The sequence below is a fragment of the Engystomops pustulosus genome, chromosome 5, assembly GCF_040894005.1.
Source record: "Engystomops pustulosus chromosome 5, aEngPut4.maternal, whole genome shotgun sequence".
Taxonomy (NCBI): domain Eukaryota; kingdom Metazoa; phylum Chordata; class Amphibia; order Anura; family Leptodactylidae; genus Engystomops; species Engystomops pustulosus.
Genome location: NC_092415.1, coordinates 213,306,160 through 213,450,338, shown reverse-complemented (window position 1 = coordinate 213,450,338; position 144,179 = coordinate 213,306,160).

Below are 144,179 nucleotides of genomic sequence, written 5' to 3'. Positions count from 1 at the left end.
ATCAGCCTCACCATCCCGCTGCTTGGCCTGTTGAAAAACTCTCTGGTCAGCATGAAGTCGGAAGCTTTGCGCTCGTCACAAGAGACGGGGGAAGAAGATTCCCTTGTTGATAGCCAAAGCACCCTTAGGTCTGTTTCTCAGCGCATATCGGAGGAGGTGGAGGAGGATGAGGAGGAAGAGGAGGAGAATGTTGGCGAGACACAAGAGGGGACCATTGTTGAGTCCTTCACTGTTCAGCGTGTATGGACAGAAGAAGAGGAGTTGGAGGAGTTGGAGGAGGAGGAGATGGACAGTCAGGCCAGTGAGGGGAGTGAATTCTTGCGCGTTGGGACTCTGGCGCATATGGCAGATTTCATGCTAGGCTGCCTATCCCGTGACCCTCGCGTTCAAAGAATTTATTCCAGCACCACGGTACAAGCTAAATCTTTCCACTCTCATCCCTGGAGAGGAAAGGAGTGTGAGAATGCATGAATACCAGCAGGCCCTGGTGCACAAGCTGAAACACTATTTCCCTTCTGACAGCGCTAGCGGCAGAGTGCATAGTTCTGCGGGACAAGTAGCGAGGGAGAGTAGGCGAGCAGGCAGCTTGTCCAGCACTGGCAGGGGTACGCTTTACAAGGCCTTTGCCAGTTTTATGTCACCCCAGCAAGACACTGTCACCTGTCCCCAGTCTCGGCAGAGTAGGGCTGATCTTTACAGAAAGATGGTGAGGGAGTACGTAGCTGACCATACCATCGTCCTAAATGATCACACAGCGCCCTACAACTACTGGGTTTCAAAGCTGGACATGTGGCACGAACTGGCGCTGTACGCCTTGGAGGTTCTTGCCTGCCCTGCCGCTAGCGTGTTGTCCGAGCGGGTTTTCAGTGCAGCTGGTGGCATCATCACCGATAAGCGTACACGCCTGTCGACTGACAGCGCTGACAGGCTGACGCTTATCAAGATGAATAAAGCCTGGATTTCTCCGCATTTTCATTCTCCAACAGGTGAAAGAAGCTCAACCTGAATAATGTATGCACTCCTCCTCCTCATTGTCCTCCTTCTCTTTGTACAGTAAAGCAGAGGAAACTGGCTATTTTTTGCCAGGGCCAACTGGCTCTAGCTATAGTACTCTATGTATTTAATTTTTCTGGAGGGCCACCTACCCGGTCCTTTGTTTTAAGCAATTTTTGGGAGTGCCACATACAGGCACTCAATCTATTCCATTTTTATGGAGGGCCACCTACCTGCTCCTCTGGTTTGAAAACTTTTTTGGACTGCCACATACAGGCACTATCCAAATTAAATTGTCTCCATAGCAGCCTCCACATGTCGTCTTTTTAGCTGGCTCCACATGTTGTCTCCATTGCTAACTCCACACGTCATCGCCATAGCTGCCTCCAAAAGTCGTCCATATAGCTGCCTCCATACATGGTCCCCTTATCAAACGAGCTGTGTCAGGCAGAATTTTGGGTTGTTTTCATGGCTTCCACATCAAACTTGTTAACTTTGTCGCCACCCTGCTGTGTAATCCACAAAATATACTGGCAAACTTTTATCATTTACCAATATTATTTCAGCGCTTCTTGCGCATCTGTTTACATTCCCCTCACCCGCCATATCCTAAACTTATAAGAACGCTACTACACTTGATCTTATACAAAAGGTTCTTAGAAGTGCTGTTTGGGGAGTAGCCTAGAGACAGGGGCTTGGATTGGCGAAAGCTCGCCTGGCAGCGGAGCGCCAGCTCCATGCCAAGATCCAACTAACATAGTTTTAACTGCAGCACCTTTAATCTACTACTAGTTCACTGCCTCCATACATCGTCCCCTTATCAAACGAGCTGTGTCAGGCAGAATTTTCAGGTGTTTCACCAGATACATAGTGGAACGCGGCCCATCTGTCGCCGCCATGCTGGAGACCTGAAGTTGCAATCATAGCAGCGCAATATGGATGCCCCATACTGTCGCTCTTAATCATGGAACCATTTCCGTAAAAACAATTAAAAATAGAACCACTATGCTATTCCATTATTCCTAGGTGAAATATTCAAACGACCCGGCCTGCTTTGAAAATCATAATTTTTTCAAAGTAAACGCTTCTGGCCCCCAGGCCCATTTTGGGTGGGGAGGAGCCGAGAGACAGGGGCTTGGACAGGCGAAAGCTCACCTGGCAGTGGACCGCCAGCTCCATCCCAAGATTAGGCAGCCTCAGAGGCATCCATGCATGCTGCCCCTACTGTTTCCTGTCCATTTTGCCTCCACGATCCTCCACAGCGTCCACCAATGTCTCATTTCAACTCTCTATACCCCAGACGCTGGAGCACGAGAGGATATGCAGCACATCATCCCCTTATCAAACGAGCTGTGTCAGGCAGAATTTTCAGGTGTTTCACCAGATACATAGTGGAACTCGGCCCATCTGTCGCCGCCATGCTGGAGACCTGAAGTTGCAATCATAGCAGCGCAATATGAATGCCCCGTACTGTCGCTCTTAATCATGGAAGTCGTCTCCATGGCTGCCTCCACATGTTGTCCCCTTATCAAAAGAGCTGTGTCAGGCTCATTTTTTGGGTGTTTCACCAGATACGTTATGGAACTTGGTCACTATGTCGCCACCATGCTGTGTTATCGACTAAATATACCGTCAACCTTTTGTTCACATAGGAAATCATTTCACCTCCTTTGGTGAAACCTGAGTCCATTTAGGGTATGTCGCCATGCCACTCTCTAGCCTGCCGCTGCTGCCGCTGCCTCTGCATGCCGTCCCCTATAGTGTCAGGGTCAATTATTGCATGTTTTACATGCTATCTAGCTTCATTCTGTCACTCTGTCATGGCCATGCTGTTGCCCATAATTTTGGCATAATGGTGCGATTATGCAGCCTCAGAGGCATCCATGCATGCTGCCCCTGCTGTTTCCTGTCCATTTCCGTGGTGTTTCCATCCTTTTCTGAGGTTCCCAGGTGTTTGGCCAAGCTTCCCTGTGCAGAGCCTTGGTCCCCTTGAAAAATGCTCGAGTCTCCCATTGACTTCAATGGGGTTCGTTATTCGAGACGAGCACTCGAGCATCGGGAAAAGTTTGTCTCGAATAACAAGCACCCGAGCATTTTAGTGCTCGCTCATCTCTAATAATAATATAAAAATAAAATAATAATAATAAAATAATAAATAATAATATATTAATAATATAAATAAGAATTTTAATATAATAAATAATAATAATAATATAAATAATAATTATAATAATAATAATAATGTTCCGGAGCTGCAGGTTCTTCGCGGTTTCTCGCAGTTTCTTGGCTCTGTCCACAGTTTTGATGTCATTCTTTCTATTAAATGAACTTCCAGAGTCTTTGTTTATTTTGGACTGGTTTTCGGTCGGACGTGGCGCTCAGGGATTTCTTATTTCTCCATCACTAGGAAAAAATACATAAACAAACAAAAAACCTACAAATATTTCTGAACAATTAAGAAGAAACCGATGAAGATCCTCCTCCGCATCGCTGAGCGTCTGCCTCAGTCTTTGCCTCCGGTTTTTATACGTATTCTATTATTTTATGTTCTTATTGTTTACATTTGTTATTATTCATTTTAGATACTTATGTTATCAATATTTTATAAAATGTATGTAAATAATCTGTTGCTCACATATAAAATACACATATTATTACCATCATTTCCTTGTATTTTATCTGTTTTTATCTATTTATCTAATAGAAGAAAGGACGAGCGATAATCTACGGAACATTCCTTTCACTTCTACCATAAAGTCCTCAAGTCATTGGCATCAGCGCAGATTTATGACCCCCCCTGCACATAGTACACCCCCTGCACTATACACTAGAGACTACACATAGTACACACCCCCTGCACATAGTACACACCCCCTGCACATAGTACACCCCCTGCACTATACACTAGAGACTACACATAGTACACACCCCCTGCACATAGTACACACTGCACATAGTACACCCCCTGCACATAGTACACACCCCCTGCACAAAGTACACCCCCTGCACTATACATAGCTCCCTGCACATAGTACACACCCCCTGCACATAGTACACACTGTACATAGTACACACTGCACATAGTACGCCCTGCACATAGTACCCCCCCTGCACATAGTACACAGGACCCTGCACATAGTACACCCCCTGCACATAGCACACCCCCTGCACATAGTAGAAAGGACCCTGCACATAGTACACCCCCTGCACTATACACTGGACACTACACATAGTACACCCCCTGCACATAGTACACCCCCTGCATATAGTACACCCCCTGCACATAGTACACCCCCTGCACATAGTACACCCCCTCCACAATGTACACCCCCTGCACATAGTACACACAGCACATAGTACACACTGCAGATAGTACACACCCCCTGCACATAGTACACACCCTGCACATAGTACACCCCCTGCACATAGTACACCCCCTGCACATAGTACACACAGCACATAGTACACACTGCACATAGTACACACTGCACATAGTACACACCCTGCACATAGTACACACCCTGCACATAGTACACCCCCTGCGCATAGTACACACCCCCTGCACATAGTACACACCCCCTACACATAGTATACCCCCTGTACTATACACTGGACACTACACATAGTACACACCCTGCACATAGTACACATCCTGCACATAGTACACACACTGCACATAGTACACACCCCCTGCACATAGTACACACACTGCAATTAGTACACACACTGCACATAGTACACCCCCTGCACATAGTACACCCCCTGCACATAGTAAACACCCTGCACATAGTACACACCCTGCACATAGTACACACCCCCTGCACATAGTACACCCCCTGCACATAGTACACCCCCTGCACATAGTACACATTGCACATAGTACACCCCCTGCACATAGTACACTCCCTGCACATAGCACACACCCTGCACATAGTACACGCTGCACATAGTACACACTGCACGTAGTACACACTGCACATAGTACACCACTGCACATAGTACACACACTGCACATAGTACACCCCCTGCACATAGTACACCCCCTGCACATAGTCCACCCCATGCACATAGCACACACTGCACATAGCACAGCCCCTGCACATAGCACACCCTGCACATAGTACACCCTGCACATAGTACACCCTGCACATAGTACACCCTGCACATAGTACACCCCCTGCACATAGTACACACCCCTGCACATAGTTCACACCCCCTGCACATAGTACACACCCCCTGCACATAGTACCTACCCCCTGCACATAGTACACACCCCCTGCACATAGTACACACCCTGCACATAGTACACACCCTGCACAAAGTACACACCCCCTGCACATAGTACACACCCCCTGAACATAGTACACACCCCCTGCACATAGTACATCCCCTGCACATAGTACAAACCCCTCTGCACATTGTACACCCCCCTGAACATAGTACACACCCTGTACATAGTACACACCCCCTGCACATAGTACACCCCCTGCACATAGTACACCCCCTGCACATAGTACACACCCCCTGCACATAGTACACACCCCCTGCACATAGTACACACCCCCTGCACATAGTACACACCCTGCACATAGTACACACCCCCTGCACATAGTACACACCCTGCACATAGTACACACCCCCTGCACATAGTACACACCCTGTACATAGTACACACCCCCTGCACATAGTACACATCCTGCACATAGTACACACACTGCACATAGTACACACCCCCTGCACATAGTACACACACTGCACTTAGTACACACACTGCACATAGTACACCCCCTGCACATAGTACACCCCCTGCACATAGTAAACACCCTGCACATAGTAAACACCCTGCACATAGTACACACCCTGCACATAGTACACACCCTGCACATAGTACACACCCCCTGCACATAGTACACCCCCTGCACATAGTACACCCTCCTGCACATAGTACACCCTCCTGCACATAGTACATCCCCTGCACATAGTACACCCCCTGCATATTGTACACACTCACTGCACATAGTACACCCCCCTGCACATAGTGCACCCCCTGCACATAGTACACCCCCTGCACATAGTACACCCCCTGCACATAGTACACCCCCTGCACATAGTACACCCCCTGCACATAGTACATCCCCTGCACATAGTACACACCCTGCACATAGTACAACCCCTGCACATAGTACACCCCTGCACATAGTACACCCCCTGCACATAGTACACCCCCTGCACATAGTACACCCCCCTGCACATAGTACACCCCCTGAACATAGTACACCCCCTGCACATAGTACACCCCCCTGCACATAGTACACCCCCCTGCACATAGTACACCCCCTGCACATAGTACACCCCCTGCACATAGTACACCCCCTGCACATAGTACACCCCCCTGCACATAGTACACCCCCAATGCATATAGTACACGCCCTGCTAAGTACACACCCCCTGCACATAGTACACACCCCTTGCACATAGTACACACCCCCTGCACATAGTACACCCCCTGCACATAGTACACCCCCCTGCACATAGCACACCCCCCTGCACATAGTACACCGCCTGCACATAGTACACCCCCTGCACATAGTACACACCCCCTGCACATAGTACATTCCCTGCACATAGTACACCCTCCTGCACATAGTACACACCCACCTGCACATAGTACACCCTGCACATAGTACATCCCCTGCACATAGTACACCCCCTGCATATTGTACACACTCACTGCACATAGTACACCCCCCTGCACATAGTGCACCCCCTGCACATAGTACACCCCCTGCACATAGTACACCCCCTGCACATAGTACACCCCCTGCACATAGTACACCCCCTGCACATAGTACATCCCCTGCACATAGTACACACCCTGCACATAGTACAACCCCTGCACATAGTACACCCCTGCACATAGTACACCCCCTGCACATAGTACACCCCCTGCACATAGCACACAGGACCCTGCACATAGTACACACCCCCAGCACATAGTACACACCCCCTGCACATAGTACACAACCCCTGCACATAGTACACACCCCCTGCACATAGTACATCCCCTGCACATAGTACACATCCTGCACATAGTACACCCCCCTGCACATAGTACAGCCCCTGCACATAGCACACACCCCCTGCACATAGTACAGCCCCTGCACATAGCACACACCCCCTGCACATAGTACACACCCCCTGCACATAGTACACACCCCCTGCACATAGTACACACCCTGCACATAGTACACACCCTGCACATAGTACAAACCCCTCTGCACATAGTACACCTTCTGCACATAGTACACTCCCTGCACATAGCACACACCCTGCACATAGCACACACCCTGCACATAGCACACACCCTGCACATAGTACACACTGCACATAGTACACACCATGCACGTAGTACACACTGCACATAGTACACCCCTGCACATAGTACACACACTGCACATAGTACACCCCCTGCACATAGTCCACCCCCTGCATATAGTCCACCCCCTGCACATAGCACACACTGCACATAGCACACCCCCTGCACATAGCACCCCCTGCACATAGTACACCCTGCACATAGTACACCCGCTGCACATAGTACACCCCCTGCACATGGTACACCCAGCACATAGTACACCCCCTGCACATAGTACACCCCCCTACACATAGTACACCCCCCCTGCACATAGTACACCCCCCCTGCACATAGTACACCCCCCTGCACATAGTACACCCCCCTGCACATAGTACACCCCCTGCACATAGTACACACCCCTGCACATAGTACACACCCCCTGCACATAGTACACACCCCCTGCACATAGTACACACCCCCTGCACATAGTACACACCCCTGCACATAGTACACCCCCTGCGCATAGTACACACCCCCTGCACATAGTACACACCCCCTACACATAGTATACCCCCTGTACTATACACTGGACACTACACATAGTACACACCCTGCACATAGTACACATCCTGCACATAGTACACACACTGCACATAGTACACACCCCCTGCACATAGTACACACACTGCAATTAGTACACACACTGCACATAGTACACCCCCTGCACATAGTACACCCCCTGCACATAGTAAACACCCTGCACATAGTACACACCCTGCACATAGTACACACCCTGCACATAGTACACACCCCCTGCACATAGTACACCCCCTGCACATAGTACACCCCCTGCACATAGTACACATTGCACATAGTACACCCCCTGCACATAGTACACTCCCTGCACATAGCACACACCCTGCACATAGTACACGCTGCACATAGTACACACTGCACGTAGTACACACTGCACATAGTACACCACTGCACATAGTACACACACTGCACATAGTACACCCCCTGCACATAGTACACCCCCTGCACATAGTCCACCCCATGCACATAGCACACACTGCACATAGCACAGCCCCTGCACATAGCACACCCTGCACATAGTACACCCTGCACATAGTACACCCTGCACATAGTACACCCTGCACATAGTACACACCCCTGCACATAGTTCACACCCCCTGCACATAGTACACACCCCCTGCACAAAGTACCTACCCCCTGCACATAGTACACACCCCCTGCACATAGTACACACCCTGCACATAGTACACACCCTGCACAAAGTACACACCCCCTGCACATAGTACACACCCCCTGAACATAGTACACACCCCCTGCACATAGTACATCCCCTGCACATAGTACAAACCCCTCTGCACATTGTACACCCCCCTGAACATAGTACACACCCTGTACATAGTACACACCCCCTGCACATAGTACACCCCCTGCACATAGTACACCCCCTGCACATAGTACACACCCCCTGCACATAGTACACCCCCTGCACATAGTACACACCCTGCACATAGTACACACCCCCTGCACATAGTACACACCCTGCACATAGTACACACCCCCTGCACATAGTACACACCCTGTACATAGTACACACCCCCTGCACATAGTACACATCCTGCACATAGTACACACACTGCACATAGTACACACCCCCTGCACATAGTACACACACTGCACTTAGTACACACACTGCACATAGTACACCCCCTGCACATAGTACACCCCCTGCACATAGTAAACACCCTGCACATAGTAAACACCCTGCACATAGTACACACCCTGCACATAGTACACACCCTGCTTATAGTACACACCCCCTGCACATAGTACACCCTCCTGCACATAGTACACCCTCCTGCACATAGTACACCCTCCTGCACATAGTACATCCCCTGCACATAGTACACCCCCTGCATATTGTACACACTCACTGCACATAGTACACCCCCCTGCACATAGTGCACCCCCTGCACATAGTACACCCCCTGCACATAGTACACCCCCTGCACATAGTACACCCCCTGCACATAGTACACCCCCTGCACATAGTACATCCCCTGCACATAGTACACACCCTGCACATAGTACAACCCCTGCACAGAGTACACCCCTGCACATAGTACACCCCCTGCACATAGTACACCCCCTGCACATAGTACACCCCCCTGCACATAGTACACCCCCTGAACATAGTACACCCCCTGCACATAGTACACCCCCCTGCACATAGTACACCCCCCTGCACATAGTACACCCCCTGCACATAGTACACCCCCTGCACATAGTACACCCCCCTGCACATAGTACACCCCCAATGCATATAGTACACGCCCTGCAAAGTACACACCCCCTGCACATAGTACACACCCCTTGCACATAGTACACACCCCCTGCACATAGTACACCCCCCTGCACATAGTACACCCCCCTGCACATAGCACACCCCCCTGCACATAGTACACCGCCTGCACATAGTACACCCCCTGCACATAGTACACACCCCCTGCACATAGTACATTCCCTGCACATAGTACACCCTCCTGCACATAGTACACACCCACCTGCACATAGTACACCCTGCACATAGTACATCCCCTGCACATAGTACACCCCCTGCATATTGTACACACTCACTGCACATAGTACACCCCCCTGCACATAGTGCACCCCCTGCACATAGTACACCCCCTGCACATAGTACACCCCCTGCACATAGTACACCCCCTGCACATAGTACACCCCCTGCACATAGTACACCCCCTGCACATAGTACATCCCCTGCACATAGTACACACCCTGCACATAGTACAACCCCTGCACATAGTACACCCCTGCACATAGTACACCCCCTGCACATAGTACACCCCCTGCACATAGCACACAGGACCCTGCACATAGTACACACCCCCAGCACATAGTACACACCCCCTGCACATAGTACACAACCCCTGCACATAGTACACACCCCCTGCACATAGTACATCCCCTGCACATAGTACACATCCTGCACATAGTACACCCCCCTGCACATAGTACAGCCCCTGCACATAGCACACACCCCCTGCACATAGTACACCCCCCTGCACATAGTACAGCCCCTGCACATAGCACACACCCCCTGCACATAGTACACACCCCCTGCACATAGTACACACCCTGCACATAGTACACACCCTGCACATAGTACAAACCCCTCTGCACATAGTACACCTTCTGCACATAGTACACTCCCTGCACATAGCACACACCCTGCACATAGCACACACCCTGCACATAGCACACACCCTGCACATAGTACACACTGCACATAGTACACACCATGCACGTAGTACACACTGCACATAGTACACCCCTGCACATAGTACACACACTGCACATAGTACACCCCCTGCACATAGTCCACCCCCTGCATATAGTCCACCCCCTGCACATAGCACACACTGCACATAGCACACCCCCTGCACATAGCACCCCCTGCACATAGTACACCCTGCACATAGTACACCCCCTGCACATAGTACACCCCCTGCACATGGTACACCCAGCACATAGTACACCCCCTGCACATAGTACACCCCCCTACACATAGTACACCCCCCCTGCACATAGTACACCCCCCTGCACATAGTACACCCCCTGCACTTAGTACACACCCCTGCACATAGTACACACCCCCTGCACATAGTACACACCCCCTGCACATAGTACACACCCCCTGCACATAGTACACACCCCTGCACATAGTACACACCCCCTGCACATAGTACACCCCCTGCACATAGTACACACCCTGCACATAGTACACCCCCTGCACATAGTACACCCTGCACATAGTACACACCCCCTGCACATGGTATACACCCCACACATAGTATATGCACCCTGCACATAGTACACCCCCCTGCACATAGTACACCCCCTTCACATAGTACACCCCCTTCAAATAGTACACCCCCTTCATATAGTACAACCCCTGCACATAGTACACCCCCTGCACAAAGTACACCCCGTGCACATAGTACACTCCCTGCACATAGTACACACCCTGCACATAGTACACACCCTGCACATAGTCCACACACCCCTTGCACATAGTACACCCTTTGCACATAGTACACCCCTTGCACATAGTACACCCCTTGCACATAGTACACACCCCCTGCACATAGTACACACCCCCTGCACATAATACACCCCCTGCACATAGTACACGCACCCTGCACATAGTACACACTGCACATAGTACACCCCCTGCACATAGTACACACCCCCTGCACATAGTACACCCCCTGCACATGGTACACCCCCTGCACATAATACACCCCCTGCACATAGTACACCCCCTGCACATAGTACACGCACCCTGCACATAGTACACGCCCCTGCACATAGTACACACCCCCTGCACATAGTACACACCCCCTGCACATAGTACACACCCTGCACATAGTACACCCCCTGCACATAGTACACCCCTTGCACATAGTACACCCCCTGCACATAGTACCTACCCCCTGCACATAGTACACCCCCCTGTACATAGTACACCCCCCTGTACATAGTACACCCCCCTGCACATAGTACACCCCCCTGCACATAGTACAACCCCCTGCACATGGTACACCCCCTGCACATAGTACACTCCCCCTCCACATAGTACACCCCAAGCACATATTACCTACCCCATGCACATAGTACACCCCCTGCACATAGTACACCCCCTGCACATAGTATCTACCCCTGCACATAGTACACAGGACACTGCACATAGTACACCCCCTGCACATAGTACACACCCCCTGCACATAGTACACCCCCTGCACATAGTACACCCCCCTGCACATAGTACACCCCCTGAACATAGTACACCCCCTGCACATAGTACACCCCCCTGCACATAGTACACCCCCCTGCACATAGTACACCCCCTGCACATAGTACACCCCCCTGTACATAGTACACCCCCTGCACATAGTACACCCCCTGCACATAGTACACCCCCTGCACATAGTACACACACCCTGCACATAGTACACCCCCTGCACATAGTACACCCCCTGCACATAGTACACACCCTGCACATAGTACACCCCCTGCACATAGTACACACCCTGCACATAGTACACCCCCTGCACATAGTACACACACCCTGCACATAGTACACCCCCTGCACATAGTACACCCCCTGCACATAGTACACCCCCTGCACATAGTACACACCCTGCACATAGTACACCCCCTGCACATAGTACACCCCCTGCACATAGTACACCCCCTGCACATAGTACACACCCCTGCACATAGTACACCCCCCTGTACATAGTACACCCCCTGCACATAGTACACACCCTGCACATAGTACACCCCCTGCACATAGTACACACCCTGCACATAGTACACCCCCTGCACATAGTACACACACCCTGCACATAGTACACCCCCTGCACATAGTACACCCCCTGCACATAGTACACACCCTGCACATAGTACACACCCTGCACATAGTACACCCCCTGCACATAGTACACACCCCTGCACATAGTACACACCCCTGCACATAGTACACCCCCTGCACATAGTACACACCCTGCACATAGTACACCCCCTGCACATAGTACACCCCCTGCACATAGTACACACCCCCTGCACATAGTACACACACCCTGCACATAGTACACCACCCTGCACATAGTACAACCCCAATGCATATAGTACACGCCCCTGAGTACACAGGTAAGTGCCTACAGTGCAGGCTGCAATGTTCTTAGTAAATGAGGCCATAGAATTTAGAGAATCAGGAGCGGTATTGATGGGCGTCACCCCCGCTGCTGTCATCAGTCAGTAGAATTTTAGGCCTAAGTTCTCATAATAATTCTTTTTTGCTTTTATAAATTCTATACATTTATGTTTTTATATTACTATGAACATTATTTTATTGTAGATGTTCCTGCATTATTACTTTTATGCTTCTTAGTATGTGATATTTGTTATTATTATTCCCCAGCTCGCGCCCACATCTAGTTGTGTTACGTTCCTGACACTTTCTTCCCTGATTGCGTCATCTTCACCTCCGCACCAGGAGTTGGCAATCGCTGGCACGGAGCGAGTAGAAGTCGCGCTACTGTTTGGTGGCCTTGGCGCGGTCGGAGACGTCTTCCTGGCAGATCTCAGCATAAAGTTTGGAGATTTTTTTGTTGATTTTGAGCTTTTGACGCGAGGAGGCGTCGCTAGCGCCAATAAATCTCCGGTGCGCCCAAGCGCCCGTCATAAATACACTCACAAACACTTAAGCAATGGCTGTCCCCGAAGGATGGAGGCAACATTTCCCCTTCCATGAGTAAAGTCTGAGGGAAATGTTCCTCCACCATCTATTACCAATAGCAGCGCACGTTTCCATCGCGATGACATGGAAACCGGAGCGCGCGACGCTCTCATCTCACAGGCTGCATATAAAAAGGAGCGCTGCTCTGTATAACGCGAGCCTAATTAACGTCAACTGGGATTCCCTCTAGAAAAACAAACACTTGTAGTGTACAGTGCAACGGGCCACCGGGGAGCGACAAATGTCTGCTGCGTGAGGAATGACGGAGGCTCCCGAGCTGCTGCTGCGCGCCTCCCAGACCCTCCGCTCTCACTACTGCCGCGGGAATCCAAAGGATTTTCCGACATCTCTCTGGCACTCCATGACTTTCCTCATTAGAGGGTAGAACTGGCTCATTGTGCAACGTCTGTCCAGGAACCGGAGCGGGGAGGAGCGGGTGCGGCTCGTGTCAACCCAAATTATAGGGACATTTCCATTCAAAGAAAATAGTCATCAGTTATTTCTACATATTAATGAAATAAAAAGACGTTTCCATATGAGACGGAACATCCACCGGACAGGTTACATATACAGGTGGAACATGTGGCTCCTGGGACCAATTTGTTAGATCCTGGACCACATCCAGTAACTTTGTAGGAATTCTGAAGTGACCTGCCCAAAAATAGCCGGAGAATCTATTGACTACAACTCCAAAGATATCAAGATCCGTCCTACTTATAATCTTCAGCTTCTCCTGAAATGGGCCAAGAACACTGAGGCCAGAGCAGCTCCCCTCACTTCCCATAATGCTGAGCTCTCCTCACATGTACTAGAACAAGCAGTCCAGCCAATCAGGACACAGAATCTCAGGCTGGAGCCTCTCCCCAGTGTTACTGCAGTAGAACCAATTCAGGTTTGTCGGTTTATGATCCTCACATTGATAGTAACATGAATTATAGTCCCAGTGACCTGTATATGTAGATCATTACACCTGTGCACTATATACTACCAGGAGATGGATGGATTTTGAGGATCTCTGTCCAGTGGATTTCCTGGCAATATGACGACTTATCTGTAGAAGCAGTGGTGGTTTTAAAGGTCACATTTCATTGGCCGGATTGAAACTCGATCCCATCCAATCCAAAAGGGAATTGATGTCATCACAGTCTTTGTGTACATGACCTCCGCACCAATCACTGGCCTCAGCAGTTACATGCCTTTCACTCACAGGAGGCCCTTGAGGCCAGTAATGGTACACAATTAATGTGATGTCATCTCTAGAGTTCAGAAGCCCCGGGGAGTGTTGGAGCTGCAGTGGGTGGGTACGTTTTTTTCTCCTGGGTCTGATTTGTCCATGAAAAACCTTAAATCATGTTATATTAACACCTCGTGGAGTGTTGGTGGGTGGTTTTGTGGTGTGTTGTTGGGTGGTTTTGTGGTGAGTTCTCGGGCAACACTAAAGGTCCCTCCAGCTATAATGAAACAAGTACTGAAGAAGTGCAGACGCCTGCAGGACGGCGGTGGGCGACTCCTCCGAGCACTTGTATCGTCTTGATGTTCCTTGCATTGAGTGCTGGTTGTTTCCTAGAATCACGACACGACCCAGAGCCAAACAGCTGCCTCCAGCGCTACTAAAGGACCGGCATTCCAGCCGCCATCTGCTCCAAGGAACAATGAGACCCCAGCACTGCGTCGCCCTCATCTTCTCCACTATCATCCCCAGAGGAGAAGGTTCTTATCATTCTGTGCCCAAAATAGTTCTGCCTGAACCCAAAAACCTGGAATTAACAATTTCTAAATATTTTTAAGGCTCAAGTTGTTTTATTTTTCAAGGAAGCTTCATACTTTTGGCAATGAGGTGAAAAGAACTTATTACATTACATAACAGCTGAACATCGGAGGAGGAGGAGGAGAGCAGATGTAGATGATGGAAGTCAGTGGCTCTTCATGATGACAATTCATCAGTTGGGATTAGATTCTGAAGGATCAGAACCTGAAAATAAAAGTCAGTATAGAACAGTGATTGCGAACCTTTTAGACACCAAGTGCCCAAACTACAACCAAAACCCATGTATTTTTTGCAAAGTGCCAATGCGACAATTTAAGCAGTAACTTATTACTCCCTGCTCATTCACAGGATTAAATTGTATAGGCCCCTGAGGACACCAATACAGTAGAAATAAGGAGAAGAAATTTGAATTATCATTGTAACTTCCTTCTAGGGTCCTGGGCTGCCTGGGACTACAAGAAGCCTTGAGTCCTGTCTGGCGCACCCTGCCCTGGGGTGATGGCAAGAGTGCCCATATAGAGGCCTCCGAGAGCCACCTCTGGCACCCGTGCCATAGGTTCGCCACCACTGGTATAGAATATAGAATCAAAACTCAATGACAAGAATGTAGCGTTCTATAAGCAGAAATCCCGATGATCCGGAGATTGTCCACCTCTCCCGCTCTTTCTTCCCGGTGATCTGGGGATTGTCCACCTCTCCCGCTCGTTCTTCCCGGTGATCCGGGGATTGTCCACCTCTCCCGCTCTTTATTCCCGGTGATCCGGGGATTGTCCACCTCTCCCGCTCTTTCTTCCCAGTGATCCGGGAATTGTTCACCTCTCCTGCTCTTTCTTCCCGATAATCCTGGGATTGTCCACCCCTCCCGCTCTTTCTTCCAGATGAACCTGGGACTGTCCACCTCTCCCGCTCTTTCTTTCCGATGATCAGGGGGTTGACCACCTCTCCAGCTCTTTCTTCCCGATGGTCCTGGGATTGTCCACCTCTACCGCTCTTTCTTCCCGATGATCCGGGGACTGCCCACCTCTCTCGCTCTTTCTTCCAGATGATCCAGGGATTTCCACCTCTCCCACTCTTTCTTCCCGATGATCCAGAGATTGTCCACCTCTCCCACTCTTTCTTCCTGGTGATCTGGGGATTGTCCACCTCTCCCACTCTTTCTTCCCGATGATCCGGGGACTGCCCACCTCTCCTGCTCTTTCTTGCAGGTGATCCGGGGATTGTCCACCTCTCCCACTCTTTCTTACCGATGATCCGGAGATTGTCCGCCTCTCCCGCTCTTTCTTCCTGGTGATCCTGGGATTGTCCACTTCTCCCACTCTTTTTTCCTGGTGATCGGGGGATTGTCCACCTCTCTCGCTCTTTCTTCCCAATGATCCTGGGACTGCCCACCTCTCCCGCTCTTTCTTCCAGATGATCCAGGGATTGTCCACCTCTCCCACTCTTTCTTCCTGGTGATCCGGGGATTGTCAACCTCTCCCACTCTTTCTTCCCGATGATCCAGAGATTGTCCACCTCTCCCGCTCTTTCTTCCCAATGATCCTGGGACTGCCCACCTCTCCTGCTCTTTCTTCCCGATGATCCAGGGATTGTCCACCTCTCCCGCTCTTTCTTCCCAATGATCCTGGGACTGCCCACCTCTCCTGCTCTTTCTTCCCGATGATCCAGGGTTTGTCCACCTCTCCCGCTCTTTCTTCCTGGTGATCCAGGGATTGTCCACCTCTCCCGCTCTTTCTTCCAGATTATCCGGGGATTGTCCACCTCTCCCGCTCTTTCTTCCAGATGATCCAGGGATTGTCCACCTCTCCTGCTCTTTCTTCTAGATGATCAGGGGATTTTCACCTCTTCTGCTCTTTCTTCCCAATGATCCGGGGACTGCCCACCTCTCCTTCTGTTTCTTCCTGGTGATCTGGGGATTGTCCACCTCTCCCGCTCATTCTTCCTGATGATCAAGGGATTGTCCGCCTCTCCCACTTATTCTTCCAGATGATCTGGGGATTGTCCACTTCTCCCACTCTTTCTTCCTGGTGATCCAGGGATTGTCCACCTCTCCTGCTCTTTCTTCCCAATGATCCAAGGATTGTCCACCACTCCCGCTCTTTCTTCCTGGTGATCTGGGGATTGTCCACCTCTCCAGCTCTTTCTTCCTGGTGATCTGGGGATTGTCCACCTCTCCAGCTCTTTCTTCCTGGTGATCTGGGGATTGTCCACCTCTCCCGCTTTTTCTGTGCGATTGTAGGAGGATTATGTGGCCCTCAAAGTTCTCCTTCTGTGCTACATGGAACATGGATGATGCTTTCTAGGGATGCGCCTAAATGCTAGGCCACTTTATAAACGATACGTTCCCATGACGAAGCTGGGTGGGGAACCCCAATTGGGGTGTCGGATGGTGTGACTAGGTTAGGCAACATGGCGACTGGTGGGTATATAATTTGGTCCCATATTGTTTATTAGGTTAGCAATTTTGTGATGATGCACAGGTACAAGATTGGACTTTTGATATTAGTCATTGAGTGATTTTGATATGCGGTACCGCATCGCTTATGTGTTGTGTGGAACCTCAGTACTTTGGAAAATCTTTTTACCAGCGCCTATGATGTAATTTCTTGTTTTATGTGTTTCCTCTCCATGAATGTTCACACTGTCCGTGTTGTTTTGCTTTGTGTTTTTAGGTCCTTTTTAATGGGGTATTTTTAGTCACATAATATTTTGTGATGTAATTTATGAATAATTTGTGCAATAAAGACTCATTTTCATTCACAAATTATTTTCAGTTATGGAGATATGATAGGACTTAGTTGAGTTTTCAGTACTCTAGTCACTGACTAATCTTCTAGCGTGTGAGAGATCTCTCTGCGTATGACATTTCGATAAAGCTGTAGCTACAAGTTACACATATTTTTTGCAGAGTAAATGAATTTTGCACATCCTCACGTTGACTTTCCTGGGGATGACAGCTTATCAGGGTTAAGTAGGTTGTGCCACCAAGGACCAGAGGTCAGGGTTGATAATATGGTTGTTATCCTTAGGTTAAAAGACTGGGAAGCCATCATGATGTTGCATGGACTGCAGATGGGTAGACTCACTGCTTGCCGAAACATCAAATATGCGACTTTATGTAATTGCAGAGTTTCAAGTAAAGATTATCGTTTATTCGGTGGAGAATTCATTCATTTAATGGACTACAGTGCCCTCAGTCTCCTCGATAAGTGGTATAAAAGCGATCCATGGAGACCTCCCGCATACAAAGTCCCACTTCTCCAGCCCAGTAGATCCATGGCTTATACTGTGGTTGTTTCCTTAAGTGTTGACATCAGAAGATAGGCCACCAAGAGCTGGAGAACATAGAAGCCATGTCTCACACATAAAGTACTGCCTGGACCTGTTCTATAACATGCCGTCCCCGCTGGTGGAATCTCTCTCTGCTCACGAGACGGACTCTGTGCCAGGTCACATCCAGAGTAATGTGACCATCGCCACTCAAGTAAGAAAACTGCACAATTCCAACCGATCTAAAAAGGCTTTCTACATCTCCGACATTGATATCGTGCTCCTCGTCATCATCAGCCTTGGACTAGAAGATACAAATGGCAAGCGATTGAAAGCGTAAACCACTACGTCCATGCCAATTGTAACAGCTCATCCTTCTAAAGAAATTCCCATCACATCAGACCTACCCAAGATAAAGGTCACCGGTGCCATTTCGTGCTGAGATTGTGGCTGTTCTCATGACATTGGTGTTGACTCTTCGGAATAAAATCACCTTATGTGAATAGTTGGACAAGAGCAAAGTCACAAAGAGCACAACATCACATACAACAACAACCCAACCTCTAACGTTACAAACCTGAGCCTTGCTTTTACTCCAGATGACATATCATGTGTTACATTGACTCGAATATTTCTGTCACTTTGGTGCAGTGTGAAATGTTACAACCTGTACCCAGCTTTCTTCTCATGGAGCAAAGCACCAGATCTGGGCCAATTGTAACCCCATCCAACACCATCTGGAAGAATCTCAACCCAACACGATCTCCCTCATTATATTCTCAGAGAGAGAACCATCGGCTCAGGGTCAATTGTGTCAGGTCACCTGATCTAAAACATACTCCTACCAGCTCGAGGAACCCTGACCTAACATGATGTACAACATCATCCTCAACCACAAAGAGCTGGCTTTGAATTGGGGTCTCCAACAACAAAGATATCTGGGTCATGTACCAGTGACAAGTTTCTTGTCATGTTAGGAACAGATCTTTGTCACTCACTCATGTTGGATATATCAATACTTTAAGCTGAATTTCTGATCAACACTATTGGTGATCTCCAGGAGGATCATAAAAAATACAGGTCCAACCATATGGTCAAATATTTATAGTGAAAAGAATATACAAAGCTCCAGAGCAGTACAACTACCAAAGTATAACGTAATATGTAAAAACCTGATCCTCTGGGGTGGATAGAGGTAGCTACAGTTGAGCATGGGCGGGGTTATCTTGTGGAATATTATATTTGGCGATACTGAAACCTGACTCTCCCATTTTTGGTTGGAGTTGAGCTTTAATAAGCGACTTCTTAACACTTAATTATCCATCTAGTTTCCATCGTTATCTGAAATCTGAAACTTTATGTTACTCAGAGTGGATTTTCTCTGATTTTCTGATCAAAAGACATTGTTGACGGACTCCATATTAGTTATCGCCGACTTCTTTCACATGTGGTAACAGGTCAATAATAATTTACCGGTATAATTTTTTTTGTAACAAGACGCTATTTGTGTAGCATTTTTTTGGATCTCTTGACGAATTTATAAATATCTTTCTGCAGAGAAGATCTAGAAATTCTGTTTTATGTGAAATCCTGGAACACAACATTCTCCTGTGTGAGCCAAAGGACAAGTGCGCTGAAAATATTATGAGAAGAGAAAGTGCGGCTCAGCCCATGAGGTGAAGGGTCACATGTAGCAGCTCCTTTTTCATGGTAGGACATTAGGCTTTTCAGCACGTTGGTGTTAGGAGCCACCACATTCAGCGAAGACTGTGCACAACCTTGGAGGTCTGATATGATATAACATTGTGCACAGAGCTGTATCTATGGAGATGGACCAGGCACTTTGCAGGGCTCATATGAGGTCCACTGTTCGGTTAGGATACTTTAGAAGACCCACCCATCCACCACATGTTGTCCATATCTTCGACAATAATTGGCTTTTCACCGAGTCCACGTGTCGTGGTCATCAACAAGAATCCTCTGGTTTTAAAGGGGTTTTCCCAGGAAGACAAGTTTCTTATATATACTCCGGATAACAAAATATCACATTCTCTAATTCAGTGTTATTAACAAAAATCCAGCATCTCACAGATATAATCCCAACCTGTCTCTATCAGTCCTGCTGTCCACAATTTTGTTTGCCCCTAAACCTGACCCCGTAACTTCTGAATTTAGGGTTTGCAGATGTCATTTTCTCCTGTCTGACCCTGCACTGAGCTCCTCTCCACCTCCAGCCGCTCCCCTTGCATTGCAGGACGAGATCACACACACAGATATATATATATATATACACACACACACATATATATATATATATATATATATATATATATATATATATATATATATATATACACACACACAGATATATATATACATACACACACAGATATATATATATATACACACACACACAGATCTATATACACACAGCCACAGACTTCCTGCCGGCGGCTCGTGAGTAGAGTAAAGCAACAAGCAGACAAGATCTTTATCCAGGGGAGGGGGAGGCACAGCAGATCTGACAGTATGTGTTATAGGTTAGATATAGCAGTGCTGTATGTTATGCCTGTAATAGCAGTCATGTGTAATAGGCATCTCATGGATCTCATCATCTTAATTAAATGATCTTTATTGTGTAACATCTCGAGAAGGTTGAAATTTGAGAACTTTCTTTCATGGGAAACCCCTTTAACCTGTGTTCCTTGCAAGGTGTCGTAGATGTACTGTAACTTGGAAGGATTTCCAGATACAGTGCCCAGAATAGTCATGGATAGACCATGAGGATGAAGCTTAGGTCCATTACTAGGAAAGGAGACAGGACCAAGTCAATGGATGCTATGGTAGTACTCGCAGGAGGCGGGCAGGAGCAGTGGTTAAGGTCTGGATCAGTGGTCAAAAGCAATTACTTAAAAACACACAATAACAGAACCAGAGAGGACCTTTATTACCACATAACCGGTGGAATACTGTGGCCACCAGGAATGACCTCACGAGCCGCCGGCAGCCCGAGCCAGAGGCTTCCATGAAACGTAACTTTTAAATGACAAACCAGGAAGATTGGGGAGGAAGCAAATTCTTACCAATACTGACCTAAAGCTTGAGGGACAGGATGACTGTACCCATTACATTTAGGAAGTGAGAGGCTGCACAGGATGATCCTCTCCATCAGCTGAATCCAGTGACAGACCCCGGCAAGTAGAGGTGGAAGAGCAGAAGACGGACCCTTTGTCATCCTATATTTTACCATAAAGCATCTTCCTGTATCGTGACATGAAATTCATCATCTCAAGTATTTACATACAATGTAATAAACATTAGGACGCTGCTTGAGGAGGACACGGAGGCCTCTTGTGGAATGGATGGACTTCTTTACATATTGGTCCTGATCGGAAGTGATAACCAGAGACAATCCCTTACTGGCTGGCTACAGAGGGATACTTTAACCTTTGGTTGGAGGACATGACTTCTCTTGCTGGGGCACATTCCCCGGAGCTTTCTTCTTCTCGACATCCATAACTTTATTCGGAGTCCATATTGTTATGGAGACAATATTGGGGTATTTGTACATCATTGTAGGAAAAGTTTGGTGGACACTTAGGTAGACAATGGCTGAAGTAGAAGAGGATCCCAGTTAGCATGTACAGTGAGTTTTGGACACTTTGAATATCTGTATTTGTTCCCGGGCTGTATTTTATAAGGGGCAGTAGAGGTCACTATTGCAGGGGCATTGTAACTCAACATTTTCCATGTGGGACCATGAGGGCAGGCCATCAAAATCTTCTCTATGCCTTGACTTCTCTTGCCTTGCCTGGGGAACCCTTTGGCATTTCAGTTCTAACAGTCCCAGAATACTTTGCATTTGTAGAAATTGGGTTATTAGGGGGTCCATGGTTTTCCTCTGCGGTCACAACCTTCTCTACCAATAAGAGGACAGCAGTGTAAGAAGTCCCCAATACAGACTTTGGAATGGGGCCAAGCTCCTTCGGCTCCTTGTAAGGTCCGTGCATTGGGTGCGCAGTGCAGTGAGGAGCCGGACAATGTCCACCACATATCCCTAGGATAACAGTAATCTCCATATGACCGACATTTCAGTAGTCACAGATAGATGATCGGGAACAGATGAAATTTCATAAAACCTCAATTGCAGGAGTAAAACGTTGATCTCTCAATGACCCCAAGTTTAGGAAGATGAAAACAAGCCACGGTGCATTACACAATCTCCACATCCCGCCTACGGAGCCTCCAAACTCCCAGCGCACAATTATCAAACGCTCAAAGATCTTAAACAGCAGATTCAAAAAACATTCCAGGCCCGGGGTCCAGGCTCCCTGTTACATGCTGACAGTTATTATATGGCAAAGCGTCCCCTGACTATCAGCGAGGATCTGGACTACTTGACTGTTTCCAATAAGAAAAAAAGTCTACAAGAATAATCTCCTCGTCATGTTGATATAAAACAGCCCCGAACAAGAACCAGCGAGCGAGGAAGGATTCTGGCCCCGGAACGATCGTTTCTATTCTGTGTCCTGAGAGTAAGATGATGGGACGGTAGAGACAGATTGGTGAAGGAGGTTCATAGATACCATGAAGATTATAGCCCGATCCGGGCCCCGGGAATAAACAGACGAGGGCCCCTGTAAAAAAGCAGAAAAGTTGAGACCTTCTGACTCCATGATACTTGATGGAAAGAAGTAGTAAAAGTCAAATGAGATTCTCTAAGATATATAATAGATCCAACAAATCAAAGATACAAAGTATTCAGATCCCACTACATGTAGTAAAAACGTGATCCTCAGGGGTGAATCTAGGGACTGCAGTTATGCATGGGCGGGGTTTACACATGTGTTATGAGCAACCTTGCTGTGGCCATAGTAGCATAGAATATATAAGGCTGGGGAAAGATGTAATTCCATCATATCTGGGTCATGTGATGAACCAGAAATCTATCCAATCACTGCTCAACTTTCAAGTTTTTTGTGAATATTCGCAACATAGGGAGCAACAAATTAACATAGGATAATCCATTCAATTCTAGTAAAGACAAGGCCCAACAGAAAGTGGGAATTTCAGCTGCTTCAAAGTTGTCAAAAGACCTGAATCTTGATTGGCTGCTTTAGTGATAAAGATGCTGATAAAAAACATTCTCCTGGCAAGACTACTGACCATCTGTAAAGCACAAGGTGGCCTGGAGGAGGAGTGGGGGTTGTTATGTCAAGGTAAAGTAATTAAGACAACACTTTAGACCCAGATCAGACTTTAACCCATGAAACCATCAGTAATTATAGTATATAAGGTCCATCAAGTTCAGCCCTTAAAAATTAAACAAATGTCTTTTCCCAATAACCCATAATATTTGCTCTCCAGAAAGGCATCCAGGGTGCTCCAGAACAAGTAAATGGAGTCCTCCAGAACAACCTCCTGTAGCATGAAGCTCCACTGCTCTTACAGTAATGAATTCCTGTCTATGGTGATGGTAGAACCTCCTCTCCTCTAGGTGTAGAGGATGCCCCCTGTCTATGGTGACGGTAGAACCTCCTAGACTCTAGGTGTAGAGGATGCCCCCTGTCTATGGTGATGGTAGAACCTCCTCTCCTCTAGGTGTAGTGGATGCCCCCTGTCTATGGTGATGGTAGAACCTCCTCTCCTCTAGGTGTAGAAGATGCCCCCTGTCTATGGTGATGGGAGAACCTCCTCTCCTCTAGGTGTAGAGGATGCCCCTGTCTATGGTGATGGTAGAACCTCCTCTCCTCTAGGTGTAGAGGATGCCTCCTATCTATGGTGATGGTAGAACCTCCTCTCCTCTAGGTGTAGAGGATGCCCCTGTCTATGGTGATGGTAGAACCTCCTGTCCTCTAGGTGTAGAGGATGCCCCCTGTCTATGTTGATGGTAGAACCTCCTCTCCTCTAGGTGTAGAGGATGCCCCCTGTCTATGGTGATGGTAGAACCTCCTCTCCTCTAGGTGTAGAAGATGCCCCCTGTCTATGGTGATGGTAGAACCTCCTCTCCTCTAGGTGTAGAGCATGCCTCCTGTCTATGGTGATGGTAGAATGTCGTCTCCTCTAGGTGTAGAGGATGTCCCCTGTCTATGGTGATGGTAGAACCTCCTCTCCTCTAGGTGTAGAGGATGTCCCCTGTCTATGGTGATGGTAGAACCTCCTCTCCTCTAGGTGTAGAGGATGTCCCTTGTCTATGGTGATGGTAGAACCTCCTCTCCTCTAGGTGTAGAGGATGCCCCTTGTCTATGGTGATGGTAGAACCTCCTCTCCTCTAGGTGTAGAGGATGCCCCTTGTCAATGGTGATGGTAGAACCTCCTCTCCTCTAGGTGTAGAGGATGCCCCTTGTCAATGGTGATGGTAGAACCTCCTCTCCTCTAGGTGTAGAGTATGCCTTCTGTCTATAGTGATGGTAGAACCTCCTCTCCTCTAGGTGTAGAGGATGCCCCCTGTCTATGGTGATGGTGGAATCTCCTCTTCTCTAGGTGTAGAGGATGCGCCCTGTCTATGGTGATGGTAGAACCTCTTCTCCTCTAGGTGTAGAGGATGTCCCCTGTCTATGGTGATGGTAAAATCGCCTCTTCTCTAGGTGTAGAGGATGCCCCTGTCTATGGTGATGGTAGAACCTCCTCTCCTCTAGGCGTAGAGGATGTCCCCTGTCTATGGTGATGGTAGAACCTCCTCTCCTCTAGGTGTAGAGGATGCCCCTTGTCAATGGTGATGGTAGAACCTCCTCTCCTCTAGGTGTAGAGGATGCCCCTTGTCAATGGTGATGGTAGAACCTCCTCTCCTCTAGGTGTAGAGTATGCCTTCTGTCTATAGTGATGGTAGAACCTCCTCTCCTCTAGGTGTAGAGGATGTCCCTGTCTATGGTGATGGTAGAACCTCCTCTCCTCAAGGTGTAGAGGATGCCCCCTGTCTATGGTGATGGTAGAACCTTCTCTCCTCTAGGTGTAGAGGATGCCCCCTGTCTATGGTGATGGTGGAATCTCCTCTTCTCTAGGTGTAGAGGATGCGCCCTGTCTATGGTGATGGTAGAACCTCTTCTCCTCTAGGTGTAGAGGATGTCCCCTGTCTATGGTGATGGTAAAATCGCCTCTTCTCTAGGTGTAGAGGATGCCCCTGTCTATGGTGATGGTAGAACCTCCTCTCCTCTAGGCGTAGAGGATGTCCCCTGTCTATGGTGATGGTAGAACCTCCTCTCCTCTAGGTGTAGAGGATGCCCCTTGTCAATGGTGATGGTAGAACCTTCTCTCCTCTAGGTGTAGAGGATGCCCCCTGTCTATGGTGATGGTAGCACCTCCTCTACTCTAGGTGTAGAGGATGCACCCTGTCTATGGTGATGGTAGAACCTCCTCTCCTCTAGGTGTAGAGGATGTCCCCTGTCTATGTTGATGGTAGCACCTCCTCTCCTCTAGGTGTAGAGGATGTCCCCTGTCTATGTTGATGGTAGCACCTCCTCTCCTCTAGGTGTAGAGGATGCACCCTGTCTATGGTGATGGTAGAACCTACTCTCCTCTAGGTGTAGAGGATGCCCCCTGTCTATAATGATGGTAGAACCTCCTCTCCCCTAGGTGTAGAGGATGCCCCCTGTCTATGGTGATGGTAGAACCTTCTCTCCTCTAGGTGTAGAGGATGTCCCCTGTCTATGATGATGGTAGAACCTCCTCTCCCCTAGGTGTAGAGGATGCCCCCTGTCTATGGTGATGGTAGATCCTCCTCTCCTCTAGGTGTAGAGGATGTCCCCTGTCTATGGTGATGGTAGAACCTCCTCTCCCCTAGGTGTAGAGGATGCCCCCTGTCTATGGTGATGGTAGAACCTTCTCTCCTCTAGGTGTAGAAGATGTCCCCTGTCTATGGTGATGATAGAACCTCCTCTCCTCTAGGTGTAGAGGATGTCCCCTGTCTATGGTGATGGTAGAACCTCCTCTACTCTAGGTGCAGAGGATGCCCCTTGTCTATGGTGATGGTAGAACCTTCTCTCCTCTAGGTGTAGAGGATGTCCCCTGCCTATGGTGATGGTAGAACCTTCTCTCCTCTAGGTGTAGAGGATGCCCCCTGTCTATGGTGATGGTGGAATCTCCTCTCCTCTAGGTGTAGAGGATGCCCCCTGTCTATGGTGATGGTAGAACCTCCTCTCCTCTAGGTGTAGAGGATGTCCCTGTCTATGGTGGTGATAGAACCTCCTCTACTCTAGGTGTAGAGGATGACCCCTGTCTATGGTGATGGTAGAACCTCCTCGCCTCTAGGTGTAGAGGATGCCCCCTGTCTATGGTAATGGTAGAACCTTCTCTCCTCTAGGTGTAGAGGATGTCCCCTGTCTATGGTGATGATAGAACCTCCTCTACTCTAGGTGTAGATGATCTCCCCTGTCTATGGTGATGGTAGAACCTCCTCTGCTCTAGGTGTAGAGGATGCCCCTTGTCTATGGTGATGGTAGAACCTTCTCTCCTCTAGGTGTAGAGGATGTCCCTGTCTATGGTGATGCTAGAACCTCCTCTCCTCTAGGTGTAGAGGATGTCCCTGTCTATGGTGATGGTAGAACCTTCTCTCCTCTAGGTGTAGAGGATGCCCCCTGTCTATGGTGATGGTAGAACCTCCTCTCCTCTAGGCGCAGAGGATGCCCCCTGTCTATGGTGATGGTAGAACCTCCTCTCCTCTAGGTGTAGAGGATGTCCCTGTCTATGGTGATGGTAGAACCTCCTCTCCTCTAGGTGTAGAGGATGCTCCCTGTCTATGGTGATGGTAGAACCACCTCTCCTCTAGGTGTAGAGGATGTCCCCTGTCTATGGTGATGGTAGAACCTCCTCTCCTCTAGGTGTAGAGGATGCCTCCTATCTATGGTGATGGTAGAACCTCCTCTCCTCTAGGTGTAGAGGATGCCCCTGTCTATGGTGATGGTAGAACCTCCTGTCCTCTAGGTGTAGAGGATGCCCCCTGTCTATGTTGATGGTAGAACCTCCTCTCCTCTAGGTGTAGAGGATGCCCCCTGTCTATGGTGATGGTAGAACCTCCTCTCCTCTAGGTGTAGAAGATGCCCCCTGTCTATGGTGATGGTAGAACCTCCTCTCCTCTAGGTGTAGAGCATGCCTCCTGTCTATGGTGATGGTAGAATGTCGTCTCCTCTAGGTGTAGAGGATGTCCCCTGTCTATGGTGATGGTAGAACCTCCTCTCCTCTAGGTGTAGAGGATGTCCCCTGTCTATGGTGATGGTAGAACCTCCTCTCCTCTAGGTGTAGAGGATGTCCCTTGTCTATGGTGATGGTAGAACCTCCTCTCCTCTAGGTGTAGAGGATGCCCCTTGTCTATGGTGATGGTAGAACCTCCTCTCCTCTAGGTGTAGAGGATGCCCCTTGTCAATGGTGATGGTAGAACCTCCTCTCCTCTAGGTGTAGAGGATGCCCCTTGTCAATGGTGATGGTAGAACCTCCTCTCCTCTAGGTGTAGAGTATGCCTTCTGTCTATAGTGATGGTAGAACCTCCTCTCCTCTAGGTGTAGAGGATGCCCCCTGTCTATGGTGATGGTGGAATCTCCTCTTCTCTAGGTGTAGAGGATGCGCCCTGTCTATGGTGATGGTAGAACCTCTTCTCCTCTAGGTGTAGAGGATGTCCCCTGTCTATGGTGATGGTAGAACCTCCTCTCCTCTAGGTGTAGAGGATGCCCCCTGTCTATGGTGATGGTGGAATCTCCTCTTCTCTAGGTGTAGAGGATGCGCCCTGTCTATGGTGATGGTAGAACCTCTTCTCCTCTAGGTGTAGAGGATGTCCCCTGTCTATGGTGATGGTAAAATCGCCTCTTCTCTAGGTGTAGAGGATGCCCCTGTCTATGGTGATGGTAGAACCTCCTCTCCTCTAGGCGTAGAGGATGTCCCCTGTCTATGGTGATGGTAGAACCTCCTCTCCTCTAGGTGTAGAGGATGCCCCTTGTCAATGGTGATGGTAGAACCTCCTCTCCTCTAGGTGTAGAGGATGCCCCTTGTCAATGGTGATGGTAGAACCTCCTCTCCTCTAGGTGTAGAGTATGCCTTCTGTCTATAGTGATGGTAGAACCTCCTCTCCTCTAGGTGTAGAGGATGTCCCTGTCTATGGTGATGGTAGAACCTCCTCTCCTCAAGGTGTAGAGGATGCCCCCTGTCTATGGTGATGGTAGAACCTTCTCTCCTCTAGGTGTAGAGGATGCCCCCTGTCTATGGTGATGGTGGAATCTCCTCTTCTCTAGGTGTAGAGGATGCGCCCTGTCTATGGTGATGGTAGAACCTCTTCTCCTCTAGGTGTAGAGGATGTCCCCTGTCTATGGTGATGGTAAAATCGCCTCTTCTCTAGGTGTAGAGGATGCCCCTGTCTATGGTGATGGTAGAACCTCCTCTCCTCTAGGCGTAGAGGATGTCCCCTGTCTATGGTGATGGTAGAACCTCCTCTCCTCTAGGTGTAGAGGATGCCCCTTGTCAATGGTGATGGTAGAACCTTCTCTCCTCTAGGTGTAGAGGATGCCCCCTGTCTATGGTGATGGTAGCACCTCCTCTACTCTAGGTGTAGAGGATGCACCCTGTCTATGGTGATGGTAGAACCTCCTCTCCTCTAGGTGTAGAGGATGTCCCCTGTCTATGTTGATGGTAGCACCTCCTCTCCTCTAGGTGTAGAGGATGTCCCCTGTCTATGTTGATGGTAGCACCTCCTCTCCTCTAGGTGTAGAGGATGCACCCTGTCTATGGTGATGGTAGAACCTACTCTCCTCTAGGTGTAGAGGATGCCCCCTGTCTATAATGATGGTAGAACCTCCTCTCCCCTAGGTGTAGAGGATGCCCCCTGTCTATGGTGATGGTAGAACCTTCTCTCCTCTAGGTGTAGAGGATGTCCCCTGTCTATGGTGATGGTAGAACCTCCTCTCCCCTAGGTGTAGAGGATGCCCCCTGTCTATGGTGATGGTAGATCCTCCTCTCCTCTAGGTGTAGAGGATGTCCCCTGTCTATGGTGATGGTAGAACCTCCTCTCCCCTAGGTGTAGAGGATGCCCCCTGTCTATGGTGATGGTAGAACCTTCTCTCCTCTAGGTGTAGAGGATGTCCCCTGTCTATGGTGATGATAGAACCTCCTCTCCTCTAGGTGTAGAGGATGTCCCCTGTCTATGGTGATGGTAGAACCTCCTCTACTCTAGGTGCAGAGGATGCCCCTTGTCTATGGTGATGGTAGAACCTTCTCTCCTCTAGGTGTAGAGGATGTCCCCTGCCTATGGTGATGGTAGAACCTTCTCTCCTCTAGGTGTAGAGGATGCCCCCTGTCTATGGTGATGGTGGAATCTCCTCTCCTCTAGGTGTAGAGGATGCCCCCTGTCTATGGTGATGGTAGAACCTCCTCTCCTCTAGGTGTAGAGGATGTCCCTGTCTATGGTGGTGATAGAACCTCCTCTACTCTAGGTGTAGAGGATGACCCCTGTCTATGGTGATGGTAGAACCTCCTCGCCTCTAGGTGTAGAGGACGCCCCCTGTCTATGGTAATGGTAGAACCTTCTCTCCTCTAGGTGTAGAGGATGTCCCCTGTCTATGGTGATGATAGAACCTCCTCTACTCTAGGTGTAGATGATCTCCCCTGTCTATGGTGATGGTAGAACCTCCTCTGCTCTAGGTGTAGAGGATGCCCCTTGTCTATGGTGATGGTAGAACCTTCTCTCCTCTAGGTGTAGAGGATGTCCCTGTCTATGGTGATGCTAGAACCTCCTCTCCTCTAGGTGTAGAGGATGTCCCTGTCTATGGTGATGGTAGAACCTTCTCTCCTCTAGGTGTAGAGGATGTCCCCTGTCTATGGTGATGGTAGAACCTCCTCTCCCCTAGGTGTAGAGGATGCCCCCTGTCTATGGTGATGGTAGAACCTTCTCTCCTCTAGGTGTAGAGGATGTCCCCTGTCTATGGTGATGATAGAACCTCCTCTCCTCTAGGTGTAGAGGATGTCCCCTGTCTATGGTGATGGTAGAACCTCCTCTACTCTAGGTGCAGAGGATGCCCCTTGTCTATGGTAATGGTAGAACCTTCTCTCCTCTAGGTGTAGAGGATGTCCCCTGCCTATGGTGATGGTAGAACCTTCTCTCCTCTAGGTGTAGAGGATGCCCCCTGTCTATGGTGATGGTGGAATCTCCTCTCCTCTAGGTGTAGAGGATGCCCCCTGTCTATGGTGATGGTAGAACCTCCTCTCCTCTAGGTGTAGAGGATGTCCCTGTCTATGGTGGTGATAGAACCTCCTCTACTCTAGGTGTAGAGGATGACCCCTGTCTATGGTGATGGTAGAACCTCCTCGCCTCTAGGTGTAGAGGATGCCCCCTGTCTATGGTAATGGTAGAACCTTCTCTCCTCTAGGTGTAGAGGATGTCCCCTGTCTATGGTGATGATAGAACCTCCTCTACTCTAGGTGTAGATGATCTCCCCTGTCTATGGTGATGGTAGAACCTCCTCTGCTCTAGGTGTAGAGGATGCCCCTTGTCTATGGTGATGGTAGAACCTTCTCTCCTCTAGGTGTAGAGGATGTCCCTGTCTATGGTGATGCTAGAACCTCCTCTCCTCTAGGTGTAGAGGATGTCCCTGTCTATGGTGATGGTAGAACCTTCTCTCCTCTAGGTGTAGAGGATGCCCCCTGTCTATGGTGATGGTAGAACCTCCTCTCCTCTAGGCGCAGAGGATGCCCCCTGTCTATGGTGATGGTAGAACCTCCTCTCCTCTAGGTGTAGAGGATGTCCCTGTCTATGGTGATGGTAGAACCTCCTCTCCTCTAGGTGTAGAGGATGCTCCCTGTCTATGGTGATGGTAGAACCACCTCTCCTCTAGGTGTAGAGGATGTCCCCTGTCTATGGTGATGGTAGAACCTCCTCTCCTCTAGGTGTAGAGGATGTCCCTGTCTATGGTGATGGTAGAACCTCCTCTCCTCTAGGTGTAGAGGATGCTCCCTGTCTATGGTTATGGTAGAACCACCTCTCCTCTAGTTGTAGAGGATGCCTCCTGTCTATGGTGATGGTAGAACCTCCCCTCCTCTAGGTGTAGAGGATGTCCCCTGTCTATGGTGATGGTAGAATCGCCTCTCCTCTAGGTGTAGAGGATGCCTCTGTCTATGGTGATGGTAGAACCTCCTCTCTAGGTGTAGAGGATGCCCCTGTCTATGGTGATGGTAGAACCTCCTCTCCTCTAGGTGTAGTAGATGCCTCCTGTCTATGGTGATGGTAGAACCTCCTCTCCTCTAGGTGTAGAGGATGCCCCCTGTCTATGGTGATGATAGAACCTCCTATCCTCTAGGTGTAGAGGATGCCTCCTGTCTATGGTGATGGTAGAACCACCTCTCCTCTAGGTGTAGAGGATGCCACCTGTCTATGGTGATAATAGAACCTCCTCTCTAGGTGTAGAGGATGCCCCCTGTCTATGGTGATGGTAGAACCTCCTCTCCTCTAGGTGTATAGGATGCCCCCTGTCTATGGTGATGGTAGAACCTCCTCTCCTCTAGGTGTAGAGGATGTCCCCTGTCTATGGTGATGGTAGAACCTCCTCTTCTCTAAGTGTAGGTGATGCCCCCTGTCTATGGTGATGATAGAACCTCCGCTCCCCTAGGTGTAGAGGACGCCCCCTGTCTATGTTGATGGTAGAATCTCCTCTCCTCTAGGTGTAGATGATGCCCCCTGTCTATGGTGATGATAGAATCTCCTCTCCCCTAGGTGTAGAGGACGCCCCCTGTCTATGTTGATGGTAGAATCTCCTCTCCTCTAGGTGTAGAGGATGCCCTGTTTATGGTGATGGTAGAACCTCCTCTCCTCTAGGTGTAGAGGATGCCCCCTGTCTATGGTGATGGTAGAACCACCTCTCCTCTAGGTGTAGAGGATGTCCCCTGTCTATGGTGATGGTAGAACCTCCTCTCCTCTAGGTGTAGAGGATGCCCCCTGTCTATGGTGATGATAGAACCTCCTCTCCTCTAGGTGTAGAGGATGTCTCCTGTCTATGGTGATGGTAGAACCTCCTCTCCTCTAGGTGTAGAGGATGCCCCCTGTCTATGGTGATGGTAGAACCTCCTCTCCTCTAGGTGTAGAGGATGCCCCCTGTCTATGGTGATGGTAGAACCTCCTATCCTCTAGGTGTAGAGGATGCCCCCTGTCTATGGTGATGGTAGAACCTCCTCTCCTCTAGGTGTAGAGGATGCTCCCTGTCTATGGTGATGGTAGAACCTCCTCTCCTCTAGGTGTAGAGGATGCCCCCTGTCTATGGTGATGGTAGAACCTCCTCTCCTCTAGGTGTAGAGGATGTCCCCTGTCTATGGTGATGGTAGAACCTCCTCTCCTCTAGGTGTAGAGGATGTCCCCTGTCTATTGGTGATGGTAGAACCTCCTCTCCTCTAGGTGTAGAGGATGTCCCCTGTCTATGGTGATGGTAGAACCTCCTCTCCTCTAGGTGTAGAGGATGTCCCCTGTCTATTGGTGATGGTAGAACCTCCTCTCCTCTAGGTGTAGAGGATGCCCCCTGTCTATGGTGATGGTAGAACCTCCTCTCCTCTAGGTGTAGAGGATGTCCCCTGTCTATGGTGATGGTAGAACCTCCTCTCCTCTAGGTGTAGAGGATGCCCCTGTCTATGGTGATGGTAGAACCTCCTCTCCTCTAGGTGTAGAGAATGTCCCCTTGTCCTGGTCACAGGCCTAGGTATAAGAAGATCTTTGGAGAGATACTTGTACTGTCCATTCAGGTGTTTGTACATTATTATGTGGCTTCCCCTCAGTTGTCTTTTTTCTGAACTGAATAATCCCAAATTTTGTAATTATTTTCCCCTAATAATCCTGGTTGCTCTCCTCTGCACCCATTCCAGCTCTACTATATCCTATTTATACACTGGTGCCGAAAACTGTACACAATATTCCATGTGTGGTCTAACCAGTGATTTGTATAAGGGCAAAACTATGTCCTTATCATGGGAATCTATTCCTCTCCGGATACATCCCATCATTTAATTGGCTTTATTAGCAGCTGCCTGACACTGGTCACTAAAATGAAGTTTACCGTCCACCAATACCCTCTGTGGGGGGAGGGGGCTGATACTGTGGATCCTCACCAATCAGCTCTTTGTGGGCAATCACTGGTATACAAATAATAGCAGAGAAACCTTCTCGAAGTCCATCTCTACGTGTAGCAGCTGGACAACAATTCAACTGGTTGGTGTAGGTCTGGAGAAGGGGCCTTAAGATATCATCGTCCCTTTTCAGTCAAACCCCTAATCATTGGATCCAGGACCTTGAAGTTGTGCCTTTGGATTTGAATCTCTTTATGGACACAAATATACACTGGCTCCTAGAAGGAGCTTTGATAAACACTGGATTTCCTACAGGTTATGGTCAGGTAAGATTTCTCCGTCTTGTTTCTCTCTTCATATTTCCTGTAATGGAGTGTGACAGGACTGTAAACCATCAAAGCGCTCGTGTTATTCCATCGCCCTGCGCCGTTCCCAGCTCCGTGAGCCATTCTGTGCAGTGAGTGATGTATCATAGCGATGTTCTGCCAGATCCTCCGAGATGGGGGTCATTTAGTAGGAATGGAGGATTAATGAGCAGATGGAAGGAAGAGACAGATAAACAAACAGGCAAAAAACTCATCTCTGAGGGAATCTCAGGCGAGACCGCATCGATCCCCCGCTGCTCCCCGGATGATTTACAAAGTGATGGGAGGAATGTGCAAGAATCTCACAGTTTATAAAGATTATTACTGACAAGTGTCCTCAGGTCCTCATTGTGAGGTGGAGTAACAGAGACAACGCCAGAGTCTTCACATCACTAGGCCTTGAGCTAGATGATTACCATGGATTTGGCTATTCCAGGAGAAGTCGATGACCTCCATGTGCTGGGCTGCTCTCGTGTGTTCACTGCCTGAAGAGGGTAAATTAGGTTCACACTTGGATTTTTGAGGTAGGGGCAGAGGTTTTTCAAAATGGACTATTAAATATTTTTTGTATAAAAACTTTCATGTCAAACGTCTATAACAAAGGACCTGAAGACCACATCAAGGATGATTCATATTGTAACTTTAATAGTAACTCTTCTGTAGCCACAACTCCGGATCACAACCTCATCAATCTAGAAGTTATTCAACCTTTTTCAGGAATCCAACCATAATACTAAGATGCTAAGACCTTCCTCTACCACAAGCCACATCCCAAGTCATTCTCCTCCTCGGGTATTCATCTGGTTTCTTAAGTGTCCACTTACCTGTGGACGTCCAAGCTCATCACCAGCAATAGAGATGGCGTCTTGGTTAACAATCTTTATAGAACTAATTATATTAAAAAAGTTATTTAAGGGAAATCAATTAGTTTAGACCCCAGACCACTAAACTATCTGATATCAGATCAGACCTCTACAAACACACAAGTCTAGGAACCTGGTCTGAATCGGACTAGATCTAAATGCAAGAATAGTAATGTTTACCACTGTCTGGGCTACATTCAGTGGGGCCCCCACCAGATTTTATGCCCAGGGGCCTTCACTTACCTTAATTCGGCTTTGGTGAAATCAATAAAGTTTGTAACAAGTGGTGCACATAGATTTATTTACATTTTACTGAAGGACATGCACGCTGTGAGAGGGGAGAGAGAGCTGCACAGATCTGATATCACATCCAAAAGACCCAAGTCCCTCGGTCCCTCTCCGCCCCATCTTATCATCTTATACAACTTTTCTTTTCCATGGACATTGTTTTATCGGGCTTGTTTTTTTGCAAGGTTAGTTGTATTTTTTTTTAATGGCTTCATTTAACGCTTAATATGTAACATATAACTAAATGTGATGTGTTGCATCTTTAAGAGGAGGATTTAATTTAGGTTAAAGCAAATTTTTTAAATTTAGTTTCTTTTCTCTTCTGTAGATGCTTCTTCTCTCGTTCTTCTCTCTCCCTGTGCAGAGATATCCATCAAAGAAGCTTCCCGATATCTCAGTGTCTTTGTCTTTCAGATGATTTGTGTTTTGTCTGATAAGAACTTATACAAGTGTTTCTAACCCAAGGGAAGACGAGCACTGAGTGGTCAAGATGCTTCTAGATCAGAAGAAACAGCGGTCAGTTACCCAGAGACGAAGCATCTTCCAGAGAGAAACTAAGACATTTTTTTTCTCATTAAATCAAAGACCAATATAAAAATATATAGAAAATGACAACATTTATGGAGCCACTGAAAAGCTATGGGCTGTAGTAGTAAATTCTGTCCATATCTGATATCCCTTTCTCGAGAATCCGAGGGGCAGATAGGGACAGACAACCCCAAACCACAGGGTATTTCACTAACAAGAATCCAGATAAATACTGATAAAAGATTGTGGAAGCCACGACAATCAGTGAAGGACGGTGTCCTTGTACTTTGAAATTGTATTGAGGATGAACTCTAGAGATTCCTGTAGCCGTAGGGAAGTAGAAGGGTAAGGAGAATCTAAAGTCTGGAGGGCACAAAAGAAAGTAAGCTAAAAGGATCTTAGAGGACCTCAAAGAGAGCATTTTCTAGGGACCAGCCACAGGGGCCCCATGGAGTTCCTCTCTTCGATATGCAATGACCACTGCCCACGGAGTTCAGTTGTACCGCCACCTCTACCAGACCAAACACTGCAACTCTGGATTGATTGTTGCAATTATGGTGACATTGTGATAATTATCCGGAAAAGCGCGTGACCACCTCTCAGTTCTCAGCCTTTCTACTCAGTGAAGCTTCAACTTGGCTTTTAGCAGTACGATAGGAAGAAGCTCCTAAAGCCTCTGTGATAACAGCCCAAACGGAAGAAGCTCCTAAAGCCTCTGTGATAACAGCCCAGACGGAAGAAGCTCCTAAAGCCACTGTGATAACAGCCCAAATGGAAGAAGCTCCTAAAGCCACTGTGATAACAGCCCAAACGGAAGAAGCTCCTAAAGCCTCTGTGATAACAACCCAAACGGAAGAAGCTCCTAAAGACATTGTGATAACAGCCCAAACGGAAGAAGCTCCTAAAGCCTCTGTGATAACAACCCAAACGGAAGAAGCTCCTAAAGCCACTGTGATAACAGAGCAAACAGGAGAAGCTCCTAAAGCCACTGTGATAACAGCCCTAATGGAAGAAGCTCCTAAAGCCACTGTAATAACAGCCCAAACGGAAGAAGCTCCTAAAACCACTGTGATAACAGCCCAAACGGAAGAAGCTCCTAAACCACTGTGATAACAGCCCAAACGGAAGAAGCTCCTAAAGCCACTGTGATAACAGCCCAAACGGAAGAAGCTCCTAAAGCCACTGTGATAACAGCCCAAACGGAAGAAGCTCCTAAAGCCACTGTGATAACAGCCCAAGCGGAAGAAGCTCCTAAAGCCACTGTGATAACAGCCCAAACGGAAGAAGCTCCTAAAGCCACTGTGATAACAACCCAAACGGAAGAAGCTCCTAAAGCCACTGTGATAACAGCCCAAACGGAAGAAGCTCCTAAAGCCACTGTGATAACAGCCCAAATGGAAGATGCTCCTAAAGTCACTGTGATAACAGCCCAAACGGAAGAAGCTCCTAAAGCCACTGTGATAACAGCCCAAACGGAAGAAGCTCCTAAAGCCACTGTGATAACAGCCCAAACGGAAGAAGCTCCTAAAGACACTGTGATAACAGAGCAAACAGGAGAAGCTCCTAAAGCCACTGTGATAACAGCCCAAACAGAATAAGCTCCTAAAGCCACTGTGATAACATCCCAAACGGAAGAAGCTCCTAAAGCCACTGTGATAACAGCCCAAACGGAAGAAGCTCCTAAAGCCACTGTGATAACAGCCCAAACGGAAGAAGCTCCTAAAGCCATTGTGAAACAGCCCAAATGGAAGAAGCACCTAAAGTCACTATGATAACAGCCCAAACGGAAGAAACTCCTAAAGCCACTGATAACAGCCCAAACGGAAGAAGCTCCTAAAGCCACTGTGATAACAGCCCAAACGGAAGAAGCTCCTAAAGCCACTGTGATAACAACCCAAACGGAAGAAGCTCCTAAAGCCACTGATAACAGCCCAAAGGGAAGAAGCTCCTAAAGCCACGGTGATAACAGCCCAAACGGAAGAAGCTCCTAAAGCCACTGTGATAACAGCCCAAACGGAAGAAGCTCCTAAAGACACTGTGATAACAGAGCAAACAGGAGAAGCTCCTAAAGCCACTGTGATAACAGCCCAAACAGAATAAGCTCCTAAAGCCACTGTGATAACATCCCAAACGGAAGAAGCTCCTAAAGCCACTGTGATAACAACCCAAACGGAAGAAGCTCCTAAAGCCACTGTGATAACAGCCCAAACGGAAGAAGCTCCTAAAGCCACTGTGATAACAGCCCAAACGGAAGAAGCTCCTAAAGCCATTGTGAAACAGCCCAAATGGAAGAAGCTCCTAAAGTCACTGTGATAACAGCCCAAACGGAAGAAACTCCTAAAGCCACTGATAACAGCCCAAACGGAAGAAGCTCCTAAAGCCACTGTGATAACAACCCAAACGGAAGAAGCTCCTAAAGCCACTGATAACAGCCCAAACGGAAGAAGCTCCTAAAGACACTGTGATAACAGAGCAAACAGGAGAAGCTCCTAAAGCCACTGTGATAACAGCCCAAACAGAAGAAGCTCCTAAAGCCACTGTGATAACATCCCAAACGGAAGAAGCTCCTAAAGCCACTGTGATAACAGCCCAAACGGAAGAAGCTCCTAAAGCCACTGTGATAACAGCCCAAACGGAAGAAGCTCCTAAAGCCATTGTGATAACAGCCCAAATGGAAGAAGCTCCTAAAGTCACTGTGATAACAGCCCAAACGGAAGAAGCTCCTAAAGCCACTGATAACAGCCCAAACGGAAGAAGCTCCTAAAGCCACTGTGATAACAGCCCAAACGGAAGAAGCTCCTAAAGCCACTGATAACAGCCCAAACGGAAGAAGCTCCTAAAGCCACTGTGATAACAGCCCAAACGGAAGAAGCTCCTAAAGACACGGTGATAACAGCCCAAACGGAAGAAGCACCTAAAGCCACTGTGATAACAGCCCAAACGGAAGAAGCTCCTAAAGCCTCTGTGATAACAGCCCAGACGGAAGAAGCTCCTAAAGCCACTGTGATAACAGCCCAAACGGAAGAAGCTCCTAAAGCCACTGTGATAACAGCCCAAACGGAAGAAGCTCCTAAAGCCACGGTGATAACAGCCCAAATGGAAGAAGCTCCTAAAGCCACTGTGATAACAGCCCAAACGGAAGAAGCTCCTAAAGCCACTGTGATAACAGCCCAAACGGAAGAAGCTCCTAAAGCCACTGTGATAACAGCCCAAACGGAAGAAGCTCCTAAAGCCACTGTGATAACAGCCCAAACGGAAGAAGCTCCTAAAGCCACTGATAACAGCCCAAACGGAAGAAGCTCCTAAACCACTGTGATAACAGCCCAAACGGAAGAAGCTCCTAAAGCCACTGATAACAGCCCAAACGGAAGAAGCTCCTAAAGCCACTGTGATAACAGCCCAAACGGAAGAAGCTCCTAAAGCCACTGTGATAACACCCCAAACGGCAGAAGCTCCTAAACCACTGTGATAACAGCCCAAACGGAAGAAGCTCCTAAAGCCACGGTGATAACACCCCAAACGGCAGAAGCTCCTAAACCACTGTGATAACAGCCCAAACGGAAGAAGCTCCTAAAGCCACGGTGATAACAGCCCAAAAAAGTGAGTAACCACCATGCGGAGCTCTACCCACCACACACTGCACACCATGGCTTGGTTGTTAAAATTATTGCAAGATGGACTGTCTCCCCATGATCAGGAACCACCAACACTCTGGGCTCCACTTATCCTGCACTAGATGATTGTGGCTTGTCGTCCATTATAGTAAATATACTGTATCACGAGGAGTCAAATTTTGCATCAAACATGGATTATCTTTGATGGTCCTCTCCTTGTGTCCTATTCTATGTGTCTCAAGGTCTCCAGGTAACCAGTTACTGGACAGAACTATAAAGAAGATGTGAGTCCTTTAGACCTCCCTCCTGGTGTGTGAGGGGTCTCCAGAGCTCAGCGGGGCCCCATTTATCCTCGTTGTCTCTTGCAGCTGTGTTCCACGTCTGATGATCGTTAAGAAAACATTTGTACATTTGTCACTTAGTCAGAAGTTGCTGCCAAATCCAACCTGGCAGCGGCAGTAACGATAATTGAGCAGAGAACATTGTGATGGAGAGGCTCTGGTGTCTGAGGAGGCGAGCTGCCAGAGCTGAAATCCTTCTGAACCAGCACCGCGCACATGACCTGGCCCGGACCAGACTCAGATTTGGAAAACCTCATGGATTCTTACAGGTCGATCTATCAATGTCAGGAGAGTGTGAGAGAGTCAGAGCGTGACAAATCTGCCTCTACCCCAGGACCCGGGCAAGACGCTCCTCTACTAGACATCATACAATAAGCTGAAAGGTATGGAAAGAATTAGGACAATTCAAAGCCCCAAACCAAAACATTATAACAGCCAAACCAACAGCTGCTAAAAACACCACAAAGACCAAGTCACATCTCCAGCATAAGAGGCCTGTGGCTTCCTCCGTGGTATCTGGGATCCTCCATATCCATCTATGTGTAATACACTGATTAGTGTGATAGAAAGGACCTGTAGATATCCATCTATGTGTAATACATGGATTAGTGTGATAGAAAGGACCTGTAGATATGCATCTATGTTTAATACACTGATTAGTGTGATAGAAAGGACCTGTGTATGCAGGATGTAACCCCTCATGCCCTCCGGATCGGGTCCACTCATGAGTCATACCCCATGCAAAGCTCCCACAAGCATCCTGCCACCGATTGGGGAATGTCACAGATGCTAAATCTGAGCACCACGGACATAGCTACATACTGAGAATATAACATGGTGTATAAATACTGAAATTCATCTACAGAGAAGGTTCCACTCATATTTTATACGTAATACACAGGCTCACCCGTGCCCCGCTGTCTTTGTCTGCACCTCGCCAGCACAGCTTACCTGTCCCGGTTCCTGTCTCCTCTACATCCGTTGTGCCGTGCGTACCCAACTCCTAGGGCACGCACATGGCAGCTTCTCTGGATTTAAAGGGCCAGCGCCAGATTGGACTTGACCTTCCATCTCTGCCGCTTGCCCTGACCCTGTGCTTGAACCAAACCACAAGACTGTCTTCCGCTAAGGTATCTCGACCTCGGCTGCCACCACGAGCTAGTCCCACCTGTAGAACGACCTGGTGGTACCCTGCCACAGCAAGACCATCCCAATTTGCGTCAAGCTCTGGTGTAGACCAGGTGCCACTTAGATTCTGTTCCCAGGTGTTGGCTAGTACCACCTTCAGCGGGGGTCCAGAATATCCACTGATCCCAAATCCTAACAGAAAGATCTGGCCATGGATCCCGCCAGGGTTCCGCTTCCCGGTTGGCCCCATCTTGCCACCATCGTGGTCCAGCAATCCCGGCAGATTGCCACGCAACGCGAACAGCTGGGCCAAGTCACCGCCATACTGCAACAGCTGCTAGCCACTCAGCAACAGATTCCTGAGCCTGCTCCCACGACTTCTACTATCCCGTCTAGTCTTCCTGCCGCTGAACCTAGGCTACGGCTGATCCCAAACTGTGCAGGGGCTTTATAACCCATTTCTCACTGCACATAGAACTCATGCCTTCTCAATTTGTCACGGAGCTATCCAAGGTGGCATTCATCGTCAATCTCCTCTCTGGGAAAGGAGAGACTGTCTTTTTATGTACTACCACGGTCCACGTCCTCCATCCAGTTGGGTCTACCATGGTTGCAGCTCCATGCTCCCGTTCTTAACAGGAAGACGGTGGAAATATTTCGGTGGGGTCCTGATTGCCAGTCTTGCTGTGTGGAGATACCTCATCCAGTGCCATTCTCGGTTTCTTTTGTGGCTTCAAGGCCCCTGGAGGGTCTTCCCGCTTGCTATCAGGACTTTTTTGATGTTTTCTCTAAGAAGCAGGCCGATACTTTGCCGCCTCATCACCCCTAAGACTGTCCTGTGGATCTGCTGCCTGGTACGTCCCCTGTTTTGGGCTGTGTACCCCCTCTCGGTACCAGCAATGTCGGACTAAATCAAATAAAACCTGCAGAGGGGATTCATACATAAGTCCTCTTCCCCTGGTGCAGGCTTTTTCTTTGTGACCAAAAAGGACTGGTCTCTCCGTCCATGCATTGACTACCACGGTCATCAAAAAATTAGACCATCAAAAAAAAGGCAGGTTTTTCTCTTTTTGTATACTTTACTTCAATATTCACATATGTACATATAACTTCACAATAACATTTAACAATTTCTCTGTAATGTCTTAGCTTGCACGATTCGATTTGTTAGTGAGTACTTATAGCATCTATATGTAGTCTATGTTCATTTTTCAAAGCTGTAGCACTCACATGTTCATAGACCTTCAGGCAGAGACGCATATTCATCCGACTGTTGGACCGGAAAGTATAGTCCACATGCTGTGACGTTTCGAGGAACACGCCCTCTTCCTCAGACGTGGCCCCGTCCTGTAGGACTACGCACTATACAGCGGTTTCAGGACTTCGCAAATTACTACCGGCAGTTCTTCCCGCACTTCTCCTCTCTGGTGTCCCCTATTATGGCGCTCACCAAGAAGGGTGCCAACCCCCGACTCTGTCCTACGTTTGCTTCAGCTCCAGTTTTTGTGTGTACCGACACAGAGAAGCCTTTCCTTCTGGAAGTAGATAATTCTTCAGGGGCTGGTGCGCTGCTCACGCTGAAGGGTTCCAAAGGCCGAACCCTCACCTGTGCATTTTTCTCCAAGACTTTCTCCTCCGCAGAGAGGAATTATTCTATAGGAGATTGAGAACTGCTGACAATTAAGCTCCTCCTGGAGGTAGCTCAGTCTGCATTCACAGGGACCATAAGAATCTCCTCTATCTCCAGACTGCTCAGCAACTCAAACCACGTCAAGCTCGCTGGTCACTCTTCCTCTCCCTACTGGATTTCCTAATTCATTTTCATCCAGCTGAGAAAAACATCAAGGCTAATTCCCTCTCTCCTGCCTCGGATGTCATTGGGGAAGAACCGGCTCCTTGGCATGTCATCCCTCCTGAGCGACTGGTACTGGCCGCGCCTGTGAATCTTCGACAGCTACCTCCTGGCAAGACTTGCTCTACGGAGGAGGTTTCTGACTTGGGGACATTGCTCACGTCTGCCTGGGCATCCTGGGGTGCAGTGCTCTGTCGCACTCATTTCCCGATTCTACTGGTGGCCTAATCTGGCCAAGAATGTTCTTCCGACTCCATGGAATTCCCAAGCACATCGTCTCTGACCGTGGGGTTCGGATCGTCTCTAAATTCTGGCGTTCTCTCTGCAACCAACTTTAGGTGAAATTGTACTTTTCTTCTGCCAGTCTAATGGGCAGCTGGAAAGAGTTAATCAGACCCCAGGCTTCTATCTACGCCATTTTGTTTCTGCCCGTCAGGACGATTGGTCCACTCTGTTCTCATGGACAAAGTTCTCTTACCACTCCTTGGACTCTGCATCTGCGGGCTCCGCTCCATTTTTTGTCAATTATGTTCCTTCTGTTGAGGAATTGGTACGGGACCAGAAGACCATCTGGGAGCAGACTCGCCTTTCCTTGTTAAAGGCTTTTGCCCGAACCAAGCTCCAGGCTGATAAGAGATGTAGGCCCCTCCTTCTTTGCTCCTGGTGACAAGGTCTGATGCGGCTAAAGATCCCTGGCTTGGTCCTCATTTCCTGGATCCCTTTGAGGTGCCTTCCTTCCACCTTGTGCATCCCAACTCCTTCCATGTCTCCCTGCACATGCCAGTCATCCTGAACCACTTCTCCCGACAAGTGTCTCTTCCTGCTCCTTTGGCCGACTCCTTTGACATCTATGAGGTAAAGGAGATCCTTGATATGAAGACGGTTTGGGGTAAGCGCTTCTTCTTGGTTGACTGGAAGGAAAAATCTTGGGAGCCCAAGGACAATATCCTGGACCACGACCTCCTGCAGAGATTCCTCCAGGGGGAGGTCGAAGGTGGGGGTTCTGTCACGGGTGGTCCCATATTGCGGGCTTACCCGTGCCCCGCTGCCTTCGCCTGTGCCTTGTCCCCACAGCCCGTCTGTCCCAGCTCCTGTCTCCGCTCCCTCCGCCGGCTTCGCTGGATTTAAAGGGTCAGCGCACCATTAATTGGCGTTGACCATTTTCTGAAAACCCATATAAGCTTGTCTCGTCCTGTTCACCCTGCAGGATCTTTGTGCCTACAGAAAGCTTCCCTGCGACATTCCTGAGTATTCCTGCTCCTGTGTCCTGTGTCCCATTCCCATTTGGCTGGACCTCCCATTGCTGACCCCGGATTGGACTTGACCTTAGATCTCTGCCGCTTGCCCTGACCCTGTACCTGAACCAGACCACGAGACTGTCTTCTGCTAAGGTACCTCGACCTCAGCTGCCACCGCGGGCAAGTCCCACTGACCACGAATCCTGACACCAGGCAGATTTATTGACATCCAGAAATAGTGACATTTTCTTGAAGAACAGGGAAAAGTCCAGTCCAGACTTTTATGAGTCCAGCACAAAGAATAGCGATAAATAGACCCGAACCCAAAATTATTCTTCTCCAGTCCAAGGGATTGTAAAGACACAAAAAAGTGGTAGAAAAAGTACAAAGATCTCCCCAGGGAGGAAATTATTATGTACTACAGTATTATAGTAGTTTATATTCTTGTACATAGGGGGCAGTATTATAGTAGTTATATTCCTGTACATAGGGGGCAGTATTATAGTAGTTATATTCTTGTACATAGGGGGCAGTATTATAGTAGTTATATTCTTGTACATAGGGGGCAGTATTATAGTAGTTATATTCTTGTACATAGGGGGCAGTATTATAGTAGTTATATTCTTGTACATAGGGGGCAGTATTATAGTAGTTATATTCTTGTACATAGGGGGCAGTATTATAGTAGTTATATTCTTGTACATAGGGGGCAGTATTATAGTAGTTATATTCGTGTACATAGGGGGCAGTATTATAGTAGTTATATTCTTGTACATAGGGGGCAGTATTATAGTAGTTATATTCCTGTACATAGGGGGCAGTATTATAGTAGTTATATTCTTGTACATAGGGGCAGTATTATAGTAGTTATATTCCTGTACATAGGGGGCAGTATTATAGTAGTTATATTCCTGTACATAGGGGGCAGTATTATAGTAGTTATATTCCTGTACATAGGAGGCAGTATTATAGTAGTTATATTCCTGTACATAGGGGGCAGTATTATAGTAGTTATATTCCTGTACATAGGGGCAGTATTATAGTAGTTATATTCCTGTACATAGGGGGCAGTATTATAGTAGTTATATTCTTGTACATAGGGGGCAGTATTATAGTAGTTATATTCTTGTACATAGGGGGCAGTATTATAGTAGTTATATTCCTGTACATAGGGGGCAGTATTATAGTAGCTATATTCCTGTATATAGGGGGCAGTATTATAATAGTTATATTCTTGTACATAGGGGGCAGTATTATAGTAGTTATATTCTTGTACATAGGGGCAGTATTATAGTAGTTTATTCCTGTACATAGGGGGCAGTATTATAATAGTTATATTCTTGTACATAGGGGGCAGTATTATAGTAGTTATATTCCTGTATATAGGGGGCAGTATTATAATAGTTATATTCTTGTACATAGGGGGCAGTATTATAGTAGTTATATTCTTGTACATAGGGGCAGTATTATAGTAGTTATATTCCTGTACATAGGGGGCAGTATTATAGTAGTTATATTCTTGTACATAGGGGGCAGTATTATAGTAGTTATATTCTTGTACATAGGGGGCAGTATTATAGTAGTTATATTCTTGTACATAGGGGGCAGTATTATAGTAGTTATATTCTTGTACATAGGGGGCAGTATTATAGTAGTTATATTCTTGTACATAGGGGGCAGTATTATAGTAGTTATATTCTTGTACATAGGGGGCAGTATTATAGTAGTTATATTCTTGTACATAGGGGGCAGTATTATAGTAGTTATATTCCTGTACATAGGGGGCAGTATTATAGTAGTTATATTCTTGTACATAGGGGGCAGTATTATAATAGTTATATTCTTGTACATAGGGGGCAGTATTATAGTAGTTATATTCTTGTACATAGGGGCAGTATTATAGTAGTTATATTCCTGTACATAGGGGGCAGTATTATAGTAGTTATATTCTTGTACATAGGGGGCAGTATTATAGTAGTTATATTCCTGTACATAGGAGGCAGTATTATAGTAGTTATATTCTTGTACATAGGGGGCAGTATTATAGTAGTTATATTCTTGTACATAGCGGGCAGTATTATAGTAGTTATATTCCTGTACATAGGAGGCAGTATTATAGTAGTTATATTCTTGTACATAGGGGGCAGTATTATAGTAGTTATATTCCTGTACATAGGGGGCAGTATTATAGTAGTTATATCCCTGTACATAGGGGGCAGTATTATTGTAGTTATATTCCTGTACATTGGAGGCAGTATTATAGTAGTTATATTCCTGTACATAGGGGCAGTATTATAGTAGTTATATACTAGTACATAGGGGGCAGTATTATAGTAGTTATATTCCTGTACATAGGGGCAGTATTATAGTAGTTATATTCCTGTACATAGGGGGCAGTATTATAGTAGTTATATTCCTGTACATAGGGGGCAGTATTATAGATCACAGAACCTCATTCTGATGGAGTATAACTTTTTTTTTCTTTTATAATATGCAATTGTTCCTCTTCCATCTTTCCTCTGGAGGTGATTTATTTTGTGTACGGATGACATTTCATATTGTAATGTTTCTTTTTAACATTATTTTCTCTCCTTGGATCTTTGTATTTTATCTCCTTCCTCTTACGTTGTGTAATTCCCTACTTCCTGGTTCCATCTCTGGATCTGAGGGTCAGAGGTTAATTTCCTGGGTCAGAATCTCTCTAATTACCTTTCTTTTAATACTCAATGACGGATACATTTTTTGGAAACTTTTTGTGTAGATTGTTTGTATTCTCCTTGTGCCTCTGACATCCCTCACTCAGTTTCGCCCCCTGCAGGGAGGATCAGTTACTGCATAAAACCTGTAATAAGGGGGAGGAATGTTCCCGAGTCGTGGGTGGACTCATTAGAGGAGTTGGATCGTGTCCTCGGTGATTTAGGTTCTGCTCCGAGTGATTTATGGATAATAAAGTCGATATTTATTAGTCGCGTCCATACAAGGTCTTTATAGATGATCTTATCGAGAAGACGCGTCTCTCAGGGCTTCTCGCTCTTCCCCCGTCTGGATCTTATCTGTGGTTGAGTTTTATTCGGCGCTGACGTTAAGTCGAGAACAACATATGGGTTAAATAAGTTAAGGGGAAGAACCTTCTCAGTCCAATCAATCCTAATTATTTTCAGGGCCCGACATCTTTCTCCCATTCCGCTTGCTTGTAGGCGCGAGGTCAGGCTCTGCTGGGGACTTGGCATCTCTCAGCACCATATGGATTGGATCTAGATCTTCATTCTTCCTCGCTCCTTGTGTAATGTGGCCCGGACCACCGCTGGACCGGGGGAAGACGCACAAGTACAGGAGTAGAATGTGGCCCGGACCGCCGCTGGACCGGGGGAAGACACACAAGTACAGGAGTAGAATGTGGCCCAGACCGCTGGACCGGGGGAAGACGCACAAGTACAGGAGTAGAATGTGGCCCGGACCACCGCTGGACCGGGGGAAGACGCACAAGTACAGGAGTAGAATGTGGCCCGGACCACCGCTGGACCAGGGGAAGACGCACAAGTACAGGAGTAGAATGTGGCCCGGACCACCGCTGGACCGGGGGAAGACGCACAAGTACAGGTGTAGAATGTGGCCCGGACCACCGCTGGACCGGGGGAAGACGCACAAGTACAGGAGTAGAATGTGGCCCAGACCGCCGCTGGACCGGGGGAAGACGCACAAGTACAGAAGTAGAATGTGGCCCAGACCGCCGCTGGACCTGGGGAAGACGCACAAGTACAGGAGTAGAATGTGGCCCGGACGGCTGCTGGACCTGGGGAAGACACACAAGTACAGAAGTAGAATGTGGCCCAGACCGTTGGACCTGGGGAAGACGCACAAGTACAGGAGTAGAATGTGGCCCAGACTGCCACTGGACCTGGGGAAGACGCACAAGTACAGGAGTAGAATATGGCCCAGACCACCGCTGGACCAGGGGGAAGATGCACAAGTACAGGAGTAGAATGTGGCCCGGACCGCCGCTGGACCAGGGGAAGACGCACAAGTACAGGAGTAGAATGTGGCCCGGACCGCCGCTGGACCAGGGGGAAGATGCACAAGTACAGGAGTAGAATGTGGCCCGGACCGCCGCTGGACCAGGGGGAAGATGCACAAGTACAGGAGTAGAATTTGGCCCGGACCACCACTGGACCGGGGGAAGACGCACAAGTACAGGAGTAGAATGTGGCCCGGACCGCCGCTGGACCAGGGGAAGACACACAAGTACAGAAGTAGAATGTGGCCCGGACCACCGCTGGACCAGGGGAAGACGCACAAGTACAGGAGTAGAATGTGGCCCGGACCGCCGCTGGACCAGGGGAAGACACACAAGTACAGGAGTAGAATGTTGCCCGGACCGCCGCTGGACCTGGGGAAGACGCACAAGTACAGGAGTAGAATGTGGCCCGGACCACCGCTGGACCAGGGGAAGACGCACAAGTACAGGAGTAGAATGTGGCCCGGACCGCTGCTGGACCAGGGGAAGACGCACAAGTACAGGAGTAGAATGTGGCCCGGACCGCTGCTGGACTGGGGGAAGACGCACAAGTACAGGAGTAGAATGTGGCCCGGACCGCCGCTGGACCGGGGGAAGACGCACGAGTACAGGAGTAGAATGTGGCCCGGACGGCTGCTGGACCTGGGGAAGACACACAAGTACAGAAGTAGAATGTGGCCCAGACCGTTGGACCTGGGGAAGACGCACAAGTACAGGAGTAGAATGTGGCCTAGACTGCCACTGGACCTGGGGAAGACGCACAAGTACAGGAGTAGAATATGGCCCAGACCACCGCTGGACCAGGGGGAAGATGCACAAGTACAGAAGTAGAATGTGGCCCGGACCGCCGCTGGACCAGGGGAAGACGCACAAGTACAGGAGTAGAATGTGGCCCGGACCACCGCTGGACCAGGGGAAGACGCACAAGTACAGGAGTAGAATGTGGCCCGGACCACCGCTGGACCGGGGGAAGACGCACAAGTACAGGAGTAGAATGTGGCCCGGACCGCCGCTGGACCAGGGGGAAGATGCACAAGTACAGGAGTAGAATGTGGCCCGGACCGCCGCTGGACCAGGGGGAAGATGCACAAGTACAGGAGTAGAATGTGGCCCGGACCACCACTGGACCGGGGGAAGACGCACAAGTACAGGAGTAGAATGTGGCCCGGACCGCCGCTGGACCTGGGGAAGACACACAAGTACAGAAGTAGAATGTGGCCCAGACCGCTGGACCGGGGGAAGATGCACAAGTACAGGAGTAGAATGTGGCCCAGACCGCTGGACAAGGGGGAAGACGCACAAGTACAGGAGTAGAATGTGGCCCAGACCGCTGGACCAGGGGAAGACGCACAAGTACAGGTGTAGAATGTGGCCCAGACCACCGCTGGACCAGGGGGAAGACGCACAAGTACAGGAGTAGAATGTGGCCCGGACCACCGCTGGACCAGGGGAAGACGCACAAGTACAGGAGTGGAATGTGGCCCGGACCGCCGCTGGACCAGGGGAAGACGCACAAGTACAGGAGTAGAATGTGGCCCGGACCGCCGCTGGACCAGGGGAAGACGCACAAGTACAGGAGTAGAATGTGGCCCAGACCACCGCTGGACCTGGGGAAGACACACAAGTACAGGAGTAGAATATGGCCCAGACCACCGCTGGACCTGTGGAAGACGCACAAGTACAGGAGTAGAATGTGGCCCAGACCGCTGGACCGGGGGAAGACGCACAAGTACAGGAGTAGAATGTGGCCCAGACCACCGCTGGACCGGGGGAAGACGCACAAGTACAGGAGTAGAATGTGGCCCGGACCACCACTGGACCGGGGGAAGACGCACAAGTACAGGAGTAGAATGTGGCCCGGACCACCGCTGGACCGGGGGAAGACGCACAAGTACAAGAGTAGAATGTGGCCCGGACCACCGCTGGACCGGGGGAAGACGCACAAGTACAAGAGTAGAATGTGGCCCGGACCACCGCTGGACCGGGGGAAGACGCACAAGTACAGGAGTAGAATGTGGCCCAGACCACCGCTGGACCTGGGGAAGACACACAAGTACAGGAGTAGAATATGGCCCAGACCACCGCTGGACCTGTGGAAGACGCACAAGTACAGGAGTAGAATGTGGCCCAGACCGCTGGACCGGGGGAAGACGCACAAGTACAGGAGTAGAATGTGGCCCAGACCACCGCTGGACCGGGGGAAGACGCACAAGTACAGGAGTAGAATGTGGCCCGATCCACCACTGGACCGGGGGAAGACGCACAAGTACAGGAGTAGAATGTGGCCCGGACCACCGCTGGACCGGGGGAAGACGCACAAGTACAAGAGTAGAATGTGGCCCGGACCACCGCTGGACCGGGGGAAGACGCACAAGTACAGGAGTAGAATGTGGCCCGGACCACTGCTGGACCGGGGGAAGACGCACAAGTACAGGAGTAGAATGTGGCCCGGACCGCCGCTGGACCGGGCGAAGATGCACAAGTACAGGAGTAGAATATGGCCCAGACCACCGCTGGACCTGGGGAAGACGCACAAGTAGAGGAGTAGAATGTGGCCCGGACCACCGCTGGACCGGGGGAAGACGCACAAGTACAGGAGTAGAATGTGGCCCGGACCGCCGCTGGACCGGGGGAAGACACACAAGTACAGGAGTAGAATGTGGCCCAGACCACCGCTGGACCTGGGGAAGACACACAAGTACAGGAGTTGAATATGGCCCAGACCACCGCTGGACCTGGGGTTAGACGCACAAGTACAGGAGTAGAATGTGGCCCGGACCACCGCTGGACCGGGGGAAGACGCACAAGTACAGGAGTAGAATGTGGCCCGGACCGCCGCTGGACCGGGGGAAGACGCACAAGTACAGGAGTAGAATGTGGCCCAGACCGCTGGACCGGGGGAAGACGCACAAGTACAAGAGTAGAATGTGGCCCGGACCGCTGGACCGGGGGAAGACGCACAAGTACAGGAGTAGAATGTGGCCCGGACCGCCGCTGGACCGGGGGAAGACGCACAAGTAAAGGAGTAGAATGTGGCCCGGACCGCCGCTGGACCAGGGGAAGACGCACAAGTACAGGAGTAGAATGTGGCCCGGACCACCGCTGGACCGGGGGAAGACGCACAAGTACAGGAGTAGAATGTGGCCAGGACCACCGCTGGACCTGGGGAAGACGCACAAGTACAGGAGTAGAATATGGCCCAGACCGCCGCTGGACCTGGGGAAGACGCACAAGTACAGGAGAAGAATATGGCCCAGACCGCCACTGGACCTGGGGAAGATGCACAAGTACAGGAGTAGAATGTGGCCCAGACCGCCGCTGGACCGGGGGAAGACGCACAAGTACAGGAGTAGAATGTGGCCCAGACCGCCGCTGGACCTGGGGAAGACGCACAAGTACAGGAGTAGAATGTGGCCCGGACCGCCGCTGGACCGGGGGAAGACGCACAAGTACAGGAGTAGAATGTGGCCCAGACCGCTGGACCGGGGGAAGACGCACAAGTACAGGAGTAGAATGTGGCCCAGACCACCGCTGGACCGGGGGAAGACGCACAAGTACAGGAGTAGAATGTGGCCCGGACCACCGCTGGACCAGGGGAAGACGCACAAGTACAGGAGTAGAATGTGGCCCAGACCGCTGGACCGGGGGAAGACGCACAAGTACAAGAGTAGAATGTGGCCCGGACCGCCGCTGGACCGGGGGAAGACGCACAAGTACAGGAGTAGAATGTGGCCCGGACCACCGCTGGACCAGGGGAAGACGCACAAGTACAGGAGTAGAATGTGGCCCGGACCACCACTGGACCAGGGGAAGACGCACAAGTACAGGAGTAGAATGTGGCCCAGACCGCTGGACCGGGGGAAGACGCACAAGTACAGGAGTAGAATGTGGCCCAGACCACCGCTGGACCGGGGGAAGACGCACAAGTACAGGAGTAGAATGTGGCCCGGACCACCACTGGACCGGGGGAAGACGCACAAGTACAGGAGTAGAATGTGGCCCGGACCACCGCTGGACCGGGGGAAGACGCACAAGTACAAGAGTAGAATGTGGCCCGGACCACCGCTGGACCGGGGGAAGACGCACAAGTACAGGAGTAGAATGTGGCCCGGACCACTGCTGGACCGGGGGAAGACGCACAAGTACAGGAGTAGAATGTGGCCCGGACCGCCGCTGGACCGGGGGAAGATGCACAAGTACAGGAGTAGAATATGGCCCAGACCACCGCTGGACCTGGGGAAGACGCACAAGTAGAGGAGTAGAATGTGGCCCGGACCACCGCTGGACCGGGGGAAGACGCACAAGTACAGGAGTAGAATGTGGCCCGGACCGCCGCTGGACCAGGGGAAGACACACAAGTACAGGAGTAGAATGTGGCCCAGACCACCGCTGGACCTGGGGAAGACACACAAGTACAGGAGTTGAATATGGCCCAGACCACCGCTGGACCTGGGGTTAGACGCACAAGTACAGGAGTAGAATGTGGCCCGGACCACCGCTGGACCGGGGGAAGACGCACAAGTACAGGAGTAGAATGTGGCCCGGACCGCCGCTGGACCGGGGGAAGACGCACAAGTACAGGAGTAGAATGTGGCCCAGACCGCTGGACCGGGGGAAGACGCACAAGTACAAGAGTAGAATGTGGCCCGGACCGCTGGACCGGGGGAAGACGCACAAGTACAGGAGTAGAATGTGGCCCGGACCGCCGCTGGACCGGGGGAAGACGCACAAGTAAAGGAGTAGAATGTGGCCCGGACCGCCGCTGGACCAGGGGAAGACGCACAAGTACAGGAGTAGAATGTGGCCCGGACCACCGCTGGACCGGGGGAAGACGCACAAGTACAGGAGTAGAATGTGGCCAGGACCACCGCTGGACCTGGGGAAGACGCACAAGTACAGGAGTAGAATATGGCCCAGACCGCCGCTGGACCTGGGGAAGACGCACAAGTACAGGAGAAGAATATGGCCCAGACCGCCACTGGACCTGGGGAAGATGCACAAGTACAGGAGTAGAATGTGGCCCAGACCGCCGCTGGACCGGGGGAAGACGCACAAGTACAGGAGTAGAATGTGGCCCAGACCGCCGCTGGACCTGGGGAAGACGCACAAGTACAGGAGTAGAATGTGGCCCGGACCGCCGCTGGACCGGGGGAAGACGCACAAGTACAGGAGTAGAATGTGGCCCAGACCGCTGGACCGGGGGAAGACGCACAAGTACAGGAGTAGAATGTGGCCCAGACCACCGCTGGACCGGGGGAAGACGCACAAGTACAGGAGTAGAATGTGGCCCGGACCACCGCTGGACCAGGGGAAGACGCACAAGTACAGGAGTAGAATGTGGCCCAGACCGCTGGACCGGGGGAAGACGCACAAGTACAAGAGTAGAATGTGGCCCGGACCGCCGCTGGACCGGGGGAAGACGCACAAGTACAGGAGTAGAATGTGGCCCGGACCACCGCTGGACCGGGGGAAGACGCACAAGTACAGGAGTAGAATGTGGCCCGGACCACCACTGGACCAGGGGAAGACGCACAAGTACAGGAGTAGAATGTGGCCCAGACCGCTGGACCGGGGGAAGACGCACAAGTACAAGAGTAGAATGTGGCCCGGACCGCCGCTGGACCGGGGGAAGACGCACAAGTACAGGAGTAGAATGTGGCCCGGACCGCCGCTGGACCAGGGGAAGACGCACAAGTACAGGAGTAGAATGTGGCCCGGACCGCCGCTGGACCAGGGGAAGACGCACAAGTACAGGAGTGTAAAAGAAGATCAAAAATTATCAAGGATCAAAATATTTGCTTCCAGAATTCAAAAACCTCCATCAGAGCAGAAGTAGACGAGTCTCCCCGCTCCGACATGTTGGCTTCTCTCACTCTCAGACTCCTCGCCCACCCATCTAGCTGAAGGAGATCTGAGAGTCTCCTGAAGTGAGTGTCCCTCACTGCTGAGTGTTTGGAGCAGTGTAGCAGGAAAGGCACTGGGCAGGTACGTGTGTCTGTGCCGCCCAGTCTCTGGGGCCCGAAAGTTTCTCCAGTTATGGGGCCGTCTGTATTCTCTCTGTAGACCCTGGTAGATGGTGAAGCTTCTGAGATGACTCTATGGTGGTCCTACAGTCACTAACATGTTCCTCCTGGGCCTTGTCTATCAGCGCCATGATTGTCTGGTCCATGTTTGTGTCTGGCTGGGTTTGGGTTCCCAGGTTTCCAGGGACCCCCTACTGCTGCCAGGAATGATAGCGCCCTCTTCTAGACTGCGGTTCTGAAGGTGCCAGGAATGATAGTGCCCTCTTCTGGACTGCGGATCTGTAGGTGCCAGGAATGATAGCGCCCTCTTCTAGACTGCGGATCTGTAGGTGCCAGGAATGATAGCGCCCTCTTCTGGACTGCGGAACTGTAGGTGCCAGGAATGATAGCGCCCTCTTCTGGACTGCGGATCTGTAGGTGCCAGGAATGATAGCGCCCTCTTCTGGACTGCGGAACTGTAGGTGCCAGGAATGATAGCGCCCTCTTCTGGACTGCGGATCTGTAGGTGCCAGGAATGATAGCGCCCTCTTCTAGACTGCGGATCTGTAGGTGCCAGGAATGATAGCGCCCTCTTCTAGACTGCGGATCTGTAGGTGCCAGGAATGATAGCGCCCTCTTCTGGACTGCGGAACTGTAGGTGCCAGGAATTATAGCGCCCTCTTCTGGACTGCGGAACTGTAGGTGCCAGGAATTATAGCGCCCTTTTCTGGACTGCGGATCTGTAGGTGCCAGGAATGATAGCGCCCTCTTCTGGACTGCGGAACTGTAGGTGCCAGTAATTATAGCGCCCTCTTCTGGACTGCGGAACTGTAGGTGCCAGGAATTATAGCGCCCTTTTCTGGACTGCGGAACTGTAGGTGCCAGGAATGATAGCGCCCTTTTCTGGGCTGCGGCTCTGTAGGTGCCAGGAATGATAGCGCCCTCTTCTGGACTGTAACATGTATCTGCCCAGTTCTTCTCTACAGCCTCTGTTTGAGGTGCTCCGATGGACTTGGAGAAGGTATTTGCAGAACTCCAGGTTTCGGTTGGACTGAATTCCCACCTTGACCTGTCTTTGTATGTGTGTGGGCCCCAGACCTCGCTGCCATACAGAAGGATGAGGTATATGATGCTGTCAAAAACTTTTGTCCAGACTGTGACCGAAGGTTTAGGTCTGTACAATCGTCTCCTGATTGCATGGTAGGTTCTGCCTTGTCTCTGAGCACCTGGATGGCTAGAATTTTCATAATTGGCAGATTTCCAGGCCCAGAACAGGTACCTGTTAGTCAGTGGACAGCTGTTCAGTGTGAAGGAGGGAAGCCCGGCCAATCTTGTGTTTCTCCTCCGGAACACCATGATATTGGTTTTAATTAGGTTGATGGTTAGAGCCCGGGTGGTGCTAAATTCCTCCAGAATTTCCAGGTTCTGGAGAACATTCTCAGTAGGTTCTAAAGACCATTCTCAGTAGGTTCTGGAGACCATTCTCAGTAGGTAGCAGGTCATCTGCATTTAGCAGAAATTTCACCTCTGTGCCATGTAGGGTGAGTCCGGGTGCGGAGGAGGCCTCCAGGGCTGCAGCTCATTGATGTAGATGTTGAAGAGCGTTGGACTTAGGCTGCAGCCGTGTCTAACCCCTCGTCTCTGCTGGAAATAGGCCATTTACGCTGAAGGTGTTCAATGTAGGAACTCTAGATGACATCATAGGTTTTCCCACCTATTCCACTCTCCAGCAGTTTCAGGAAGAGACCTGGGTGCCAGAGTCAAAGGCCTTTTTAAGTCCACAAAATAGGCTTATATCCTCTCCGCTTTGCACTTTGGATGTGGTCCTGGATGAGGCTGGGCAGGGTATAGAGGTGGTCAGTGGTGCGATGGTTTGGCATGAATCCTGCTTGGATCTTGGTGAGAACATTGTGACGGGCGAGGAAGCTGGAGATCCTCCTATTTAAGACATTATTGAGCAGCTTTCCCACGTTACTAACAGATCCCTCGGTAGTTGGAGGGGTCGTAATTCCCCCCGCGCTTGTGTGTGTGTGTGTGGGGGGGGTTATGAGGCCTTGGTTCCAGGTCTGTGGGAAGTAGCCGGCACTTAGCACAGTGTTGAACAGTTTAGCTATTGCGGCCTGTATCCTGTAGGGTTATTGGGGCATCTAGAGGGTTTTGAAAGTCTTTTTTTAGAACAGGGGCTTCTAGTTTTGTTCTGATGCTTTTTTGTTTTTGGTTTAGTTCCTCTTTTGGGGTATCTTTGTAGAGATCCTTGAAATACTGGTACCAGATGTTGCCATTCTAGATATGGAGGTTGCTTTTCTTCCCCTCACTGCCCATGTGGTGCCATAGCTCCCAGAATGAGTTGTCCTGGAGGGCATCTTGGAGCTGGGTGAGCTCGGTGGAGATGTTGTATTTCTTTTTCCGGAGTATGGACTCGTATTGGTGTTGGATGCTGTTGTAGGCCTCCCTCAGGTTGGAATTGTTTGGGTCTCTGTTTTTCTTGTTGGAGGCCGTTCGGAGGACCTTCCGTAGGGATTTGCATGCTTTCACATTCCAGCTGTTCAGGCATTTTGCCTTTTTACCTCTTGTGTTTGTGTCTCCTTACATCATGTTTGGGGTGTCTTTATATCTTGAAGCCAATGTTTTTGACCATTTGAAGGCTGGTGGGAGGCAGAAGAGGCCGTTGCTGAGGTTTTGTTCGGATGGTTTGTTGGTGGACCTGATACATAGAAGCAGCTGGCTGAGATCTGAGAGATGTGTTTTTGGGGTGACTACGAAGGCACCAGTGTTTTCAGAGTCCATGTCAGTAATGGCGTATTCCACCACACTGCTGCCTACGTGAGACCTCATTGTGCACCTTCCCTTTGTGCCGCCATTTAATGTATGAAGTGCTAGGCCTTGGTATATGTCAAGCAGTTTTCCACCGCTCCTGTTAATTGTGATGTTGTAGCTGTTTCTGTCTGTGTGTATGGGGCTACTACAGCCAGTCTCTGCTCCAGCGATGTAAATGTTTCCATCCATGGTCAGGAAATCCTTCTCCCTTCCAGTTCTAGCATTGAGGTCTCCATAGATGAGAACTTTGCCCAGAACCTGGACATGAGCATCTTCCCGCTCTAAAGTGGGGGGACTCTAGGGGTGCAATGTAGGCTGCACAGAGGTAAAGACAAGACTGAGAGCTGGGGATGGAGTGGACTATTCTTATCCAGATGTGTCTGTCTCCTCTCTTCACTATCTATCATCACCAGTTCTATGTACTGATTGTTTATGGTTATTCCCAGTTCTTTGCACTGGATGTGGATGGTTATTCCCAGTTCTTGTGCTGGATGTTGATGGTTTTTCCCAGTTCTTTGTGCTGGTTGTTGATGGTTTTTCCCTGTTCTTGTGCTGGTTATTGATGGTTTTTCCCAGTTCTTGATGGTTTTTCCCAGTTCTTGTGCTGGATGTTGATGGTTATTCCCAGTTCTTGTGCTGGTTGTTAATGGTTTTTCCCAGTTCTTGTGCTCGTTATTGATGTTTTTTTCCAGTTCTTGTGCTGGTTGTTTATGGTTATTCCCAGTTCTTGTACTGATTGTTTATGGTTATTCCCTGTTCTTGTGCTGATTATTTATGGTTTTTCCCAGTTCTTGATGGTTTTTCCCAGTTCTTGTGCTGGTTGTTTATGGTTATTCCCAGTTCTTGTGCTGATTGTTTATGGTTATTCCCAGTTCTTGTGCTGGATGTTGATGGCTAATCCCAGTTCTTGTGCTGGATAGTGATGGTTATTCCCAGTTCTTGTGCTGGTTGTTGATGGTTATTCCCAGTTCTTGTGCTGGTTGTTAATGGTTTTTCCCAGTTCTTCTGCTGATTGTTTATGATTATTCCCAGTTCTTGTGCTGGATAGTGATGGTTATTCCCAGTTCTTGTGCTGGTTGTTGATGGTTATTCCCAGTTCTTGTGCTGGTTGTTGATGGTTTTCCCAGTTCTTGTGCTGGTTGTTGATGGTTTTTCCCAGTTCTTGTGCTGGATAGTGATGGTTATTCCCAGTTCTTGTGCTGATGGTTTATGGTTATTCCCAGTTCTTGTGCTGGTTGTTGATGGTTTTCCCAGTTCTTGTGCTGGTTGTTGATGGTTTTTCCCAGTTCTTGTGCTGGTTGTTGATGGTTATTCCCAGTTCTTGTGCTGATTGTTTATGGTTATTCCCAATTCTTGTGCTGGTTGTTGATGGTTTTCCCAGTTCTTGTGCTGGTTGTTGTTGGTTTTTACCAGTTCTTTTGCTGGTTGTTGATGGTTTTCGCAGTTCTTGCGCTGGTTGTTTATGGTTATTCAAAGTTCTTGTGCTGGTTGTTGATGGTTTTCGCAGTTCTTGTGCTGGTTGTCAATGGCTTTTCCCAGTTCTTGCGCTGGTTGTTTATGGTTATTCAAAGTTCTTGTGCTGGTTGTTTATGGTTTTTCCCAGTTGTTGTGCTGGTTGTTGATGGTTTTTTACAGTTCTTGTGCTGGTTGTTTATGGTTTTTCCCAGTTCTCGTGCTGGTTGTTGATGGTTTTTTCCAGTCTATGTATTGGTTGTTGATGGTTATTCGCTTGTTCCGCTCTATGCTGTGATTATTACACCGCTCACTTTCTCCGGTTTCTCCTCCTGTAATGTCTCATCCTCATCCTCAGCCTTCAGGTTGTCACCTCATTAATAATAAAATCCTCTGAGATGGAGAAATTCTGCAGATCCTCTCCCCGAGGTGTCACCTCATCTGTGGTCGCCCTCCATGGAGATTGTCACCCGTCCAGGTCATCGTCATCCTCCTGTCTGGATGCATTATCCCTCTGATGACCGCAGCAGATGACGTGTAGCAGAGTTTCAGGAAAGTAAGTGAACCCCCGGGTGTGGAATTAATTTCAGACACTGGTTATTATATGTGGCAGACAGATCTGACACCACCTTTCCAGCCGCACCTCCGAGCCAAGGAGCCCACGTCACTACTACATGGCCTACACACACCTGCTACACAGATACACAAGGAGCAGTCTCTGCCTCCTGTGCAGTCACTGTGTGCAGTCTCTTCCACCTGTGCAGTATCTGTGTGTAGTCTCTTCCTCCTGTGAAGTCACTGTGTGCAGTCTCTTCCACCTGTGTAGTCATTGTGTGCAGTCTCTTCCTCTGGTGCAGTCTCTGTGTATAGTCTCTTCCTCCTGTGTAGTCACTTTGTGCAGTCTCTGCCTCCTGTGCAGTCACTGTGTGCAGTCTCTTCCACCTGTGCAGTATCTGTGTGTAGTCTCTTCCTCCTGTGAAGTCACTGTGTGTAGTCTCTTCCACCTGTGTAGTCATTGTGTGCAGTCTCTTCCACCTGTGTAGTCATTGTGTGCAGTCTCTTCCTCTGGTGCAGTCTCTGTGTATAGTCTCTTCCTCCTGTGCAGTATCTGTGTGTAGTCTCTTCCTCCTGTGTAGTCATTGTGTGCAGTCTCTTCCACTGGTGCAGTCTCTGTGTATAGTCTCTTCCTCCTGTGTAGTCACTTTGTGCAGTCTCTTCCACCTGTGCAGTCACTGTATGCAGTCTCTTCCACCTGTGCAGTATCTGTGTGTAGTCTCTTCTTCTGGTGCAGTCTGTGTCTGCAGTCTCTTCCTCCTGTGTAGTCTCCTCCTGCTGTGCAGTCTCCTCCTGCTGTGCAGTCTCTTCCCCCTGTGCAGTCTCTTCCCCCTGTGCAGTCTCCTCTTTCTGTGCAGTCTCTGTGTGCAGTCAATTCCTCCTGTGCAGTCTCTGTGTGCAGTGTCTTCCTCCTGTGCAGTCTCTTCCTCCTGTGCAGTCTCTTCCTCCTGTGCACTCTCTTCCTCCTGTGCAGTCTCTTCCTCCTATACAGTTAATGGGGCAGATTCCCTTACCCGGTCCATTCGCGATCCAGCAGCGGGTTCTCCGGCACTGATTCGTGTCTACCGGTGATACACAAAGGCAGTTCCCCCGATATCCACCAGGTGTCGCTGCTGCGCTGAAGTCCGTCGGAGTTCACTGGAGTTCATCAAGCTATCGTGGGTGCAGATAAGCGTGTGTCAAGCGACACATTTTTTTTTTTGTAAATGTGGCGGTTTTTCCGAATCCGTCGGGTTTTCCGACAGTTACGCCCCCGGATTTCTGTCACGTGCATGCCGGCGCCGATGCACCACAATCCGATCGCGTGCACCAAAATCCTGGGGCAATTCAGGGAAAATCGGCGCAAAATGGTAATATTCGGGAAACCCAACGAAAAAACGCAATTCGGGCCCTTAGTAAATGACCCCCAGTGTGTGCAGTCTCTTCCTCCTTTGCAGTCTCTTCCTCCCTTGCAGTCTCTTCCTCCTGTGCAATCTCCTCCTCCTGTGCAGTCTCCTCCTCCTGTGCAGTCTTTGTCTGCAGTCTCCTCCTCCTGTGCAGTCTCTGTGTGTAGTCTCTTCCTCCTGCGTAGTCACTGTGTGTCGTCTCTGCTCCTGTGCAGTCTCCTCCTTCTGTGCAGTCTCTGTCTGCAGTTTCTTCCTCCTGTGCAGTCTCCTCCTCCTGTGGAGTCTCTTCTTCCTATACAGTCAATGTGTGCAGTCTCTTCCTCTTGTGCAGTCTCTTCCTCTTGTGCAGTCTCTTCCTCCTTTGCAGTCTCTTCCTCTTGTGCAGTCACTTCCTCCTGTGCAGTCTCCTCCTCCTCCTGTGCAGTCTCCTCCTCCTGTGCAGTCTCTTCCTCCTGTGCAGTCTCCTCCTCCTGTGCAGTCTCCTCCTCCTGTGCAGTCTCTTCCTCCTGTGCAGTCTCCTCCTCCTGTGCAGTCTCCTCCTCCTGTGCAGTCTCTTCCTCCTGTGCAGTCTCCTCCTCCTCCTGTGCAGTCTCCTCCTCCTGTGCAGTCTCTTCCTCCTGTGCAGTCTCCTCCTCCTGTGCAGTCACTGTTGCTTCATTAATTAAGATAATCCTTTATTAGTGGGGACATTCACAGCTGGAAATTATAACTTTTATAAACTGCTGCATGCTGGGAGATGTAGTGTGTGTGTGTGGGGGGGGGGGGGGGGGTACGTTCTCCTCCATGTGGAGCTGCAGTCGGTATCTGTAATGAAGCTCCTGTAGACATGGTCTTCCAGCTGTGATGGTCTGCTCTCTCTTCTGTGCAGATCAGGTGTCTCTCGCTTCCATCCAGAGCAGCCATGGAGCGTGCACGTTATAGTCATCTGTCTCCTGACCTCCGCTGATCGCCCCTCCATGCTTGAGCTGCACATTGAGCCCTGGTGGATTGTGGGCCTCCCTGTTGCGGCTTTGATAATATTGTGGAATTTTTATATGACATCAGTTACAATGAAAGCCCAAGGCATCCGAGGGGATCGGTGATAATTGCCCGATAATCTCAGCACAAACGCTTGGCTGCAGGAGAGCGGCTGATGTCACCGCGCCATTCCGTGACTACGCTGATCGCTCCACGGGTGAGTGTGTAACCCCAACACCTGCACAGGGGCCGCAGGATCCGGCCTCATTATTTTCTGGCTCGTCCCTCCATGAGATGAAAGGACGGAGCCTGATATCATTGTTTCTGTCTTGTTCAATAGACTCAGAGATTGAGGAGAATAGACCGGAGCGCATCCCATAATGTCTCACTCATCGCACTCCACCCAGAGTAACGTCCCCAGGGACAGATCACAGCACAATCTCATGAGATCATTGAGAAGATTCACTAATCCGGGAGGCGAATCATGTTCATACTTGGAGCTTCTTGGGGTTCTGAGATCTTCAGGGGCTCCATGGTGCTCTCATGCCGCACTGCTCCATATGGCCATGGACTCGGCTTCCAACCAATCTGCTGCAGCCATGGGCAATGTTTGGTGGCTCCGTTCCTTTTAGCTGGACTCTGACTCTGTACATAATGGGGATCATTTACTAAGGGCCTGAATCGCTTTTTTTGATCGGGTTTCCCGAATATTATTTGCGCCATTTTTCCCTGAATTGCCCTGGGTTTTTGGCGCACACAATTGGATTGTGGCGCATTAGCACCGGCATGCATGCGCTGGAAATCTTGGGGCGTGGCTGTCGGAAAACCCTACAGATTCGGTAAAACCCGCGGTATTTTAAAACAAAAAGTGTCGCTTGACACGTGCTTACCTGCACCCAAGATAGGATGGTGAACTCCGGCGAACTCCGACGGAATTCAGCGCGGCAGCGACACCTAGTGGACATCGGGTGCACGACCTTAGTGAATCGCCGGAAGACCCAAATCCTCGACGGAGAACGCACCGCTGGATCGCGACAGTACTGGGTAAGTATATGTGCCCCAATCTGTCTGGGAAGTATGCAAAAACATTTTCCAAGGTGGTAAATGGAAAACTATACCTCCTTTTGCCCCCTTACCACCAAGTATGACTTACAAGAAGTCTAAAGATATGATTAAGCCAAACCAGTCTATCTATTCCATAAGGAACAGACTCCCAACTGTAGACGCCGCTCTATGATGTTTCAACCTGGCTGGGTCTCCTCAGTACAGCGCAGGGAACTGATTTGGCTGTGTGAGAGGCTATTGACTAGGGTCAGACAGTAGGTGTTCTTCTTAAGGAGAGATTGCCAATTAAGGCCACTTCCCTAGTGGAGAATCTATGGCTTTAAGGCTCCACATGCCTTTAAGGTGGCCTTAATTGGCAATCTCTCCATAAGGAGAACACCTACTGTCTGACCATAATGTGTCTACATTGACTTGTCTCTTTTGATGTCTGCCTGATCTCAGCCTTTTGTGCTGTTTGACCTATCTGACCCAGATGTCACCAGCAACTCACTACATGAAGATGAAGGATTTCCACTGTTTGTTTTTTCTGTAGAACTGGAAACTTCATGAATTTTTAGGTGATGCTTGGAAGTGACCAGAGCTCACTCTGCTCAGAAGAAAGCTGGATGTGGAGGCTCTATGATGACATGCACTAACTCTGCTCATAAGAGCACACAAAAAGTTCTTGGATTTGGCGCTAATGTGTAAGTGTATAATGAGTGTTTTTGTTTGGGGGAGTCGCTGGTACTGATAGGTGGTGACCTGCACCCAGTCTATAGTGTGTGTCACCTAGGAAAGGAGCCACTAAAACCAATAAAATAATGTGGTACCTGCGCCACCGATGATTAAAATGAATATACTGTATCTACAAGTGTGCAGGATAACGCAGTATTGGTATCATTAGTACACGTGGAGTGATAGATATAATAGGGCACATAAAGTACTTTAAATATCTATATATGTGATATGCAATGATACCTTTATCGCTGCAGGTTCTTTTGTCCGGGTGAGTTCCAGAAAAGGGAATACGTTGCACTTGTATTTACGGGTCCATCCAGGGGCTGTTACTGATGAGTAATCTCGCCATTAAAAAACATTTCATGAAACGTCCCATTACTGTGGATACACCTGATACATTGGACCTAACAGTCCATACAACACTCAAACCAAAGTCTAGGTTTAATCCACTAAGCGAATATTCGGAGTCCTTTATGGCATTCCAACATATGGTCATTAACGACATTAGAAAAGTCAAAGATAGAAATACTAACAAAGATAAATACACTATGAATTTAAACCATAAAGAACAAATGGCTATCCTATCTCTCCAGAAGAATAACGATATAACTATACGACCAGCTGACAAGGGGGGGAGTATAGTGATACAAAATACAGCAGACTACCACGAGGAATCTCTGCGAATATTGGGAGATAGACGTACATACCAGATCCTGCCATCAGACCCGACCAATAAATATAAGAAAGAACTAAATGAATTGGTCAAAATTGGTGTGACCTCTAGGATTCTCAATAAAAAAGAAGCACAATATGTTAACACTTTAACTCCTAGAATAGCTGTGATGTATCATATCCCAAAGATACACAAATCTACTACAACACCCCCGGGCCGCCCTATAATATCTGGAGTAGGATGCCTAACATCCAACCTGTCCGAATACATTGACCATTTATTGCAACCACATGTAAAACAATTACCTGCTTACTTAAAAGACACTACGCATATTTTACAAATCCTAAATACAATACAGTGGGAACCACATTTTATAATTGGTACTTTGGACGTCACGTCATTATATACTGTGATTGATCACACCAGAGGATGTGAAGCAGTAGATCATTTTCTAAAAAAATCTGGATCACTACCAGACCATCAAATTGAATATATAGGGGAATGTATAAAATTTATACTTAACCACAATTATTTCAAATACGAGGACTCATTTTACTTACAGACCTGGGGTACAGCCATGGGGACCAGGTTCGCACCGAGCTACGCTAATTTATACGTGGGAAAATGGGAAGACACTTATATTTTCCCTACGGGCGTGCTCGCTGCGAACCTGGCCCTCTGGCATAGGTTTATAGATGATGTGGTATTCGTATGGACGGGGGGAGAAAAATCCCTTTTAGAATTTCTAAACAATATAAATAAAAACGAATACTTTTTAGAATTCACACCAACTTATAGCCAGACATCTATTAATTTTTTGGACATTACTATCTACATTGAAGACCAGACAATCAAAACTCGAACATATAACAAACCCACAGATAGCAACAGCTTTATTTTGAGATCTAGCTGTCACCTTCCAGTCTGGCTAGATGGTATACCTAAAAGCCAATTTCTGCGTCACCGCAGAAATTGTACGGACCTGGAAATATTTGAGGGAGAAGCCTCGAATCTAAAACAAAAATTTATCAACAAAGGATATAACGAAATCCCCCTCGACAATACACAAATAAACATCACAAATCTATGCAGGTCTCAATTGCTGAAAAAGAAGGAGGAAAGAGATCCAATTGAAAATAGGATGGTCGATGATGATAACATAGAGGTCCCAATCATAACCCAATATACTCAAGATTGGGAAATTCTCAGAAAAATTGTAGCTCGTCACTGGAACATTTTACTCCAGGACAAAGTAATAGGCCAACATTTGTCAAAAAAACCTAAATTTATTTTTAAAAAAGCAAAAAATATTGGAGGACTAGTAGCCCCGACCATCAAGGAACCTCGAAAACCTCAAATACAATCCCAAAAGAATTTCCTGTACAGCAACGGTTTTTTCCCATGCACACAATGCTCAGCATGTAGAATTACCAAAAATAGAAAGGCAATTAAAACATTTGGACCCAATGGAAATAAGGAAAAATATAAAATCAAAAGCCAATTGACTTGCCACTCAAAAGGAGTCATATATTGTATCATATGCCCGTGCAAGAAACTATATATTGGCCGGACAAAAAGGATGCTGAAAGATCGCATCAATGAACATCGACGCAATATTGAAAAACAAGTGGAAGAACATCCCCTATCGGACCACTATAAAAAATATCATCAAGGACATTTTGAAAAATCTGAATTTTTCGCAATAGAAAAAGTCCCTCAAAGTTGGAGAGGAGGAAATTATATTTTCGATATGTCACGATCGGAAAGTAAATGGATTTTCCTGCTCAATACCTTGGCTCCAAGTGGACTTAATAAAGAAATAGAATTGTTTGCGTTTATGTAAATATTGAGTACCAAATTACGGACCGGATTATACCACATATAATTTCTCAATTTTAAACAAATAAATAAATACGCTTCCTTTTAACTTGTAATTAAATTTTATTTATACACACATTTTTATTAAATTAATAAAAGAGACAAATGCCTTTTATTTTGAAATTAAAAGCTGATATATTCACCTGTGGCCCCAAGGCTGTGACTAGACAAGAGTATATAGGATGCTGCCGACACAGTGACAATCCACCCTGACGAAGGAGACAGTATCAGTCTTCGAAACGCGTCGGAGGATTTTTGTCCCTCTGGACCTACCGTAATCTGGTGACGTCACCATACGGAATCCACCAGAACTGTGATCGGAGTGTGTAGCTACCGGCCGGAGCTCCACTCCTCGTGCAGTCAAACGCTGTATAGCGTCTTGCTACAACATCAAGCGGATTACTCATCAGTAACAGCCCCTGGATGGACCCGTAAATACAAGTGCAACGTATTCCCTTTTCTGGAACTCACCCGGACAAAAGAACCTGCAGCGATAAAGGTATCATTGCATATCACATATATAGATATTTAAAGTACTTTATGTGCCCTATTATATCTATCACTCCACGTGTACTAATGATACCAATACTGCGTTATCCTGCACACTTGTAGATACAGTATATTCATTTTAATCATCGGTGGCGCAGGTACCACATTATTTTATCTGCTCATAAGAGGCCTGGATGTGGAAGCTTGGAGATGACCAGCGCTCACTCTGCTCAGAAGAATCCTGGATGTCAAGGCTCAAAGTTGACCTTAGCTTACTCTGCACAGAAGAGGCCAAGATGTGGAGACTTGGATGTGATCTGAACTCACTCTGCTCAGAATAAGCCTTGATGTGGAGGCTCAGAGGTGACCTGATCTCACTATGATCAGAAGAAACCTGGATGTGGAGGTTCAGAGGTGACCTGGCCTCACTATGATCAGAAGAAACCTGGATGTGGAGGCACAGAGGTGACCTGGCCTCACTATAATCAGAAGAAACCTGCATGTGGAGGTTCATAGGTGACCTGGCCTCACTACGATCAGAAGAAACCTTGATGTGGAGGCTCAGAGGTGACCTGACCTCACTATGATCAGAAGAAACCTGGATGTGGAGACTTGGATGTGATCTGAACTCACTCTGCTCAGAATAAGCCTTGATGTGGAGGCTCAGAGGTGACCTGATCTCACTATGATCAGAAGAAACCTGGATGTGGAGGTTCAGAGGTGACCTGGCCTCACTACAATCAGAAGAAACCTGGAGGTGGAGGTTCAGAAGTGACCTGGCCTCAATATGATCAGAAGAAACCTGCATGTGGAGGCACAGAGGTGACCTGAGCTCACTATGATCAGAAGAAACCTGCATGTGGAGTTTCAGAGGTGACCTGGCCTCACTACGATCAGAAGAAACCTGGAGGTGGAGGCACAGAGGTGACCTGACCTCACTATGATCAGAAGAAACCTGGATGTGGAGGTTCAGAGGTGACCTGACCTCACTATGATCAGAAGAAACCTAGATGTGGAGGTCCAGAGGTGACCTGAGCTCACTATGATCAGAAGAAGCATTGATGTGGAGGTCCAGAGGTGACTTGGCCTCACTATGATCAGAAGAAACCTGGATGTGGAGGTTAAGAGGTGACTTGGCCTCACTATGATCAGAAGAAACCTGGATGTGGAGGTCCAGAGGTGACCTGGCCTCACTCTGCTCAGAAGAAACCTGGATGTGGAGGTTTAGAGGTGACCTGACCTCACTACGATCAGAAGAAACCTGGATGTGGAGGCACAGAGGTGACCTGACCTCACTCTGCTCAGAAGAAACCTGGATGTGGAGGTTCAGAGGTGACCTGAGCTCACTATGATCAGAAGAAACCTGGATGTGGAGGTTCAGAGGTGACCTGGCCTCACTATGATCAGAAGAAACCTGGATGTGGAGGTTCAGAGGTGACCTGGCCTCACTATGATCAGAAGAAACCTGGATGTGGAGGCACAGAGGTGACCTGACCTCACTATGATCAGAAGAAACCTGGATGTGGAGGTTCAGAGGTGACCTGACCTCACTATGATCAGAAGAAACCTGGATGTGGAGGTTCAGAGGTGACCTGGCCTCACTATGATCAGAAGAAACCTGGATGTGGAGGCACAGAGGTGACCTGGCCTCACTATGATCAGAAGAAACCTGGATGTGGAGGTTCAGAGGTGACCTGGCCTCACTATGATCAGAAGAAACCTGGATGTGGAGGCTCAGAGGTGACCTGGCCTCACTATGATCAGAAGAAACCTGGATGTGGAGGTTCAGAGGTGACCTGGCCTCACTACGATCAGAAGAAACCTGGAGGTGGAGGTTCAGAGGTGACCTGACCTCACTACGATCAGAAGAAACCTGGATGTGGAGGCTCAGAGGTGACCTGACCTCACTATGATCAGAAGAAAAATTGATGTGGAGGTCCAGAGGTGACCTGGCCTCACTATGATCAGAAGAAACCTGGATGTGGAGGCTCAGAGGTGACCTGACCTCACTATGATCAGAAGAAAAATTGATGTGGAGGTCCAGAGGTGACCTGGCCTCACTATGATCAGAAGAAACCTGGATGTGGAGGCACAGAGGTGACCTGACCTCACTCTGCTCAGAAGAAACCTGGATGTGGAGGTTCAGAGGTGACCTGACCTCACTATGATCAGAAGAAACCTGGATGTGGAGGTCCAGAGGTGACCTGACCTCACTATGATCAGAAGAAACCTGGATGTGGAGGTCCAGAGGTGACCTGACCTCACTATGATCAGAAGAAACCTGGATGTGGAGGTCCAGAGGTGACCTGACCTCACTACGATCAGAAGAAACCTGGATGTGGAGGCTCAGAGGTGACCTGACCTCACTATGATCAGAAGAAAAATTGATGTGGAGGTCCAGAGGTGACCTGGCCTCACTATGATCAGAAGAAACCTGGATGTGGAGGCTCAGAGGTGACCTGGCCTCACTATGATCAGAAGAAACCTGGATGTGGAGGCTCAGAGGTGACCTGGCCTCACTATGATCAGAAGAAACCTGGATGTGGAGGCTCAGAGGTGACCTGAGCTCACTATGATCAGAAGAAAAATTGATGTGGAGGTCCAGAGGTGACCTGGCCTCACTATGATCAGAAGAAACCTGGATGTGGAGGCACAGAGGTGACCTGGCCTCACTATGATCAGAAGAAACCTGGATGTGGAGGTTCAGAGGTGACCTGACCTCACTCTACCGAAAAGAAGCCTGGATGTGTAATGTCCTGCAGTAAGATGCAGTTAGGCTATTGCTAAATATAACTCTGGAATGCCCCAGGGATCTAGCTGTTCACCCCATTGGTTTTCCCAACTCAGGTAATGCAGGTATGTAGGGCCTCATTAGCACTTTATTGCTATACTTAAAAACCCTAGTTAGGTCGCACAGCACAACACTACCACCGAGTGCTGGGAATCTGGCCCAGGCTGAGGTATCTGCTAGACAGGACCTTTTCCTACTTCCCCCACCAGCCAATTCACAGCCCCCCCCCCCTCTGAAGAATGGAGTTTGTTACCAGCCTGTTATCTGCTGTGGTATAGTCTGTCCAATAAAGGAACCATGAGTTGTTTACAAGATCTCTGCTTGCTGTGTGTGTCCCTGACCTGCCGCTACCATCATGGGCCTCCCTTATTACCATCTGCCAAGGATTCATCACCCCAGGGGGAACCTTCGCCATCACACAGACTCCCCCTATTCCTGCTTAAACTTACTGGCTCTGATAGGTGTGGATGAGGCCTACACTAGGACAAGGCTTCTGGGACGTTTGTGATCCGGCTGCCATAAAGCCAGTCACCCTGGTCCTGGCCTTCACCGGCCCCTGCATATTGTCAGTCCCCGCTGGGGTATGTTTCAGCTGCAGAGGCTCTGAGGTGACCTGAGCTATTACTGTTCTCAAGAAGTCTGGGGGGGGGGGGTTCACTTCAAAAATAAGATGACAGGATGTGGAAAACTAATGGTCCTCAGGATTCCACCCTCTATCCCAAAAAGCTACATGACCTCCAGTCATTTTGTCTCCAAGATGTGGTTCAGCCAAGGGCCTTCAGTAATTTACATTATTTCGGCGCAGCTACAAGTGGAAGCCTCTTCATGATCCCGGAGCCTCGGTACCTGAGACATTTCTCTGGAGACTTGTTTCGGGATGAGATGACTTTTACCACCTTGGCTCTTCTGTTGTGTTGCACCTGTGTGAGGGCGTCAGTCCTTTTAGGTGTAAACACCTCCTCCGCCCCAGACAAAACTCGAATTCCGTGGCCCCAACTCCGTCTTGTTGGAAGTTGTTGAGATGAAAAAAAACAGTTTCGAAGCTTCTGATACTTTCCCTGACTTTGTGGAATGGATCGAGTTCCAAATTAAACACTTGGACAATGTACAGTGGAATTACATGCAGGACGAAAAAATGCTGCACAATGGAAAAAATGCAGGTGACGTCCAGATCATACGTCGAGCTCCTCGTACAATCCACAACGGGCTGTAAAATCCATGTTTGTAACGTCCTGTATGGAAAATATCTGACAAATAGATCTGCAAAATATGAGAAAAAAGGCAAATTCTTCTGGCCCCGGCGCCTGATGCTCCAGAAATCTGACCACAAGACTCCATCCAAAGTATAGGGAGGGTCCCAACGGAGGAGGGGGGGCTCAGATCGGGGGATTGAGGGGTTACAGGTTCACAGAGGGACATCTGGAAGGGAATGTGGATATGTTATATACACAAGGTGGTCAAAAAATATAATCCAGGGGTCTGGGTCTAGTACTATTATAGGGGTCTGGTCTGGGGTCTAATATTAATATACAGTCTGATATTCTTATAGTTGTCTGAAGTCTAATTCTTATAAAGGGATCGGGTTCAGGGTGGGATATTATTATAGGGTTCTGCTCTGGGGTCTTAGTATTATTATAGGGGTCTGGTCTGGGGTACGATATTATAAGGTTCTGCTCTGGGATCTTAGTATTATTATAGGGGTCTGGTCTGGGGTCTGATATTATAAGGTTCTGCTCTGGGGTCTTAGTATTATTATAGGGGTCTGGTCTGGGGTCCGATATTATAAGGTTCTGCTCTGGGGTCTTAGTATTATTATAGGGGTCTGGTCTGGGGTCCGATATTATAAGGTTCTGTTCTGGGATCTTAGTAATATTATAGGGGTCTGGTCTGGGGTCTGATATTATAAGGTTCTGCTCTGGGGTCTTAGTATTATTATAGGGGTCTGGTCTGGGGTCTGATATTATAAGGTTCTGCTCAGGGGTCTTATTATTATTACAGGGGTCTGGTCTGGGGTCCGATATTATAAGGTTCTGCTCAGGGGTCTTAGTATTATTATAGTGGTCTGCTCCGGGGTCTAAGTATTATTATAGGGGTCTGGTCTGGGGTCCGATATTATAAGGTTCTGCTCTGGGGTCTTTGTATTATTATAGGGGTCTGGTCTGGGGTCCGATATTATAAGGTTCTGCTCTGGGGTCTTAGTATTATTATAGGGGAATGGTCTGGGGTCCGATATTATAAGTTTCTGCTCCGGGGTCTTAGTATTATTATAGGGGAATGGTCTGGGGTCCGATATTATAAGGTTCTGCTCTGGGGTCTTAGTAATATTACAGGGGTCTGGTCTGGGGTCTGATATTATAAGGTTCTGCTCTGGGGTCTTAGTATTATTATAGGGGTCTGGTCTGGGGTTTGATATTATAAGGTTCTGCTCTGGGGTCTTAGTATTATTATAGGGGTCTGGTCTGGGGTCTGATATTATAAGGTTCTGCTCTGGGGTCTTAGTATTATTATAGGGGTCTGGTCTGGGGTCCGATATTATAAGGTTCTAGTCTGGGGTCTAAGTACTATTATAGGGGTCTGGTCTGGGGTCCGATATTATAAGTTTCTGCTCAGGGGTCTTAGTATTATTATAGGGGTCTGGTCTGGGGTCTGATATTATAAGGTTCTGCTCTGGGGTCTTAGTATTATTATAGGGGTCTGGTCTGGGGTCCGATACTATAAGGTTCTAGTCTGGGGTCTAATATTATTATAGGGGTCTGGTCTGGGGTCCGATATTATAAGGTTCTGCTCCGGGGTCTAAGTATTATTATAGGGGTCTGGTCTGGGGTTCCGATATTATAAGGTTCTGCTCTGGGGTCTTAGTATTATTATAGGGGTCTGGTCTGGGGTCCGATATTATAAGGTTCTGCACTGGGGTCTTAGTATTATTATAGGGGTCTGGTCTGGGGTCCCATATTATAAGGTTCTGCTCTGGGGTCTTATTATTATTATAGGGGAATGGTCTGGGGTCCCATATTATAAGGTTCTGCTCAGGGGTCTTATTATTATTACAGGGGTCTGCTCTGGGGTCTTAGTATTATTATAGGGGTCTGATCTGGGGTCCGATATTATAAGGTTCTAGTCTGGGGTCTAATATTATTATAGGGGTCTGGTCTGGGGTCCGATATTAAAAGGTTCTGCACTGGGGTCTTAGTATTATTACAGGGTCTGGTCTGGGGTCTGATATTATAAGGTTCTGCTCTGGGGTCTTAGTATTATTATAGGGTCTGGTCTGGGGTCTAATAATATATTGCTGTATTCTGGGGTCTGATAATAACACAAAGGTCTGGTCTGGGGTCTGATAACATTACAGGGGTCTGGATTGGGGTTTTCTAGTAACGCAAGGACCTGCCCAACGTTCGCTTTGTTATTACAGTTAATAGAAGGATCTGGACTGGCGTCTGGACCGGTCTGGGGTCTGATAGTAATATAGAGGTCTGATTTATGTTGTGATATTAAGGTGGAGGTCCGGTTTGGGGGTCCGGTTTTAATTTAGTTTTTTTTTTAATATTTCTTCATATTAATATGAGGGTTTATGATCGAGTATTAATATTGGTTAGACGATGTAAACAAGGATCAGGGCACCTCCATTACTCCCATAGTTGGGGTCTCGGAGGTGGTTCTCTCACCCGTCAGCCATGATGGCAGATGTTGTCTGACCTCGGGAGACTCCTGTAGAGCTGGATTACAGATGTGCACACATTTACAGTTTCACAGATATCAAAAATTCTACATCCACCAATATTAGAGGACGCTCTGCCGAACAGGAGATCAGCAGTTTGAATCCATCATCAAAGGTTTTCTTGGTTTTTTTGATGATCTAAAATCTTTGAGACGTTGACCTGATTGATGTTCTCAGGAAAGTCCTCACCAGACTGAGACTTCAGATCCCGGAGAGCAGTGACTGTCGGTTACTGACCTCCTACATTGAGGGAACATCTCGCAGATATGTCAGAGATGCTCTGCTGACCATCAGTAAGGTGTGACTGGGCCAACAGAAACCTCCTTGTCGTGTTTTTGCCTCTCTAAAAACCATTGATATTTTCGTCTTATTTAAGTCTCTAGAAAGGACATCAACATTTCCAAAGACGGAGAGAGCTAAGAGCCACGGAGTCCAACATCCCTTCATTCAGAGACGAGGGCAACGACAAGTCAAAGGGTCTTCTAAACCAGACGTAGATGTCAATCGCACGTTCAAAGATCTGCTCCATCCCGTCCTTCGTGTGTCCTTCCCTCTTGAATCAGTGGTGGCCTCCTCAGGGTGTTCTATTACACCTCACACATTGCGTCTTTGTTACAGATGTTCATTCGTGGATATAATATCATTTTCTTATGAGAAAAAAAACAACTTGTGATTCATTTTTCTCATCTCCATAGCAAAACTGAACACAAACGATGGCCCGGATCTTCAGATGCAGACACCTCATAGTCTTCTCCTCGACTGTTGACATGTTTTTGGCATGAAGGTGTTCAAGGTCCTACAGAAAGATATTTTAGTGAGATTTCGGAGCGTGCTGTGATTCATGAGGGCATTCACAATACCCGTTACGTCCTCTCCTTGTTTTGGTAAACAATGGAGTTACTATAACGACTTTTGTGTGATTGAGTCGACGTGGTGAGGAACCCTGGCACGCACCGTCACATTTTGTAGACATTGAACAAATATTTGTTAAGGTTTAACTGGAGTTCCTCAATTCCCTTTTTGCAGCCAAAATAGTCGATGTCATATTTGGATCTTGTGTTTCAGTCCAAGAATTTACCACACCTTCTAACATCACCGCAGATTTGCCCTTTAAAAGATTAGAAGTGCGATTAGTTTAAGGAGCCCTCGGCTCGAAAAATGGAAAATATTTCATCACTGATGGTCATGGCACTTGGATACTTTTGGCTGGGGCGATGTGTGTATATTTACACTGTATAGTGGATATGGGAATTAGGTCATGGCAGGGGTCTCGGCTTTCCTATATGATTAGGTTATAGACACAGTCTTTACTTTATTCCTCCGAGAGGTGGGAGAGTATGGAGTTTACTTACCCTCCAGGGTGGTGGAACACAAAGCTTTCGAGGAAATGGTGATCCCCATTTTCTGTGGATGATGCTGTTTCAGGGATGGTACATATGATGACATCACATTAAGGGAGGATGTGCAACATCCCCCAATGGGACCTGACCTTTTGGCTTGGGGGCAGCTGGATTCCCCAGGTACCGGAGTGGCAGCTAGCACTCAACTGGGTCAGAGTCACTTGGTACAGGTGGAATATGCCTCATCCACCCCGGGCAGGTGTCCAACAGGAGGATTGCAGGAACAGTGGAAACCGTTCTCCTTGGGGCAATCCCGACATATGCATGTGTGAGGATCCCCGAGTAGATGGCAGAGGGGAGGCCCTCGATGTAATGCGGATTCCAGGGATCACACGGAGACAAGGGATGTAAAACATCAACCCATGGTTCCTTTTATTCCAGAACACAAACTTCAACAGAGGCAACAGGCCAAGGTAACAGTTCAGTGTGTCCAGGTCCAAAGTAGCTGGCTGGATTTGTTTGGCAGAGGAATGAATATATCATGTTGAGGGCAAAGGACTTGTTGTTTAAGGCAACTTCCTATGGAAATACACAGATTGCAGGATTAGCTGGCCACACTTCACCTTCACCTAAAGTTTGCAATGCAATCGATCCGGTGGGTCGTTACTGATATGGATAAATGCTAGAGAAAGTTGAGTCTTTTCAAATCATCAATGTAGGAAAAGAAAACACCTTCAAATCCTTTACCAACTGGAACAAAGGATCTACCTGACCTCCATCTGCACCTACAAGCATCACGTGCCATTCTACTATAGGCCCCAGCCATCAATTTGAGCCATGGAGATAGTAGTCAAGTGACCCCGGAGTTCATTTATGGGCTGCGGAAGTCATGAGCAAACAAAACTCAAAGGGACTTTAAGAGTTTCTTCCCGGATTCAGTGATGGATCAAATCCTTCAAAGGGAAGACACGTGTAGGCCATTGTGTAGGACGACTGCTAAAGACCTCAGCTTGAAGAACCAAGGGTTTATATACTGAGATTTTGCTTCTCCACTGACTTTCCATTCTGATGGATCTTTAAAAGGGACAAGTTTGAGAACTTTTTGATGTTTTCTATTTCCTGACTATGAGAACCTCTGAGTATTGGGGTTGTCCGAGTCTCTGGGGTCTCTCATTATCCTGCGCTAAAGATGGCTGCACCGGGGTTTATAGCATTTTGTGAGCTCCCTCCTGGTAACTGGATACAGATATTTTGACTAATGAAGAACATCCCCAGTAATCCTGCAGTAAGTTTTATTTCGGCATTTGACCAAAGTCCCTGAAGACAAAGAGATGGATAAAAAGAACAAAGCGGCCGCACGGAGATGTGGACATTGGGCTCTGTGATCACTCGTAACCCTGCGCCTTCAAACATTTTAATAAAGTCAGAGCCGACGTGAACGTTCACAGCGTTATTGCCCAGAGAAGGATTTAATTAGGAAATATCTGGGTTTCCATGGTGACCGGGCCCCATACAAAGCTGTGGCCTCCTCCAGATTGTGTTTCGCATTAAAGTATTTTATTATCTTGTTTAAAGCGACTGTTTCCTCTCGCTCGGGGAAATTCCTCTCTTATGGAGGGTTGTGGTGCTCTGCGAGTTTTATTCAATCACATTTCTCAGGCTGGTCGTGTTCTGGTGGTAATCCGCAGCAATCAATCATCTAATGGATGGAGAAAGCCCCCGAGACCCTCGTACAAGGGGAGGACCCACTGCAACGTGTATGGGAACCTCCAGGGGTCAGGCGGCTCCTCACCACAAGCATCTCAGATACTTCTCTCTTTCTCTTTCTTTGTTTCTTTCCTTCTTTCTCTCTTTGTTACTCTGGATTCGTTCTTCTCCTTCTCTTCTTCTCACCGATGCCAGTAATAGAAGTGACTGCAGGTGATGAGTGATCCTGGTGCCATCTCGATGAGACATGGTGGAGACCAGGTGTATAAATATGTGGTGGTGGCCTCCTGGAAGAAATGTCTTGTCCTTATTTCATATGTCAGTGATTTGTAGACGTTGCTCATTTTCCAGCAGGACACCACCCAGAAACCTGAAGGGACACAGATTTCTTCTGTTCTGCAGCTTGTAAATAATAAGGGACAGGAACATTTTAGAAGACGATGAAGAGGAGTAAGAAGTGGGTGGATCTTGACCGTGTCGAGCTTTATTTTCCTCTATCAGAACAATTTGTGACCTTGATGCTAAGAACCTTTTGGACTTGATACCTGAAGATCTAATTCACTGGAGAAGCCTGAAGAATCTATAGTTAGAAGAAGTCTATAGTTGGCCATTCACATTGGATGAATGAGTATCATCAGTAAGTAATGGTGGGATCATTATGACCCTTGGATCCTGCACTGGTCAACTCTTCTAGAAACCTCAGAGAAGCAGAACCTGTACTCATGATGGAGGGGTGAGAAGAGGTCCTCATATGGCGTTGGTGCTGGGGAAATGAGTCTTAGTCACTATACATTTTCCGTGCAGTTCTCTGGCATGACCACCATATAATGCATAAGGGGCTGGACACTCCCTTTAAGTCACAGAATTAGTTACCATGTTAAAGCTCCTCTGACATTATCTCCTCTTCTGCAGGATCTGCATGTGGTGATCTATGGAATCTCCTTCTAATCCAAAGCTTCTCATACCCATTCATTCCTTTTCTCTCTTGGTCCAGTACTCGTCCTTCTTATTATGACAGGACATATATGTGGATCTGGTTGTCAGAGTTGGCAAATGGTTTGGCCAGGAAGGACTATTAATGACCTATCATTAGGAGCCGTTCAATAAGAAATTGGGAGGGGGGCAGCTGCCTCTGCAACAATCAGCCGTTATGCCCAACATGTCTCTGTTCACATCGTTGAGGTCATGCTCCTTGCCTTGAGTATCCAGTAGAAGTAATAGGAGCCATGGCTGCACTACAGCTTCCAGCCACTAGAGCATGGCGCCAAGCTGAGCGCATTCTGCTTATGATGGGCCACACAGCTGTTGGCTCCTGGGCCGTGGGTCCACCAGCAGTGATGAAACATTGATGGTCTACCTGAGGGATGGGCTATCACTTCTGATTGTTGGTGACCCCCTACGGCCAGGACCTTGGGTCATGAAACATCAGTGATTGCTTCACATGTTGTAGGAACATGATCGCAACGACATTTCTAAAGAGAGACTAATAATATTCCTATAGGTTCTTGTGCAGATTGGGGTCAGAGATTGGTCCTTGGAGACTGATGCCTCCACCTGTAATGGTGGTCCTCATGGTGACTAGAGCCCGGGTCTGGCTATCCTCCACCACTTCTTGCTCTCTTTCCAGTTTGGCAGCCCATGAGAGCAGTGAACGTCTCCGCACTCATTTACATTACAAATTATTTTCTTTTCTTAATGGGGTTTAAGCAGCGCACTTAGTGCTCCCATTTCATGTAAGTAAACTTTCCATCATTCATCAAGTCCCCGGCTTTCCGCACCTAATCTGAGTCACTGTCCGGGTAAATCTGCACATTTCTTGCCAATTTATCTCGGCGCTCGGTCTGTTCTCCCCTCCGCGCACAGATGAGCCGCGCTCAGGATAAATTATACCCTGATATTTCTGCTCACATATGTGGAATAAGTTACTCCATGCTTCAGCCACTCCTAGATTTCCAAGTCGAGCAGAACCGATATTACTCTCCGAAGGGTCATATCTGCAGCACTTGGCGGAGGACGGACAGGAGCCGCTAGGATTGAGCACAGGATATATTTCTGCGGCAGAAGTCTGGGGCGTCGCCTTGAGGTATAGACTAATATTGCATCATCCGAGTACATGTAATGCCACTGGGAGACGCCATGTAGACCACCCAACAGTCACCAAATATAGGACCGGAGATTAGCTGCTGCCATGGTGCAAATTTATGGCTCTGCGTATCCGCTCCCCAAACAGGACTCTCCAGCTGATGCAAAACCACAACTCCCATTGTTCCCTGACAGACACCGGCTACAGCGCTGCTCCGCATGACTAATTGCTTACATTTTTTTAAAAATAAAGCTACAATTTGCAAAAGCTGTGGTTATAGCTGAGCCGTTTAATAGCCGACAATGATAGAGCTGAGCCGCGTTATAGCCGGCAATGATAGAGCTGAGCCGTGTTATAGCCGGCAATGATAGAGCTGAGCCGTGTTATAGCCGGCAATGATAGAGCTGAGCCGTGTTATAGCCGGGCAATGATAAAGCTGAGCCGTGTTATAGCCGGCAATGATAGAGCTGAGCCGTGTTATAGCCGGGCAATGATAGAGCTGAGCCGTGTTATAGCCGACAATGATAGAGCTGAGCCGTGTTATAGCCGGGCACTGATAGAGCTGAGCCGTGTTATAGCCGGGCAATGATAGAGCTGAGCCGTGTTATAGCCGGGCACTGATAGAGCTGAGCCGTTTAATAGCCGACAATGATAGAGCTGAGCCGTGTTATAGCCGGGCACTGATAGAGCTGAGCCGTGTTATAGCCGGGCAATGATAGAGCTGAGCCGTGTTATAGCCGGGCAATGATAGAGCTGAGCCGTGTTATAGCTGGGCAATGATAGAGCTGAGCCGTGTTATAGCCGGGCACTGATAGAGCTGAGCCGTGTTATAGCCGGCAATGATAGAGCTGAGCCGTGTTATAGCCGGGCAATGATAGAGCTGAGCCGTGTTATAGCCGGCAATGATAGAGCTGAGCCATGTTATAGCCGGGCAATGATAGAGCTGAGCCGTGTTATAGCCGGGCAATGATAGAGCTGAGCCGTGTTATAGCCGGGCACTGATAGAGCTGAGCCGTGTTATAGCCGGCAATGATAGAGCTGAGCCGTGTTATAGCCGGGCAATGATAGAGCTGAGCCGTGTTATAGCCGGGCAATGATAGAGCTGAGCCGTGTTATAGCCGGGCAATGATAGAGCTGAGCCGTGTTATAGCCGGGCAATGATAGAGCTGAGCCGTGTTATAGCCGGGCACTGATAGAGCTGAGCCGTGTTATAGCCGGGCAATGATAGAGCTGAGCCGTGTTATAGCCGGGCATTGATATAGCTGAGCCGTGTTATAGCAGGGCAATGATATAGCTGAGCCGTGTTATAGCCGGGCAATGATAGAGCTGAGCCGTGTTATAGCCGGCAATGATAGAGCTGAGCCGTGTTATAGCCGGGCAATGATAGAGCTGAGCCGTGTTATAGCCGGGCAATGATATAGCTGAGCCGTGTTATAGCAGGGCAATGATATAGCTGAGCCGTGTTATAGCCGGGCAATGATAGAGCTGAGCCGTGTTATAGCCGGCAATGATAGAGCTGAGCCGTGTTATAGCCGGGCAATGATAGAGCTGAGCCGTGTTATAGCCGGGCAATGATAGAGCTGAGCCGTGTTATAGCCGGGCAATGATAGAGCTGAGCCGTGTTATAGCCGGGCAATGATAGAGCCGAGCCGTGTTATAGCCGGCAATGATAGAGCTGAGCCGTGTTATAGCCGGGCAATGATAGAGCTGAGCCGTGTTATAGCAGGGCAATGATAGAGCCGAGCCGTGTTATAGCCGGGCAATGATAGAGCTGAGCCGTGTTATAGCCGGCAATGATAGAGCTGAGCCGTGTTATAACTGGGCAATGATAGAGCTGAGCCGTGTTATAGCCGAGCATTGATAGAGCTGAGCCGTGTTATAACTGGGCAATGATAGAGCTGAGCCGTGTTATAGCCGGGCAATGATAGAGCTGAGCCGTGTTATAGCCGGGCAATGATAGAGCTGAGCCGTGTTATAGCAGGGCAATGATAGAGCCGAGCCGTGTTATAGCCGGGCAATGATAGAGCTGAGCCGTGTTATAGCCGGCAATGATAGAGCTGAGCCGTGTTATAACTGGGCAATGATAGAGCTGAGCCGTGTTATAGCCGAGCATTGATAGAGCTGAGCCGTGTTATAGCCGGGCAATGATAGAGCTGAGCCGTGTTATAGCCGGGCAATGATAGAGCTGAGCCGTGTTATAGCCGAGCATTGATAGAGCTGAGCCGTGTTATAGCCGGGCAATGATAGAGCTGAGCCGTGTTATAGCCGGGCAATGATAGAGCTGAGCCGTGTTATAGCCGGCAATGATAGAGCTGAGCCGTGTTATAGCCGGCAATCATATAGCTGAGCCGTGTTATAGCCGGGCAATGATAGAGCTGAGCCGTGTTATAGCCGGGCAATGATAGAGCTGAGCCGTGTTATAGCCGGGCAATGATAGAGCTGAGCCGTGTTATAGCCGGGCAATGATAGAGCTGAGCCGTGTTATAGCCGGGCACTGATAGAGCTGAGCCGTGTTATAGCCGGGCAATGATAGAGCTGAGCCGTGTTATAGCCGGGCAATGATAGAGCTGAGCCGTGTTATAGCCGGCAATGATAGAGCTGAGCCGTGTTATAGCCGGGCACTGTTAGAGCTGAGCCGTGTTATAGCCGGGCAATGATAGAGCTGAGCCGTGTTATAGCCGGCAATGATAGAGCTGAGCCGTGTTATAGCCGGGCAATGATATAGCTGAGCCGTGTTATAGCCGGGCCATGATAGAGCTGAGCCGTGTTATAGCCGGGCAATGATAGAGCTGAGCCGTGTTATAGCCGGGCAATGATAGAGCTGAGCCGTGTTATAGCCGGGCAATGATAGAGCCGAGCCGTGTTATAGCCGGGCAATGATAGAGCTGAGCCGTGTTATAGCCGGCAATGATAGAGCTGAGCCGTGTTATAACTGGGCAATGATAGAGCTGAGCCGTGTTATAGCCGAGCATTGATAGAGCTGAGCCGTGTTATAGCCGGGCAATGATAGAGCTGAGCCGTGTTATAGCCGGGCAATGATAGAGCTGAGCCGTGTTATAGCCGGGCAATGATAGAGCTGAGCCGTGTTATAGCCGGGCAATGATAGAGCTGAGCCGTGTTATAGCCGGCAATGATAGAGCTGAGCCGTGTTATAGCCGGGCAATGATATAGCTGAGCCGTGTTATAGCCGGCAATGATAGAGCTGAGCCGTGTTATAGCCGGGCAATGATAGAGCTGAGCCGTGTTATAGCCGGGCACTGATAGAGCTGAGCCGTGTTATAGACGGGCAATGATATAGCTGAGCCGTGTTATAGCCGGCAATGATAGAGCTGAGCCGTGTTATAGCCGGGCAATGATAGAGCTGAGCCGTGTTCTAGCCGGGCAATGATAGAGCTGAGCCGTGTTATAGCCGGGCAATGATATAGCTGAGCCGTGTTATAGCCGGGCAATGATAGAGCTGAGCCGTGTTATAGCCGGGCAATGATAGAGCTGAGCCGTGTTATAGCCGGGCAATGATAGAGCTGAGCCGTGTTATAGCCGGGCAACGATAGAGCTGAGCCGTGTTCTAGCCGGGCAATGATAGAGCTGAGCCGTGTTATAGCCGGGCAATGATATAGCTGAGCCGTGTTATAGCCGGGCAATGATAGAGCTGAGCCGTGTTATAGCCGGGCAATGATAGAGCTGAGCCGTGTTATAGCCGGGCAATGATAGAGCTGAGCCGTGTTATAGCCGGGCAATGATAGAGCCGAGCCGTGTTATAGCCGGGCAATGATAGAGCTGAGCCGTGTTATAGCCGGCAATGATAGAGCTGAGCCGTGTTATAACTGGGCAATGATAGAGCTGAGCCGTGTTATAGCCGGGCACTGATAGAGCTGAGCCGTGTTATAGACGGGCAATGATATAGCTGAGCCGTGTTATAGCCGGCAATGATAGAGCTGAGCCGTGTTATAGCCGGGCAATGATAGAGCTGAGCCGTGTTATAGCCGGGCAATGATAGAGCTGAGCCGTGTTATAGCCGGGCAATGGTAGAACTGAGCCGTGTTATAGCCGGGCAATGATAGAGCTGAGCCGTGTTATAGCCGGGCAATGATAGAGCTGAGCCGTGTTATAGCCGGGCAATGATAGAGCTGAGCCGTGTTATAGCCGGGCACTGATAGAGCTGAGCCGTGTTATAGCCGGGCAATGATAGAGCTGAGCCGTGTTATAGCCGGCAATGATAGAGCTGAGCCGTGTTATAGCCGGGCAATGATAGAGCTGAGCCGTGTTATAGCCGGGCAATGATAGAGCTGAGCCGTGTTATAGCCGGGCAATGATAGAGCTGAGCCGTGTTATAGCCGGGCAATGATAGAGCTGAGCCGTGTTATAGCCGGGCAATGATAGAGCTGAGCCGTGTTATAGCCGGGCAATGATAGAGCTGAGCCGTGTTATAGCCGGGCAATGATAGAGCTGAGCCGTGTTATAGCCGGGCAATGATAGAGCTGAGCCGTGTTATAGCGGGGCAATGATAGAGCTGAGCCGTGTTATAGCCGGGCACTGATAGAGCTGAGCCGTGTTATAGCCGGGCAATGAAAGAGCTGAGCCGTGTTATATCCGGCAATGATAGAGCTGAGCCGTGTTATAGCCGGGCAATGATAGAGCTGAGCCGTGTTATAGCCGGGCAATGATAGAGCTGAGCCGTGTTATAGCTGGGCAATGCTAGAGCTGAGCCGTGTTATAGCCGGCAATGATAGAGCTGAGCCGTGTTATAGCCGGGCAATGATAGAGCTGAGCCGTGTTATAGCCGGCAATGATAGAGCTGAGCCATGTTATAGCCGGGCAATGATAGAGCTGAGCCGTGTTATAGCCGGGTAATGATAGAGCTGAGCCGTGTTATAGCCGGCAATGATAGAGCTGAGCCGTGTTATAGCCGGGCAATGATAGAGCTGAGCCGTGTTATAGCCGGGCAATGATAGAGCTGAGCCGTGTTATAGCCGGGCATTGATAGAGCTGAGCCGTGTTATAGCCGGGCAATGATAGAGCTGAGCCGTGTTATAGCCGGGCAATGATAGAGCTGAGCCGTGTTATAGCCGGGCAATGATAGAGCTGAGCCGTGTTATAGCCGGGCAATGATAGAGCTGAGCCGTGTTATAGCTGGGCATTGATAGAGCTGAGCCGTGTTATAGCCGGGCAATGATAGAGCTGAGCCGTGTTATAGCCGGGCACTGATAGAGCTGAGCCGTATTATAGCCGGGCAATGATAGAGCTGAGCCGTGTTATAGCCGGGCACTGATAGAGCTGAGCCGTATTATAGCCGGGCAATGATAGAGCTGAGCCGTGTTATAACCGGCAATGATAGAGCTGAGCCATGTTATAGCCGGGCAATGATAGAGCTGAGCCGTGTTATAGCCGGGCATTGATAGAGCTGAGCCGTGTTATAGCCGGCAATGATAGAGCTGAGCCGTGTTATAGCCGGGCAATGATAGAGCTGAGCCGTGTTATAGCCGGGCAATGATAGAGCTGAGCCGTGTTATAGCCGGGCAATGATAGAGCTGAGCCGTGTTATAGCCGGGCAATGATATAGCTGAGCCGTGTTATAGCCGGGCAATGATAGAGCTGAGCCGTGTTATAGCCGGGCAATGATAGAGCTGAGCCGTGTTATAGCCGGGCAATGATAGAGCTGAGCCGTGTTATAGCCGGGCAATGCTAGAGCTGAGCCGTGTTATAGCCGGCAATGATAGAGCTGAGCCGTGTTATAGCCGGGCAATGATAGAGCTGAGCCATGTTATAGCCGGGCAATGATAGAGCTGAGCCGTGTTATAGCCGACAATGATATAGCTGAGCCGTGTTATAGCCGGGCAATGATAGAGCTGAGCCGTGTTATAGCCGACAATGATAGAGCTGAGCCGTGTTATAGCCGACAATGATAGAGCTGAGCCGTGTTATAGCCGGGCATTGATAGAGCTGAGCCGTGTTATAGCCGGGCATTGATAGAGCTGAGCCGTGTTATAGCCGGCAATGATAGAGCTGAGCCGTGTTATAGCCGGGCAATGATAGAGCCGAGCCGTGTTATAGCCGGCAATGATAGAGCTGAGCCGTGTTATAGCCGGGCAATGATAGAGCCGAGCCGTGTTATAGCCGGGCAATGATAGAGCTGAGCCGTGTTATAGCCGGCAATGATAGAGCTGAGCCGTGTTATAGCCGGGCACTGATAGAGCTGAGCCGTGTTATAGCTGGGCAATGATAGAGCTGAGCCGTGTTATAGCCGGGCAATGATAGAGCTGAGCCGTGTTATAGCCGGGCAATGATAGAGCTGAGCCGTGTTATAGCCGGGCACTGATAGAGCTGAGCCGTGTTATAGCCGGGCAATGATAGAGCTGAGCCGTGTTATAGCCGGGCAATGATAGAGCTGAGCCGTGTTATAGCCGGGCACTGATAGAGCTGAGCCGTGTTATAGCCGGGCAATGATAGTGCCTCTTAGCAGGTTGGGTCTATCTCATGGACCTTCCTGGCGTTGTCGCCCCCCGGGTAGCATTTACCAGAGCGTAGCCAGAGATTCGGCCACTAGATTGGGATTCTCATGGAGATGCAGATTTGGGAGAATTGCTTCCAGCTTGGGAAACTTCTAATATTCCAATTCCATTGAATCTTCATGCAGAACTTTCATTGCTGCTGAACTCATTGGGAGCCTCAGGGGCTCCGCGCCACAAGGACCTGAGATCTAGAAGTGAGACCTCAACAATTACCTGAAGTTCCAGTATCTGCACCATTTCCTAAGTTACCCCATTTTTTTTTTCTTCCCTGTATACAGGAATGAGTGTTGTAATATTTCTTCTGATATATTTCGGGGACATTGTGCCTCCCGCTCCTCGCTAATGTACCAGCTCCACGTCTTCCCCGGGGCACTACGGGTTCTGAGCCCACTAAACCCTCGCACCTCATCCATCATGTGACAGTCATTTCTTGTAACCATATCTGCGGTGACTGTGACTTTTGGCCGGGTCCTCTCATCGCGCCTATTGTAGCGCGGGCAAAGGGAAGGCGCTGACAATGATCCGCCGATTCCAATCTCCATTCAAGCCAAAGGTTCCGGCATTAACAAATGCTTCGTTCTGCTGATGTTTGGAGATATCGGGTCATGTCAAATAAATGCAATCGCTGAAAAAGTGAATGTGATGTAAGCCAGGACTAATAGTGGTCCTCGTAATGAATCCACGATGTCTGCGCGGGAAGGGAGAAGTATTGGCCGGGATCTTTGGAAACGAGGGAATGTGAAACAAGGGGAAAGATCTAAAATGTCACATACAATCAGACCTGTGAGGTGATGTGTACTGAGCACTGCGCATGTCTTTCATTAGCCCGGACCCCATTAATGCCGCAGGACCAGAACCTTAAAGCTTCTCCTAATTAAAGGAACTTATTCAATTATCAGGAGGAGGAGATGTAACGGAGCAACCGGCGGTCAGAGCGGGTAACGCCGTGATCCTTACTACAGATAAGATCCCAGCCGGTGACTTCATGGAGATACAATGTTCAGAACAGGCTCCAAAACTCCGGAGTAATGAGAGAAAAGTAACATAAAACACAACATAAAACACTAACAAGACGCCGACACGTATCACAGAGGAGGAGAAGGGAGACAGGACACGGAGAGGGGAGAAAGCTAAAGGCACGGAGGACAAGAAAGGGTTAAAGCCATGATAAGCGGCTCCAGCGATAGAACAAAACGTGATAAGTGAGGCACAAGATCAAGTATCACAGAGATGATAAAAATATACTGACACCTCCGGAGCCAAAGCCAGAGAGGGGGGGCATATAATGCTCGAATTTTATGTGCTAGTATTGAGGTAACATGGCGGACAGAGTAATAGGTGGTGTGAGAGGGCAAACTGGGGCACATTAACTTACCCGTCTAGAGGAGAGTGCGGGGGGTCACTAAGATCCTGAGCCCGATATCCTGCATGTGTCACTTCCCCGCTCAGGTCCCCGGAGTTCACCTTCTTCTTCCTGGAGCATGTAAGTGCATTGTCCGTGTATAATGCGCTGTGCGGGGAGTCACTAAGATCGTGCACCCGATATCCTGCATGTGTCGCTTCCCCGCTCAGGTCCCCGGAGTTCATCTTCTTCTTCCTGGTACATGTAAGTGCATTGTCCGTGTATAATGCGCTGTGCGGGGTGTCACTAAGATCCTGCGCCCGATATCCTGCATGTGTCTCTTCCCCGCTCAGGTCCCCGGAGTTCACCTCCTTCTTCCTGGTGCATGTAAGTGCATTGTCCGTGTATAATGCGCTGTGCAGGGAGTCACTAAGATCCTGCGCCCGATATCCTGCATGTGTCACTTCCCCGCTCAGGTCCCTGGAGTTCACCTTCTTCTTCCTGGTGCATGTAAGTGCATTGTCCGTGTATAATGCGCTGTGCGGAGAGTCACTAAGATCATGCGCCCGATATCCTGCATGTGTCACTTCCCCGCTCAGGTCCCTGGAGTTCACCTTCTTCTTCCCGGTGCATGTAAGTGCATTGTCAGTGTATAATGTGCTGTGCGGGGAGTCACTAAGATCCTGCGCCCGTTATCCTGCATGTGTCACTTCCCCGCTCAGGTCCCTGGAGTTCACCTTCTTCTTCCTGGTGCATGTAAGTGCATTGTCCTTGTATAATGCGCTGTGCGGGGAGTCACTAAGATCGTGCGCCCGATATCCTGCATGTGTCGCTTCCCCGCTCAGGTCCCCGGAGTTCACCTTCTTCTTCCTGGAGCATGTAAGTGCATTGTCCGTGTATAATGTGCTGTGCGAGGAGTCACTAAGATCGTGCACCCGATATCCTGCATGTGTCGCTTCCCCGCTCAGGTCCCTGGAGTTCACCTTCTTCTTCCTGGTGCATGTAAGTGCATTGTCCGTGTATAATGCGCTGTGCGGGGAGTCACTAAGATCCTGCGCCCGATATCCTGCATGTGTCTCTTCCCCGCTCAGGTCCCTGGAGTTCACCTTCTTCTTCCTGGTGCATGTAAGTGCATTGTCCGTGTATAATGCGCTGTGCGGGGAGTCACTAAGATCCTGCGCCCGATATCCTGCATGTGTCTCTTCCCCGCTCAGGTCCCCGGAGTTCACCTCCTTCTTCCTGGTGCATGTAAGTGCATTGTCCGTGTATAATGCGCTGTGCGGGGAGTCACTAAGATCCTGCGCCCGATATCCTGCATGTGTCACTTCCCCACTCAGGTCCCCGGAGTTAAGCTTCTTCTTCCTGGTGCATGTAAGTGCATTGTTTGTGTATAATGCGCTGTGCGGGGAGTCGCTAAGATCCTGCGCCCGTTATCCTGCATGTGTCACTTCCCCGCTCAGGTCCCTGGAGTTCACCTTCTTCTTCCCGGTGCATGTAAGTGCATTGTCCGTGTATAATGCGCTGTGCGGGGAGTCACTAAGATCCTGCGCCCGATATCCTGCATGTGTCCCTTCCCCGCTCAGGTCCCTGGTGTTCACCTTCTTCTTCCCGGTGCATGTAAGTGCATTGTCCGTGTATAATGCGCTGTGCGGGGAGTCACTAAGATCGTGCACCCGATATCCTGCATGTGTCGCTTCCCCGCTCAGGTCCCCGGAGTTCATCTTCTTCTTCCTGGTACATGTAAGTGCATTGTCCGTGTATAATGCGCTGTGCGGGGTGTCACTAAGATCCTGCGCCCGATATCCTGCATGTGTCTCTTCCCCGCTCAGGTCCCCGGAGTTCACCTCCTTCTTCCTGGTGCATGTAAGTGCATTGTCCGTGTATAATGCGCTGTGCAGGGAGTCACTAAGATCCTGCGCCCGATATCCTGCATGTGTCACTTCCCCGCTCAGGTCCCTGGAGTTCACCTTCTTCTTCCTGGTGCATGTAAGTGCATTGTCCGTGTATAATGCGCTGTGCGGAGAGTCACTAAGATCCTGCGCCCGATATCCTGCATGTGTCACTTCCCCGCTCAGGTCCCTGGAGTTCACCTTCTTCTTCCCGGTGCATGTAAGTGCATTGTCAGTGTATAATGTGCTGTGCGGGGAGTCACTAAGATCCTGCGCCCGTTATCCTGCATGTGTCACTTCCCCGCTCAGGTCCCTGGAGTTCACCTTCTTCTTCCTGGTGCATGTAAGTGCATTGTCCGTGTATAATGCGCTGTGCGGGGAGTCACTAAGATCCTGCGCCCGATATCCTGCATGTGTCTCTTCCCCGCTCAGGTCCCTGGAGTTCACCTTCTTCTTCCTGGTGCATGTAAGTGCATTGTCCGTGTATAATGCGCTGTGCGGGGAGTCACTAAGATCCTGCGCCCGATATCCTGCATGTGTCTCTTCCCCGCTCAGGTCCCCGGAGTTCACCTCCTTCTTCCTGGTGCATGTAAGTGCATTGTCCGTGTATAATGCGCTGTGCGGGGAGTCACTAAGATCCTGCGCCCGATATCCTGCATGTGTCCCTTCCCCGCTCAGGTCCCTGGTGTTCACCTTCTTCTTCCCGGTGCATGTAAGTGCATTGTCCGTGTATAATGCGCTGTGCGGGGAGTCACTAAGATCGTGCACCCGATATCCTGCATGTGTCGCTTCCCCGCTCAGGTCCCTGGAGTTCACCTTCTTCTTCCTGGTGCATGTAAGTGCATTGTCCGTGTATAATGCGCTGTGTGGGGAGTCACTAAGATCCTGCGCCCGATATCCTGCATGTGTCACTTCCCCGCTCAGGTCCCCGGAGTTCAGCTTCTTCTTCCTGGGGCATGTAAGTGCATTGTCCGTGTATAATGCGCTGTGCGGGGAGTCACTAAGATCCTGCGCCCGATATCCTGCATGTGTCACTTCCCCGCTCAGGTCCCTGGAGTTCACCTTCTTCTTCCTGGTGCATGTAAGTGCATTGTCCGTGTATAATGCGCTGTGCAGGGAGTCACTAAGATCCTGCGCCCGATATCCTGCATGTGTCACTTCCCCGCTCAGGTCCCTGGAGTTCACCTTCTTCTTCCCGGTGCATGTAAGTGCATTGTCCGTGTATAATGCGCTGTGCGGGGAGTCACTAAGATCCTGCACCCGATATCCTGCATGTGTCACTTCCCCGCTCAGGTCCCTGGAGTTCACCTTCTTCTTCCCGGTGCATGTAAGTGCATTGTCCATGTATAATGCGCTGTGCGGGGAGTCACTAAGATCCTGCGCCCGTTATCCTGCATGTGTCACTTCCCCGCTCAGGTCCCTGGAGTTCACCTTCTTCTTCCCGGTGCATGTAAGTGCATTGTCCGTGTATAATGCGCTGTGCGGGGAGTCACTAAGAACCTGCACCCGATATCCTGCATGTGTCACTTCCCCGCTCAGGTCCCAGGAGTTCACCTTCTTCTTCCCGGTGCATGTAAGTGCATTGTCAGTGTATAATGCGCTGTGCGGGGAGTCACTAAGATCGTGCGCCCGATATCCTGCATGTGTCACGTCCCCACTCAGGTCCCTGGAGTTCACCTTCTTCTTCCCGGTGCATGTAAGTGCATTGTCTGTGTATAATGCGCTGTGCAGGGAGTCACTAAGATCCTGTGCCCGATATCCTGCATGTGTCGCTTCCCCGCTCAGGTCCCTGGAGTTCACCTTCTTCTTCCTGGTGCATGTAAGTGCATTGTCCGTGTATAATGCGCTGTGCGGGGAGTCACTAAGATCCTGCACCCGATATCCTGCATGTGTCACTTCCCCGCTCAGGTCCCAGGAGTTCACCTTCTTCTTCCCGGTGCATGTAAGTGCATTGTCAGTGTATAATGCGCTGTGCGGGGAGTCACTAAGATCGTGCGCCCGATATCCTGCATGTGTCACGTCCCCACTCAGGTCCCTGGAGTTCACCTTCTTCTTCCCGGTGCATGTAAGTGCATTGTCTGTGTATAATGCGCTGTGCAGGGAGTCACTAAGATCCTGTGCCCGATATCCTGCATGTGTCGCTTCCCCGCTCAGGTCCCTGGAGTTCACCTTCTTCTTCCTGGTGCATGTAAGTGCATTGTCCGTGTATAATGCGCTGTGCGGGGAGTCACTAAGATCCTGCACCCGATATCCTGCATGTGTCGCTTCCCCGCTCAGGTCCCCAGAGTTCACCTTCTTCTTCCTGGTGCATGTAAGTGCATTGTCCGTGTATAATGTGCTGTGCGGGGAGTCACTAAGATCCTGCGCCAGATATCCTGCATGTGTCACTTCCCCGCTCAGGTCCCCGGAGTTCTCCTTCTTCTTCCTGGTGCATGTAAGTGCATTGTCCGTGTATAATGCGCTGTGCGGGGAGTCACTAAGATCCTGCGCCCGATATCCTGCATGTGTCTCTTCCCCGCTCAGGTCCCCGGAGTTCACCTCCTTCTTCCTGGTGCATGTAAGTGCATTGTCCGTGTATAATGCGCTGTGCGGGGAGTCACTAAGATCCTGCGCCCGATATCCTGCATGTGTCACTTCCCCACTCAGGTCCCCGGAGTTAAGCTTCTTCTTCCTGGTGCATGTAAGTGCATTGTCCGTGTATAATGCGCTGTGCAGGGAGTCACTAAGATCCTGCGCCCGATATCCTGCATGTGTCACTTCCCCGCTCAGGTCCCTGGAGTTCACCTTCTTCTTCCTGGTGCATGTAAGTGCATTGTCCATGTATAATGCGCTGTGCGGGGAGTCACTAAGATCCTGCGCCCGTTATCCTGCATGTGTTACTTCCCCGCTCAGGTCCCTGGAGTTCACCTTCTTCTTCCCGGTGCATGTAAGTGCATTGTCCGTGTATAATGCGCTGTGCGGGGAGTCACTAAGATCCTGCACCCGATATCCTGCATGTGTCGATTCCCCACTCAGGTCCCCGGAGTTCACCTCCTTCTTCCTGGTGCATGTAAGTGCATTGTCCGTGTATAATGCGCTGTGTGGGGAGTCACTAAGATCCTGTGCCCGATATCCTGCATGTGTCACTTCCCCGCTCAGGTCCCCGGAGTTAAGCTTCTTCTTCCTGGTGCATGTAAGTGCATTGTCCGTGTATAATGCGCTGTGCAGGGAGTCACTAAGATCCTGCGCCCGATATCCTGCATGTGTCACTTCCCCGCTCAGGTCCCTGGAGTTCACCTTCTTCTTCCTGGTGCATGTAAGTGCATTGTCCATGTATAATGCGCTGTGCGGGGAGTCACTAAGATCCTGCACCCGATATCCTGCATGTGTCACTTCCCCGCTCAGGTCCCTGGAGTTCACCTTCTTCTTCCCGGTGCATGTAAGTGCATTGTCCATGTATAATGCGCTGTGCGGGGAGTCACTAAGATCCTGCGCCCGTTATCCTGCATGTGTCACTTCCCCGCTCAGGTCCCTGGAGTTCACCTTCTTCTTCCCGGTGCATGTAAGTGCATTGTCCGTGTATAATGCGCTGTGCGGGGAGTCACTAAGATCCTGCACCCGATATCCTGCATGTGTCACTTCCCCGCTCAGGTCCCAGGAGTTCACCTTCTTCTTCCCGGTGCATGTAAGTGCATTGTCAGTGTATAATGCGCTGTGCGGGGAGTCACTAAGATCCTGCGCCCGTTATCCTGCATGTGTCACTTCCCCGCTCAGGTCCCTGGAGTTCACCTTCTTCTTCCCGGTGCATGTAAGTGCATTGTCCGTGTATAATGCGCTGTGCGGGGAGTCACTAAGATCCTGCACCCGATATCCTGCATGTGTCGCTTCCCCGCTCAGGTCCCCAGAGTTCACCTTCTTCTTCCTGGTGCATGTAAGTGCATTGTCCGTGTATAATGTGCTGTGCGGGGAGTCACTAAGATCCTGCACCCGATATCCTGCATGTGTCGCTTCCCCGCTCAGGTCCCCAGAGTTCACCTTCTTCTTCCTGGTGCATGTAAGTGCATTGTCCGTGTATAATGCGCTGTGCGGGGAGTCACTAATATCCTGCGCCCGATATCCTGCATGTGTCGCTTCCCCGCTCAGGTCCCTGGAGTTCACCTTCTTCTTCCTGGTGCATGTAAGTGCATTGTCTGTGTATAATGCGCTGTGCGGGGAGTCACTAAGATCCTGCACCCGATATCCTGCATGTGTCGCTTCCCCGCTCAGGTCCCTGGAGTTCACCTTCTTCTTCCTGGTGCATGTAAGTGCATTGTCTGTGTATAATGCGCTGTGCAGGGAGTCACTAAGATCCTGCGCCCGATATACTGCATGTGTCGCTTCCCCGCTCAGGTCCCCGGAGTTCACCTTCTTCTTCCTGGTGCATGTAAGTGCATTGTCCGTGTATAATGCGCTGTGCGGGGAGTCACTAAGATCCTGCGCCCGATATCCTGCATGTGTCGCTTCCCCGCTCAGGTCCCTGGAGTTCACCTTCTTCTTCCTGGTGCATGTAAGTGCATTGTCTGTGTATAATGTGCTGTGCGGGGAGTCACTAAGATCATGCGCCTGATATCCTGCATGTGTCGCTTCCCCGCTCAGGTCCCCGGAGTTCACCTTCTTCTTCCTGGTGCATGTAAGTGCATTGTCCGTGTATAATGCGCTGTGCGGGGAGTCACTAAGATCCTGCTCCCGATATCCTGCATGTGTCACTTCCCCGCTCAGGTCCCTGGAGTTCACCTTCTTCTTCCTGGTGCATGTAAGTGCATTGTCCGTGTATAATGCGGTGTTTGGGGAGTCACTAAGATCCTGCACCCGATATCCTGCATGTGTCGCTTCCCCGCTCAGGTCCCTGGAGTTCACCTTCTTCTTCCTGGTGCATGTAAGTGCATTGTCCGTGTATAATGCGCTGTGCGGGGAGTCACTAAGATCCTGCGCCCGATATCCTGCATGTGTCGCTTCCCCGCTCAGGTCCCCGGAGTTCACCTTCTTCTTCCGGGTGCATGTAAGTGCATTGTCCGTGTATAATGCGCTGTGCAGGGAGTCACTAAGATCCTGCGCCCGATATCCTGCATGTGTCGCTTCCCCGCTCAGGTCCCCGGGGTTCACCTTCTTCTTCCTGGTGCATGTAAGTGCATTGTCTTACAACACAATTTAAACGTTAAATCCTGTGCTCAGTCCGATTGTCGGCCCTGCACCCTAAACTGATTTTTCCATCGGTCTGTTACCACTTAGACCTCTAGTCCTGTCCCACGGATCCAATGCTTTATACAGATACTCCAGTACCATCTGCAGGAGATGGAGGTAGAAGCAGGTCACGCATGAAGGGAATCACCACCTATTTTCGCAGATTGCAGCATTTAGTGATGAAGGTTAAATTTGGGGGGCAAAGGCTTTTTTATGGCTTGGTGGTCGTAGAGGAGGAGTCTGCAGGGCAGTGAGGAGTGTGGAGGGCACAGGACGAAGAATCTAAAGGAGAAGGTGCAAACCCCCCACCAGGGCCTAACAGCGTTTGGGGCAGATGATATTCTGGGAGTGGCGGTGGATATCATGGTAGCACAGCCCTGGTCTAGGCCTCCCCCACACCCATCAGGGTAAAGCAAGAAGAGCGGAGGCTGCATGGACACAAAACTCCGGGTTTGTATGATGGGTCCCGGCTGGTGGTCGGAGGGGAGGCTCCTGCTGTTTGCGGCTTTTGCCAGGGATTCACACGAGAACCAGAGATGATATTGCAGAATTTCAATAACAACAAACTTAGCAACTCTTCCTACCCTTCCCAGCTCCCAGAGCCCCCCAGGCTCATTAGCATAGTTTTAAAAGTTGATTTTAGAAGGAAAGAGGCAGGTGATGACAAATATAAGACAATATAAGACAGTCACAGTTCCTGGATCTACAAGTAAGTGTCCCTGGTTTATCGTGATGGATTTTGATGGCAGATTTGATTTAAGGTTTGGGATGGAACTGTTCTTCAGCACTGCAGCGATGGTCCGGGCAGATCTTTGCACTGGGCAGATCTTTGTGGCTTCTTTAGTTCTTCTCAGCAGTGTCCTCATATCTTCAATGGAAGGCCCCAGAACCAGGGCATAGACTCCTTTGTAAACTTTTTATCTCAGCCTCTGGAAGGTTCCAGGAAGCAGCCGATCATACAGCCTGCATCGCACCAGGTGATCCAGGAAGCAGCCGATCATACAGCCTGCATCGCACCAGGTGATCTGGAAGTTTAAACATTAATTTAAATGAAAACATATTTAAATGAGCAAAGCAAAAAAAATGAATGTACACCCTATAAAATTATGAAGGGTCATCTCTGGCCCGAGGACTCCAGGAGTAACAGCTGCTTGTGGGGTACAGAGGAAGAGTGGCCAGGCTCTCTAACATTTCACAGCTAAAAACCTGCCCAAGTTAAGGAATGACTCATCTATGGGTAATTTCAAGGCGAAGATCTGAAAGAGATTAGTCTGAAGGGGAGGGAGAGTTTTATGGGAAACTGAGTGGTCTAGAGGGCAACCGAGAACTGAAGAACAGTGGGGTCGATGAGGTTCCTGGTGCTGGCCAATGCAGAACACATGCATGCTAGGCCAAGCTGAGACTGCATGTGCATGGGGTCCAGCGTAAGTCTTGTAATACACATGGGGTCATATTTTGTGACCAGTGAAATGATCGGTGAGGTGGTGGCCATTGGTATCACTGCGGCCCCGTGGCCCAGACCCACATGTCTGCAGATGTTGGAGACCTTGAGATGCCTGCAGGGAGTGCAGGTAGACACCTCCTCTCGGACATATGTTCTGAATTGTGGAGACATTAAGGAGCTGGCTCTGTCAGTGCGGATTATGGAATGGAGAAAATGTAGCCATTTAACACTCCATAAAGCCGGAGTAATTGACAGAAGATGCTCGGCCTCGATGCTGGGGACTTCTTTATAGGCGTTTGACACTTTCAGGAGGCCATAAAATAAGAATTTTGATCATTTGGAAACTCAATGCCCAACATTACTTCCCCGAAACACAGATTTATTCCCTCTGACCTAACCCTCCGGTAGGATCATAAACCTCACTCACGCTATGGCTCCAGACGAGAACAATACAACCAGCTCAAGGTAGAAGGTGACAATCAGGTGAACCCTTTAAGACATGGCCGCCATACAGCATCCAGGGAGACCGAAAGGGACAATGATGGGACACAATGAAATACAAAGGTAAGATTATTTCACGCCAATCATGTCCCTCCACCATACAAATACTCAGCCCCATTCTGAAAGCAGTGACCCAAAGCCAAAGACGCCTGAGCCATCAGTCATGAATGAAGAATTACAGGAGGGTTCCCCTATCTGACCCCACTATAACCTCCAGTGCCCCCTACCTGACCCCACAATAACCTCCAGTGCCCCCTACCTGTGACCCCACTATAACCTCCAGTGCCTCCTACCAGTGACCCCACTATAACCTCCAGTGCCCCCAACCTGTGACCCCACTATAACCTCCAGTGACCCCACTATAACCTCCAGTGCCACTTTCAGTGACCCCACTATAACCTCCAGTGCCTCCTACCTCTGACCCCACTATAACCTCCAGTGCCCCCTAATATAACCTCCAGTGACCCCACTATAACCTCCAGTGCCCCTACCAGTGACCCCACTATAACCTCCAGTGCCTCCTACCTCTGACCCCACTACAACCTCCAGTGCCCCCTACTATAACCTCCAGTGCCCCCATACCAGTGGCCCCACTATAACCTCCAGTGCCCATACCAGTGACCCCACTATAACCTTCAGTGCCCATACCAGTGGCCCCACTATAACCTTCAGTGCCCCCTACCTGTGACCCCACTATAACCTCCAGTGCTCCTACCAGTGACCCCACTATAACCTCCAGTGCCCCCTACCTGTGACCCCACTATAACCTCCAGTGACCCCACTATAACTTCCAGTGCCCCTACCAGTGACCCCACTATAACCTCCAGTGCCCCTACCAGTGACCCCACTATAACCTCCAGTGCCCCCTACCTGTGACCCCACTGTAACCTCCAGTGACCCCACTATAACCTCCAGTGCCCCTACCAGTGACCCCACTATAACCTCCAGTGACCCCTACCTGTGACCCCACTATAACGTCCAGTGCCCCCTACTGTTGGCCCCACTTTAACCTCCAGTGCCCCCTACCTGTGACCCCACTATAACCTCCAGTGCCCTCTACCTTTGACCCAGCTATAACCTCCAGTGCCCCCTACCAGTGACCCCTCTATAACCTCCAGTGCCCCTACCAGTGACCCCTCTATAACCTCCAGTGCCCCCTACCTCTGAACCCCCTATAGCATCTTATAGAGTGCCCCATCCCTCTGACCCATTGTGACCTCCTATTAATAGAGTGCCCCCTACCTCTGACCTCACTATAGCCTCCTATAAGTAGAGTGCCCCCTACCTCTGACCTCACTATAACCTCCTATAAGTAGAGTGCCCCCTACCTATGACCTCACTAGATACTCTTATAGGTAGAGTGCCCCCTACCTGTGACCCCACTACAACCTCCTATAAGTAGAGTGCTCACTACCTATGACCCCATTATAATCTCCTATAAGTAGAGTGCCCCCTTACTCTGACACCACTAGATCCTCCTATAAGTAGAGTTCTCCTTCCTTCTTACCCATTATAACCTCCTATAAGTAGAGTGCTCACTACCTATGACCCCATTATAGCCTCCTATAAGTAGAGTTCCCCCTACCAATGACCTCACTAGAAACTCATATAAGTAGAGTGCCCCCTACCTATGACCTCACTAGAACCTCCAATAAGTAGAGTGCCCCCTATCTATGACCTCACTAGAACCTCCTTTAAGTAGAGTGTCCCTTACCTATGACCTCACTAGAACCTCCTTTAAGTAGAGTGTCCCTACCTATGACCTCACTAGAACCTCCTATAAGTAGAGTGTCCCTACCTATGACCTCACTAGAACCTCCTATAAGTAGAGTGTCCCCTACCTATGACCTCACTAGAACCTCCTTTAAGTAGAGTGTCCCTACCTATGACCTCACTAGAACCTCCTTTAAGTAGAGTGTCCCTACCTATGACCTCACTAGAACCTCCTTTAAGTAGAGTGTCCCCTACCTATGACCTCACTAGAACCTCCTATAAGTAGAGTGCCCCCTACCTATGACCTCACTAGAACCTCCTGTAAGTACAGTAGTTCCCACATCTGACTTCATTTTGGGCTCTACTTTGTGGACTTTGTGGGATGAAGCTTCATCATTAACACAGTGTTGAGTCCTAATGGTGGTCGTCCTGTGGTCTGGTGACCTGTGATGTCTATGGGAGGCTCATTCCCGGGGTTCACCTTAAATCCACTATTGAGGGAGGGGGTTCAGATCCATAGCACATGGCCTTGTCACCTGGTAGACAGTAGACTATGAAATCCCTGCAGATCCCCGGAGCAGACGCTGTAAGCCGACTCCTCTGTATCTAATGGGTTATGGTACAGTAAATCTTCCTGACGAGGCGCGGCCATCTTGCTTTCTATCCGCATTCCCAGACTCCTTTGAAGTGATGACCTTAATGCTGGATGTTGCCCGATGCCCCGAGTCTGCAGCCCCCCACATTGCCACTCGCTCTGCCGTCATTTTCCATTCATGTCCTGCACGGATTACTCTGTGTAGTTTACGCATTTAACACATTTTCCAGAACTAATTCCCATGGCTGGATGCTGCGGAGCTGCGCTCTCCATCGTAGACTGGAATTATCTGCAGATTATGGCTTCAATTGTGCTGCAATATTTCATGAAATCTACAGAGATGGAGACGCGTCCTGCACCCAACGTATAAACCTGCACCCAACGCATAAACCTGCACCCAACGTATAAACCTCAGTCTGCGATATCAACGCGTTTCACAATAGGTGAAAGCGATGAATGAATCTTCTAAGATTTGTTTTTGCATCCAAATCCAAAATTTCAGTCCTGTTATATTCTGATATGAATAATAAAGTGCTTCAATCACAAGGGGTCCTGGATTCTTCCCTACTGCCAAGATATCCTATACCACCACCACGAGGTGTCCAAGACCCCAACCTAGCAGTCAGGTGCCTTTCACTCTGCCCCACCGCTGAGTCGCCCTATACATTTCAGCCCTCCACCAAGGTGTCCTTGGATCAATCCCACTACCAAAGTGTCCTAGACATCTCCGTAATGTCAAGGTGCTCTCACTCACAGAGGTATTCTTGACTCTGCCCCGTCCCCAAAGTGTCCTAGACTCCATCCCAACACTGATGTATCCTCGATTCTTCCCAACCACTGAGCTGTCCCATACTTTTCCCCACTGCCGAGGTGTCATAGACTCCTTCTGAACACTGAGGTTTCCTCGATTCTTCCCAACCACTGAGCTTTAAAATACTTTTTCCCGCTACCGAGGTGTCATTGATCCTGCCCTACCGCCAAGTTGTCCTATACTTTCCCCACCTACAAAGTGTCCTATACTCCACCACAACTGAACAAAAACATATTTTGTATCAGTCTGGTATCTAAGCCACCAAAATCAGCAAATTAAATCTCTTTGGTCTTATTTACTACCATGTGACCGGCAGGTGTAGAGTCATGAACTTGGCACAACATTTCTAATCAAGAGCTGTAAAGACACTGACCAGACCTTATCCTAACTAAATGCATTTCTGTGGGACAGACAAGACATTTATCTCCATTACATCCCTGGTAGGATGTTGGTCTCTGGGTTATAATCTTGTTCAATCTGTGAAGATATCCTGGATAAGGCCGAATAAAATACCTGCCAGGAGAAAAAGCACAAAGATGCTGCAACCACTGATCCCCAACACTTTGGGACAAAACTGATTTCACTGCTACGTCTGAAGCATCTCCTGCAACAATAAATGGAAGGTCAGGATTTGGATAAACCAAGATGGAAGCAGAGCTAAAAAGAGAAATTAACTGAGTAATTTCACTTGAAGACCACAAGAAGACCACTAGAAGACAATAGAAGACCACTAGAAGACCATAGAGGATCACTAGAAGATCACTAGAAGACCATAGAAGACCACTAGAAGACCAAAGAAGACCATAGAAGACCACTAGAAGACCATTAGAAGACCATAGAAGACCACTAGAAGACAATAGAAGATCACTAGAAGATCACTAGAAGACCACGAGAAGACCATAGAAAACCACTAGAAGACAATAGAAGATCACTAGAAGATCACTAGAAGACCACGAGAAGACCATAGAAAACCACTAGAAGACCACTAGAAGACCATAGAAGACCACTAGAAGACCACTAAAAGACCATAGAAGACCATAGAAGACCATAGAAGACCACTAGAAGACCATAGAAGACCACTAGAAGACCATAGAAGACCACTAGAAGACCATAGAAGACCACTAGAAGACCACTAGAAGACCATAGAAGACCACTAGAAGGGGATTCCTTTCTGAGTAAGTTGTTTATTTGGACCATTGAGAAATTCATTTGTGGAAATAATTTGCCAATTTTAAAAGTCTTTAAACTTTCTTGACATTCTTGATGTCTGCTCATGGTGATATAAAATTTCAGGATATTACTGGGAAAATTTGCTAAACTCTTCAGGGAAAATGAAGTACTCCAAAACTGGATTTCCACCTTCACGAATTCATGTTTTTCCATACTGGACAGCAGTAGGGGACTGCTAGAGAGGAGGCTTCTAGACTCTTCTCCCAGCCGTACCAAAGCTGAGCCATACACATAGGTGTAACTTCATCCAACCACCAACCTGTCAGAGCACAAGGAGGTGCCCAATGGAGATGATGTTGGACAAAAGCTGAAAAATCCACCTGATGGTCTACAATGAGATGAAAGGGTAAGAGCCAGACGTTTATACCTGCAGATGATGACCCTCTGGAGCTCCTGAAGGTGGGGATCCATGGGTGCTCCTGCACTATGGCCCTTGGTAATCGGTGATGCTCCAGTCCAGTAACTTTCATTACTGTCCAATCTCTTATTTTGGAGGTTGGAAGCTTCTCGCGGGTCATCGATTCTCTAAGATTGTTGGAATTGACACTTTTTTTGTTTGCGGTTTTTAAAACTTTGAAATCTCATTTCAACACGAAATCAATGTTACAATTTTCCTATTCCTGGTGTTTGCCAACCTTCCAGAGCCTGAGAGGAGCCGCGTCCAAGTAACATACAATGCAGATGTCCCAGGCCAGAGAACACGGGAGGACGCGGCGGCTGGGATCTCGTTTCCACATTTATCTGAGCGTCTCGTTGCACATTGTGTTTATTTTATGTTGCGTTGGAATTACACCTGCAGCTCATTATTTACACAAACCTTCTCCACAATGGAACAAAATCTGCTTTTTTGGCCCCGTTAAAGACAATTAGTTTTGTGCCTTGTTCTTCCCCGCCCAACTGAGCGTCCGTGAGACCATGAGAACGAGACCACAAAGCTCCACGAAATGAATACTGGAGGGATTGTAAAGAGGCGGCCTCCTCGGCTGCAGCGTTAGTCATGCACAGGATGAAGACGCCAATCAATAACTGGAACAGTCACAGACCATCCCAGACCTTCTCAGTTTCATCTGGAAAGTCCGTACAAAGCCCAGAGATAATCATTCAGGCCGCAGACATGGAGAAGGCGTCGTGAGGGTGTGGATGATAGCTCAGGGGTCATCACATGTCTTCTACTATTGACCCCATTATGTGCCGCTCATAGAAGATCAATCAGGGAAGTGCTGAGACGCGTCATCACCAGAGGCTTTACACCTCCTGGAAAGTGACCACCAGGTTCTTGTCGTAGTTGTCACCATGTAAAAAGAAATCTAGAAATGCTAGAAAAGAGAAGACATAGAGAGAAGTAGGTAGTTAGAGGTATTACTACCTCTTTCTCTTAGGTCCAGCCGTAGTATTAAGGAGGAAGAGGTAGGAATAATACTGCAGGACCTAGGAGGAAGAGGAAGTAAACATACTGCATGAGGAAGAGGTAGTAATATTAATTCTGGACCTAGGAGGAAGAGGTAGTAATAATACTGCATGAGGAAGAGATAGTAATACTACTGCAGGACCTAGGAGGAATAGGTAGTCATAATACTGGAGGACCTAGGACAGTGGTGGCGAACCTTTGGCACGGGTGCCAGAGGTGGCACTCAGAGCCCTTTCTATGGGCACTTAGGCCATCGCCCCAGGTGTTGACAGAAGTGCATTATCTTTGGAAGTCATCCTGCTGTACCCACCATTCTACCTGCACAGAGAGACTCTGGAGAGAAGCTACAATGAATTTGTCCTCCTTCCTTCAACTGTATTGGTGGCCTCAGGGGGACGATACGATTGAATGATGTGGAAGAGCAGGTAGAATGGCTTAAAATACCATGTTGGCACTTAATGGTAACTAAGTGGATTTTGGTAGGTCTGTCCTCTGTGGGCCTGTCCTCTGTAGGCCTGTTCTCTGTAGGCCTGTCCTCTGTAGGCATGTCCTCTGTAGGCCTGTCCTCTGTAGGCCTGTCCTCTGTAGGCCTGTCCTCTGTGGGCCTGTCCTCTGTAGGTCTGTCCTCTGTAGGCCTGTCCTCTGTAGGCGTGACCTCTGTAGGCATGACCTCTGTAGGCGTGACCCATGTGGGCCTGTCCTCTGTAGGCTTGTCCTCTGTAGGCCTGCCCTCTGTTGGCGTGACCTCTGTAGGGGTGACCTCTGTAGGCTTGTCCTCTGTAGGCCTGTCCTCTGTAGGCCTGTCCTCTGTGGGCCTGTCCTCTGTAGGCCTCTCCTCTGTAGGCCTGTCCTCTGTAGGCCTGTCCTCTGTAGGCCTGTCCTCTGTGGGCCTGTCCTCTGTAGGCCTGTCCTCTGTAGGCGTGACCTCTGTAGGCCTGTCCTCTGTAGGCGTGACCTCTGTAGGCATGTCCTCTGTAGGCCTGTCCTCTGTAGGCCTGTCCTCTGTAGGCCTGTCCTCTGTGGGCCTGTCCTCTGTAGGTCTGTCCTCTGTAGGCCTGTCCTCTGTAGGCGTGACCTCTGTAGGCATGACCTCTGTAGGCGTGACCCATGTGGGCCTGTCCTCTGTAGGCCTGTCCTATGTAGGCGTGACCTCTGTAGGTCTGTCCTCTGTAGGCGTGACCTCTGTAGGCCTGTCATCTGTAGGTCTGTCCTCCATAGGCCTGTCCTCTGTAGGCATGACCTCTGTAGGCCTGTCCTATGTAGGCGTGACCTCTGTATGTCTGTCCTCTGTAGGCGTGACCTCTGTAGGCCTGTCCTCTGTAGGCTTGTCCTCTGTAGGCCTGCCCTCTGTTGGCGTGACCTCTGTAGGGGTGACCTCTGTAGGCTTGTCCTCTGTAGGCCTGTCCTCTGTAGGCCTGTCCTCTGTAGGCCTGTCCTCTGTGGGCCTGTCCTCTGTAGGCCTCTCCTCTGTAGGCCTGTCCTCTGTAGGCCTGTCCTCTGTAGGCCTGTCCTCTGTGGGCCTGTCCTCTGTAGGCCTGTCCTCTGTAGGCGTGACCTCTGTAGGCCTGTCCTCTGTAGGCGTGACCTCTGTAGGCCTTTCCTCTGTAGGCCTGTCCTCTGTAGGCCTGTCCTCTGTAGCCGTGACCTCTGTAGGCCTGTCCTCTGTAGGCCTGTCCTCTGTAGGCGTGTCCTCTGTAGGCCTGCCCTCTGTAGGCTTGTCCTCTGTAGGCGTGACCTCTGTAGGCTTGTCCTATGTAGGCCTGTCCTATGTAGGCGTGACCTCTGTAGGCCTGTTCTCTGTAGGCTTGTCCTCTGTAGGCCTGTCCTCTGTAGGCTTGTCCTCTGTAGGCCTGTCCTCTGTAGGGTTGTCCTCTGTAGACCTGCCCTCCGTAGGCTTGTCCTCTGTGGGCCTGTCCTCTGTAGGCCTGTCCTCTGTAGGCATGATCTCTGTAGGCCTGTCCTCTGTAGGCCTGTCCTCTGTAGGCTTGTCCTCTGTAGGCCTGTCCTCCGTAGGCTTGTCCTCCGTAGGCTTGTCCTCTGTAGGCTTGTCCTCTGTAGGCCTGTCTTCTGTAAGGCTGTCCTCTGTAGGCGTGACCTCTGTAGGCCTGTCCTCTGTAGGCCTGTCCTCCGTAGGCTTGTCCTCCGTAGGCTTGTCCTCTGTAGGCTTGTCCTCTGTAGGCCTGTCTTCTGTAAGGCTGTCCTCTGTAGGCGTGACCTCTGTAGGCCTGTCCTCTGTAGGCCTGTCCTCTGTAAGGCTGTCCTCTGTAGGCGTGACCTCTGTAGGCCTGTCCTCTGTAGGCCTGTCCCCGGAAGGTTGTAGTTGGCTGGGCTGGTCACTTGCAGTAAAAGAGTTGGGTCACATGTCCAGAAGCCATTGCACACAAGAGACGGCTAGGGAGAGGTTGCTACTTGATATAGCGTCAGTCAACTAGGTAGGGACTTGTGAAACAGCAGCAATTGCCCTGGTCTTGTGTGTTCCACTGTCCCCGTGAAACAGAGCACTGGACCAGACTGACACGCCCACTCTGCACTTCAACACTTATTTGCATATATATAAAAGATTTCTCTGCTTTGAGACTAATGATGTTCTCCAGGAAGACCTTATGATTTTAGACTCTCTGCCCACAGGATAGGAGATTAGTTTGTGGTGTACTCCTTACCATCAAGGGAAGGTGCACCTAGACAGGAGAATGCTGTGCTGGAGAGAAGTGCAATAAGGGGTTAACTGGCACTCTAATGTTTGAAGGGGCATTATCTATGTGTCTCCTCCCCTTTCTTCCTGTTTCCTGCTTGTTATAAGGGGCTCATCCTCTTTGAACTGGGGCACCTAAAGCAGTCCCTCCATCCCTCCCTCTGTCCCTACGTTGGGTTTGTTCCATTTTACTGCTTTGTTTTCTGTTTTATAGCATTAAAGTTGCACCTGGCGGTGAAATAAGGGAGATGTGATGGATATGAGGCTTTGCTCGTCTGGCCGACTTGTCATCTGGGAGGTCAGATGGTCATAGTGCGGCCGAGCTGTTTATTTCACTGGAGATTTATACCTTGAGATCTTTTATATATTTTATATTATTTTTATAAGAGTTTTATGTTTGTAGTAACTTGAGAGTAAAGCTGTGACCGGTTTTCCACCACCCAACATGAGTCTCCGTGTGTTATTGGGAATGCTGAGTTTTAAGCTGCTGAAGGGTCAATCAGTAAGTATCGGGAATTGTGTTAATGTGGGTGAGGTTTATGTACAGGACCTGACAGTACATCTGTATGTGACATTATCCCTGGAAAATCAATAAAAAATTAAAAAAAAGGACCTGACAGGACCCTTTATTATCTGAGCACTGTATGGCAGTATTATTTCATTACAATGTGGTGGCATTATATTCACACTAGTATTATTATTATTATTATTATTATTATTATTTTCTTTTATCGCTATAAGCCTGCAATTAAATAAGCACTAGATGGCAGTATTATAACATCTCTGTATATCAGTAATACAGGAGCAGTACATGGCACATTACATGGGCAGTGTATGGTATTATCGCTGGGGGTCTCTGTAGTGTTACCTATAATATCTTTGCCCATGGTGGTCTATGTCACATGCTGGGGGTCTCTGCAGCATTACCTATGATATCTGTCCCCCAGTGGTCTCTGTTACAGTTTGGGGGTCTCTGTAGTGTTACCTATAATATCCTTGTCCATGGTGGTCTCTGTCACATGCTGGGGGTCTCTGCACCATTACCTATGATATCTGTGTCGGTAATGGACTGCTGGACGAGTCCATACGAGAAGCTAGCTCCAGTTAGACTCTTAGCTAGCTGCCGGAGCAATATGGTATATGCCTATAAGATCTTATGCCTCGAGGGTTAATGTCCTTAATGTTTATATTATATGTTGCAATTTGTTATTCTTCCAGCAGAATCCTCAGGTGCTCATTGGTTGGTAAATCCAGCTTACCCTGCAGCGGGCTCCAGCCAGAGTGTATACAGCAAAATGAAGCTCATTGCAAGGGCTCAGGGTTCAGACTTTCCAGTCAGGAGACGGGACCATTTCTTTCTCTACCAGGAGAGATCAGCAGCTCCTCCTGCAAGTACCACAGAAAGCTCGTCATCCGGATTAGTCCCCAAGCACCAGCCCCTGACCACTGCACCAGGACTGAGGTACTAGACTACATATCCACATCCAACAATCCACTGCCCCACGGGAGTCACAGAGCAACATTTACAGCCGTGGCCTGTGCGCCATTAAAGAGATTGTGGCCACGTTTATTACAGCGTCTGCACCAGTTTTCTGTCTTTGCACTAGAAAGAACAAGCAAACTGCTTACACATGTATTTATAGAGTGTCTGCGCCAGTTTTGTGTCCAACAAGACTGAAAATATATGTAGCTAAAGGAGCTGTTACTGCTAAGTCCGAGCATGCGCCACATTTATTACTGACGTGCGCCACATTTATTACTGACTTGTGCCACAATTCTGTCTGTGTAACAATTCTGCAGCATGAACAAAGTGCTCCAAAAAATGGTGCCACTTCCGGAGCAGCACAAGGGGCACCAAATTCATGATCCACCCAGGCACCAGTTCTGCTGAATCTGCTGCCCCCTGCACACTCCACAGGACACTGCACATAGTACAGGCTGCACTGGTTCTGATAAATTTGGGCCTGTGAGGTTTTGTTTAATATCCCTGTCTCCCTGTGTGATTCAGGGCTGCCGCTAACACCCTTGGCCTCGTCATCACCACCTGATCAGGGATCTATCAATACACACACACCGGGAGTGCCCCAGGGGTGGGGGGCACAACTGCAAGCCATCCAGTAAGGTACCAGGGAATCCAATTACCCCCGCATTGTGGTCAGACCCTGGCAGGTGGGGATTGCATGTCCTTGGTGGTCTCTGTTGCCGGCTGGGGGTCTCTGCATTGCACCTATGATATCTGTTTGGATTAATTGTGCACTGGCTAATAGCATTATTTGGACACTTTATGGTGGTGTTTAGACACTGTATAACTGTATACACTGTAGGGTGGTATACAGCACTTTTATCTAGGCGCTGTACAGTATACTGTGGTGTATTATGTGGCATTGACTGTGGTCTATAGATACATTTTGAGAACCAATAGGAAGAAATTCTCAGATTTCACTGATCTAATTTTAATGTTTTGGAGCCTTCAATGACAGATCCAGATACATAAATCAGGAGAGACGTAGCCTCCAGGGAGGAAGGAGCTAAGAGAAATGATAAGATGAGGTTATTCTCCTGGTGTTTACATTTCCTAATTGTCTGGTATTTGGAGGATCATTTCTTTGCGGTGATGAATGTCGCTCGAGTTCTGTTTCATTAGTCTGGTGTTTATTTCCATGTGGATACATTGTATCACGTCACACACAATATTATATAGCAGCAACTCGTAAAAAGTATGCAGGACTGCTGCGGATCGTGAGTCCTTCTTCTCAACCCAACAGGGACATCCTCAAGGGTAGGTTCTGCTCCATCATGGTGGTGGACATCTTCTGGACGTGAGACACATGATTCTCATTACATTACGGTTGGGACTTTGCATGTTTCATGGTTTATGGATTCAGCAGGAGTCTCCTACATTTTATATCTCTCCTATTGGTCAAAACTAAAGATTATTTTTGCCTTTCAGAATTGGCCAAATGGATGAAATCCATCAGGTTCAGTAACTATCAAAGCCTAATCTCATCACTGTCATCACTATGACCATCTACTGGTGAGGATGTGGCTGCCATAGCGTGAGAACTGGTGGATGGACATTCTTGACCAGGATCCTTAACAGAAAATCATCTAGGAGGATGAAGAGGTCTCTGTAAACCTGACCATATTGATGAATTCCAGGAGATTCAGGTATGGTCACCACCATTGCCAGAAGTGAGAGGAGATGCAGCTGGAGTACAGTGGAAGCTGGGGGACGTTCTTGACCAAGATGGAGGTTTAGAACCAAGGCGATCACTAGGAGTTCCTGCAGGAGGATTAAGACTTCTGCTTAAATATTCCATATTGATCAATTCCATCAGAAATAGACTAAATGTGCAGAGGAGGAGCTTAAGGAAGAAGAAAAGTTACAGTATTAGTCTAATTCTAGTGGCTTTTGACCACTGATACCACCCACTCGAGATTTCTGCTGCTGCTAATGTGGCTGTCCCTCTCCTGCCAGTGGACTCTGTGCCAAAACCGGAAGACCTCAGGCACAACAGAAAGAGTATGAAGGTCCTACTGTGTTAGAGTCGTGTGTAGTGGCCCTAAGGTGTTATTGTGATGTTCTGGCCCCAACTTATACTGTGCTCCTGATCTGCTATGTTCCTGTGATGTCCCTCGCTAGTCCTTGGCCACAACTCCAAGCTGTCCTGGACTATGGCGTGTTCTTCCACTAAGTAACGCTCCTAGCCCTGACCTTAACTTACCCTTGAGCCTTCCGTGCCCCACACTGGCATCACCGGCTGCTCCGCGAGAAGTGATGAACTGGTTACCCTGCCCCACCATAGACCACATCTTCCTACAGGGATTAATGAGTGAAAAGCCAGACACAGTCGGTGCTGCCCAACCCGGACCAAAGTCCGTGGAGTCTAATATTGTGGACAAAGGAAGGAGATGACACGGAATATTATATATGGTGCAGAAGGGGAGGACTGGTGGGGAAACAGTGAGACCCGGACATTGTTTTTCTTTCTTTCTTTGGAAGAATGGAAAATATTCTGCGATGGGAGTTGGGTCTTCTCTTAAGATTGTTCTGTAAGCTCAGGTTTCATCCTGGAGAAATTCTCGCTATTCTTTTCGGATGTTGGTTTGGCTTGATGTGAAACATTGGAAGGAAATAATATTTCATTGCTATTTACTGCTGTGAAGGGCTGCAACGCATTAGAGCCCGAGGAGTCATCCATAATCGCCTTCTCATTGAGCGCCGAGCCCTAGACGTCTGCCTTTGATCGCAGTCAGGTAAATATCCGCGTGCCATATGTGAGCGCCCCCCCCTCGCCGGACACCCGACACCGTCATCGCATTCTTCACGTCTCACGTCTGAGGTCTCGCTGCATCTGACGCCTTCTCACTTTTTCTCTTAATTTTGCTATAAAGCTCGATAAAGATTTGGCAGATCAAGGTCTTTTTTGATAATTAGGGAGCGGGATGTGAGCGGGAGGAGCGGCGCAGGAGGAGCGGCACAGGATTCCCGGCACAGGATTCCCGGCACAGACCTCGTAAAGTTCCTCCTCTGCTTTCTATTCTCTTTATGGAGCAGATTTATTGAGGACGACATTTAGATTATTTTCCATTTTTCATTATTGCGGTTCCATAAAAGCCGGAGAGACCCAGAACTCAGGGAGCGGCGGCCCCGTCCACTTTCCATTGCAGGGAGTCACGCATTGCAGAGGAATTCCTCGGGAACGGACGCGCTTCAGGGCTGTGATTGACACCCGATAGACGGGAGAGTGACGGCGACTGATGAATAATTTCCCTCTCACTTCTCAGAAAATGTCAATCTAGTATCAAGGCCACACAGCAGCACAGAGCCCCTACACGGGAGGTCCTTATATAGAGGTCACACAGCACCAAGCCCCGACATAAGAGGTCCTTATATAGAGGTCACACAGCACCAAGCCCCTACATGAGAGGTCCTTATATAGAGGTCACACAGCACCAAGCCCCTACATGAGAGGTCCTTATATAGAGGTCACACAGCACCAAGCCCCGACATAAGAGGTCTTTATATAAAGGTCACACAGCACCAAGACCCTACATGAGAGGTTCTTATATAGAGGTCACACAGCACCAAGCCCTTACATGAGAGGTCCTTATATAGAGGTCACACAGCACCAAGCCCCTACACGGGAGGTCCTTATATAGAGGTCACACAGCACCAAGCCCTTCCATGAGAGGTCCTTATATAGAGGTCACACAGCACCAAGCCCCTACATGAGTGGTCCTTATATAGAGGTCACACAGCACCAAGCCCCTACACGGGAGGTCCTTAGATAGAGGTCACACAGCACCAAGCCCTTCCATGAGAGGTCCTTATATAGAGGTCACACAGCCCCGAGCCCCTACATGAGAGGTTCTTATATAGAGGTCACACAGCACCAAGCCCCTACATGAGAGGTCCTTATATAGAGGTCACACAGCACCAAGCCCCTACATGAGAGGTCCTTATATAGAGGTCACACAGCACCAAGCCCCTACATGAGAGGTCCTTATATAGAGGTCACACAGCACCAAGCCCTTCCATGAGAGGTCCTTATATAGAGGTCACACAGCACCAAGCCCCTACATGAGAGGTTCTTATATAGAGGTCACACAGCACCAAGCCCTTACATGAGAGGCCCCAAGAAAAGGTTAGGTCCGGTGGGGGATGGTGCAAGTGGCGTCACGAACAGGATATCTACATCTGTGCCTTATACTGGCACTATTAAATGTCCTTCTACTAAAAGACTATGCTGCCATCCGGGTAAAAGCCCAAGTGAAAAACTGTGTTATTTCCTCGCCACGTGCTGTCGAGCCCTGCTCCAGCACACAGGAGGTTACTTCCTGCAAAAGAACTGCGTCATCTCTGCTACTTCCGACACTGCAGCGCCTAAAGCTTTAACCACTGGATGTCGATGTGGCGCTGCAAGGAGCTCCAGCCCCCCAAAATCCTAGCTGGTGGAAAATCCAGGCTACTGGCTAAGCTCCGCCCACGCGCGAATGGCACAAACCCCACCTGCTAGCTCTGTGGCGCAGAGGAAAATAAAGCCCACCACAACCCCTGGCAGGAAGGACTCTGACTCCGCCCCCTGGCGTGAAGAAAACTTCCTGCCCCACCTTAAAACCTGTGCACCTCGTGGAGCAAAGAGATCGTCGAGCCCCAGAACTTTACCTCTTGCTGAGGAACCGGAGTTCCTCGAAGCCCTCGAGACGGTAATTGTTGTGTCTGCACAGAGCATCCAGTGACCATCAGCTGCACATCAGCTGCATCGAGGCATGACTCGGCCTCCATCAGGTCGGTGATGGAGCGCAACATTCTACCCGGGTGATACCTGTTTCCTCTCCCCGCTACTATGCTTGTGCCAAGAGCCTGGACAACGAGAGGAGGCTCCGATCCCTGCTCATGAAACAGTTCCAGGGCCTACTGCGGCTGAGGAGGTAGCCATTGCTCCGGCTGGCTCTACTCCACTCCGGCTGCCCCCACTACAGCTTCGGCACCTGCTCGCTCCCATGTGGAGCCCAAGCCTGCACTGGTGCCCCGCAACTCCAGGGCAGGGGTGAAACCCTTCGCCGGCATCTCCAAGACGCGTCTCCGACCAACGTCAATGGGAGAGGCCCAGCGCTTTGTGGCAGGTCGGTCTTGGGGGTGCGCCTGGGTCCAGCACAATTGGACCACGGGTGAAGTCTGCTCATTTGACAGGCAGCGGGGCTTCAGCTTTGCAATGGAGGACCTTACCGGGCAGGAGATATATTAATTCCCCGTCGTTCTGTGAAGCGGCCCAATCTCCCTGAGTGTCTCCAAAACCTGAATGCTGGGGAGTGAGAAGGCACTGAACCCTACATGAGAGGTCCTTATATAGAGGTCACATAGCACCGAACCCTACATGAGAGGTCTTTATATAGAGGTCACATAGCACCGAACCCTACATGAGAGGTCCTTATATAGAGGTCACACGGAACAGTGTGTAAGAGACTGCACACTCGGGGGAGAGACTGCACAGTGTGTAAGAGACTGCACAGTGTATAAGAGACTGCACAATGTGTAAGAGACTGCACACTCGGGGGAGAGACTGCACAGTGTATAAGAGACTTCACAGTGTGTAAGAGACTGCATAGTATATAAGAGACTCCACAGTGTATAAGAGACTGCACAGGGTGTAAGAGACTGCACAGTGTGTAAGAGACTGCACACTTGGGGAGAGATTGCACAGTGTATAAGAGACTGCACAGTGTGTAAGAGACTGTATAGTGTATAAGAGACTGCACACTCGGGGGAGAGAATGCACGGTGTATAAGAGACTGCACAGTGTATAAGAGACTGCACACTCGGTGGAGAGACTGCACGGTGTGTAAGAGACTGCAGGGTGTGTAAGACCCCCTCTCCATATAGAAGTGATACATTGTGCACCAGGTCTCCTCTGTGTGGCTGCTGATCATTGTTCCTCTTGTCGTTCCTGATTCTTCTGGGATGCAGTAAATTTCGGATGATCTTCCGTCCATCAGTAAATCTGCTGCGGAGGTGACGCAGGGGGCGCCGGTGATTCCCCTGTATGACTGGTATGGGGCCCCCTGGTGGCCATCTTCCTGGAGGGGGCGGCAGATGGGGCTGCGGAGTGCTGACAATGTGCAGGCGTAGCCGGGGCCGGGGGCGCGCGGGGCCTGGACCGCCGCCGCATTCTTTCCTGCGATGTTTCCACATTTGGGGCTCACATGCCGTGCGTGTTTGCTGGTCATTATTTTTTTACTACGCCAGAGCGAACATTTGTTTTGAGAAGTTTTGAGCGGGGTTTCTCTGCAGATGGAGCGGGGGCACTCCGGAGCTCACAGCTGTGCTGTCACTGAATCAACAAGACGCAGATGTAGCAGAGCTGAGCCCCAGGAAAACATCAAGTCTTGTAATGCACAGACTTTCCATAAGACTCCGTTACATCTGCAGAACAGAAGGGGCTCAGCAGCCAATCACAAGGAGTCTGCGTCCTTCCCTCAGCATCTAGTACATAATTCATTTACCCTCTGGGGGGCGCTGCAGAGAATGGACTGATAATGTGACCAGATACTGTGCAATACTGCATCTTTCCTGAGGGGGCGCTGCAGGGAGAATACTACATCCACCTGTGGGGGCGCTGCAGGGAGAAAACTACATCCACCTGTGGGGGCGCTGCAGGGGGGATACTACATCCACCTGTGGGGGCGCTGCAGGGAGAAAACTACATCCACATGTGGGGGCGCTGCAGGGAGAATACTACATCCACCTGTGGGGGCGCTGCAGGGAGAATACTACATCCACCTGTGGGGGCGCTGCAGGGGGGATACTACATCCACCTGTGGGGGCGCTGCAGGGAGAATACTACATCCACCTGTGGGGGCGCTGCAGGGAGAATACTACATCCACCTGTGGGGGCGCTGCAGGGAGAATACTACATCCACCTGTGGGGGCGCTGCAGGGAGAATACTACATCCACCTGTGGGGGCGCTGCAGGGAGAATACTACATCCACCTGTGGGGGCGCTGCAGGAGAATACTACATCCACCTGTGGGGGCGCTGCAGGGGGAATACTACATCCACCTGTGGGAGTGCTGCAGGGGTGAATACTACATCCACCTGTGGGGGCGCTGCAGGGAGAATACTACATCCACCTGTGGGGGCGCTGCAGGGAGAATACTACATCCACCTGTGGGGGCGCTGCAGGGGGAATACTACATCCACCTGTGGGGGCGCTGCAGGGAGAATACTACATCCACCTGTGGGGGCGCTGCAGGGAGAATACTACATCCACCTGTGGGGGCGCTGCAGGGAGATACTACATCCACCTGTGGGGGCGCTGCAGGAGAATACTACATCCACCTGTGGAGGGCGCTGCAGGGGGGATACTACATCCACCTGTGGGGGCGCTGCAGGGGGAATACTACATCCACCTGTGGGGGCGCTGCAGGGGGAATACTACATCCACCTGTGGGGGCGCTGCAGGGAGAATACTACATCCACCTGTGGGGGCGCTGCAGGGAGAATACTACATCCACCTGTGGGGGCGCTGCAGGGAGAATACTACATCCACCTGTGGGGGCGCTGCAGGGAGAATACTACATCCACCTGTAGGGGTGCTGCAGGGAGAATACTACATCCACCTGTGGGGGCGCTGCAGGGAGATACTACATCCACCTGTGGGGGCGCTGCAGGGAGATACTACATCCACCTGTGGGGGCGCTGCATAAAGAATACTACATCCACCTGGGGGGCGCTGCAGGAGAATACTACATCCACCTGTGGGGGCGCTGCAGGGGGGATACTACATCCACCTGTGGGGGCGCTGCAGGGGGGATACTACATCCACCTGTGGGGGCGCTGCAGGGGGGATACTACATCCACCTGTGGGGGTGCTGCAGGGAGAATACTACATCCACCTGTGGGGGCGCTGCAGGGGGAATACTACATCCACCTGTGGGGGCGCTGCAGGGAGAATACTACATCCACCTGTGGGGGCGCTACAGGGGGGATACTACATCCACCTGTGGGAGTGCTGCAGGGGTGAATACTACATCCACCTGTGGGGGTGCTGCAGGGGGGATACTACATCCACCTGTGGGGGCGCTGCAGGGGTGAATACTACATCCACCTGTGGGGGCGCTGCAGGGGTGAATACTACATCCACCTGTGGGGGTGCTGCAGGGAGAATACTACATCCACCTGTGGGGGCGCTGCAGGGAGAATACTACATCCACCTGTTGGGGCGCTGCAGGGGGGATACTACATCCACCTGTGGGGGCGCTGCAGGGGGAATACTACATCCACCTGTGGGGGCGCTGCAGGGAGAATACTACATCCACCTGTGGGGGCGCTGCAGGGGGGATACTACATCCACCTGTGGGAGTGCTGCAGGGGTGAATACTACATCCACCTGTGGGGGTGCTGCAGGGGGGATACTACATCCACCTGTGGGGGCGCTGCAGGGGTGAATACTACATCCACCTGTGGGGGTGCTGCAGGGAGAATACTACATCCACCTGTCGGGGCGCTGCAGGGGGGATACTAAATCCACCTGTGGGGGCGCTGCAGGAAGAATACTACATCCAACTGTGGGGGCGCTGCAGGGAGAATACTACATCCACCTGTGGGGGCGCTGCAGGGAGAATACTACATCCACCTGTTGGGGCGCTGCAGGGGGGATACTACATCCACCTGTGGGGGCGCTGCAGGGGGAATACTACATCCACCTGTGGGGGCGCTGCAGGGAGAATACTACATCCACCTGTGGGGGCGCTGCAGGGGGGATACTACATCCACCTGTGGGAGTGCTGCAGGGGTGAATACTACATCCACCTGTTGGGGTGCTGCAGGGGGGATACTACATCCAAATGTGGGGGCGCTGCAGGGGTGAATACTACATCCACCTGTGGGGGTGCTGCAGGGAGAATACTACATCCACCTGTGGGGGCGCTGCAGGGAGAATACTACATCCACCTGTTGGGGCGCTGCAGGGGGGATACTAAATCCACCTGTGGGGGCGCTGCAGGAAGAATACTACATCCAACTGTGGGGGCGCTGCAGGGAGAATACTACATCCACCTGTGGGGGCGCTGCAGGAAGAATACTACATCCACCTGTGGGGGCGCTGCAGGGAGAATACTACATCCACCTGTGGGGGCGCTGCAGGGAGAATACTACATCCACCTGTGAGGGCGCTGCAGGGGAGAATACTACATCCACCTGTGGGGGCGCTGCAGGGAGAATACTGCATCCACCTGTGGGGGCGCTGCAGGGAGATTACTACATCCACCTGTGGGGGCGCTGCATAAAGAATACTACATCCACCTGGGGGGCGCTGCAGGAGAATACTACATCCACCTGTGGGGGCGCTGCAGGGGGGATACTACATCCACCTGTGGGGGCGCTGCAGGGGGGATACTACATCCACCTGTGGGGGCGCTGCAGGGGGGATACTACATCCACCTGTGGGGGCGCTGCAGGGGAAATACTACATCCACCTGTGGGGGCGCTGCAGGGAGAATACTACATCCACCTGTGGGGGCGCTGCAGGGGGGATACTACATCCACCTGTGGGAGTGCTGCAGGGGTGAATACTACATCCACCTGTGGGGGTGCTGCAGGGGGGATACTACATCCACCTGTGGGGGCGCTGCAGGGGGGATACTACATCCACCTGTGGGGGCGCTGCAGGGGTAAATACTACATCCACCTGTGGGGGCGCTGCAGGGGTGAATACTACATCCACCTGTGGGGGTGCTGCAGGGAGAATACTACATCCACCTGTGGGGGCGCTGCAGGGAGAATACTACATCCACCTATTGGGGCGCTGCAGGGGGGATACTACATCCACCTGTGGGGGCGCTGCAGGGGGAATACTACATCCACCTGTGGGGGCGCTGCAGGGAGAATACTACATCCACCTGTGGGGGCGCTGCAGGGGGGATACTACATCCACCTGTGGGAGTGCTGCAGGGGTGAATACTACATCCACCTGTGGGGGTGCTGTAGGGGGGATTCTACATCCACCTGTGGGGGCGCTGCAGGGGTGAATACTACATCCACCTGTGGGGGTGCTGCAGGGAGAATACTACATCCACCTGTGGGGGCGCTGCAGGGAGAATACTACATCCACCTGTCGGGGCGCTGCAGGGGGGATACTAAATCCACCTGTGGGGGCGCTGCAGGAAGAATACTACATCCAACTGTGGGGGCGCTGCAGGGAGAATACTACATCCACCTGTGGGGGCGCTGCAGGAAGAATACTACATCCACCTGTGGGGGCGCTGCAGGGAGAATACTACATCCACCTGTGGGGGCGCTGCAGGAAGAATACTACATCCACCTGTGGGGGCGCTGCAGGGAGAATACTACATCCACCTGTGGGGGCGCTGCAGGGAGAATACTGCATCCACCTGTGGGGGCGCTGCAGGGAGAATACTACATCCACCTGTGGGGGCGCTGCATGGAGAATACTACATCCACCTGGGGGGCGCTGCAGGAGAATACTACATCCACCTGTGGGGGCGCTGCAGGGGGGATACTACATCCACCTGTGGGGGCGCTGCAGGGGGAATACTACATCCACCTGTGGGGGCGCTGCAGGGGGAATACTACAACCACCTGTGGGGGCGCTGCAGGGGGGATACTACATCCACCTGTGGGGGCGCTGCAGGGAGAATACTACATCCACCTGTAGGGGCGCTGCAGGGGGAATACTACATCCACCTGTGGGGGCGCTGCAGGGAGAATACTACAACCACCTGTGGGGGCGCTGCAGGGAGAATACTACATCCACCTGTGGGGGCGCTGCATGGAGAATACTACATCCACCTGTGGGGGCGCTGCAGGGAGAATACTACATCCACCTGTGGGGGCGCTGCAGGGAGAATACTACATCCACCTGTGGGGGCGCTGCATGGAGAATACTACATCCACCTGTGGGGGCGCTGCAGGAAGAATACTACATCCACCTGTGGGGGCGCTGCAGGGAGAATACTACAACCACCTGTGGGGGCGCTGCAGGGAGATTCTACATCCACCTGTGGGGGCGCTGCAGGGGGGATACTACATCCACCTGTGGGGGCGCTGCATGGAGAATACTACATCCACCTGTGGGGGCGCTGCAGGGAGAATAATACATCCACCTATGGGGGCGCTGCATGGAGAATACTACAACCACCTGTGGGGGTGCTGCAGGGAGAATACTACATCCACCTATGGGGGCGCTGCATGGAGAATACTACATCCACCTGTGGGGGCGCTGCAGGAAGAATACTACATCCACCTGTGGGGGCGCTGCAGGGAGAATACTACAACCACCTGTGGGGGCGCTGCAGGGAGATTCTACATCCACCTGTGGGGGCGCTGCAGGGGGGATACTACATCCACCTGTGGGGGCGCTGCATGGAGAATACTACATCCACCTGTGGGGGCGCTGCAGGGAGAATAATACATCCACCTGTAGGGGCACTGCAGGGGGGATACTACATCCACCTGTGGGGGCGCTGCAGGGAGAATACTACATCCACCTGTGGGGGCGCTGCAGGGGGAATACTACATCCACCTGTGGGGGCGCTGCAGGGGAAATACTACAACCACCTGTGGGGGCGCTGCAGGGGGGATACTACATCCACCTGTGGGGGCGCTGCAGGGAGAATACTACATCCTCCTGTGGGGGCGCTGCAGGGGGAATACTACATCCACCTGTGGGGGCGCTGCAGGGGGGATACTACATCCACCTGTGGGGGCGCTGCAGGGGGAGTACTTCATCCACCTGTGGGGGTGCTGCAGGGAGAATACTACATCCACCTGTGGGGGCGCTGCAGGGAGAATACTACATCCACCTGTGGGGGCGCTGCAGGGAGAATACTACATCCACCTGTGGGGGCGCTGCAGGGAGAATACTACATCCACCTGTGGGGGCGCTGCGGGGAGAATACTGCATCCACCTGTGGGGTGCGCTGCAGGGAGAATAATACATCCACCTGTGGGTGCGCTGCATGGAGAATACTACATCCACCTGTGGGGGCGCTGCAGAGGGGATACTACATCCACCTGTGGGGGCGCTGCAGGGGGAATACTACATCCACCTGTGGGGGCGCTGCAGAGGGAATACTACAACCACCTGTGGGGGCGCTGCAGGGGGGATACTACATCCACCTGTGGGGGCGCTGCAGGGAGAATACTACATCCACCTGTGGGGGCGCTGCAGGGGGGATACTACATCCACCTGTGGGGGCGCTGCAGGAAGAATACTACATCCACCTGTGGGGGCGCTGCAGGGAGAATACTACATCCACCTGTGGGGGCGCTGCAGGGGGGATACTACATCCACCTGTGGGGGCGCTGCAGGGAGAATACTACATCCACCTGTGGGGGCGCTGCAGGGAGAATACTGCATCCACCTGTGGGGGCACTGCAGGGAGAATACTACATCCACCTGTGGGGGCGCTGCAGGGAGAATACTACATCCACCTGTGGGGGCACTGCAGGGGGGATACTACATCCACCTGTGGGGGCGCTGCAGGGAGAATACTGCATCCACCTGTGGGGGGCGCTGCAGGGAGAACACTAAATCCACCTGTGGGGGCGCTGCAGGAAGAATACTACATCCAACTGTGGGGGTGCTGCAGGGGGGATACTACATCCACCTGTGGGGGCGCTGCAGGAAGAATACTACATCCACCTGTGGGGGTGCTGCATGGAGAATACTACATCCACCTGTGGGGGCGCTGCAGGGGTGAATACTACATCCACCTGTGGGGGTGCTGCAGGGAGAATACTACATCCACCTGTGGGGGCGCTGCAGGGAGAATACTACATCCACCTGTTGGGGCGCTGCAGGGAGAATACTACATCCACCTGTGGGGGCGCTGCAGGGAGAATACTACATCCACCTGTGGGGGCGCTGCAGGGAGAATACTACATCCACCTGTGGGGGGCGCTGCAGGGAGAATACTACATCCACCTGTGGGGGCGCTGCAGGGGAGAATACTGCATCCACCTGTGGGGGCGCTACATGGAGAATACTACATCCACCTGTGGGGGCGCTGCAGGGAGAATACTACATCCACCTGTGGGGGGCGCTGCAGGGAGAATACTACATCCACCTGTGGGGGCGCTGCAGGGAGAATACTACAACCACCTGTGGGGGCGCTGCAGGGAGATTCTACATCCACCTGTGGGGGCGCTGCAGGGGGGATACTACATCCACCTGTGGGGGTGCTGCAGGAAGAATACTACATCCACCTGTGGGGGCGCAGCAGGGAGATACTACATCCACCTGTGGGGGTGCTGCAGGAAGAATACTACATCCACCTGTGGGGGCGCTGCAGGGAGAATACTACATCCACCTGTGGGGGCGCTGCAGGGAGATACTACATCCACCTGTGGGGGCGCTGCAGGGAGAATACTACATCCACCTGTGGGGGTGCTGCAGGGAGAATACTACATCCACCTGTGGGGGTGCTGCAGGGAGAATACTACATCCACCTGTGGGGGCGCTGCAGGGAGAATACTACATCCACCTGTGGGGGCACTGCAGGGGGGATACTACATCCACCTGTGGGGGCGCTGCAGGGAGAATACTGCATCCACCTGTGGGGGGCGCTGCAGGGAGAATACTACATCCACCTGTGGGGGCGCTGCAGGGAGAATACTACAACCACCTGTGGGGGCGCTGCAGGGAGAACACTAAATCCACCTGTGGGGGCGCTGCAGGGAGAAAACTACATCCACCTGTAGGGGCACTGCAGGGGGGATACTACATCCACCTGTGGGGGCGCTGCAGGGAGAATACTGCATCCACCTGTGGGGGCGCTGCAGGGGAGAATACTACATCCACCTGTGGGGGCGCTGCATGGGGGATACTATATCCACCTGTGGGGGCGCTGCATGGAGAATACAACATCCACCTGTGGGGGCGCTGCAGGGGAGAATACTACATCCACCTGTGGGGGCGCTGCAGGGAGATTCTACATCCACCTGTGGGGGCGCTGCAGGGGGGATACTACATCCACCTGTGGGGGCGCTGCAGGGAGATACTACATCCACCTGTGGGGGCGCTGCAGGGAGAATACTACATCCACCTGTGGGGGTGCTGCAGGGAGAATAATACATCCACCTGTGGGGGCGCTGCAGGAAGAATACTACATCCACCTGTGGGGGGCGCTGCAGGGAGAATACTACATCCACCTGTGGGGGCGCTGCAGGGGGGATACTACATCCAACTGTGGGGGTGCTGCAGGGGGGATACTACATCCACCTGTAGGGGCACTGCAGGGGGGATACTACATCCACCTGTGGGGGCGCTGCAGGAAGAATACTACATCCACCTGTGGGGGCGCTGCAGGGAGAATACTACATCCACCTGTGGGGGCGCTGCAGGAAGAATACTACATCCACCTGTGGGGGCGCTGCAGGGAGAATACTACATCCACCTGTGGGGGCGCTGCAGGGGGGATACTACATCCACCTGTAGGGGCACTGCAGGGGGGATACTACATCCACCTGTGGGGGCGCTGCAGGGAGAATACTGCATCCACCTGTGGGGGGCGCTGCAGGGAGAACACTAAATCCACCTGTGGGGGCGCTGCAGGGAGAATACTACATCCAACTGTGGGGGTGCTGCAGGGGGGATACTACATCCACCTGTGGGGGCGCTGCAGGGGGGATACTACATCCACCTGTAGGGGCACTGCAGGGGGGATACTACATCCACCTGTGGGGGCGCTGCAGGGAGAATACTGCATCCACCTGTGGGGGGCGCTGCAGGGAGAACACTAAATCCACCTGTGGGGGCGCTGCAGGGAGAATACTACATCCAACTGTGGGGGTGCTGCAGGGGGGATACTACATCCACCTGTGGGGGCGCTGCAGGGAGAATACTACATCCACCTGTGGGGGCGCTGCAGGAAGAATACTACATCCACCTGTGGGGGCGCTGCAGGGAGAATACTACATCCACCTGTGGGGGCGCTGCAGGGAGAATACTACATCCACCTGTGGGGGCGCTGCAGGGAGAATACTACATCCACCTGTGGGGGGCGCTGCAGGGAGAATACTACATCCACCTGTGGGGGCGCTGCAGGGGAGAATACTGCATCCACCTGTGGGGGCGCTACATGGAGAATACTACATCCACCTGTGGGGGCGCTGCAGGGAGAATACTACATCCACCTGTGGGGGGCGCTGCAGGGAGAATACTACATCCACCTGTGGGGGCGCTGCAGGGAGAATACTACATCCACCTGTGGGGGCGCTGCAGGAGAATACTACATCCACCTGTGGGGGCGCTGCAGGGAGATTCTACATCCACCTGTGGGGGCGCTGCAGGGGGGATACTACATCCACCTGTGGGGGTGCTGCAGGAAGAATACTACATCCACCTGTGGGGGCGCAGCAGGGAGATACTACATCCACCTGTGGGGGTGCTGCAGGAAGAATACTACATCCACCTGTGGGGGCGCTGCAGGGAGAATACTACATCCACCTGTGGGGGCGCTGCAGGGAGATACTACATCCACCTGTGGGGGCGCTGCAGGGAGAATACTACATCCACCTGTGGGGGTGCTGCAGGGAGAATACTACATCCACCTGTGGGGGTGCTGCAGGGAGAATACTACATCCACCTGTGGGGGCGCTGCAGGGAGAATACTACATCCACCTGTGGGGGCACTGCAGGGGGGATACTACATCCACCTGTGGGGGCGCTGCAGGGAGAATACTGCATCCACCTGTGGGGGGCGCTGCAGGGAGAATACTACATCCACCTGTGGGGGCGCTGCAGGGAGAATACTACAACCACCTGTGGGGGCGCTGCAGGGAGAACACTAAATCCACCTGTGGGGGCGCTGCAGGGAGAAAACTACATCCACCTGTAGGGGCACTGCAGGGGGGATACTACATCCACCTGTGGGGGCGCTGCAGGGAGAATACTGCATCCACCTGTGGGGGCGCTGCAGGGGAGAATACTACATCCACCTGTGGGGGCGCTGCATGGGGGATACTATATCCACCTGTGGGGGCGCTGCATGGAGAATACAACATCCACCTGTGGGGGCGCTGCAGGGGAGAATACTACATCCACCTGTGGGGGCGCTGCAGGGAGATTCTACATCCACCTGTGGGGGCGCTGCAGGGGGGATACTACATCCACCTGTGGGGGCGCTGCAGGGAGATACTACATCCACCTGTGGGGGCGCTGCAGGGAGAATACTACATCCACCTGTGGGGGTGCTGCAGGGAGAATAATACATCCACCTGTGGGGGCGCTGCAGGAAGAATACTACATCCACCTGTGGGGGGCGCTGCAGGGAGAATACTACATCCACCTGTGGGGGCGCTGCAGGGGGGATACTACATCCAACTGTGGGGGTGCTGCAGGGGGGATACTACATCCACCTGTAGGGGCACTGCAGGGGGGATACTACATCCACCTGTGGGGGCGCTGCAGGAAGAATACTACATCCACCTGTGGGGGCGCTGCAGGGAGAATACTACATCCACCTGTGGGGGCGCTGCAGGAAGAATACTACATCCACCTGTGGGGGCGCTGCAGGGAGAATACTACATCCACCTGTGGGGGCGCTGCAGGGGGGATACTACATCCACCTGTAGGGGCACTGCAGGGGGGATACTACATCCACCTGTGGGGGCGCTGCAGGGAGAATACTGCATCCACCTGTGGGGGGCGCTGCAGGGAGAACACTAAATCCACCTGTGGGGGCGCTGCAGGGAGAATACTACATCCACCTGTGGGGGCGCTGCATGGGGGATACTACATCCACCTGTGGGGGCGCTGCATGGGGGATACTACATCCACCTGTGGGGGCGCTGCATGGGGGATACTACATCCACCTGTGGGGGCGCTGCAGGGAGAATACTACATCCACCTGTGGGGGCGCTGCAGGGGGGATACTACATCCACCTGTGGGGGCGCTGCAGGGGAGAATACTACATCCACCTGTGGGGGTGCTGCAGGGAGAATACTACATCCACCTGTGGGGGCGCTGCAGGGGGGATACTACATCCACCTGTGGGGGCGCTGCAGGGGGGATACTACATCCACCTGTCGGGGCGCTGCAGGGAGGATGCTACATCCACCTGTGGGGGCACTGCATGGGGGATACTACATCCACCTGTGGGGGCGCTGCAGGGGGGATACTACATTCACCTGTGGGGGCGCTGCAGGGGGGATACTACATCCACCCTGTGGGGGCGCCGCATGGGGGATGCTACATCCACCTGTGGGGGCGCTGCAGGGGGGATACTACATCCACCTGTGGGGGCGCTGCAGGGGGGATACTACATCCACCCTGTGGGGGCGCCGCATGGGGGATGCTACATCCACCTGTGGGGGCGCTGCAGGGGGGATACTACATCCACCTGTGGGGGCGCTGCAGGGGGGATACTACATCCACCTGTCGGGGCGCTGCAGGGGGGATACTACATCCACCTGTGGGGGGCGCTGCAGGGAGAATACTACATCCACCTGTGGGGGCGCTGCAGGTAAACTCTTGTCCTTTTAGCTTCTGTCCCCCCTGTTACTGTGATAGCGCCCCCGCTAGGTCACAGTTACTAATACATTGGTTGGATGTGACATGAGGAGAGTCCAGGGGTTAATATCCAGGGATGGGGGAGGGGCATTAGCCTCTCTGTATAATAGCTGGAGGACCTGTATACCGGGCTTCTCCGAGGTCTGGCCACTATCCTCCGAGCCGCTGGACTGTGCTGGAGACTCGGGATTTTTTCCTCATTTCTAAATGTTAATCCATTTTCTTGCAGAATCCCACAAGTTTGGGGCCGTCCGCGATCCACAATTACCGTCATGAGGTTTTCATTTGGAAGCAAAGATTTCTGTGATCGCTCCAAATGGAAAACACATGTCCTAGGGGGAAGCCCGCACCTCCTCATGCTCCCTGGCTGGAGGGTAGGGGGCAGTATGGAGTCTACTAGAAGGATCAGTAGGGATCAGAGTTTACAGGGAACCAGAGACGATGATGTGATATTATGTGGGACGACCCAGAAATCTTCTCCTCCAGCACCTCTGCATCTGGAAAAGAACCAAAGAAGTCTCCACCCATGAGGACCCAGGACCCTCTAACTCCTCCCCCTGTAGCAGTGTTCTGGTAGAGGTCCAGTACTCTCTTACCCTTCCCCCAGTATTGATGTTCTGGTAGAGGGTCCAGTACTCTCTCACCCCTCCCCCTGTAGTCGTGTTCTGGTAGAGGTCCAGGTCTCTCTCACCCCTCTCCCTGTAGCAGTGTTCTGGTAGAGGGTCCAGTACTCTCTCACCCCTCCCCCTGTAGTCGTGTTCTGGTAGAGGTCCAGGTCTCTCTCACCCCTCCACCTATAGAGGTGTTCTGGTAGAGGTCCAGGTCTCTCTCACCCTTCCCCCAGTATTGATGTTCTGGTAGAGGGTCCAGTACTCTCTCACCCCTCCCCGTGTAGCAGTGTTCTGGTAGAGGTCCAGATCTCTCTCACCCCTCCCCCAGTATCTCTGTTCTGGTAGAGGTCCAGGACTCTCTCACCCCTCCCGTGTAGCAGTGTTCTGGTAGAGGGTCGAGTACTCTCTCGCTCTTCCCCCAGTATCTATGTTCTGGTAGAGGTCCAGTACTCTCTCACCCCTCCCCCTGTAGTCGTGTTCTGGTAGTGGGTCCATGACTCTCTCACCCCTCCCCCTGTAGTCGTGTTCTGGTAGAGGGTCCAGTACTCTCTAACCCCTCCCCCTGTAGCGGTGTTCTGGTAGAGGGTCTTGGACTCTCTCACTCTTCCCCCAGTATCAGTGTTCTGGTAGAGGTCCAGGAATCTCTCACCCCTCCTCCTGTAGCAGTGTTCTGGTAGAGGTCCAGGAATCTCTCACCCCTCCTCCTGTATCAGTGTTCTGGTAGAGGGTCCAGTACTCTCTCACCCCTCCCCCTTTATCAGTGTTCTGGTAGAGGTCCAGGAATCTCTCACCCCTCCCCCTGTAGTCGTGTTCTGGTAGAGGGTCCAGTACTCTCTCACCCCTCCTCCTGTATCAGTGTTCTGGTAGAGGGTCCAGTACTCTCTCACCCCTCCCCCCTGTATCAGTGTTCTGGTAGAGGGTCCAGTACTCTCTCACCCCTCCCCCTGTATCAGTGTTCTGGTAGAGGGTCCAGTACTCTCTCACCCCTCCCCCCTGTATCAGTGTTCTGGTAGAGGGTCCAGTACTCTCTCACCCCTCCCCCTGTAGCAGTGTTCTGGTAGAGGTCCAGTACTCTCTCGCCCCTCCCCCTGTAGCAGTGTTCTGGTAGAGGTCCAGTACTCTCTCACCCCTCCCCATGTGGCAGTGTTCTGGTAGAGGGTCCAGTACTCTCTCGCCCCTCCCCCTGTAGCAGTGTTCTGGTAGAGGGTCCAGTACTCTCTCGCCCCTCCCCCTGTGGCAGTGTTCTGGTAGAGGGTCCAGGTCTCTCTCACCCCACCCCATTTTAGACCCAGTGTGAGATGTAGCGTCGGAATAGTCCAAGTGTAGGGAACATCTTGACATTCGGTCAGGAAGGAATAGTCAGAAATAGACTGGGGTCAGGGCAGGCAGCAATCCAGCAGAATCCAAACTACAAGCTGGAGGTCTGGGGCAGCCAGCGAATAGTCCAAGATACAGGCAAGGTCACGGCAGGCGAATACAGATCAAGATGATGGGATGAGTTCATCAACATTACAATGCAGGGTCAGATTATAGGGAGGGCTCCAGGGGTGCACTCCCCGGGGCCCCCCACCACCAATGTCTGACAGTCAGCTTATGGCTGTTAGGCTAAAATGTGGAATATTAATGATAATTTGGAACAGTAACCATTATCTGGGCTACATTGAGTGGGGGCCCCACCAGAATGTGTGCCCAAGGCCCTCCACCTACCTTAATCCAGCCGGTTTACCTACATGGAGTCTCCTCACTTATATGTATGTGTGAGTGAGACATCTGCCCCTGGTGCCATTGATCTGCCCCACCGTTCTCCTACCCCACGCCCCTCCGCTGATGCCCCTCTTCAGATTTTCTTACTCTGGTGTTTTCTTTCCCCCTTTCACTTGTGCAAAATATTTAAAAAAGTGCAAACCCCAAGTGTGGCGGCAGCGAGCGCCGATCCCAGGCCATGTAGGTGGCCTCCTCCTGAAGTCAGCGGAAAGGTTAATCACCAGCGCGCGGCGTTTCCCCTCAGATTTACATGAGAATAACGTGACATTTAGACGAGGAGGGCAGAACCCAAATAAACATCAGAACAAGTGTCTGCAGGAAGAGATGTCAGGAGCGGCCCCCCGCCCCGTGCCAAGAGACATTGTGTGAAAGCAAAATATTTGTGTCCTGACGAGCAGATACAAGGCACTTAATGATCGATGAAGTATATCCAGAGTGTGCGGGACCTCAGGGGTCTCACACCGGGGGCCGAGTCCTAGGGAGAAAGTCTCACTGCCTCTATTAAGGGGAGGAATGGCTGTTCACCCCTGTGTAGGGTCCCAAACCAGAGCCGTGGGAGCCTTATCTATAGGATCAGGGACCTATGGAAGCCCATACCAGGTGCAGGAGGAGCGTCTGCTTCTATGTCCACAGGGCAACACACACCGACCAATCACCAATAAGGACTGACCCTGTAAGCTCCTGTGGTCAGGACTCCTCCTCTTATACCCCCCGTTATAGAGTGTAAGCTCCTGTGGTCAGGACTCTTCCCCCTACTCCTCTTATATCTCCTATTCATAGAGTGTAAGCTCCTGTAGTCAGGACTCTTCCCCCTCCTCCTCTTATATCTCCTATTCATAGAGTGTAAGCTCCTGTGGTCAGGACTCTTCCCCCTCCTCTTATATCTCCTATTCATAGAGTGTAAGCTCCTGTGGTCAGGACTCTTCATTCTTCTCTTATATCTCCTATTTATAGAGTGTAAGCTCCTGTGGTCAGGATTCTTCCCCCTCCTCCTCTTATATCTCCTATTTATAGAGTGTAAGCTCCTGTGGTCAGTATTCCTCCTCCACCTGATGTATCTTGTTCTTGTAGAGTGTAAGCTCCTGTGGTCAGTATTCCTCCTCCACCTGATGTATCTTGTTCTTGTAGAGTGTAAGCTCCTGTGGTCAGTATTCCTCCTCCACCTCATGTATCTTGTAGAGTGTAAGCTCTTCTGGTCAGGATAGTGATTATGATATACATTGAGCCTTATAACCACTTCATTGCAATTCCCCCTCCATCCTCAGGAGGGAGTCGCTATGTTCCCCCTGCTCTGTGGTTGGGGTATCTCCTCCGTCCAGATGTAGGAATAGAGATGGAAATTTTCCGTCACTTGTCAGCACAGGAATAGCCAGGAGGAACGTTTCAGGATACGAGATGCAGAAAAATGCAAGAAAACACAACCCACCCAGCTATTAATACCTCCGAGTGCGGTAATCTGGGCTCCTGTCATCACAAATTATACTCCACATGTAACAAGCCCCGAAACAGGTGGGAAACCAGAAGACGAGACGACATTGAGGGATGGATGGAGGCAGTGACCGCCCTGCGGCTACAGAAGCAGCGATAAGGACAATCAGCAGTCAGTGAGGAGACACATGGGAGGACCACGGATGGGAACCGCTCTATTACCCACAGGAGCTAGAAATATCACTCACAGTCATCAGCCGGATCATATAGGGCATTATAGAGCAGTACTGACCTCTGCTGATGGTAATAAAGCACTTGGGGTGAGATAGAACCTTCCTATTATCTCCAGCAGCCTCTGTCTGTGCCTGTGTCTCTACTCTATCACTTATGGTCATCAGCCGGATCATAAAGGACATTATAGAGCAGTACTGATATGTACTGATGGTTATAAAGCACTTGGGATCAGATAGAACCTTCCTATTATCTCCAGCAGCGTCTGTTTGTGCCTGTGTCTCTCCTCTATCACTCACAGTCATCAGAGGGATCATATAGGACATTATAGAGAAGTACTGATATGTACTGATGAGGATAAAGCACTTGGGGTGAGATAGAACCTTCCTATTATCTCCAGCATTATCTCTGTGTCTGTGCTCTGAAGGATCATGTAGAACTTTATATAAAAGCAATATGGTTCTGCACCTATAGGGCTACATGTCCCAGACTGCTGTCATGGAGCTACCACTAGGGGAGCTCAGGAGCTTACTGCAGACTGTCTATACAATGACCTCCAGAATGTTCCTGAGCTCCCCCTAGTGGTGGCTATAGTTAGACAAGTTGTACTCATTTATCTCACTGTCTATGCAGGAAATTTGGGACTTTGGACAAGGAGAACAGTTGACCCCAATAAAGATAGATTGAGACATTGATCAGCCCGAAGAGGTGGAACCTCCTGACGTGGAGCAATATATTCAATGTGACAGAATGACTCCATCCATAATTGTTTCAGGATGTTTTATGGAGATTCTTGAGGAGGATCCTGCAGATTGTTACATTTCAGCTGGAGTTTTCCTTAGACATTTGGGTGGAGCTGGTCTTTACACTCAGTCCATGTGTTTCTCGGGGGTCATCCACCCTTTGTCTGTGCAGTTTCTCCTCGGCCGCCCTCCACCAGACCTTCGTAAACTTCACATTTAAGTTCTCTCATGGTGTGCCAGGTTGAAGTATGTCATGACTGGCCAAGCCCAAAACTCATAAAACAAGCTGTTAGCCGGGGAAAAAGTCTGCAGCTTACACTGGAGCTGGCGGTGGCACAGGGACAGACAGAAGCGGCTGCCCTGTGCACCAGGCCACCATCACACCCAATTTGGGTGACAACTTTGTCCTACTGTTCACAATGTTAATGAGTTTCTCGTCTCTGAGATGTCACTCAGTCAAGTGGTTTTACTTCATGTTACGAGTTCTTAAAGGGGAGGGGAGGGGTTCCAGATTTTCCAGCCATAGGTGAATTACCCATCCGACAACTTCTGGTTTCCTCTTCAAGGAAAATACAAACATTTTAGCCTGAGATGTCTGACCCCATCTCCAAGACTCTGCGTGACCCTAGCTCCAAGACCCTGCGTGACCCAATCTCCAAGACTCTGCGTGGTAGAAGAGCTATGAAGAGATGATGGATGTGAGATACAACTAGGAGTCATTACATGGATTGTATAGTATATAAAGGAAAGGTCCTGTATTTGGGTGACTTCATGTAAGCACAATGTTTTACAGAAAAAGATGGACCCTAACATCAAGAGAAGACTTTGCCCAAGCTAAAGGTAGACCCTACATTAAGAGAAGACTTTACCCAGGCTAAAGGTAGACCCTACATCAAGAAACGACGTTACCCAAGCTAAAGGTAGACCCTACATCAAGAGAAGACTTTACCCAAGCTAAAAGTAGACCCTACATCAAGAGAAGACTTTACCCAAACTAAAGGTAGACCCTACATCAAGAGGAGACCTTACCCAAGCAAAAGGTAGACCCTACATCAAGAGAAGACTTCACCCAAGCTAAAGGTAGACCATACATCAAGAGAAGACTTCACCCAAGCTAAAGGTAGAACCTACATCAAGAGACGTCTTTACCCAAGCTAAAGGTAGAACCTACATCAAGAGAAGAATTTACCCAAGCTAAAGGTAGACCCTACATCAAGAGGAGACCTTACCCAAGCAAAAGGTAGACCCTACATCAAGAGAAGACTTCACCCAAGCTAAAGGTAGACCATACATCAAAAGAAGACTTCACCCAAGCTAAAGGTAGAACCTACATCAAGAGACGTCTTTACCCAAGCTAAAGGTAGAATCTACATCAAGAGACGTCTTTACCCAAGCTAAAGGTAGACCCTACATCAAGAGACGTCTTTACCCAAGCTAAAGGTAGACCCTACATCAAGAGAAGAATTTACCCAAGCTAAAGGTAGACCCTACATCAAGAGAAGACTTACTCAAGCTAAGGGTAAACCATACATCAAGAGAAGACTTTACCCAAGCTAAAAGTAGACTCTACATCAAGAGAAGACATTACCCAAGCTAAAGGTAGACCCTACATAAAGAGAAGACTTTACCCAAGCTAAAGGTAGACCATACATCAAGAGAAGACTTTACCCAATTTAAAAGTAGACCCTACATCAAGAGAAGCCTTTACGCAAGCTAAAGGTAGACTCCACATCAAGAGTAGACTTTACCCAAGCTAAAAGTAGACCCTACATCAAGAGAAGACTTTACCCAAGTTAAAGGTAGACCTACATCAAGAGAAGTCTTTACCCAAGCTAAAGGTAGACGCTACAGCAAGAGAAGTCTTTACCCAAGCTAAAGGTAGACCCTACATCAAGAGAAGTCTTTACCCAAGCTAAAGGTAGACCCTCTATCAAGAGAAGACTTACTCAAGCAAAAGGAAGATCCTACATCAAGAGAAGACTTCACCCAAGCTAAAAGTAGACCATACATCAAAAGCAGACTTCACCCAAGCTAAAGGTAGAGCCTACATCAAGAGAAGTCTTTACCCAAGCTAAAGGTAGACCCTACATCAAGAGAAGACTTTACCCAAGCTAAAGGTAGACCCTACATTAAGAGAAGACTTACTCAAGCTAAGGGTAAACCAGACATCAAGAGAAGACTTTACCCAAGCTAAAGGTAGACCCTACATCAAGAGAAGACTTTACCCAAGCTAAAAGTAGACCCTACATGAAGAGAAGTCTTTACCTAAGCTAAAGGTAGACCCTATATCAGGAGAAGACTTACTCAAGCTAAAGGTAGACCCTACATCAAGAGAAGACTTCACCCAAGCTAAAGGTAGACCATACATCAAGAGAAGACTTCACCCAAGCTAAAGGTAGACCCTACATCAAGAGAAGACTTTACCCAAGCTAATGGTAGACCCTACTTCAAGAGAAGACTTACTCAAGCTAAGGGTAAACCATACATCAAGAGAAGACTTTACCCAAGCTAAAGGTAGACGCTACATCAAGAGAAGACTTTACCCAAGCTAAAGGTAGACCCTACATCAAGAGAAGACATTACCCAAGCTAAAAGTAGACCCTACATCAAGAGAAGACTTTACCCAAGCTAAAAGTAGACCCTACATCAAGAGAAGACTTTACCCAAGCTAAAGGTAGACCCTACATCAAGAGAAGACTTTACCCAAGCTACAGGTAGACCATACATCAAGAGAAGACTTCACCCAAGCTAAAAGTAGACCCTACATGAAGAGAAGACTTTACCCAAGCTAAAGATACACCCTACATCAAGAGAAGACTTTACCCAAGCTAAAGGTAAACCCTACATCAAGAGAAGACTTCACCCAAGCTAAAGGTAGACCCTACATTAAGCGAAGACTTACTCAAGCTAAGGGTAAACCATACATCAAGAGAAGACTTTACCTAAGCTAAAGGTAGACCCTACATCAAGAGAAGACTTTACCCAAGCTAAAAGTAGACCCTACATGAAGAGAAGTCTTTACCCAAGCTAAAGGTAGACCCTACATCAAGAGAAGACTTTACTCAAGCTAAAGGTACACCCTACATCAAGAGAAGTCTTTACCTAAGCTAAAGGTAGACCATATATCAAGAGAAGACTTACTTAAGCTAAAGGTAGACCCTACATCAAGAGAAGACTTCACCCAAGCTAAAGATAGACCATACATCAAGAGAAGACTTCACCCAAGCTAAAGGTAGAACCTACATCAAGAGAAGTCTTTACCCAAGCTAAAGGTAGACCCTACATCAAGAGAAGACTTTACCCAAGCTAATGGTAGACCCTACTTCAAGAGAAGACTTACTCAAGCTAAGGGTAAACCATTCATCAAGAGAAGACTTTACCCAAGCTAAAGGTAGACGCTACATCAAGAGAAGACTTTACCCAAGCTAAAGGTAGACACTACATCAAGAGAAGACTTCACCCAAGCTAAAGGTAGATCCTACATCAAGAGAAGTCTTTACCCAAGCTAAAGGTAGACCCTACATAAAGAGAAGATTTTACCCAAGCTAAAGGTAGACCCTACATCAAGAGAAGACATTACCCAAGCTAAAAGTAGACCCTACATCAAGAGAAGTCTTTACCCAAGCTAAAAAAAGACCCTACATGAAGAGAAGACTTTACCCAAGCTAAAGATACACCCTACATCAAGAGAAGACTTTACCCAAGCTAAAAGTAGACCCTACATCAAGAGAAGACTTTACCCAAGCTAAAGGTAGACCATACATCAAGAGAAGACTTCACCCAAGCTAAAGGTAGACCATATATCAAGAGAAGACTTCACCCAAGCTAAAGGTAGAACCTACATCAAGAGAAGTCTTTACCCAAGCTAAAGGTAGAACCTACATCAAGAGAAGACTTACTCAAGCTAAAGGTAGACCCTACATCAAGAGAAGACTTCACCCAAGCTAAAGGTAGACCCTACATCAAGAGAAGACTTTACCCAAGCTACAGTTGGACCCTACATCAAGAGAAGACTTTACCCAAGCTAAAGGTAGATCCTACATCAAGAGAAGACTTATTCAAGCTAAAGGTAGACCCTACATCAAGAGAAGCCTTTACCCAAGCTAAAGGTAGAACCTACATCAAGAGACGTCTTTACCCAAGCTAAAACTAGACCCTACATCAAGAGAAGACTTTACCCAAGCTAAAGGTAGACCATACATCAAGAGAAGACTTTACTCAAGCTAAAGGTAGACCCTACATCAAGAGAAGACATTTTCCAAGCTAAAGGAGGACTCTGCATCCTTGATTAAGCTTCTTCATATGTGTTGAGACCATTGATCGGCTTTCCCCACCAGATGCGCTGTTAAAGTTTCTTCATCTTTATTGTTTCACCGTCGTAAACCTCACGTAGAGGAGGAAGGTTCTTCACCTCGTGTTCTTTCCGTCTGTTTGTGATGTTTATGACGGTGTAACAATAAAGATGAAGAAACTTTTTTAACATTGCATGTGGTGCGGGAAGCCGGTCCTATATGGAATCGCCGTGGTCCGAGTGGATCTGCTCACCTACCAATCAGGACAGATGAAGACATGACCCGATAAATGGGACGGTTGTCTATTTGTTCTTGGCCACAGCTGGTTAATGCTTAGGGCCTCTCTATCACCCAGTCATAGTCATGGGGTCGGATATCTCCCCCAGAAATCTTTATCTTCTCATTGAAGAAATTTTTTTTTTTTGAGATACAAATATTTTTGTAGGAAAACCCTTCATTATCCAGGACCAGGGGATCCCTAGATCCTACAAACCATTAGAATGAATCCAGGATCGGGTGTGATATTATCAGTGCAGGGGAAGGGTCTACACAGAAGGTCACTGAGAAATCCCTCCATCAGCTCTTGGCTGGGAGGTGAGACATCTCAGGAGCAGTGTGAGAGTGCTGGGAGGTGAGACATCCCAGGAGCAGTGTGAGAGTGCTGGGAGGTGAGACATATCAGGAGCAGTGTGAGAGTGCTGGGAGGTGAGACATCTCAGGAGCAGTGTGAGAGTGCTGGGAGGTGAGACATCTCAGGAGCAGTGTGAGAGTGCTGGGAGGTGAGACATCCCAGGAGCAGTGTGAGAGTGCTGGGAGGTGAGACATATCAGGAGCAGTGTGAGAGTGCTGGGAGGTGAGACATCTCAGGAGCAGTGTGAGAGTGCTGGGAGGTGAGACATCTCAGGAGCAGTGTGAGAGTGCTGGGAGGTGAGACATCTCAGGAGCAGTGTGAGAGTGCTGGGAGGTGAGACATCTCAGGAGCAGTGTGAGAGTGCTGGGAGGTGAGACATCTCAGGAGCAGTGTGAGAGTGCTGGGAGGTGAGACATCCCAGGAGCAGTGTGAGAGTGCTGGGAGGTGAGACATCTCAGGAGCAGTGTGAGAGTGCTGGGGGAAGAGACATCTCAGGAGCAGTGTGAGAGTGCTGGGAGGTGAGACATCTCAGGAGCAGTATGAGAGTGCTGGGAGGAGAGACATCTCAGGAGCAGTATGAGAGTGCTGGGAGGTGAGACATCTCAGGAGCAGTATGAGAGTGCTGGGAGGTGAGACATCTCAGGAGCAGTGTGAGAGTGCTGGGAGGTGAGACATCTCAGGAGCAGTGTGAGAGTGCTGGGAGGCGAGACATCTCAGGAGCAGTGTGAGAGTGCTGGGAGTTGAGACATCTCAAGAGCAGTGTGAGAGTGCTGGGAGGTGAGACATCTCAGGAGCAGTGTGAGAGTGCTGGGAGGTGAGACATGCCAGGAGCAGTGTGAGAGTGCTGGGAGGTGAGACATCTCAGGAGCAGTGTGAGAGTGCTGGGAGGTGAGACATCTCAGGAGCAGTATGAGAGTGCTGGGAGGTGAGACATCTCAGGAGCAGTGTGAGAGTGCTGGGAGGTGAGACATCTCAGTAGCAGTGTGAGAGTGCTGGGAAGAGAGACATCTCAGGAGCAGTATGAGAGTGCTGGGACGTGAGACATCCCAGGAGCAGTGTGAGAGTGCTGGGAGGTGAGACATCTCAGGAGCAGTGTGAGAGTGCTGGGAGGTGAGACATCTCAGTAGCAGTGTGAGAGTGCTGGGAGGTGAGACATCTCAGGAGCAGTGTGAGAGTGCTGGGGGAAGAGACATCTCAGGAGCAGTGTGAGAGTGCTGGGAGGTGAGACATCCCAGGAGCAGTGTGAGAGTGCTGGGAGGTGAGACATCTCAGGAGCAGTGTGAGAGTGCTGGGGGAAGAGACATCTCAGGAGCAGTGTGAGAGTGCTGGGAGGTGAGACATCCCAGGAGCAGTGTGAGAGTGCTGGGAGGTGAGACATCTCAGGAGCAGTGTGAGAGTGCTGGGAGGTGAGACATCTCAGGAGCAGTGTGAGAGTGCTGGGAGGTGAGACATCTCAGGAGCAGTGTGAGAGTGCTGGGAGGTGAGACATCTCAGGAGCAGTGTGAGAGTGCTGGGAGGTGAGACATCTCAGGAGCAGTGTGAGAGTTCTGGGAGGTGAGACATCTCAGGAGCAGTATGAGAGTGCTGGGAGGTGAGACATCTCAGGAGCAGTGTGAGAGTTCTGGGAGGTGAGACATCTCAGGAGCAGTGTGAGAGTGCTGGGAGGTGAGACATCTCAGTAGCAGTGTGAGAGTGCTGGGAGGTGAGACATCTCAGGAGCAGTGTGAGAGTGCTGGGGGAAGAGACATCTCAGGAGCAGTGTGAGAGTGCTGGGAGGTGAGACATCCCAGGAGCAGTGTGAGAGTGCTGGGAGGTGAGACATCTCAGGAGCAGTGTGAGAGTTCTGGGAGGTGAGACATCTCAGGAGCAGTGTGAGAGTGCTGGGAGGTGAGACATCTCAGGAGCAGTATGAGAGTGCTGGGGGTGAGACATGCCAGGAGCAGTGTGAGAGTGCTGGGAGGTGAGACATCTCAGGAGCAGTGTGAGAGTGCTGGGAGGTGAGACATCTCAGGAGCAGTGTGAGAGTGCTGGGAGGTGAGAAATCTCAGGAGCAGTATGAGAGTGCTGGGAGGTGAGACATCTCAGGAGCAGTGTGAGAGTGCTGGAAAGAAAGACATCTCAGGAGCAGTATGAGAGTGCTGGGAGGTGAGACATCTCAGGAGCAGTGTGAGAGTGCTGGGAATAGAGACATCTCAGGAGCAGTATGAGAGTGCTGGGAGGAGAGACACCTCAGGAGCAGTATGAGAGTGCTGGGGGGTGAGACATCTCAGGAGCAGTGTGAGAGTGCTGGGAGGAGAGACACCTCAGGAGCAGTATGAGAGTGCTGGGAGGCGAGACATCTAAGGAGCAGTGTGAGAGTGCTGGGAGGAGAGACACCTCAGGAGCAGTATGAGAGTGCTGGGAGGTGAGACATCTCAGGAGCAGTGTGAGAGTGCTGGGGGGTGAGACATCTCAGGAGCAGTGTGAGAGTGCTGGGGGGTGAGACATCTCAGGAGCAGTGTGAGAGTGCTGGGAAGAGAGACATCTCAGGAGCAGTATGAGAGTGCTGGGAGGTGAGACATCTCAGGAGCAGTATGAGAGTGCTGGGAGGTGAGACATCTCAGGAGCAGTGTGAGAGTGCTGGGGGGTGAGACATCTCAGGAGCAGTGTGAGAGTGCTGGGAGGTGAGACACCTCAGGAGCAGTGTGAGAGTGCTGGGAGGAGAGACATCTCAGGAGCAGTGTGAGAGTGCTGGGAGGTGAGACATCTCAGGAGCAGTATGAGAGTGCTGGGAGGTGAGACATCTCAGGAGCAGTGTGAGAGTGCTGGGAGGTGAGACATCTCAGGAGCAGTGTGAGAGTGCTGGGAGGTGAGACATGCCAGGAGCAGTGTGAGAGTGCTGGGAGGTGAGACATCTCAGGAGCAGTGTGAGAGTGCTGGGAGGTGAGACATCTCAGGAGCAGTATGAGAGTGCTGGGAGGTGAGACATCTCAGGAGCAGTGTGAGAGTGCTGGGAGGTGAGACATCTCAGTAGCAGTGTGAGAGTGCTGGGAAGAGAGACATCTCAGGAGCAGTATGAGAGTGCTGGGACGTGAGACATCCCAGGAGCAGTGTGAGAGTGCTGGGAGGTGAGACATCCCAGGAGCAGTGTGAGAGTGCTGGGAGGTGAGACATCTCAGTAGCAGTGTGAGAGTGCTGGGAGGTGAGACATCTCAGGAGCAGTGTGAGAGTGCTGGGGGAAGAGACATCTCAGGAGCAGTGTGAGAGTGCTGGGAGGTGAGACATCCCAGGAGCAGTGTGAGAGTGCTGGGAGGTGAGACATCTCAGGAGCAGTGTGAGAGTGCTGGGAGGTGAGACATCTCAGGAGCAGTGTGAGAGTGCTGGGAGGTGAGACATCTCAGGAGCAGTGTGAGAGTGCTGGGAGGTGAGACATCTCAGGAGCAGTGTGAGAGTTCTGGGAGGTGAGACATCTCAGGAGCAGTATGAGAGTGCTGGGAGGTGAGACATCTCAGGAGCAGTGTGAGAGTTCTGGGAGGTGAGACATCTCAGGAGCAGTGTGAGAGTGCTGGGAGGTGAGACATCTCAGTAGCAGTGTGAGAGTGCTGGGAGGTGAGACATCTCAGGAGCAGTGTGAGAGTGCTGGGGGAAGAGACATCTCAGGAGCAGTGTGAGAGTGCTGGGAGGTGAGACATCCCAGGAGCAGTGTGAGAGTTCTGGGAGGTGAGACATCTCAGGAGCAGTGTGAGAGTGCTGGGAGGTGAGACATCTCAGGAGCAGTATGAGAGTGCTGGGGGTGAGACATGCCAGGAGCAGTGTGAGAGTGCTGGGAGGTGAGACATCTCAGGAGCAGTGTGAGAGTGCTGGGAGGTGAGACATCTCAGGAGCAGTGTGAGAGTGCTGGGAGGTGAGACATCTCAGGAGCAGTATGAGAGTGCTGGGAGGTGAGACATCTCAGGAGCAGTGTGAGAGTGCTGGAAAGAAAGACATCTCAGGAGCAGTATGAGAGTGCTGGGAATAGAGACATCTCAGGAGCAGTATGAGAGTGCTGGGAGGAGAGACACCTCAGGAGCAGTATGAGAGTGCTGGGGGGTGAGACATCTCAGGAGCAGTGTGAGAGTGCTGGGAGGAGAGACACCTCAGGAGCAGTATGAGAGTGCTGGGAGGCGAGACATCTAAGGAGCAGTGTGAGAGTGCTGGGAGGAGAGACACCTCAGGAGCAGTATGAGAGTGCTGGGGGGTGAGACATCTCAGGAGCAGTGTGAGAGTGCTGGGTGGTGAGACATCTCAGGAGCAGTGTGAGAGTGCTGGGAAGAGAGACATCTCAGGAGCAGTATGAGAGTGCTGGGAGGTGAGACATCTCAGGAGCAGTATGAGAGTGCTGGGAGGTGAGACATCTCAGGAGCAGTGTGAGAGTGCTGGGAGGAGAGACACCTCAGGAGCAGTGTGAGAGTGCTGGGAGGAGAGACATCTCAGGAGCAGTGTGAGAGTGCTGGGAGGTGAGACATCCCAGGAGCAGTGTGAGAGTGCTGGGAGGTGAGACATCTCAGGAGCAGTATGAGAGTGCTGGGGGGTGAGACATCTCAGGAGCAGTATGAGAGTGCTGGGAGGAGAGACACCTCAGGAGCAGTGTGAGAGTGCTGGGGGGTGAGACATCTCAGGAGCAGTGTGAGAGTGCTGGGAGGAGAGACACCTCAGGAGCAGTATGAGAGTGCTGGGGGGTGAGACATCTCAGGAGCAGTGTGAGAGTGCTGGGAGGAGAGACACCTCAGGAGCAGTGTGAGAGTGCTGGGAGGAGAGACACCTCAGTAGCAGTGTGAGAGTGCTGGGAGGTGAGACATCTCAGGAGCAGTGTGAGAGTGCTGGGAGGAGAGACACCTCAGTAGCAGTATGAGACTCCCCTGAACCCCATTTATCATTTTAAACCCTGAGTCTCTCACCCATAATTCCATGACTGCTGGGGGTTCCCATGATTTCTTATATTCCCCTTGGTGGGGGAGGGGGGGGGGGCGACATTTTTTCACTTTTCGGAATGTTATGATATAGAACTCTAACCCCTTCCCGAATAATTGGTTCCAGAAGTCTCCCCACCCTCTCTACAACCCAAAAATGTGGATTGTCCCTAGAGGAGAAGGAACAGTCTCTTCCACCGGCCGCTCTACAGAATTTATCAGTTGTCCCCAGTCCTGAATACCTTGCCAAATATACAAAGATACGGGGCCACATTTATCAGAACCAGTGCAGTCTGTACTATGTGCAGTGTCCTTCCTCCTGTGCAGTCTGTACTATGTGCAGTGTCCTCCCTCCTGTGTAGTCTGTACTATGTGCAGTGTCCTCCCTCCTGTGCAGTCTGTACTATGTGCAGTGTCCTCCCTCCTGTGCAGTCTGTACTATGTGCAGTGTCCTCCTCCTGTGCAGTCTGTACTATGTGCAGTGTCCTTCCTCCTGTGCAGTCTGTACTATGTGCAGTGTCCTCCCTCCTGTGCAGTCTGTACTATGTGCAGTGTCCTCCCTCCTGTGCAGTCTGTACTGTGTGCAGTGTGCTCCCTCCTGTGCAGTGTGTACTATGTGCAGTCTCCTCCCTCCTGTGCAGTCTGTACTATGTGCAGTGTCCTCCCTCCTGTGCAGTCTGTACTATGTGCAGTGTCTTACCTCCTGTGCAGTCTGTACTATGTGCAGTGTCCTCCCTCCTGTGCAGTCTGTACTATGTGCAGTGTCCTCCCTCCTGTGCAGTCTGTACTGTGTGCAGTGTGCTCCCTCCTGTGCAGTGTGTACTATGTGCAGTCTCCTCCCTCCTGTGCAGTCTGTACTATGTGCAGTGTCCTCCCTCCTGTGCAGTCTGTACTATGTGCAGTGTCTTACCTCCTGTGCAGTCTGTACTATGTGCAGTGTCCTCCCTCCTGTGCAGTCTGTACTATGTGCAGTGTCTTACCTCCTGTGCAGTCTGTATTATGTGCAGTGTCCTCCCTCCTGTGCAGTCTGTACTATGTGCAGTCTCCTCCCTCCTCCTGTGCAGTCTGTACTATGTGCAGTGTCCTCCCTCCTGTGCAGTCTGTACTATGTGCAGTGTCCTCCCTCCTGTGCAGTCTGTACTATGTGCAGTGTCCTCCCTCCTGTGCAGTCTGTACTATGTGCAGTGTCCTCCCTCCTGTGCAGTCTGTACTATGTGCAGTGTCCTCCCTCCTGTGCAGTCTGTACTATGTGCAGTGTCCTCCCTCCTGTGCAGTCTGTACTATGTGCAGTGTCCTCCCTCCTGTGCAGTCTGTACTATGTGCAGTGTCCTCCCTCCTGTGCAGTCTGTACTATGTTCAGTGTCCTCCCTTCTGTGCAGTCTTTACTATGTGCAGTGTCCTCTCTCCTGTGCAGTCTGTACTATGTGCAGTTTCCTCTCTCCTGTGCAGTCTGTACTATGTGCAGTGTCCTTCCTCCTGTGCAGTCTGTACTATGTGCAGTGTCCTCCCTCCTGTGCAGTCTGTACTATGTGCAGTCTCCTCCCTCCTGTGCAGTTTGTACTGTGTGCAGTGTGCTCCCTCCTGTGCAGTGTGTACTATGTGCAGTCTCCTCCCTCCTGTGCAGTCTGTACTATGTGCAGTGTCCTCCCTCCTGTGCAGTCTGTACTATGTGCAGTGTCTTACCTCCTGTGCAGTCTGTACTATGTGCAGTGTCCTCCCTCCTGTGCAGTCTGTACTATGTGCAGTGTCCTCCCTCCTGTGCAGTCTGTACTGTGTGCAGTGTGCTCCCTCCTGTGCAGTGTGTACTATGTGCAGTCTCCTCCCTCCTGTGCAGTCTGTACTATGTGCAGTGTCCTCCCTCCTGTGCAGTCTGTACTATGTGCAGTGTCTTACCTCCTGTGCAGTCTGTACTATGTGCAGTGTCCTCCCTCCTGTGCAGTCTGTACTATGTGCAGTGTCTTACCTCCTGTGCAGTCTGTATTATGTGCAGTGTCCTCCCTCCTGTGCAGTCTGTACTATGTGCAGTCTCCTCCCTCCTCCTGTGCAGTCTGTACTATGTGCAGTGTCCTCCCTCCTGTGCAGTCTGTACTATGTGCAGTGTCCTCCCTCCTGTGCAGTCTGTACTATGTGCAGTGTCCTCCCTCCTGTGCAGTCTGTACTATGTGCAGTGTCCTCCCTCCTGTGCAGTCTGTACTATGTGCAGTGTCCTCCCTCCTGTGCAGTCTGTACTATGTGCAGTGTCCTCCCTCCTGTGCAGTCTGTACTATGTGCAGTGTCCTCCCTCCTGTGCAGTCTGTACTATGTTCAGTGTCCTCCCTTCTGTGCAGTCTTTACTATGTGCAGTGTCCTCTCTCCTGTGCAGTCTGTACTATGTGCAGTTTCCTCTCTCCTGTGCAGTCTGTACTATGTGCAGTGTCCTCCCTCCTGTGCAGTCTGTACTATGTGCAGTGTCCTCCCTCCTGTGCAGTCTGTACTATGTGCAGTGTCCTGCCTCCTGTGCAGTCTGTACTGTGTGCAGTGTGCTCCCTCCTGTGCAGTGTGTACTATGTGCAGTCTCCTCCCTCCTGTGCAGTCTGTACTATGTGCAGTGTCCTCCCTCCTGTGCAGTCTGTACTATGTGCATTGTCTTACCTCCTGTGCAGTCTGTACTATGTGCAGTGTCCTCCCTCCTGTGCAGTCTGTACTATGTGCAGTGTCCTCCCTCCTGTGCAGTCTGTACTATGTGCAGTGTCCTCCCTCCTGTGCAGTCTGTACTATGTGCAGTGTCCTCCCTCCTGTGCAGTGTGTACTATGTGCAGTGTCCTCCCTCCTGTGCAGTCTGTACTATGTGCAGTGTCCTCCCTCCTGTGCAGTCTGTACTGTGTGCAGTGTGCTCCCTCCTGTGCAGTGTGTACTATGTGCAGTGTCCTCCCTCCTGTGCAGTCTGTACTATGTGCAGTGTCCTCCCTCCTGTGCAGTCTGTACTATGTGCAGTGTCTTACCTCCTGTGCAGTCTGTACTATGTGCAGTGTCCTCCCTCCTGTGCAGTCTGTACTATGTGCAGTGTCCTCCCCCCTGTGCAGTCTGTACTGTGTGCAGTGTGCTCCCTCCTGTGCAGTCTGTACTATGTGCAGTGTCCTCCCTCCTGTGCAGTCTGTACTATGTGCAGTGTCCTCCCTCCTGTGCAGTCTGTACTATGTGCAGTGTCCTCCCTCCTGTGCAGTCTGTACTATGTGCAGTGTCCTCCATCCTGTGCAGTGTGTACTATGTGCAGTGTCCTCCCTCCTGTGCAGTCTGTACTATGTGCAGTGTCCTCCCTCCTGTGCAGTCTGTACTGTGTGCAGTGTGCTCCCTCCTGTGCAGTGTGTACTATGTGCAGTCTCCTCCCTCCTGTGCAGTCTGTACTATGTGCAGTGTCCTCCCTCCTGTGCAGTCTGTACTATGTGCAGTGTCTTACCTCCTGTGCAGTCTGTACTATGTGCAGTGTCCTCCCTCCTGTGCAGTCTGTACTATGTGCAGTGTCCTCCCTCCTGTGCAGTCTGTACTATATGCATTGTCCTCCCTCCTGTGCAGTCTGTACTATATGCAGTGTCCTCCCTCCTGTGCAGTCTGTACTATGTGCAGTGTCCTCTCTCCTGTGCAGTCTGCACTATGTGCAGTGCCCGCCTCCTGTGCAGTCTGTACTATGTGCAGTGTCCTCCTCCTGTGCAGTCTGTACTATGTGCACTGTCCTCTCTCCTGTGCAGTCTGTACTATGTGCACTGTCCTCTCTCCTGTGCAGTCTGTACTATGTGCAGTGTCCTCCTCCTGTGCAGTCTGTACTATGTGCAGTGTCCTCCTCCTGTGCAGTCTGTACTATGTGCAGTGTCCTCCCTCCTGTGCAGTCTGTACTATGTGCAGTGTCCTCCCTCCTGTGCAATCTGTACTATGTGTAGCCTCCTCCCTCCTGTGCAATCTGTACTATGTGCAGTGTCCTCCTCCTGTGCAGTCTGCACTATGTGCAGTGTCCTCCCTCCTGTGCAATCTGTACTATGTGCAGTGTCCTCCCTCCTGTGCAATCTGTACTCTGTGCAGTGTCCTCCCTCCTGTGCAGTCTGTACTATGTGCAGTGTCCTCCCTCCTGTGCAGTCTGTACTATGTGCAGTGTCCTCCCTCCTGTGCAGTCTGTACCATGTGCAGTGTCCTCCCTCCTGTGCAGTCTGTACTATGTGCAGTGTCCTCCCTCCTGTGCAGTCTGTACTATGTTCAGTTTCCTCCCTTCTGTGCAGTCTTTACTATGTGCAGTGTCCTCTCTCCTGTGCAGTCTGTACTATGTACAGTTTCCTCTCTCCTGTGCAGTCTGTACTATGTGCAGTGTCCTCCCTCCTGTGCAGTCTGTACTATGTGCAGTGTCCTCCCTCCTGTGCAGTCTGTACTATGTGCAGTGTCCTCCCTCCTGTGCAGTCTGTACTATGTGCAGTGTCCTCCCTCCTGTGCAGTCTGTACTATGTGCAGTGTCCTCCCTCCTGTGCAGTCTGTTCTATGTGCAGTGTCCTCCCTCCTGTGCAGTCTGTACTATGTGCAGTGTCCTCCCTCCTGTGCAGTCTGTTCTCTGTGCAGTGTCCTCCCTCCTGTGCAGTCTGTACTATGTGCAGTGTCCTCCCTCCTGTGCAATCTGTACTATGTGCAGTGTCCTCTCTCCTGTGCAGTCTGTACTATGTGCAGTTTCCTCTCTCCTGTGCAGTCTGTACTATGTGCAGTGTCCTCCCTCCTGTGCAGTCTGTACTATGTTCAGTGTCCTCCCTTCTGTGCAGTCTTTACTATGTGCAGTGTCCTCTCTCCTGTGCAGTCTGTACTATGTGCAGTTTCCTCTCTCCTGTGCAGTCTGTACTATGTGCAGTGTCCTCCCTCCTGTGCAGTCTGTACTATGTGCAGTGTCCTCCCTCCTGTGCAGTCTGTACTATGTGCAGTGTCCTCCCTCCTGTGCAGTCTGTACTATGTGCAGTGTCCTCCCTCCTGTGCAGTCTGTACTATGTGCAGTGTCCTCCCTCCTGTGCAGTCTGTACTATGTGCAGTGTCCTCCCTCCAGTGCAGTCTGTACTATGTGCAGTGTGTGTACTATGTGCAGGGGGTGTACTATGTGCATTGTCCTGTGTACTATGTGCAGGGGGGTGTACTGTGTGCAGGGGGTGTACTATGTTTAGGGGGTATACTATGTGCAGGGGGTGTACTATGTGCAGTGTGTACTATGTGCAGGGTGTGTACTATGTGCAGTGTGTACTATGTGCAGGGTGTGTACTGTGTGCAGGGTGTACTATGTGCAGTGTGTACTATGTGCAGGGAGTGTACTATGTGCAGGGTGTGTACTGTGTGCAGGGGGTGTACTACGTGCAGTGTCCTGTGTACTATGTGTGGTGTGTACTATGTGCAGGTGGTGTACTATGTGCAGTGTCCTGTGTATTATGTGCAGTGTGTACTATGTGCAGTGTCCTGTGTACTATGTGCAGGGTCCTGTGTACTATGTGCAGTGTCCTGTGTACTATGTGCAGGGTCCTGTGTACTATGTACAGGGGGTGTACTATGTGCAGGGTGCTTTGTACTATGTGCAGGGGGTGTACTATGTGCAGTGTCCTGTTTAATATGTGTAGTGTGTACTATGTGCAGTGTGTACTATGTGCAGGGGGTGTACTATGTGCAGGGTGTAGTATGTGCAGGGGTGTACTATGTGCAGTGTCCTGTGTAATATTTGCAGTGTGTACTATGTGCAGGGGGTGTACTGTGTGCAGGGTGTCCTATGTGCAGTGTGTTCTATGTGCAGGGTCCTGTGTACTATGTGCAGGGTCCTGTGTACTATGTGCAGGGTGTGTACTGTGTGCAGGGGGTGTACTATGTGCAGTGTCCTGTGTACTATGTGTGGTGTGTACTATGTGCAGGGGGTGTACTATGTGCAGGGGGTGTACTATGTGCAGTGTCCTGTGTACTATGCGCAGTGTCCTGTGTACTATGTGCAGGGTCCTGTGTACTATGTGCAGGGGGTGTACTATGTGCAGGGTCCTGTGTACTATGTGCAGGGGGTGTACTATGTGCAGTGTCCTGTGTAATATGTGTAGTGTGTACTTTGTGCAGTGTGTACTATGTGCAGTGTGTACTATGTGCAGTGTGTACTATGTGCAGTGTGTTCTATGTGCAGTGTCCTGTGTAATATGTGCAGTGTGTACTATGTGCAGTGTGTACTATGTGCAGGGGGTGTACTATGTGCAGGGGGTGTACTATGTGCAGGGTGTGTGTACTATGTGCAGTGTCCTGTGTAATATGTGTAGTGTGTAATATGTGTAGTGTGTACTATGTGCAGTGTGTACTATGTGCAGTGTCCTGTGTAATATGTGCAGTGTGTAATATGTGTAGTGTGTACTATGTGCAGTGTGTACTATGTGCAGTGTCCTGTGTAATATGTGTAGTGTGTAATATGTGTAGTGTGTACTATGTGCAGTGTGTTCTATGTGCAGTGTCCTGTGTAATATGTGTAGTGTGTAATATGTGTAGTGTGTACTATGTGCAGTGTGTTCTATGTGCAGTGTCCTGTGTAATATGTGCAGTGTGTTCTATGTGCAGTGTCCTGTGTAATATGTGCAGGGGGTGTACTATGTGCAGGGGGTGTACTATGTGCAGGGTGTGTGTACTATGTGCAGTGTCCTGTGTAATATGTGTAGTGTGTAATATGTGTAGTGTGTACTATGTGCAGTGTGTACTATGTGCAGTGTGTACTATGTGCAGGGGGTGTACTATGTGTCCTGTGTACTATGTGCGGTGTGTACTATGAGTGTGTACTTCATCCAGAGACATCACTCACCAGATCTCCTGAAGTCTGATGATATCGTCAATCACAGAGGAGGCGGCGATCAGAGCCTCTTTAGACCTTGACGTCAGTGTTATAAGCTCCACCCCCTTGACTTTATACAACCAACTTACATATCACTTCAAAGTTGATTTTCTGGATGATGGCTCCACACTGTGTCACGAAACAAAGACTAGAATGTGATATATACATGTAATGGATATTACTACATTATTAGGCTGTTCAGAAAGCTGGGTGACAACTGCTTCTCCCAGAAATGGAATTCTTCCTTCCAGGACAATTTAAGCTCCTCCCCCAGAACCGCCCAGGAGGAGTCAAATCTCTTCCAGATACTCATTTGGGACCTGATATAGGATAGAGGTCATCACTGATGATGTCCCTCTACCCTCATTACTCTATGATGATATCTTAATGTGTGGAAAAATTTTACAACTTAATGATTATTCTCTTTTACATTTGCAACACCCCTGCCGAAGTATGGACAGAATGAGGCCCTTTATCTGTATCTGAATGCAGTCAGTGTTAGGCCTCAGTAGTTTTAGATCCTGCCTGTACAGCAAGGGTTAACAGGCTATGGGGGTCATTTACTAAGGGCTCGATTCGCGTTTTCCCGACGTGTTACCCGAATATTTCCGATTTGCGCCGCTTGTACATGAATTGCCCCGGGTTTTTGGCGCACGCGATCGGATTGTGGCGCATCGGGGCCGGCATGCGCGCGACAGAAATGGGGGGGGCGTGGCGGA